Raw genomic sequence first — 144,179 nt, forward strand, 5'->3', positions numbered from 1 at the left:
TAAAACCTGGAGAAGCATCCGAGGTAGGAGCAGTGTTTGGTGAGTTCACTTTTGGAACTTAGGGTGCAATGGTTTGACAGTAGGGATAGGGCTGGAGAGGTACAGATCTTGGGGAGTAATGAGGGTCAAGTCTCGTGCTTTCAAGTCTGTTCTTAGGACGGGGTAGAAGGGAGGTGCTGTTAGAACTGAAGAATAGCATGGTCAGATTTTCGTTAAGAAAGACTTCTCTGCCTGCCATGAAGCAGGGGCATTGTCTATTTCACCCACTGTATGTATGTAACACACATAAGTGATTTATAAACATGTATTGAATGAATGAATGAATGAATGAATGCATTTATAAGTCTAGGTAAGACATAAGCAAGGTAAAGACACCCAAATACAGATTACTGAGGCATCACTATACAGATGATATTTAAAAACATGCAGGCATGGAGTCCTAGGGATAGTATGTGAGATAAAAATAGCAGGGGAAGGAGCATAGAATCCTGGGAAACATCAGCATTTCAAGGGCAAGTGAACAAAGAGAATGCAGAAAAGGAGAAGGAGAAGGAATGGTCAAAGATGCGTTAGGAGCTCTAAGGAAGTCAGGAGAGGAAAATCCCCAAGTAAGGGGATATAAAGGGTTGAATTTTGAGCCTCTGTATGTTCACATACTGAAGTTGCATCCATCAGTATCTCAGAATGTGACCATATGTGGAGGTAGGGTCTTTGCAGATATTGTGAAATCCAAGTGAGATCATTAGGGTGGGCCCTAATTCAATACAAAGATGCAAGGACAGAGAGAACACCATGGGAACATCCACATGGGCACCTACAAGCCAAGGAGACTGGCCCGAAACAGGTTCTTCTTTGCAGCCCTCAGTGGGAACCCACGCTGCCAGCACTTGGACTGCCAGCCTCTGGAACCACAAGGCCATGCCTTGCTCTAGTTGAAGTCTCCTGTTAGCCCCCTCTAAAGAATAGGAGGGAAGGGTTAATCATCTTGGCTGTTAATGATTGTTCAGGTTAGATAAAAGGGGAAAAGTGCCCAGTGATGTAGTTATTAATAGTTTGATGGTAGGCAAGAAAGAATGATTTCAGATGCAAAAATCATGATGTGATGAGTTGAAGAGTGAGAAGTAGACCAAGTGAATATTGATCATAGGTGGTTTTTTTGTTTGGTTGTTTGTTTTCTTTTTCTTTCTTTTCTTTTTTTTTTTTTTTTTTTTTTTTTGACAGGCAGAGTGGACAGTGAGAGAGAGAGAGACAGAGAGAAAGGTCTTCCTTTACCGTTGGTTCACCCTCCAATGGCCGCTGCGGCCTGCACGCTGCAGCCGGCGCATCACACTGATCCCAAGCCAAGAGCCAGGTGTTTCTCCTGGTTTCCCATGTGGGTGCAGGGCCCAAGCACTTGGGCCATCCTCCACTGCACTCTCTGGCCACAGCAGAGAGCTGGACTGGAAGAGAGGCAACCGGGACAGAATCCGGCGCCCCGACCGGGATTAGAACCCGGTGTGCCAGCGCCGCAAGGCGGAGGATTAGCCTATTGAGCCACGGTGCCAGCCGATCATAGGTTTTAAATAATCTTGGAAATCATTATACTTAGTAAAATGAATGTCCCAAGTAGACATCCTAAAATTTAGATTAAGCTAGTTATCAATGAGATCTGTGTGTGATACCAATATTTTGGCTTTCTATATCATTGTTTTGGGAATTGATAATTGAATTTAGAAAAGGGAACTCAGCAAGTATGGTGGAATGAGAAAGCCATGCCAAGATGGCAACTGGCAAGCGAGTGTCAATTACTCAGGAGTGGCTTCGGAAACCCCCTGGGAAACCACCTGGCAACACAGCCTTCCTGGCAACAGGCTGTGATTGGTTAGGGCATAAACTGCCCCTTGACCGGATTGGCTGCCTTGGCTATTTAAGCTGCTGTACCAACTGAAATAAACGAGTCTGAGGGCTGCTCCCTCTGGCCTGCTTTCACCCAGCTCCCGGGGTCTGTGTGGTGACTTCGTGCCTCTTGCCCCCACCACGCTCCTCCTCTCAGAATGAATCCACAGCAACAAGCAAATGCAGTTTTACTGGAACAGTAGTGATGAAAGTCAGAATAGGATGTCACTCAAGGGTGACATTTTAGTTGGCATAGGTAACTCTTAAAGAAATTTTTTTTTCTTATATTTAACAGGATCACTTACTCTTAAAGAAATTTTTACAGTAACAATAAGACAAGATCTGGAAAGAGAAATGGAGTCACGAGAGGTTTTTATTTGGGGGAGGGGGAAATAACAGCATGTTTCTCTACTGATATGAAGAACCAGAAGTGAAGGAAGCAGTGTTGATGGAAAAGAGGAGGAAGACCCACCAGCGCGATGCTTTGTGAAGTTATTAATGACGGGACATGGTGCATAAGTGGAGAAAATCATCTATGAACCTGTGGAGAATGTCTATTAATTTATTGTAGGCTGCAGTGTTCTATACATGTCACTTGAGTCATTGTATTGAATAATCATCATTTTTGAAAGTGTGTGCTAGGGCCAGCACCGCGGCTCAATAGGCTAATCCTCCGCCTTGCGGCGCTGGCACACCAGATTCTAGTCCCGGTCGGGGCACCGGATTCTGTCCCGGTTGCCCCTCTTCCAGGCCAGCTCTTTGCTGTGGCCAGGGAGTGCAGTGGAGGATGGCCCAAGTGCTTGGGCCCTGCACCCCATGGGAGACCAGGAGAAGCACCTGGCTCCTGCCATCGGATCAGCGCGGTGTGCCGGCCGCAGCGCGCTGGCTGAGGCGCCCATTGGAGGGTGAACCAACGGCAAAGGAAGACCTTTCTCTCTGTCTCTCTCTCTCACTGTCCACTCTGCCTGTCAAAAAATAAAAATAAAAAAATAAAAAATAAATTAAAAAAGTGTGTGTTAGACTGAGAAAAATAAAGACAGCAATGCCTTGGTTGAGAGAAACACTGTATATAAGTTACATGCATAAAAAGCAAGACAATAGTTGTGATTATTTTCCCGAAAATATGCTCCCCATCTCTGGACCCTGAGGATATTATCAGATCATGTTGCCGTTCTTTTTTTTTTTTTAAATATTTATTTATTTATTTGAAAGTCAGAGTTACTCTGAGAGAGAAGGAGAAGCAGAGAAAAAGAGAGAGATCTTCCATCTGCTGGTTCACTCCCCAATTGGCCACAGCAGTCGGAGCTGTGTTGATCCAAAGCCAGGAGCCAGGAGCATCTTCCGGGTCTTCCACACGGGTGCAGGGGCCCAAGCACTTGGGCCATCTTCTACTGCTTTCCCAGGCCATAGCAGAGAACTGGATTGGAAGAGGAGCAGCCGGGTCTCGAACCGGCACCCATATGGGATGCTGGTGCTGCAGGCAGCAGCTTTACCTGCTACTCCACAGCACCTGCTCTAGTGTTGTTTTTGTTAAACAGCTATGCACATTCCAGGAAAGGGCAAGGAGTCAAGGTTGCTGAATGAGGCTTTACTATCTCCAAACTTTTTCCTTCTCTTGAAAGTAACACACAATAAAAAAGTTGTTTTAATTGGTACCCATTTAAAAATACATAATTTACTATGGCACATGGTTAACGTAAGAAACCAATGTCCCTTAGGCCATGTGCTTCATCCTGCTGCATTTTGTTTTTATTTTTGTCTTCATGTGCTTTGGCTTCTCCTCTCCGTACTATTCTCAGTTTTGGTGGAAGGAAAGGAGGGCTCTTTTATTTCATTTTCACATGGCTCTGGAATTTCAATGATTGATTGCCTTTGTTTTAATGATAATGAATAGAACTATTACTATAAGGAGTTTATTTAATTTTTATAATCCCTCGATTTTCAAATGGAGAGAAACAATTTCCTGTCATTTTCCCCTTTGGGAGACAAATTATTAGAAAACAAATGAGAAGATTCCTTCCATTCACATACTGATAAATGGACGTAATTATGGTGATTTTATTGTCTTCCTTTCATTCTCATCCTCCCCCGCCCTACTCTCCTCCCTCTCTCCTTTACTCACTTTCTCCCTTCCTGCTTTCTTTCCAGTAACACCCACTGGCTCTATTCCTTAGCCTCAGCAGTTTCTTCCGTAATGTTCTCCACAAACTGTACCCATTTTCCTTGGAAGACAATACAAAAACATCACCTTGCCAGTCTTTTTTCATTGACAACGAAAGAAAACCAACTTAAACTAGGTTAGGAGAAGCGATTTAGAGGCTCCTGTATTTCAAAGATCTGGGCCAAGGATGTCCGTGTACAGGAAGCAAGAGCTAGAGGCTCAAACAGTGTAGTCAGGCCTCTGGATCCTTCCTCTCTCAACAGCGCTTGTTTCTGCCCGGCTTCTGTCCATGTGGTAGTAAGATGGCCAACCACAGCTCCAGGCATCGCCCAGCTTAGTGATCCCAGCGGACAGAGGAAGTCCTCCACCTTCAGTGTCCATAGACCACAACCCTGGGTGCATCCAGTGCTCTGCTTAGATCTCGCTGTCACTCCTGAGCTTCGCAGAGTGATGGGGGATGGGACCTTGGGGTGGGAAGTGGGGTTTCAGTTCCACCAAGACCACGAGGAGTCCTGTGGATGAAGAAGGGAACACAGGAGTCAGTCTAATCTTTGGATCAGAACGGAAGGGCCTTTTGGAGTTAGTGGCAAAAGTCCTGCATGTAGAAGTAGAGACAATTTTGAGGAGGCACGCTTTGTAGCACCTTGACGGAGGGAAATTGTCACTTGCTTTGCAGGGAAGACGAGGCTTCCTCATGAGCCGGTGCTACCCTGTGATGTAGTTCATTGATGCTCCAAGGAGGAGCAGCAACTTTTTAAATGATGGCTTTATTGAGAGATACTTCATATGCCATAAAGTCACCCTCTTAAAGTATACACTTCAGTGTTTTTCATATAATAACAGAATTCTGGAGTCATCACCACTGTCTAATTTTGAAATATTTTCATCTGTTCCAAAAGAGGCTTTAGGGGGCAGCATCCCACATCGGAACACCAGTTTGAGTCTTGGCAGTTCTGCTTCTGATCCAGCTCCCTGCTGAGGTGCCTGGGAGGAAGTAACTGTACTTGGGGTCCTTGCCATCCACTAGGGAGGCACAAGTGGAGTTCCTGGCTCCTGGCTTCAACCTGGCCCAACTTTGACCATTGCAGCCATTTGGGGAGTGAACCAGAAGATGGAAGAGCACTCTTGCTCTTGCTCTCTTTCTCTCACTCTACCTGTCCAAAAAAAAAAAAAAAAAAAAAGAGAAGAAAAAAGAAGAAAAGAAATTTAAATTAGCAGTTCTTCTCCATGACCCCTTCCTGTGCCCCTGACAATGGACAATCTACATTCTGTCTCCATAGATTTTCCTATTCAGGACACTTCATATAAACAGAATCATGTACTATGTGTCTTTCTGTGACCATATTCTTTCACTTAGCATAATGTTTACATGGTTCATCCATGGTAACATATGTACCGTCACATCATTCTTTATTATGGCTAAATAATATTCCATTTTATAACTATACTTTTTTATTTATCTGTTCATCAGTAGATGGAGATTTGGGTTATTTTCTCTTTTTGCTGTTATGAGTAATGTGTATTTGAACATTCATATGCAAGTTTTTTTGTATGGACATCTGTTTTCAGTTTCCTTGAGTATATTCCCAGGAGTGGAACTGCTATGTCACTTGGTAATTGCATTTAACAATTGAGGAACAGGGAAGTCAACTTTGATAACTTTGCCAATGGTCCAGTCTAATGTGATTACACATCCTAACACAAAAGAGAAAGACATACTCCACCTCTTTTTTCTTTATCACAGGAAATAATCTGCTCCAAATGCTGCCTGTCATAATTTCCCCCATACCTAACAAATAAGGGCTAGAGAGGACTCTCTGAGAGTTATTTCAGTCCATCAGCCTGTTCTAAGCAAAAGACACAACTTACAGATTTTCATATATTAAAGACAATGAATGGGAAAAGAGTACTGGATTTATATAAATTTAAATAAATATAAAGTAAAATATAAAACTAAATTAAATCTGTATCATTCAGGGAGCAGTTCAGGAAATACTCCAGGCAGTCCAAGCAGAAAAGGATTTAATACAGGGAATTAGGTTCTTAAATCTCCTTGAAAAGGGCTTCAGGAATAGAAGTTAGAGTATCAGTGCCAGGATTGTGGTTCCAAGGTTGCATTTCTTATTTTTTTAAAAGATTTATTTATTTTATTTGAAAGTCAGAGTCACAGAGAGAAGGAGAGGCAGAGAGAGAGAGAGAGAGAGAGGTCTTCCATCCACTGGTTCACTCCCCAGATGGCTGCAATGGCTGGAACTGGGCCAATTCGAAACCAGGAGCTAGGAGCTTCTTCCAGGTCTCCCATGTGGGTGCAGGGACACAAGGACTTGGGCCATCTTCTACTGCTATCCCAGGCCATAGCAGAGAGCAATATTGGAAGAGGAGCAGCCAGGACTCAAACCAATGCCCATATGGGATGCCAGCACTGCAGGCGGTGGCTTTACCCGCTATGCCATAGCACCAGTCCTGTCAAGATTGCATTTCACCATCTTTCTGATCAAAAGATTAAAAACTGCTATTACAGGGACAAGAACTTGGGACAGTGGTTCAGATGCCACGTGGGACACCCTCACCCCATATTGGAGTGCTTAGTTTTGAGTTCTGGCTCTGCTTCAGATTCCAATTTCCTGCTAATACACACACTGGCAGTAACAGGGGATGATTCAAGTACTTGTGTCCCTGCCACCTGGAGACCCAGACCGAAATCCAGGGTCCTGGCTTCTGTCTGACCCATTTCTGGCTGTTGTGGGCAGATGGGCAGTGAACCAGTGGATGGAAGATCAATATCTCTCTTTCTCCATCTCTCTCTCTCTTCCCCCTCCCTTTCAGATAAAACAAAAATAAACATATAGGTACTTCTAACGTCACATAAGAGCTTACCTAAACCTCAGAGATGGTAAATAAATAAGGACATGAGTGCAGAGGCTACCAACTCATTCTTACCCTAACTGTTCCCTTCTACACTATCATGGAAAGAAGGGTCTCTTCTCTCCTTTCCTCCCAAATAATGCAAATGCATATTATTGGTAGAACCTAAATCATGTGGAAGTGCAGTCGTTAGCAATCCAGCCCTACAATACAGGAAGAAGGGACATAGAACATTGCAGAAACTGTGCACTAGAGCCAAGAGACAATATATACTGCATCTTTAAGTGATCTTTAAATAACACAATCTAATTTGCCATTATGTTAAAAGCTTTTTATTTACATATGTGAGAGATGTTAATATGTAAGGACTTTCTAGTGAAGTTTCAGATCAAAGTGTTATTGATTGCTAAGCTTGGTCAACATTCATTCTCCTTGCCCTGTTTGTCTCATCCTACCTGTTATGATTGGATAATAGTTTGGATGTCTCCCAAAGGTCCATGTGTTGAAGGATTGGTTTTCACACTAGTATGTTAAAGGTTGATATACTAATGTTATTGACTAATGGATTAATGGTGGAGACTTGATACAATAATGCTGTTAATTAGGAGATGGGCCCAGTGGGAGATCCTTAGGGCACTGGGGGATGCCCTCAGAAAGTAGTTTTCAGGAGACGTTTGGTTATATAAACTGAGTTCAGTTCAGCTATTCTTCCTCTGTTTTCTGGCTTTCTATGTAATGCTGCATAGTTCCATCATCTACCAACCTCAACAGGCCCAGACAAATGGGACCACCCAATCTTAGACTGTGAACCTCCAAAACCATGAGTGAAAGTAAACATTTTCCTTTGTAAGTTGAACTCTGTCAAGTATTTTAATTAAGACAACCAAAAGCTAATATACTACCCCGTTACCATCTTAACTCAATTTTTCTCATTGTTCTCCAGATTCCATTAGACAATTTATGAAAATTGAAAGAGTTTATTACATAATAGAAACTTTATAAATACTAGTTATTTGAATGAATGAGTGAGTACTTTATTCAGGTGTAATGATTTTTTTAAAGATGTATTTATTTCTTTGAAATAGAGAGAGAGGTCTTCAGTCTGCTGGTTCACTTCCCCACATGGCTACAAAATCTAGGTCTTGGCCAGGCTGAAGCCAGGAAACAGGATCTCCATCTGGGTCTCCCACGTGGGAGACAGGAACTCAAATACTTGGCATACCATCCCCTGCTTTCCTAGGCACATTACAAGAAGTTAATTGGAAATAGCAGAGTAGCCAGTACTCAAACTGGTATTCCAATATGTTGCAAGTGGTAGTTTAATGGGCTGCACCACAACAATGGTACCTTTAATGGTGACTCATCTGCATCAACTTCATTGGACCACAGAGCACCCAGATGAAACACCATTTCTGAGTGTAGACAGATGTGAGGGAGTGATGGTATTTCCAGAGGAGATTAACATTTTAATCAGTAGGTTCTGTAAAATAGATTATGCTCTCCAGTGCAACCAGGTACTACCCAATCCACTGGGGACCTGAACGGAGCAAAGGGTGGAGGAAAAAGAAATTTTTCCCATTTTTCCTGGCCACCTGCTCTACTTGAGATGTCTCATCTTATCTTTTCCTGCCCTTGAGCTGGGATTTACACCATCAGCTCCCTGCTTCACAGGCCTTCAGTCAGGCTGAACTACAACCTCTGACTTCTACATTTCCAGCTGGCAGATGGCAGACATGGGCCTTCTCCGTCTTCATGATATTATTCCTTTTATATATTACATACATGTTGAGCGTCTCTGATCAAAAAACCAGAAGTCCAAAATGCTCCAGAATTTGAAAGTCTTTGAGCACTGACACAATGCCATGAACAGAGACTTCCACATATGATCTCATAGGATCTTATGAAGCTAAAATGTAAACATACTAAAAATATGCATAAAATTACCTTCTGGTTTTGTGTATAAGGTGTGTATGTAGCATGAGTGACTTCTGTGTTTCTACTTGAGTCCCATTCCCAAGATATCTCACCAATATGCAAATACTCCAAAATCTGGAAAAAATACAAAATCCTAAATACTTCTGGATAAGGGATATTTAGCCTGTATCTCCTTTTGTATATAAATAAACAAAATCCTCATTTATAATATATAGTCTATTGATTATTGCCCTCTGGAGAACCCTGGCTGTTACTCATATTCTCTTCATTCTTGCTCCTTTCCCCTTCTTATTTCCCTCACAATTTCATAATCCAAGGCGGTACTGCTTGAAGTCAGCAGCATTCTCTTTCCCTTTCATCAAGGTGGTCAAGTAACACCTGCGACATCCATTCATAGTTAGTTTCTCAACTGGAACTCTTTGGCCTCTCAGAGGACATTTGGCAGTGTCGGGAGACATTTTGGGTTAGGAGAGGTGCTGTTTGCAAATAAAGAGTAGAGGCCCAAGATGCTGCTCAGCTTCCTACTATAGGAAAGCCCTTCTATAGCATAGCCCTCAAAGTGTCACCTCAAAGTCTCCAAAATCAATGGTGCTGAGGTTGAGAAATCCTGGGTTAGAATACAGAGGAAGAAAAAAAAAATGTGGGAGGGGAGGAGGAATTGAATGCAAAAGGAGGAAAGATCCAATAGGGGCTGACAACCTTTTTCTGGAAAGGACCTAATGGCAAATACTTGAGGCTTTGCAGAACTCACATCTTTATGGCAGTTACTCCGCCCTGCTGTTGTTGCAGGAAAGAGCCATAGTCAGTACGCAAATGAGTGTACATGGCTGTGATCAGTGAAACCTCAAGGACATTGACATTTGAAAGCCATATCATTTTCATGTCATGAATTATTACTCATTCTTTGATTTTTTTTCAACTGTTTGAAAATGTAAAAACTAGCTGTAGCTTGCAGACTGGCAGAAACTCTAACCGCTTCAACAGAGGAAAAAGGAAGAGAGAGAATGGGGAATAAATGATTATGTCAGAGCACCACAGCATTTTCGTGTCTGCATCTGCGAGATTAGGCTGGATTATGCTAAAGTAGCAAACAACCTCAAACTCTCAGCAGTTTACAATTACAAAGGTGGATTTCTCATTCACAATACATGTGTACTATGCACTGGCTAAATTCTGCCCCATGCTGTTTTTATCCTGGAATTCAGGGTGGGAGGGTAGCCTCCCTCTGGAACATTGCTGGATCTGGTAGCAGAAGCAAAACAGAGAGCATGGCACACCAGATGTTGGCTCTGGACACTTCTGCCTAAAATAAGACACACATCACTTTCTCCCATATGTCACTGCCCAAAGCAAGTCACAAACCTATGCTAAACATCAATGGGGTGGACAGTAGAATCTTCTCCCAGGCAGAGGCAGTGACTGGGAACAACCAAGTCTAACACAATGCCTTTTGTTGTTTAAGATTAATTATTCCTGAGCCCAGGTTTGCCATATTCTTCAAATGAGCATCTTACACAAGGATGGAGAGATTTCCAAGTGACAATAGTAGCAGCTAATGTTTACTGAGTGGTTATTGTTCTCCATACATGCATCTCCACGTGAGTTTTTGCATTTAATCCAAACAACAACCCGCTGAGGTAGTCATCCCTTTTATCCCCACTTTATAGATGAGAAAACTGAGTAACAGAGAGACTAAAACACTCAACTACCAAGAAGCAGAAACTCAAACCCAAGTAAAGCTTCTGTTTCTACTATAGCATAGATTAAGAACATAGGTTCTGTTGACTAACTGCCTAGGTTCAAATCCTGGCCAGTGCCAGATACTACTTTTATGGACTTGGGAAGGTCTGTAACTTATTCATCTGTTTCTTCTGTCTACCAAACAGGAATAACAACATGGTATACTTCCTGGGGTTTTTCTAAAGAGTAAATTTTAAAATTAATGTATGTTGAGTGCTACTGTTTAGTGCTAATAGTGCTTGGTGCAAAAAAATACCCAAACCATCCACATATTTGCTGAATATTATTACTACTATTATCATTCCTATTATTATTAAGCCATGTTTTAGAAAGCTTTGTTGATAATTCAAATCATTTCCCTCTACTTTCTCCTCATCCCCAACCCTCTTGCAGAATTATTGTTCCATATTTTTGTCTCTACCTGTATTTATCTATTCCTGGACTATCACTTCATCAACCTGGAGAATAAACCAAGAACACTATTGCCTTCCACCTGGCTGTATGTCTCATCTTTGCTTCTCAAACCTTCCTGAATGGTCAGTTTCCCATTTTTGGTTTATGATTTAAACTCGCAGTTTATATTTATGTGGGTGCATAGCAATGATCTGGAATACAGAAGTAGGTTGCCTGGGGGGACACAGTAACACCAGCCTTGTTTCTTGCTACATGATCTTGTTGATTGTATTTTCAAGTGAATTCTTAAAATCTGATGATTGTATTATGATTTAATTTTTGGAAACAACATAGAGTATTAAATTCACCTCCCTGTGAAAACTGTGGCAATACCATAGATCTAACCTATTGGACATCAGCGTTTTAAAAATCATGGGCTGTTTTGAGAATAACCTGATGATCTAGTAGACTGATGGTGAGAAAGAACACACAGCACTTTCCACATGGGGTAAGGAGAACTCCAGAATTGGTTCCCAATTTTCAGCTTAAATTGGGATGAACAGAATTCGGAATGAAATGGAATGAGGCAGAATCACTTTAAAAAAGTCGGAATCTCTTTTATTTACAAGTATCATCCCTCCAAAAATTTCCTAATGATTTATGATGTTAACAGGCGTTTGCTTCTGAAATAATTTCAAGTAATCTTTTTAAAATGTCTGGAAATTTCTTTCTTTTTTTTTCTTTTTTTTTTTTTTTTGCCTTTTTTCCTCCCCAGTCTCTATGTGAATCTTCTAGGTTGGATGCACAGATTAAGAAAGTGACAATTAGGAAAAAGCAGTAGGAAAGGTTCTACAGATTCAGAACACAGGATTAGGGTGTATTGCTGCATAAATGAAGTCAAAGCTAAGATTTTGATGGTTCCCAGGTGCTTTGATTCTCATCAAGTCAAATCTAAATTGTCTTGTTTTCATGACTTCAAATCATTCAGGTTTTCTGGAGACAGGACTGGAACATAGCCATCTGCCATCTTTTCTGCCTATTTGACTCATACTGTAGACATGTCAGGCATCAAGTCCCATATTAAACATATTCTTGCCTACAGCTTCTACAAAAGTGATTTCTTTAATCACGTCTTGCATATAAACTTGATCAGTGCTAATCTGTATGGATTAGGATGTAAAGGTTTATACATAAAATATATCTGTAAGAAGATAGCCTCACATATGTGGAGTCATGCTGGAGACATCCACAAGTTTTCCTATTTTCACACTTTGTTTGCTAGATGAGGTCCAAACTAAATTCTAATTCCATTTAGATTTACGTACAAATTTACTTTCCTTCTTTCTTGAACACTTTCCAATTATTTGCCCTTTTTCTCTAGGATCCATGGAGTCAAGTTAAGCACTGTGGTCCCTCTAATTTCATAGCATATCCGGAGGAGCTTTGTAAGGAATAAACAAGATGACAGAGTACCAGGCATGAAAAGGTGGGTTCTTCAATCATATTTGCAATGTGCTAAATTATTTGGGGGGAATGCCATACTCATTTTTATTCAAGAGTAAAGTGACACTGGATAACAGAATTTTTAAAAGATAATCATTCAGATTTATTTTTAAAAAAGAGAGGAGTTCATTTGTTGGTTTTTTCAGAGTAAAGGCAACAGTCAGCCATTTCTTGGCTAATTCACGCAATCTTCAAGCAAAGTTTAAGCCCAGCTTACTTTGGTAGGATTTAAAGTAGTAAGACATATGTGAATAAAATGATATTAGGTCTGTGTAATTCTGAATGATAAAATAAAGATTAAGATGGTAATATTGGTCCCTCAAGTACTGGTATTTAAACTTTAAAAATCAATCAAGACAGAAGATTAAGTGGTGTTTCTTTGGTACTAGAAACGTAAAGCTAAGACCAAATTGTTCTCTTTTCACAGATTTAAGATACAAAGGATGATATTTAAAGACATTAAAATGACTATTAAATTGCCTTACATTGGTAAAGAGTTTCCCATGAAGTACACTTAGAAGAAATCCCTGAGTGTATTAAATACTCCATTAGTATCTTCCTTCATAAAAAAAAAAAAAAAAAGAATGAGAGAGAGAGGGACAATTTGAAAGCTTTCCAAGACACATAAATACAGTACTTAGGAAAGCAGTATCTATTGATAAGGCTTCCTCTGTAGTGCTCGTCAATCAGGCCACCAAATGCCTGACAGGAGAAACCGCAGATTCACACAATCAACACATAACATCTGAAGACACTATTCATTCCTAGCGAAGTCAGTAAACCACTCTCTGATGGCGCCTCTGTTGAGTCTGACCCACTCAATGTTGTTTTTCACCGTCTCCAGGACTTGTTGCCTAGGTGTTTCTCCTGCTCCCGCATTGGGGTATTTTGCGAAAAAGCTCTCCATCTAGAAAACAAAGGGAAATAATCAAGAAAGTCACTCCAAGCTCAATGATTCCTCAAGAATTTCATCTGCAAGCTGGATTTGTTTCCTTCTCATCTGGAAATTCAATACTGAGATACATTCTTGGCCCAGCATTCAGACTGAGCCCATCTCTCAGATTAGCACCATTGCCCTGGCTGTCAGACTCCTGCTGACATCAAGCTAACAGGCATGGGATGTGCTGGGAAGGAGGGCGGCATGCCAGAGGCCAGCACCACTATTTCTGCTGCTGCTGCTGCTTTCTTATTTCCTGGGTTTTCCCCAAGGTGTTCCCTGGAAACTATGGCAGAATAGCGGTTTTGCACATTCTTTCCCTCCAATTCAACTGCTGTTTATAGAAGTAAGAAGTATTTTGTCTCTTAACATATGCAAGATCTTAAAATCCCAGTATCTAACACACAGGTATGGAAACGTCATAAGTCTGTCCAGTTTTAATGGACATTTTCCCCTCTGGATACTTGAGAGATTTGGAATTACTTTTGAAAGTCCCAAACTATGCATTCCAAGCGGAATAATGTCTTGACCAATTTATTCTAGAGTTACGTTTACCAGGAAAGGGAGACACACTACTAATGCTCTGGTGAATCGGACAGTCTCCAAACTTTCTCAACTATGAAACTTTGCTTCATGGTCAGTTGAATTTTTTTTTCCAGTTTGGAATGAAGGAGGTGTAGACTTTATTAGATACAATAATTATTTCTTTCTCATTGTCTTCTGTGATTCAAATGGAGACTATTCTATTTCTATTTGAGAGAAAGCTCCCAGAAAAGCATGAAGGACTTGATCTTCGTACCTCCCAGAGTCGCAGTTCAGAGTTGAATGGCTCTGCTATGGTGACAATCCGGCCAAGATTTCTGTCATTGATTGTGAATCTGAAGAGAAATTTAGAGGAATGAAAGGGAGTATAAGTTCCTAGAACTTCAAATCTTTTTCTAGATGCAGACATTTCTGTTTCATGAACATGTGTGTGTGTGTGTGTGTGTATTTCAAAGTAATTTTCAGAATAAGCTAAAGACAGAAAACACATGCAAGTTAAACTAATTCTGTTTAGCCGAAATTTTTAAGACATTCGGTACTTTTTTTAAAAAGATTTATTTATTTATTCAAAGGGCATGGTTACAAAGAGAGAGGGAGAGAAACACACACACACACACTCAGAAAGAGAGAGGGAGAGAGGGTGAGAGGGCAAGAGGGCAAGGGGGCAAGAGAAATCTTCTGTCCACTGGCTCATTCCCCAAATGACAACATTGGGGACTGGGTGAGGCCAAAGCCAGGATCCCTGAACTCCATCAGAGTCTCCCATGTGGGAGGCAGGGGCCCAAGCACTTGGGCCATCTTCCAGTGCTTTCCCAGGTGCATTAGCAGTGAGATGGGTGGGTAGTGGAGCAGCCAGGACTCAAACCAGCACTTATATGGGATTGCCAGCATTGCAGATAGTGGCTTAACCTGCTGTGCCACAATGTCGGCCCTTCTGCACTTCTTATATAGATAGAATCACATCACTTAGATGTGGAAGACTGCCTGTTGTAGTCTCCAGATCTGATTCTTTTGCCCTGCACAACTGAACAGTCAACTAGAGACTAATTTCTCAGCCTTTCTCACAGGTCAATGTGGACAAAGGACCAAATTGTTATCAATAGCACATGAGCACAAGTGGTATGTTCAGTCCTTGTTTAAATAAAGGCAAATTACTTGACTTAAACTTCTTATCCTCCCACCCCCTTCTCCAAGCTGGAACATGGACCTCCAAGTGATTCAACTTCAACCACAGTGATACTAGGTCTCATGCAGTAGAAATGCTCTACAGACTTGACCTACTTACTTCAGGAGTTTGGCCTCAGTAGCAATAATTAGGGGTGCACATCTTTCCAGCTGCTGTGTTGCTGTGTTGTGTTGTGGAAGAACCACTTTAGCACCATTATCCTATAGCTTATGAACCTTCCCACCAGTACAGAAATTTGAATATAGGCTGTTTGTTCTGCTTTCAGAAAGCATTGCCAATGTCTTACATGATCTGTATCAGGCTGACTAAGCAAAGCCACGGAAAGCTAAGCACCAAGACAGAACTTCAGTGATAGTAGTCTATTCTCAGGCTGTTTTGCCAAAAATCAGATGTGTTCTTACAAATGACAGTGCCAACAGTTCAGAGAGAGAGGCAAACATCTCATCACAACTAATCATGGTGCAAGAAAAGTACAACAATATTCAAGGAAACTTGAATCTCTGGAGTATTGAAGAGAAATACAGGAAACTATCAATGTATAAAGCAGTAGGAGAAATTTTACATTAAAGGTTATCACATGGAAAAGCAGAAAACAGGATGATAAATTTTGTTTTTCAGAAATCTTAAAGCTTTTTTTTTTTTAACAGGCAGAGTAGACAGAGAGAGAGAGAGACAGAGAGAAAGGTCTTCCTTCCGTTGGTTCACCCTCCAATGGCCACCTTGGCCAGCACGCTGAGGCCAGCGCATCACGTTGGTCCGAAGCCAGGAGCCAGGTGCTTCCTCCTGGTCTCCCATACAGGTGCAGTGCCCAAGGACTTGGGCCATCCTCCACTGCACTCCCAGACCACAGCAGAGAGCTGACCTGGAAGAGGAGCAACCGAGACAGAATCCGGCGCCCCGACCAGGACTAGAACCCCGTGTGCTGGCGCCACAGGTGGAGGATTAGGCTATTGAGCTGCGGCGCTGGCCTTAAAGCTTTTTTAAAAGAAGTATTTATTTGAAAGGCAGAGGTACAGAGAAAGATGGAGAGACAGAGAGGAACGTCTTCCATCCACTGGTCACTCCCCAAATGACCATGAAGCCAGTAGCCTGGGTCTCCCACATGGGAGACCATCTTTCACTGTTTCCCCAGGCCATTAGCAGGGAGCTGGATTGGAAGTGGAACATCTGGGACTCAACCAGTGCCCATACGGGATGCTGGTATTGCAGGCAGCAGCTTACCACACTTTGGCAGAGTGCCAGCCCCATAAGGTTTTATACTAAAAAGAAAACCTACCATTGATAATATTAACAGTAGGGCCAACAATGTGGTGCAGCACATAAAGCTGCCATCTACAAAGCTGGCATCCCATAAGAGTGCCAGTTTCACAGACTTTTTAAAATCCTCTCATATGACTAAGAGAAAACATGTTTACTATATAAAAAATCATTACAAATTGGTAAAGGGGTAAGTGTGCTGATGTGAAATGAACAAAGAAATGAAAATGTAGCAATGAGAAAAACATAAAATGTCCTAGTGATCAGCCATGATTATCAACGAACTAATACCCTCTCTTTTCAAATTAATTTAATTTGTTTAATTGATTTAACAGCAAACTTGTTTTTATATTTTTGAAAGGCAGGGGAGACACACACACACACACACACACACAGGGGAAGAGAGAAAGAGAAAGGGAAAGAGAGAGATTATCCACAAAAAACAAGGCTGGGGGCCGGTGCCACTAATCCTCCACCTGTGGCACCAGCACCCTGGGTTCTAGTCCCAGTTGGGGCGCCAGATTCTGTCCCAGTTGCTCAGTGACAGATTAGCCCAGCTAAGTTGCTGTAACACAGATTCAAAGAAATCTAATTGAAGATAAAAAATAAATTTTTTCAGCAACATGTAGTTTCTGTAATTTTCCTCTTTGTTTTGTTTTCATAATGACTAAAATTTTAAAAATTTATTTGAGAACTACCAAGGAAGACACTGAATGAAAATTGCAACCACCTGTGTACCTACTAAAACGATGAGAACCAAACATGTTCATCCCCAGATCCTAATATCATGTCAAGTGTAGCAAAATAAAGGGGAGGGAAGGCATTTAGCCTGGTAGTATGAGACACCAGGTAAAACTCGTTCATCTCTGAGTGCCTGGTGTCCATACCCAGCTCCTGCTCTTGACTCCAGCTTCCTGCCCTGAGAGTCTGCAGTGAAGGAGCACGTCATTGGGTCCCTGTCCCAACACGGGAGACCTGGATTGAGTTCCAGACTTCTGGCCTCAGCCCCAAAGCAGCCCCAGCTATAGCAGACATTTGGGGAGTGAACTAACATATGGTGGGTCTGTCTACCTCTCAAATACATAATTTTAAAAAGGAAAAGAGAAATATGCTGTATGTATCACATTAGTTGTTTGCAAAACTAAAATAGGGATTTATTTATATTTTACTTTGAAAATAATTACTTTGAAATAATTTTGGGCTTAATGTTTATATAAGTGTTATTGGGTTACCCAAAAGAAATTATTTTGTGTGCATGCAAAACTTTTAATTAAGTGCTTATTAAATTATTTTGTTTATGAAGTAGCATTTAGATATGCCCTATCAATTTTTCATCTAATCACAACAAAAATAAAACTTTATCACAGCAAACTATTGCTTATTTGGGTTCATTCAACTTCAAAGTTTCGTCTAAGAATTTAATGAAAGAAACAACAACAAAGAATAATTTCCAAAGTGTCTTCGGGGACTTGTGGTTAAGTCTCAAACTGGCAAGGACATTAATGCTGTGGTCATCAGTTGTCATAAAAGTCACATGACAAAAAAATTTTATTAAATAGTAGCTTATTTATTTTAGAGTGACAATAAAATTTTCAGAACGGAGGCAGTAAAACCACTCATCCTGAAATTTGGAACATGTACAAGAGTTTGGAAATATTTGGATACAGTTGGATCATTTCTGTTTAATTTGTCTTCTCCAGTTTTCACGAGGAAATTCTATTTATTCAAACCAACATAACTAATATTTGGGTTTTTGTGTTATACATGCGGTTATTATATAATTTTACATTTGGGGACATTTGAATTAATAACATGAAAATTAGATCATTAGACAATGGATAAATACTAAATGCCCTTGGCAAAAATTTTCAAACTAGTTCTGGAAATAGTTTATCAATTTATTTTTATTTAAAAATTCAGTTTATTAAGTCTAATACCTTTATTTTAAGGCTAGATGTTTCTGAACTTTATAACAAAGGAAAACCTATTTTTTTCTACTTAATTTCTTAGCATAATAATAAACACATTTTAAAAAATGAGAAATGCATTATTTGTATAAATTACTTCAGAACTGCTCAAATAGGCCTAATGAATGCTTTACTTAATAGATAATGAATGAATGGCCATTTTGTTGTGCAATATAGAACACTATTACTTATCTTTGCAAAATAATTTAAAAATAAGCATTGTGTTTCATCCACATAGGTTTCATGTAGCATATAACATCTGCCCCCTAAAAAGATTTGTGTTCTTTTTGATTAAAACAAAACACACAGTACATGTCATCAATCATACATTTTCAACATGCTTACAGGCAGATTTATTCATTCTAAACCCATTTATAAACAGCTGACCAATTCTCACACACACACTCACATGCATGCACACCAGTCATGGGTGAACAGTAGATATAAGAATAGAAAAAGAAAAAAAATATCACAAATAGACAAAAGCAATGTAGAAAATTTTGTTTGAGAGTTAGCGATGTAATCTGGATCACAAAAGGAAAAGAAATACATACAGACACAGTGATGCTCTTGTGAATTGTAGGGTAGAAAAGAAAACAAATAGAAAAGCTGGCACTTCTTGTAAGGCAGCCATAAACGATCAGGCAGTGCCGCTAGGCTGACAGGAGACATGGACAGGAGGCACCAGAGGTGACATCAGGACATGGAATTACCGACGGGAACAATCTTCTCGTCAATGTTTATATTTGTTTATTCTATATTCTACTTTATACTGTGTTAAGGATATGCTTTTTTAATGGAAATTGAACACCAAATTTAAAGGACCAGAACCAAGAACAGTAGTAGTTCTTCTGAAGAAATCAGAAGTTTGGGAAAGTATCTCTTTCATTGACTTTGCTCATCTCCTGTCTTTACTATTTACCATTTTAAAACTGCTGTTGTTCGGAAAATACAGTTCCTTTTTACAGACTACTGGAAATTCTTGAAGATTAATTATCAGGGCAAGGGAGATAAAAGTTATCACTCACTTAAGTTCAGTAAGATATAGAGCTCTAATTTGATCTTGGACCCAGGAATTCTCACTTTGTTTTCACCAGACACTAATTGAGAACTGAATATGTGCCTAGAGTTATGCATGGCACCAGCACTACAGGCAGAGTTAGATGAACTTGTTTTAACCAAACTATAGTAATGTAATTTGATCGTTTATCAAAACCTCAGAGTCCTATAGAATAGTTGGAAACAATAATTTCCAGAAAAGGGATTGTGCTTAAAATTAACTAATGCCTTTCATCCCTGGAGGGAAAATATTGTGATCCTTTACTTCTAATAATATGCCATCTCAGATATCGTATGGATATCAGAGGAAGTGTGCCAAAGAGATAAGGAAGGAACTTGCAAATGGTACCAAAGACAAGGAATCATTATCTCATCATCCCACCTGTTAACCAGATATTCCCAGTTGAGTTGTATCCAGTTCCAGGCCATGCTTTTCCCATAGTTATTATAGGAGATATATCGGATGACTGTAAACACATCCTGAGATTTAATAAAGTTTGAGTCCTTGAGCAAATCCAAATACCTAAGAGAAACCAAACAGAAAAACAACTCAAAATGAACTTTTAATGTATACCATTACCTAAATTCCAGTACCACATGGCTTTCATTCCAGCAACTCAATTCTTAAGTGTCAATTGCTGAAGTTAATTAAATTGGCAAGCAATGGCAAACAACTTAAAATTTTCTAATATACTTAACCATTTTGAAAGAATAACATGTGATTTTGAGGACTGGTGAAATGTAAGTTATAGGGACATTTAAAATTCAATTTTTTTGAAAGAATTTTAGCCATTAATTTTTAATGTAATGGCTTTTATTGACTACAAGCCCTTTATCCACTTACCTATTATCTCACTGAATTTCTTTTTCTAAATGAAGTTTTTTTTAAGATTTACTTATTTATTTGAAAGGCAGAGCTAGATACAGAGAAAGAGAGAGAAGACAGGGAGAGAGAGAGAGAGAGAGAGATTTTCTTCTGCTCGTTCACTCCCCAGATGGCCACTATGGCACCGTGGCCAGGGCTGGGCCAGACTGAAGCTAGCGGCCAGGAACTTCTTCCAGGTCTCCCATGTGGGTAGTGGGGGCCCAAACACTGGGAACCATCTTCTGCTGCTTTCGCAGGCACATTAGCAGGGGGCTGAATGGGAAGAGGAGCAGCTGGGACTCGAACTGGCACCCATATGGGATGCTGGCACTGCAGGTGAAGGCTTAACCTTCACCAGCCCCAATCTCACTGAATTTTGAAAAGGAGCCAATAAATTAAAATATAGCATTTATTTTCTATAAGACAGCAATAAAAACTTGCTTGCTTCTCCCTAGATTGAAAGAAACAGCTTTCTAATGTAATCTATCTAGTTAGATTAAGTAGCTTCAATTTTAACATAATGCAAATAAGCCCAAGATAAATTGAATGACCTAATGGATGGATTTTATTAAATTTTATTTGCTATACCTACAGTTGCATTTCTAGCCTAAGGCCTTTAAATTGTATATTGTATAAAAATATTTTTAAATATAAACAACACAGGGTACTTAAATTTTTTATGGAAAAGTGGAATAAACACCAATTATTTTGTACAAACTTGAAAAATGTGTATTATGAAAAACTATGCATTGATTTCAAAATTGTTCTTGTGTCAAAGTAAACTCAATTTTAACTACATGAATGTTTTGAAATACCCTTGTATTTTATTCATTGTGAGAAAAGCACCTCAAATATAAATTTCTACTGCAGATAGAGCAGATATATTTTCATATTACCTAAATCTTATTGCTCTGTGGCTTCCTACCCATTGTTTCTATTTATTAGTATCTTTCATGGGAAACTACAACAAAAAAATTACCATTATATTTAAGTTGGGCGATAGTTTTTTTTATTTTTATTTTTTAAAATTTTTTGACAGGCAGAGTTAGACAGTGAGAGAGAGAGACTGAGAGAGAGTTATAGACAGTGAGAGAGAGACAGAGAGAAAGGTCATCCTTCCGTTGGTTCACTCCCATAATGGCCACCACGGCCAGTGCTGCACTGATCCGAAGCCAGGAGCCAGGTGCTTCCTCCTGATCTCCCATGTGGGTGCAGGGACCCAAGCACTTGGGCCATCCTCTACTGCCTTCCAGGCCACAGCAGAGAGCTGACTGGAAGAGGAGCCACCGGGATTAGTACCCGGTGCCCCAACCAGGACTAGAACCAGGGGTGCCGGTGCCACAGGTGGAGGATTAGCCTAGTGAGCCATGGCGCCGGCCAAGTTGGGCGACAGTTTTGAGAGTCATCCTTTGTCAAGGAAAAACAGTATTTCTATATTTCTCACATTTTCATTAATATATCAAGAGCCAAGATAACAAACTAGGGTGCTTGATCATAAAAATGTATCCTATGTGAGACTGCAGAAAACGCAAATTTCAAGGGAAACTCATTCCACAAGGGAAATTGGAAAACATCACTCTCTCCAGTCCCTAAATAAAGACCTAGAGTTCAGTATCTACTTCTGTGCTATGTCCAACACGGCATGGAGAGTGACTGTACATCCTCAGCAAAATGAAGTGAACATATTGTCAGGTTTAGGGTAATGCCCTTTGTTCCTTTGACTTGTGAGTACTGCATGGGGGTGGGGGTACTAATAGTTTGTATAGCTTAGCAATAAGATGCAAGGATGTTGGAAGAGCTGCTCAAACACAAAAATGCCACACAGCACAGATATTTTATGAACAGAAGCAAATGATGGGAACCACAGCTTTCACCTCTGCATGACAGACAGTGCTCCAGTAGGTAAAATGGGATAAAGAAAAATTCAATGCACTCTGGTCCAGGACCAAGATAGGTAAAGACCACAAGGCAAACCATCAAAGCAATGGATCGTTGAAATTTTTTTGTGGATGTCAAGATGACCAAGTTCTTGATGGACTATCTTAACAGCAGAGAACAGGAGAGTTGACACACAGTACTCAGGTAAGATGATGAAGGTATACTGTTGGGGCCAGCACTTTGGCACAGTGGGTTAAAGCCCTGGCCTGAAGCACCAGCATCCCTTATGGGCGCCAGTTCTAGTCCCAGCTGCTCCTATTCTGATCCAGCTCTCTGCTATTGCCTGGAAAAGCAGTAGAAGATGCTCCAAGTCCTTGGGCCCCTGCACTCACATGGGAGATCTGCAGGATCTCCTGACTCCTGGCTTGGATCGGTACAGCTCTGGCTGTTGCAGCCAATTGAGGAGTCAACCAATGAATGGAAGACCTCTCTCTCTCTCTGCCTCTCCTTCTCTCACTGTGTAACTCTGTCTCTCAAATAAATAAATAAATCTTTAAAAATATATACTTATACATACAAAAGACACCATAACTGTTAATTGAGTGATGTTAAGTAATTCAGATTCCATAAGTAAACAAAGCATGAATTAAGGCAGAAGCTAGTTAATTGGGGACACAGCTGTAGAATGGGCAATGATTCATTTTTTGGGCCTTACTTAAGCAGCCTTTGTACCTTTTGAGCAGAATATAAACCTGTGTGTGTGTGCACTGTGGTGGATACTCATCTGTTGTTTTGTCCTGGTATCACTAGATGTCCTTGGCCTTAGAGAAGGACTTGGAGAACCATCACTGGCCTAAATCAGTTGGAGGAATTGAAATTCATCCCAGTTAGCAGATGATCAAGCAGTAGGTCTAGGGTGTGACCCAGAATGATCAAGTTTGACTCAGTTCTGGATTATGAAGCAAAGTGGAAATAATTGTGTCTTTGAATAAAGCAGCCCCTTGAGGAGAAACATTTAGGGGCTCCTGTCTTTCCTCCATTGAACATATTTGTGTGAAGACAAAATTTGTGGGGCTTTAGAAGTCATGAGAGAGCCAACACTCAGGACAGGAACAGAGGACCCCGGTCCTGCGTGAAAATGTTGAAGCACAGCACACAACTGGAAACTACCTCCAGAATATTTTTTCAGATGAAATTAAATTTATTTATTGTTTAAACCAGTCTTCCATGGATGTTTTGTTTCTTACAGGAAAAATAATTTTAATGGATTTTTTTTCTTTTTGGAAAAGAGATCACACTTAATCAGAGTTTTAAAGAGACAGTGGGACATAAACAAATGCCATTTACAAAAGTGAAATAAAAGCCCACCTTACCTTGACAAAAGAGTAACATTCCTTACTGATGCTAATCCATAGAGCAGTTTTTCTTTTTCTTGCGCTAAGGAGGTTTTCAGGTATTGATCAAGAGTATAGTTCCAGGAAGTCTCATTGCCGGAGCTGTACATCCCATAGCGATACACCAGGAGTCTGAGGTTGACAGGAAGACTGGAAGAAGAAACAGTGTTGCAGAGGTTTCTGTTACTCATTTCTCAGATCAAAGTCTTCTAGAAATGAAAACAGAGTGAAAAGTCATTCACCTCTGTCTCCCATTTATCCACTCCTGAAATAACTGGGAGGCGTTGTTCAAGGCTTCCGTATCGCCCATCCTGCACGCGAGCCCTAACACGGAGGCACGCAGTAACCTTAGGAAGGAAAGAAAGCACAGAGCCAGGGCCTTAGCATTTTCCACATGCCTTAAAACACACAAGCAAATGTCAAATGAATATTATATTTAAAAAGGTGAGAAATCACTTTGTGAGGTGGTCTCCAGTATCATCCCATCCCAGAGAGTCTGCAGCAGGCTTCACTTGATCTTTGAAGTAATCCTAAAATAAAAACACATGCACAATGAGTAATACTATTCATTAACCATCTCCCATGTATTATAGTTTGAAATCCTCTATTGCAATCTTTTCCTACTACTTAGAAGAATTTTGGGAAGAATGTATTCAGTCTTCACCACATTGTAATTCTGCTTCAATCCTGAAGATACAGAACCATTCTGAATCTGGATCTAATGTCTTGTAAGACTTTGGGTAAGCTCTTGTTGACCTCACTTTCTTAGTTAACATGTAATAAATAGAAAAACATGTGACACAATTCCTGCACCAAGATCGTTCACATATTAAGGAAATAATAAAAATAACTGATAATTCAGACTTACAGCGAACTTTTGTATTATTTTACACTCACTATCTCATTACCACAGCAGATAAGTGTTCATGTTCTACTATACAAAGAAGGTTAACAAAAAAAACCCACAAATATTAAATTACTTGTCTAAGATCTTTCATTCAGTAAGTGAAAGAGCTAGAGATCTGAATCTGGAATTTTTAATAATTGTAAATGTCCTGCCAATGTGTTACAGAAATCATAAAGCAAAGAAAAAATATTTAGAATGACAGTATTATAAAATCCCAATGTGTAACTCTCAGCACAAAAACTAAGAAAATATAATGTTATATGTTATTAAAAAATAGATTCATTTCAACATTGAAAATAAAATAAAATCTAGTTAAAATCTGTAGTTTAAAATATTATAAATTTTAAGTAAAATATTGTTGTTTTCCTTTTAACACTAAAATATACCTTCAAGTGTTAATACAGAACCATAAAAAATATGCCTCAAATTGAAAAAAAAAAAAAAACAGCATCTCTTCACTTTGATTACTCAGCTTGTTGCATTCTTTTTTTTTTTTAATTAATTAATTTATTTTAAAGACAGAGTTACAGAGAGGCAGAGGCAGAGAGAGAGAAAGAAGTCTTCCATCCACTGGTTCACTACCCAGATGGCCTCAACTGCAGGAGCTGGGCTGATCCAAAGCCAGGAGCTTCTTCCTGGTCTCCCACATGGGTGCAGGGCCCAAGAGACTTGGGCCATTTTCTACTGCTTTCCCAGGCCATAGCAGGGAGCTAGATGGAAGTGGAGCAGCCAGGACTAAAACCGGCACCCATATGGGGCGCTGGCACTGCAGGTGGCAGCTTTACCCACTAAACCACAGCGACACCCCTGCACTTTCTTTTGATTTCACTTGGCAGTAGATAGACTTTGTGTTCCCCAGGTGCTCCTTCTCTCAGAAACCATCCCGGCCCACTAATGACTAAACATTTACTTGATAATATAATCATAGCAATCACATCACCTGCATCAGTGGGTATATGTCGTTATCATCTTCAAACATGCTAATGATGTAGGTTATAGCCGAAATGACTCTTTGCCATGGCAAATAATCCATTTCCATTTTGAGATACTTGGTCAGGTTCAGAGCCACTTTATAATTTAGGAGTTGAGCTCTGAGAAAGGAAAAAAAAAACACAGTTAATCAAAAATCATAGACTTTAGCTTTCATTCAGCTGGAAGAACTAATATGGGGATTAGCATTCCATGTTAATGAGAATTCTTTTACTAACAATTAATAAATAGCATTTTGGTGTTGAGGTCCAATCATAAAGTTTCATTTAAATTGATTAGTGCCCCCATATATTCACTAGTAATGAGAAAGACAGAAATGTAAGACACACATTTGGAAATCATTATAGCCAAATTTCAGATAAAACAAAAGCCATTTGACATACAGGTAACATTGATGAATAGTAACTTTAAAATTTTAGGTTCATAAATGGATTATAATATGCAAATGAACTAGTATCAATTTATTTTATTGAAATTATTTACATTTGTTTATGAAGGAACATGAATAAAAGTACTCATGAGTCACAAATACCAAAAACATTAAAATTAAACCTACATTTTCTTTTAAAATATCTCCTTTTCATGCATTCCCCACTAACTTTTATAAATAAAATGGATTTTTTCTTCGGGAAATTTTGAAGATACTGTTGCCATTTCAAAGTTTAAATAGTCCTATTTCTTCCCTCTTCAAAAGAATTGTAGAACTTTTTGAAATTATGCTTTCGAGATCCTGTTCTACTTCAAATTTTAGCATAGCTTTTGAAAAAAATCTTAGAAGGGAATCTTTTTTTTCCAAACTACATTTTGAAAGCTTAAAGACTAATGTTAAAATGATTCAATTTAGCAAGATGGATGTGTCAGGAGCTCTTATATTTGAAGTCATTTAAAAAATCTTTTCTTTAAAATTTTATTTTTTTATTTTTTATTCAAAACTCAGGGAGACACACATAGAGAAAGACACACAGACAGAAATCTTCCATCCACTGGTTCACTTTTCAGTTGCCCAAAACAGCTAGGGCTGGGCCAGGCCAAAGCCAAAAGCCCAGAAGTCATATCTGAGTCTCCCACATGGATAGCAGGAATCTAAGTACTTGAGCTATTGTCTGCTATTTTCCAATGTGCTCATTAACAAGAAGTTAGATCTGAGGAGGAGTAGCTGGGACTCAAAGCAGACACTCCTATCTGGGATGTAGATTTCCTGATAAGAATTTGCAGGTACTGGGGCCAGCGCTGTGGCATAGTAGGCTAAGCCTCCACCTGCAGCATCAGCATCCCATTTGGGTGCTGGTTCGAGTCCTGCTACTCCACTTCCGATCAAGCTCTCTGCTGTGGCCTGGGAAAGCAGTAGAAGATGGCCCAAGTGCTTGGGCCCCTGCACCTGCTTGGGAAACCTGGAAGAAGCTCGGGACTCCTGCCTTCAGATCAGACATTCATTTGGGGTGTGAACCAGCAGATGGAGGTCCTTTCTCCCTGCCTCTCCCTCTCTCTGTTACTCTATCAAGTAAATAAATAGAATGTTAGTAAAAAATTTTTAAAGAATTTAGATTGCTTCCCCCAATCTATTTTATCTTTTTCTAAGTGTAAGTCACCTTCATTTTATAGGGAAAAAAAGTCAAATTCCCTGAAAAGCCCCTTAGCTCTGATCAGCCCTGGAGCACCATGGCTTCTTTCTCTTACCCTTGTGACCTGAAAAGGATTTCAGAGTTCTAGTCATGGAATCCTACAGTAAGCTTGGACTCACCTAATTCAATTAATTAAATCTACTGATGTCTTTTTATTAAATCAAATTATGAAGGTGCGCTTCTAGGCATTTGTAAATGCCACTCTTAATAACCTCAAGGACTCGCAGTCAGTAGAGCGGGTGAGTGTTTACACGTATGTTAACAGTTAATATCCATATTTTGGCTATGAGGTGCATACAAACTTTTAAAAAGAAGGCTAAGAAAAACAATAATGCTTTAAATAATGGCTTCAGATATTTTAAACTAAAATTCACCAATACTTAAATGTTATTCTAATTTATCACTTAAAGAAAGGTTTATGACAAAACCTATGGTACTTAACGTGATCCAACATCTTTCCAAAACGCACCTTGCCAAGGCAAAAGCATCATCAATAAAACTCGCACGGTCAGCAGAAGAAAAGTCCTTGGAAAAGGAAGAAAAAGAGGTAAGAAACATAATTCTTCAAGCAAAGCATATTGAAAAAATAATGTCATTAGGATGTTGTTCTTAGAACACAAATAAAGCAATTCACAACCATTGCTATTTCTTACCACGTGGTTTGAGGAAAGATTTTCAGCTATCGTGTTCCAAGTTTCTTCTTCATAATTTACACGATAAAACCCAATATGATCTGGGTTTATTTTGGCAAAAGAACTTCCACCAGAATTAGAAGGGTTCAAAATAATTCCTGTAGTAGTGAATAAACACTAATGAGAAACACAAGTACAGATACTGTAAACCCAGAGAAATGAGACCCAGAGGGCAAAAAGACAAGAAACATTAGCTCAAGGAGTCAAGTGTGATGTGGCCCCAAAGTCTAATTCTGATTTTGTTGCCTAACACTGGTATGTCACTGAAGTGGATGAGCTGAAAAATAAACAAGTAATGAAAATAGATGTCCTGTCGTCTGTTACTTCCACTTCTTACTGGCAGAAGCTTGCCAAATGGGTGAAATGATTCTGTGCCGGTCATCCTTCAATAAAAGGAAATGGTACCTAAAGAAAGAGAAGTCTGTGTCTTCTAGGATAGTCCCTATATTCTTGATCATAATGAATTGACTACACAAAGAATGTTCACTGGGGAAGCCTGGGGAGGAGGTAAAATGTAAACATTTTAAAGAATACTTTGTTTGTTAGAATCAACATTGAAGTTAATGGAAGTGGCTACTGTTAAGCAAAATAAGATTTGGAAATCAGTAATGCTTTTAAAATGTCAAAAAGACCTGCAACAGAACTGAAATGCAAATGTGACACTCCCAATTTTGTAATTCATTTCATACTTGCTTTTCCAATTGTATTTACCTTTTTACGCTCTTCTACTTCGTTTTTCAATCAATTACATCAACTCTTTTTTTTTTTTTTCAGCAATGGATTTGTAGCATTAACTTTCTTTCTAAGGTAGAATCCAATATTTACATAGTGTTTTAGTACATAGATTCTAGAAACCCAAGACTGAAGGAACTGTGGCTTATGTTTTAGGTAAAAGATACACACTTACAATAATAGCTGTGCTCTGACATGACCAGTGTTTGCTAGCAATCCTCCTACACTTTTCAATTCATGGGCTCTTCTGTTTGCTTGGATACATACAATTTAAATATTGGTGTGGGAACAGTACAGATACTTGAGGAATTTCAAATAGTTTAATGTTGTGTCCGCGTAACGTGTGATTTTGGAAAACAGGATCTGAGCTGGAAATAAAGCACTGAACATCAATAGAGCTTCAGTGTGAAGAACCTCATGCCGTGCTAAAGAACCCATCTTCAGAAAGTGGGACCTAGGGACAGTTTGAAGCAGAGAAACAATGTGATCAATTCTGTCTTCTAGAAGAACTAATTTTGATAGTGAGATGGGAGACATTTTGGAGAAGATTTTAGAGACAAGAAGGCTAATTCAGAGTGTGCTATAATCATCTATCTGGGGAAAGAGATGATGAAATCAGAAGGCAGGTGATGTGTCTGGGAGACTATCACACATAAAATTACAAGAAGCCCTCTACAGACTCGATGGGCACAGAGACGGGGAAACTGGCTTGCGTGGTTGGAGGTGGGGTTGCCGTTGCAGAACAGAGGAAGGGAAGTCAGTTCAAGAGGAAAGATGATTTAAATTTTGGAAGTGTTTGCAAGGCCTGGAAGATATCCAGGACACAGTAGTTTTTCATAATATATGAGTAAGCTCTTCAACAAGACAATAAGTTTCTTTAGGAACTTTCCGAGTAGGTACTTGACAAATTATAAACCCTTACCTCACTCTTCTAGTATTTATCTTTCTTTGTCATTCTCCCATGGACAGGTTGTTGAAAGGAAGCTAATCTTTTGGCAACCTTACACTTGGAATGTTTGTATCAGGAGGAGAGTCTCCTGCTAAGTATAGAGCTATATGTTATAGGAGAAAGAGCATGAACTTTTGCATCTGACAGACCCAGGATAAAATCCTTGCTCTGTGACTTACTTGCTGTGGAACTTTGGCCAAATCACTTGACCCTTCAGTGTCCCAGTTTGCCACGAGAGAAACAGGGATAAAAATCCCTCACAGGGCTGTTGTGAAGATTAAACAAGATAACACAGGTAAAGTGTTGGTTGGATTAGTTATGTGTTACGTATCCAACAGATGGTGGCTGTCCCCATTACTATGAAAGGGGATACGTTGCCAGATCTATAAATAGCGAAGCAAATATAAATAACATTGAGAAGTTCCTGGCAATCCATCTAAATACTGCAGTATTTTAGTGTGCTTTATATGTACCTAGTTAAGCCTGTCTAGAGTTACTGTGATTTTTCTCACTTTATAGATGAGGAAGCTGAGATCCAGGAAGTCAGTAGTTAAGGACTTTCCAGAACAGTTGTCAACAGCAAAGTACTGTTGGGTTGTTTAGTTACATAATGAAGTAAGTAGGACTAAAATACCAATGCCTGTTCCTGGTGGCTCGGAGAAGCAAAGGTGTATGGTTCCTTTTGTTTCTTCATTTGCCACCATTTTTTTTTTCTGACTGTAACAATTGTATGTGATCCTTATGGAGCGCTTAGAAAACGCAAAGCAAGATAAAGAACAATATCAAAATCACTCATCAAATTAATCTGTTTTTATTATCCCTCTGTGTTTCATCTTCCACATACCACACACATAATGAGAACCTACTCTTTGTGATTAATAATCCTTTTTCACTTGTAATTATATTGTGAACATCTTGCAATTTCATTTTATCTATTTAAAAATAAAAATTTGATGCCCAGGGAAGCGAGTGCCCAGCTGAGTTTGCACGTGTGTTCCAGGCCTTTGACAGGTCATCTGGGCATAGAAAGAGCAGTGCGTGTGGGAGAGCGCTGTTAGTTGTTTACCACAACGTTCTCTTCTCCTCCTGGTTCAGAGCTAGATCTTCTGTATTAGCGCCCCTTGTGGTGTGGTAGTAGCGTATGATTGAGCCTTGCCCACAAAACAAGGGCAGAAGTAATGTCTACACTTCCTGATTCTGCCCAGATGCAAAAGTTCAAGCAAGGGATTCCAGTATCTCCAAGAGGTGTTGAGACCCCAACAGGGAAGAAGACAGGGTTTCTAAGTCACTACTTGATGGAGAACTATTATAGGATGGATGGCAGGTCAAGAATACCTCCTTTGGACTATTCCATGAACAAGAAACATTTATGGCATCAAGCTACTGTTGACAGTTTCTAACTGCAACAATTAGACTCACTTACCTAACACAATATATCACATTATCACAGATTGATGACATCTGTAAAATAATTGATCCACCTGAACTCTCCTCTAATCCTTACTAGGTAAACTTTCTTTCTGGGAAGAGATACCTTATTGGCTGACATGAGTATTCTGGTTCACAAGGCCAGTATGTTTTATCTGTGTAAATTAACAAATTAGCATTCTTGGTTAATCTCTTGCATGTTTGGTTTAGGTGAATAAATCTTCCAAGACTTCACTGACCAGGGATGAACTCATGAATCAGCACAACTGAAGCCACCATCATCGAATCAAAGTTTGCACATTCCATGAGGCTTAGCTTGAAAAAAATAAAGTTCTCCCCTTGTTGTTTTCATATGCAAAAATCTATGTTCATCATTGTTTCTGTATTAAATATTTAAGTATGAAAGCCCTAATTGTTTAGTAGGTCTTATTTTTATGATAGTCAGAATTCGGGTGTTATCTAAACCATCCAGAATGCAGCCTCAAGCTTGGAAATTAAAATCGCCTTCACAAAGTTGGTACCATGCTGTAGGCCTTAGACCCTCTCCAGACCTTATCCTTCAGAGTCTACTTGAAAACACAATATTTTAATAAGATTGGTTATCTGATATTGTGTGACAACCTTTGATCTATCTAAATATTAGAAAGCAGAAAATCAAAGCCAAAGAAGGGGCATGATTTTGGCTTAGCAGTTAAGATGCTGTTTGGGATGCCCACATACCATATCAGAGTGCTGGGTCGTAGTCCCAGCTCTGCTCTCAATTCCAGCTTCCTGCTAATGCATACTGCTGGAAAGTAGCAAGAGTTGGCTCAAGTAGTTGGATCTTTGCCACCAACATAGGAGACCCAGATTGAGATCCCAGTCCTGGCTGTTGCAGGTATTTGGGGAAGCAAACCGAAGAATGGAAAAATATCTGTCTAAATCTGTTTCTGTATATTTCAAATAAATGTCTTTTTTTAAGTGCAAAAAGACGGTATGCTACTAAAGGTAGACTCATTGATAATAGCTAAAAATAGTAGGCAATACTAAACAGAGGCAGAGTAAAACACACAGAGGCAACTTCTGAAAGTATAGCAGTCTGGGGCAAACAAGCCTTCATTAAGCAAAGAATTAGTAAGATCTTAAGATGCACATAGCATCTTATTGGTAATAGGGCAGACAGGGGTAAGAAATATCCTTGTCTTCAAGATGCTCCCAATTTACTTGAAATGAGAGTGAAAGTGAGAGAGAGAGAAAGAGAGAAAATATGAAGTTTAAATAATGATTTTTGTTTAGAATATAAAGGTTAATACTTGGAATAAGGTTGATGAAACTGGCAGCATAAAATATATCATAAAAATGGGAAGAGAGATCCTTCAGGTCAAGTTGAAATAACCAGGACAGGGTTTGCGATAAAGATATTTTTTCTTCCTCTTAGGAAATTACATGCTGTTGTTTTTTTAATGCTTAAAATATCATGTACAATACAAATTCAAATAAAAGACCTGGGAGGAATCACACTGTTGCTTGGGGGATTTCTAGCTGATGAATCATCATCAAAGAAACCAAGAGGAGGAGGCAGGACTGGTAACACGAGCCGGTTGCCCATTCAGTACACTCAGGACACATTAGTCATCTGCACTCTGGGCTGAGAGCTGGAGATGCCGTCAAACAGGAAACAGGAACCTACTGCATGGTCTAAAAATGGAGCAGGCACTTTGAAGTAGGAAGAGCTGTCTAGTTTGCTTCTGGCTAAGTGACCAGTCATGATTCTGAAGTTTCAGATAGAGGTAGATTTGTTACCCTATCATGCATTCATTCAATAGACAATTATGAGGTGCCTGCTGGGGATGTGGAACAACAATAAGCCCCACTTCCTCAAGTGGTAAGTATTCTGTGGGGAGAGGAGACGCAGCTAAGTCAACAGTTTCAGAGGGATAGAGAGCTGCGAGCTCGCTGCTCTGTCACGTTCACACTCGCACTCTGTCCAGAGCACGCATCCCTCTGCACTTGCTCAGTCTCATCACCCATTTACACTCTACCTTTAGCTCCTGAATTCTTGGCCCAGATTTTTGGTTTTCTTTAGTAACTTTCCTTGGGCCTTCACATCTGGGCTAGTGCTCCCGGGAGTGCCCTTGGCCATCTGTATTACTGTCCCAGGTACTTATGACGGTGTTATATCTGCCTACTGACCCATCCCTAGATAATAATCTACAGGAGGGTGAGGATTGTGCTTTGTGTTTTATTTTTCTTCAGTACTATCTTCAGGCCCACTTCCTGTGTCTGACATGTGAGTTAGTTTAAAAAAAATTATTTAAAATAATTAACTCATTAAGGATCAAATTAATTATCCAAAATGCTCCACCTAACAAGTCCATGATTAGAACAATACTTATTGTGAACTCTTGAAATTTATTTCACAAGGTATTTGACTAAATTCTAGCTATAAGAAAAATTGACTTGTACAGAAACTTCATTTCATGAAAATATTGGGTAAATTGTGTTAAGGTAGATGAATTATTCATGTTTTTAAATTTGTAAACAGAAAATCCAGCAGCTCCTGAGACATTCTTCGAACCCTCAGCTAACCACAGTGATCAGTGGGGAAAAACATGTTGCAATAGTTAAACTAAATGCACTGAAAACTCCCACTGGAATCCTGACCTGCTCATTATGCCTTTTTGTCAGTGTTGTTAGACATTTTTAAATGTCTTTTTTCTGTCTTCTCCAATTTCCTTTGGCAAATGTGTTTATGAGTAAGAAAATGATCAGCAGACAACCACAAAGGAAAAATCTTGGTACTCAAACACAACATAAACACATGTAGAATCTGAGGATTTTGGAACAATTCAGGAGAATTGTTTGCTGTTTTGTTACAATAACTGTTGGCATAAGTGATCAACAGGAAGTTTTATTTTAATAGCAATCCTGTCAAGAAGAGCTCCAGACAGGAATCCCAACTCCATAATAGCAAAACTGGCAGAGTTTATAGTAAAATAAAATTTAAAAAAATCACAAAAGAAAATCCAAAGGTGAAAAAACCCTGTTGAATCCATAGAAAAATTTTCACACAAATGCTTATAGATACATAATGGAATAAAAGTGGAGATGATCCAAATGGATAAACAAAAGATGTTCTATACACATAGTGGGGTATAATTTTGCAATAAAAGGGATTAAGTACTGATAATGCTCTAACATGGATGAAATTTGAAAACATGCTAATCAAAAAGGCAGTCATACAATACTATATATATATATCATTTCATTTATAATATAAATGTCCAGAATAGACAAACCTATAGAGGCATAGAGTAGACTGATTAGTGGTTGCTTAGGGCTGGGGTGTGGGAATGAGCTAAAGAGTATGAGATTTTTTTCCTGAGGCGGTGAAATGCTCTATTATTGTCTGTGGCGATAATTTGACATGTCGGTGAATTTACTAAGAATCATCAGATTGTATACTTTCTGGGTTAATTGCATGGCATGTGAATTAAATCTCAATAATGCAGTTTTGAAAAAGCAATCTACTGGAATCAGGATAAAAATTTACTTGCCAGGAGAAATCCTATCAAATTATTATTACAGAACATTTTGCAGGAGTAAATATAAGTAAAGGCCATGTGATCTGCTTTATTCTTAAGAAACCTTGGGTGAGATTCCCCACCAAGTAGTGCTCAGAAACCAAGTCGTCATGGGATTTAGAGAAGAAGTCTAGGTTGTCTTAAATAATAAACAGCTTCAAAACAAAAAAAATAAATAAATAAAACAAGTATAACAGTAAAAGCATAAATAGCAAAATTCTTAATGGAATTGGTGTTAACATCTGTCTTGTTGATTATTTTTTCAATAACCTGGAGGTCCTTTTTATTTTTTACACAACTCCAAGATTTCTCAGATAAGGAAAAGACAAACGAATGGAGATGAAATAAAGAAACTTATTTCAAGAAAGTGATTGGTCTGATTTAATGAGAGCATTAAAAAAAAAAAACTCAGGCCTGTCACATAGCAATTTAATAAATTCAGTGAATTACTTATCTGATAAAAAGTAAAAAAAAAAAAAGAAAGGAAAGAAAGGAAGGAAGAGGAGGAGGGAGAGGGAAAGGAGCACTTTAATCTTCTGATGGTTGTGTGTCGATCCTTCTTGCCATATGGGCATTTATTATTGTGTGAGTCATAGTAAATCATTAGACAAAATATCTCAAGGTAGAAAAGTTCTCATTGTAGATGAAGATTTGGAATCATCAAGAAATTATTTAATAGATGCTTTTAGCTGAAATTTACATAAGTTCCAGCTTTATTATTGCTTCTTTAAACTTATATTAGTTTAATGTAGATCAATTCAAAGAAGAAATAAATCAATTGATAATATTTACCTCCACTTTCTGATCTATTGTAGACTATAATACTTGATTCATTGTTCTCAGTCCATTTAACAGGAATATTCCATGTGTAACTAAAATTTGTAAAAGAGCAGAGTTTAACTTACATTGCTAAAAGATGAAAAATCCAAAATATAAAAAACAATAGAAAAGCACATATTCCTTATAACTTATAATTCAGTGGATGATATACAATTCATACAGTTAATACAACACTCTGTAGTGATGAAGACAGGTTGTGTAACTGCCCTCAATTTCTATAAATCTACGAAAAGTAACCACTTTTATCATAGCATTAGCTAAGGATGAAGAGGATTATTTCAATAAAATGCTTTGAGGCTTTGGAATAAAGATAGTGCATAAATTGCATAGACAAAACATTAAAATACAATAATGAACATTCACACACAGATGCACACATACTCTAATGTTGTTTCTCTCAAGGAATAGAAAAGATTTTAAGAATTCCAAAGACAACCTGGAAAACTGGGAAGAAAATGACCCTGTTACAAATTACATGGCAATTCTACCACCACCACCATCCCCCAGAGCATCTTGTGCTCTTCTCTAAATACCTCTTATTTGCCATCTTCTGAGAAGCAGGGTGCTACAAAGGAAAGACCATCAGATAAACATGTTGGGGTTTACAGTTGTTCTGTTTGGCTGCTTAGAATTTCCCACAGAGCAGGGGTGGGGCAGTTAACTTGGCAATTTGATATAATATTTACTTAACATTTTAGTCTCAAAATCTCATAAAGGAGATCTTAAATGTCTTTTTGAAAGTTTGTTCTCCCATCATCTCATATATCAGAACATGCAGGTGTTATAGAGGGAAGATGAATTGTATACTGGTGACTGGTTTGGTTTCAACACAAAGTGGTTTTATCTGTTGACATGCAATCCTCTAACAGAGAATTAGGGTTGACATTTTTCCTTTTCAAGATGTAATAAAATTTGTGTCATCGAGGAGAATATATTTTTGCTATCTACATGAAAGAAGTAATCCTTTGTTTTATAACTATTGAAGTACCTTACTGGATAGAGGTTTTTCTCATTCCTTTGGAGTATTTTATTGCAGTGGGATGTTTTTGGCTATAAGTTTCATAAAACCAAAATCGTTTCTTGGGCCCTGCAGCAGACATTGCTGGTGCTTCACCCTTATCTCTTGAATCCCTTTATCATCTGTGTATATCCACATCCTAGTGCGCTTTGCTCCCAATGACCAACACCCAGGTATCTCTGTCAAAGGCTGCTTTCAAGCTCCCCAGGCAAGTAAAGCTGGAAGATCTCAAGAATTTACATTCTCTGGAAGTGGCCATTAGCAAAGACTGATGGTGTGAGAATTGTTCTTGATCGGTCCCTCAAGATCACTCTGAAGCATGATCTGCACCAGCTCCAAGAGTTCCCTTCAGGACGGAGCCCAAATTACCCCGCCACATCTGCTTCACACAGTCCCTTCTCTGGGCTTTCTTCCTACCTGGTCCCACTCCCACTCCCCTGCCATTCTTCCTAGAACCACTTCCCTGGGAGCCACTTGCACTTGGTTGAATACCTCGGAGTCTGCTTTTAGGGAGGTGAACTTGAGAACTCTTACAACTTCTCAAATGATGGACAAAATAGGATTAAAAGAAGCCTCCACATTTCACCAATAGAGTTCATTTTTTCAATGTCCTGATGATTAAGGGCTTCCATGTAGAATAAGATTTCATTTTCCTGATCTTTCTCCATTACTAACCTGTCTGAAACAACAGAGTAGGCAGTGTCTAGATGAGCTACATGCATGGTCAAGATTTCCTACCTTGCTCCTTCGCAAACATGGTTTCTGGGACTACAGCATGCCTAAACGTGGGCAGAAGCTCTACTTCTAAGTCATGTACAGAAATCCTGCCCCAAAGTCTTTGAGACAGTCTCACAAGACGAAAATGATAGCAGGTTAAGATGTCACTTCTATAGATTTTGAGTCATAGGATTAACCTAATCTTAGTCAAGTATCATTTTGGGGAATATAAAATGTCAAGAAATATAAATTACATAAGTGAAATCATAGAATCTCCTGTATGTTATCTAAAATGTAGGAGTATCAAATTCATTTTTTAAAGGTAAAATTCACTATCAAACAGTCTCTAGCAGTATTAAATACAACCAATCTATTTTCTCTCAGGAAACTGGCTTTGAAGGCACCATGACAATTCTCCTACTTCCTTTCTCCTTCCTGTGTGCACTGAGTGGATGGTCAAAGCCATGCAAGTTTGCTTGATAGAGAAAGATTCCTGATGAAGATATCCATTTGGCCCATTTCTAAGAGATGGATGAGGTCTTAGTTAAAAATAACAACTTATGCATGAGTGGGCCGTTTGAATTATAAAAAGACTCTGGTCAGTGAGATTTCCCAACTCTTAGATTATTCAAACAGTAAGAAATATTTAGAGCAGGTCATTCAACTCATAGCACAACCTCATTGACCATGATGGCTACCAAATGGGAATATACTTGAACAGACAACAGATGAGCATGAGGGCTGGGAAAGGACTACTTCCTTTCTGGATGCATGAGGCTTTATTTTAATCACATTTTTTTTTTCAAAGCAGAAAACAAGGATCACTTTTGCTGCAGTGTGGATTTCCCTTATTTATTCAAGAGCTACCACTGACTTAACAAATGTTCTCAGCAGTGAAGAATATATCTTCCAATTTTCTTCCTAGGCACTTGTCATTTTTATATATATATAAATGGGACTAGTATATTGACTTTATGACAAATGATCAGAAGAATTCTGTCTCTATGCATCTAAATAAAATGAAAATGGTACCTGAAAGTGAAAAAGTGTAAATATCAGTGTAGTTCTATGTACTATTTCTTGGTGAATAAAATTTAAAGATTTTTGCCATGATAAGTGATTTTATACCAGAAGATATATTAAGTTCCCATGGCAATAAAATTTTCTGTGTGGAGAGGAATTCACAACCAAGGAATAGTTAGAAAACCCAGTCCATGGACTCAAAACCAGTGCTAATGGCTTTGATTTCATAAATCAGTCAGGCAGGGACACTTACTAGGAAATTTCCCCACAGACTTCTATTCCCCAAGAGAGATTTTTAAAAAAGTTTTAACAATATCCAAAGGCTCTAAAAGCATTGATTATGGCCAATCTAATTTACTAGAATATAAAACAGTTACTATGAAAAGAATAGTGGATAGCTGTTGCCACACTGATTACAAAAATTACTGCAATGGCTTTTGTAACTGAATCATCACCTGAAAAAAAAATCTACATTTCAATTCATTCATCATGAAGACACTCTGCCTATAGCTACTTCAGATCATCCAAGGCACACAAAGTGTCCTTTGTTCAGGCGTGAACTATTACTTTTCAGAACTTGCATTATAGCAAGGTACCCAGTTTTTCCAAACTGCATTTACTGTGAGGGCTCTGAGAACCCGAGGTTTCTAGGAGAGGCCCATAGTGAGCCCCACAAGCTGAGCACAGCGGGTGTTCTCCATGCCTCACCAGTTCAGGTGCCAGCTGTCTTCTAGAAAGTAGCTCATTCAATAATCCTGAGGGCTCTTCATTCTCTGCTGCCTTGCATGCGGAAGTGCTTCGTCTGCTTCCACTTTGGGGAGCACCTAAATGTGTTGCTAATGTGACTTAATTCCCCAAGCCCGGAACTGTAACCTGGAAGACAGGCTCTGTCACCCAACTCATGCAGCACGCATCCTGGGATGGTCTGCACAGATCTGGCAGCTCTCTGGACCTACGCCTGACCACGACTGTGAAAGAGACCAGCAAGCACTTCAGAGCAGATTGTTCTTAGTAAATTCTCCTGATTCAATTCTCTGCAGGTTGCGTACTCTTAAAAATGTTAGCTCCATTGAAGTCATTGGAACCTCTGCCATAGCCCTCCAGCCCAAGGCCATGTCAGCCTGTCAGCTCCATCAACTCTCACATGGGTCTCCTCCCTGCTTCCACACTTGTCCCCACTGAGAGGGGGCACTTTAAACGATGTAAGCATGATGCTACTATTTCTATCTTTAAAATCCTTCCAGCATCTGGCCCAGCTTTTCAGACAGAGTGCTTGGCTTCAAGTCCCAGCTCTGCTCCTGATTCCAACTTCTCTTCCAACCGTGTAAGGGACCTGAACGGAGTTCCCAGCTCCTGGCTTCAACCTGGCCCTATCTTGGCTATTGTGGGTATTTGGAGAGTAAAACAGTGGAAGGGAGATCTCTCTCTTCCTTTTTTTTTTTTTTTTTTTTAAATTTATTTGACAGGTAGAGTTAGACAGTGAGAGAGAGAGACAGAGAGAAAGGTCTTCCTTCCATTGGTTCACCTTCAGAATGGCCGTTATGGCTGGAGCTGCGCTGATCGGAAGCCAGGAGCCAGGTGCTTCTCCTGGTCTCCCATGCGGGTGCAGGGCCCAAGCACTTGGGCCATCCTCCATTGCACTCCCCGGCCACAGCAGAGAGCTGGACTGGAAGAGGAACAACCGGGACTAGAACCCGGCGCCCATATGGAATGCGGGCATCGCAGGCGGAGGATTAATTAAGTGAGCCAAGCGCTGGCCCTGATCTCTCTCTTCCTAAAAATTACTAAATAAAATAAATACACAGATCAAATTCTTCAATTTGGACTCTACCATCCAAAATTTTGAGCACAGTCTGCATGCCTGGTTCCTTTCTTGCCCTCCACCTTCATCTCTCACTACTTTACCTAGTCACTCTCTGCTGTTAATTTCTTGGATTCCAGCTGCCTGCCTTCAGATCAAGGCCCCATTTTAAAGAAGTTACTTAATAACTCTCTGCCTCAATTTCTTCATGTGTTATAATAAAATATATCCAAAGTTCTTTTTTTTTTAATTTTTTGACAGGCAGAGTGGACAGTGAGAGAGAGAGACAGAGAGAGAAAGGTCTTCCTTTTGCCGTTGGTTCACCCTCCAATGGCCGCCTCAGCCGGCGCACTGCGGCCGGCGCACCGCGCTGATCCGATGGCAGGAGCCAGGAGCCAGGTGCTTCTCCTGGTCTCCCATGGGGTGCAGGGCCCAAGCACTTGGGCCATCCTCCTCTGCACTCCCGGGCCACAGCAGAGAGCTGGCCTGGAAGAGGGGCAACCGGGACAGAATCCGGCACCCCGACCGGGACTACAACCCGGTGTGCCGGTGCCGCAGGCGGAGGATTAGCCTATTGAGCCGCGGCGCCGGCCCCAAAGTTCTTAAAATAGTGCCAGTCACTTAGCCTGTGCCCAGTAAGGGTCACCTATTATATGCACATGGCTCCTGTTTAACATTGAGGCCTTCATACATGTTGTAGTTTACTTTTTTTTTTTAAAGATTTATTTATTTGAGAGGTAGAGCTATAGACAGAGAGAGGGAGAGACAGAGAGAAAGGTCTTTCATCTGCTGATTCACTCCCCAAATGGCCACAATGGCTGGAATTGAGCCAATCCAAAGCCAGGAGCCAGGGGCTTCTGCCAGTTCTGCCACACAGGTGCCATCTTCCACTGTTTTTCCAGGCTGCAGCAGAGAGCTGGATCAGAAGAGGAGCAGGTGAGATACGAACCAGTTTCCATATGGGATGCTGGCACTGCAGGGGGAAACTTAGCCCACTGTGCTGCAGCACTGGTCCTGAAATTTATGTTTTAAACATCACATGGTCTCTGCCCCCACACCAACTTGCTCACCCTGAATATCATATCCTTAGAAAAGAAAGTCTTCTGTGACCCTCCCTATCCCACCACACTTCCTGCCCCTGCTCAGAACTAATTCAATCTCAGTAAGTCAGGGATACAAATGACAGGAGAGCATAATTCCTACAAAACTTTCTGAATGGAAGATTGTTTCACAAGAGAATTATTCATTTTAATATTGAAACCACGGAGCAAGTGCTGTGGCACAGTGGGTTAATCTGCCATCTGCACTGCCAGCATCCCATATGGGAATTGGCTCAAATCCTGGTTGCTCCACTTCCAATCCAGCTCCCTGATAATGAGCCTGGGAAAGCAGCAGCAGATGGTCCAACTGCTTTGGCTCATGTACCCACACGAGAAATCTGGAAGAAACTCCTGGCTCCTAGCTTCAGCCTGGTGGATTGTGGGGAGCAACTCAGACTAGACTAAGTTACTGGAATTAAGACTTATTCTATGCATCTGCTCTCCCACAATATGGCGCTGGGAGAGGAGTAAACAGCTTTTACACAGCTGCCTCCAGTTCGACCAATAACCTGCAGGAGCTGATCCTGCTCCTGATTGGAGGAGAGCAGCGTACTCGGCGTGTGGGTAGCAGAGTTGGGATTGGTGGAAGAGGACTATAAAGGAGGAGAGAGACAACATGCACCAGGAACATCTAAGGGGAACATCCGGATAACATCTGAGCAGCCCCCGAGAGAGCCGGCCGGCGGTGTGCCGCTCCCCCGCGGAAGTGGGGAAAGTGGCAGGGGGAGCCGCCCTTCCACGGAGGTGGAAGGATCGTCAGCCAACCCGGGAAGGACCAGCAGCAAACCCGGGAAGGGCCGAGCAGACAAAAGAACAGCGCAGGGTCCTGTGTCGTTCCTCCGTGAAGAGGGGGAGCGACAGTGGATGTTGTGGCCATTTGGGGAGTGAACAGCAGATGGAGGATTGATCTCTCTCTCTCTCTCTCTGTCTCTCCTCCTCTTTTTGTAATTCTGATTTTTAAATAAATTAATAAATATTTTAAAAAATATTGAAAACCACCAATATTAAGGTTGGCCAAGAACATAATATAATAATAATAATAATAATAATAATAATGGAAACAGTTTCTAGTTATTAAATATATTCTGAACCACTTTCTTCATACCCTATAATTCTCCTTCTTCATGGTGTTCTCATTGCTGTGGAATAATTGATCAGGTGATCATTAATGTATGTGACTGTGAAATTAAGTCAAGAAAGTCATTAAGAAAGAGATAAGGACAACAAATGGCCTCTTCAGTGAGAATCAGACAGTGGGATTAGAGAACACCAGAGTACAGATGGGTACAGAATTCTCTCTGTTCAAATTAAGTACTAAAGAGTTGAAATAATGGACAATGGAATTGGGTATACATGAAACTGGATCAATGTCCAGGGACCAGTGACATTCTCTGTCTCCTCCTTTAGTCAGGATTCACTGTAGGAGGGCTAGGCTGTGTACACTGGGCTGGGATGATGCCTCCAGAGTGGTGCATCCAGGCTCCTGGGGCAGCCCCAAGACTGGGGTCCATGAGATTCTTATTTTGTTCCTTTCAGTTGGGGTGGGGCTGGCACCCCAGAAATACATGCAAAAAATAGCTATTCAGTTATGCAGAAATGCTGGAAGTATTAAAACTTTTGTAAAGGTGTATCCATACAAGTATGGTAAGTTTTGAGATCATCAATTGTATTGCACATGCTTTGTCAGTTTTTATAATATTTGATAGATTTTTAAAAATCCAACAACTTAGAGAAAATGACATGTTGACTTTGTTTTTTTTTTTTATATTGTTGCATTTATTTATTTCAGAGACAGAGACAGATGGAGATCCCCCTCATCTACTGGTTCACTTTCAAAGGACTGCAGCAGCCCGAACTGGGCCAGGCTGAAGCCAGGAGCCTAGACATCAATCTAGGCCTTCCACGGAGTGGGAGGGACCAAAGTGTCTGAGCCATCACCACTGCCTCCCAGGCTGTGCATTAGCAGCAAGTTGGATTCAAGTGCTTGACGCACGCATTGAACAGGTGCTCTGAAATCGGATATAGATGTCCCACCTGGCATAACCATCAGGCCAAACACTTGTACTGGATTTGTAATGTTAATTGAAATGCTTAGAAAATGTTAACTCAATAGCCAGGTTTTAATGTCTAGAAAAATTTTGTTTGTAGAGTTAGGGGTTTGATTTTAATATACTGTTTAGGGAAATTTTATTAAGTATACAAGTTCCTTACAAATGATACATGCAAGAAAATTTAAGTTTCTAAATGCTATTTTGCATGCTCAGGAGAAGTTAATTTGTGGATAAACTAATCACTAACCAACGTTAGAAAAGCTGATGCTGGAAAGCCACCGAGTCTTTTCCACCTTTCTCACTGCTCTCTCAGGAATCTTTTAAAGGCTTCTGGTTTTAGTTCTGCAGTCCACTGATAATTCTAAATGCCTCTTGTTTTTGAGAAGCAAAGACAGGCAAAGCAAGAGTTTGCATCTGCTGATTTACTCCCCAAATGCACACAAAGGTTCGGACTGAGCTAAGGCCAAAGCCAGGAGCTAGGAACTCAATCCATGTCTCTGATGTGGGTGGCCATTTCTTTTCTTCCTGGAGATCACCCACCAGAATCCCAGCTATTCAGCGCTTACAGCTACTCATGGTATACCAGGTGCATTTCTTTTCACATCTTTCCAAGGATGGAGACCTTGTTTCCTGGATGCTGTCTTCCTGTTTTTAAATTTATTTATACCCTCCTTTTTCCACCTTTCTCCCTTTAACCTGAATTCAGCCGTAAGTAACTTTCTAAGAAATGTATGTGGAAAGGGTTTTTTGGGGCTGTATGTCTGAAAGTCTTTATTGTACTTTCCTACTTGGTTTAGTTTGAATGGGTAAAGAATTCTAAGTTGAAAATATTTGGGGTGGGGTTGTGAGTGTTTGGCATAGTGATTAAGACATCTGCATCCCACATTGGAGTGCATGGGTTGGAGACCCAACTAGCTCCCAATTCCAACTTCCTGGTAATGTGCTCCTGGAAAGGTTATCAGTCAATGGCTCAATTAGTTGGGTCTCTGCCACCCATGTGGGAAACATGAATTGAGTTTCTGCCTCCTGGTTTGGGGCTGTCCTAGCCCTGGCTATTGCAGGCATTTGGAGAGTGAACCCACTTGATGGGTGCTCTCTGACTGTCTCCATGTCTCTGCCTTTTAAATTAAAATAATTATTAATTTTTTTTGACAGGCAGAGTGGACAGTGAGAGAGAGAGAGACAGAGAGAAAGGTCTTCCTTTACCGTTGGTTCACCCTCCAATGGCTGCTGTGGCCAGCGCACCGCGCTGATCTGAAGGCAGGAGCCAGGTGCTTCTCCTGGTCTCCCATGGGGTGCGGGGCCCAAGCACTTGGGCCATCCTCCACTGCACTCCCTGGCCACAGCAGAGAGCTGGCCTGGAAGAGGGGCAACCGGGACAGAATCCAGCGCCCCAACAGGAACTAGAACCCTGTGTGCTGGCACTGCTAGGCGGAGGATTAGCCTATTGAGCCACGGCGCCAGCCTTATTAATTAATTTTAAAGACACCCACCTGTTGAAAAATATTTATTAATTCAATATTCTGGAGGTTTTTTTTTTTTAATTCTCTTACATTCAGGGTTGCTGTGGATATGTCTAGTGCATGCTAACCTGTGTGTCTATATCCTGAATTTTCCTGAGGCTATAGCTAGGTATATTTTTGTGGGTTTTTTTTTTTCATTTTGTTCCATATGCTAAGTGTAGCTTTCTAATTGGAACCCTTGTTTCCTCTGTTACTCCTTAGATGTAATTTATCCCTCAAGTTTTTCTTTTTGAAGGATATTCTTAGTTTGATGCTATACTTGCCATAATTTTCTTTTCTTTCATATTTGCCAGTTGTACCTGTATTTCCCTACTTTTTAAAAATTTATTTGACAGATAGAGTTAGACAGTGTGAGAGAGAGAGACAGAGAGAAAGGTCTTCCTTCCATTGGTCCCCTATCTGCAGGGGACCAAGCACTTGGGCTATTCTCCACTGTCTTCCAGGGCCACAGCAGAGAGCTGGACTGGAAGAAGAGCAACTGGGATTAGAACCCAGCACCCATATGGGATGCCGGCGCTGTAGGCGGAGGATTAACCAAGTGAGCCCCAGCGTCAGCCCCTGCCCTACATTTTTTGAGAATTTCTCAAATTTATTTCTAGTTGGCTTATTAATTTTTTTGACAACCAAAGGTTTAGTCTTCTAGGGCTCTTTTTGTATTTTCAGTTGGTTTTTCCAAGACCTTCTGCTCTTAAGGAGTACAATTGCTTCTTTGATCTGAATATATTTCACAAACGTATTTTCTGTTTCCTCATTTATGCTTCTTACAGTTAGGGCTTTTCATTTGCTGACATAGCTTTTTATCCTTCCAGACTTTTCCATGTATCTTGTGATCCTCAATTGTCCCTTCATATTTAAGAAAACACCAGGGGTGAGCATTTGGCACAGCATCTAAGACACTCATGGGATGCCTGCATCCATATCAGAATGCTCAGCTTCAAGTCCTGCCTCTCTTTCTGACCCCAGCTTCCTGCTAATGCACACTGGGAGGTGACAGATGGTAGCTTAAGTACTTGGGTCTCTGCCACCCAAGTGGGAGATCTTATTTGAGTTCCAGCCCCCTGGTTTAGGCCTGGCCCAGCTCTGGCCGTTGTGGGCATCTGGGGAGTAAACAGCAGACAGATCTCTTTCTGAAGTCTCTTTGTCTCTTTCTGTCTTTCTATTTTTCTCTCTCTCTCTCACTATCTGTCTCAAGTCTTTCACATAAATTACAAAATAAATAAATGATAAATAAATCATTGTAAAAGGGATAAAACTAAAATGTTTACTCTTAATGGCTGGTATGCAATCTCTGTACCGTTGAAATGCTACATAGATTTTGGGAACAGGCTTCCCAGCTGAACAGCAAGTCTGATTGGGCACTCCATCCGTGCTTGAGGGTGCTGCCTACTTGTGCCATAAATGCCACATTGAGGATGACTTTACTGTGGGGGTCCTAACCAAAGGGAAACCCTTAGTTTAATTCCACTGTCTTCAACCATTTATTTAGGAATCAACTTCTCTAGATTTTTTGCCTGAAGTCCTGGGCAGATTTCTGAGACTTCTGTACGGAGAAAGGAATGGTAGTAGAAGGAGAGAAAGTGGGAGGGACATGCCCCACTGGCACAATTGTCCTGAATGTAGACTTCCAACTAGTTGCCCTATTCCAGGCTCGCTTCTCATCTTTGCCCTTCACTCTCATGCTGCACTGAGCCCTAAGCCTGTCCCATTAGTATTATTTGGCTACATCTTCTTCAGGTTGGCTGATTTCTGTCAATATTCCTTTCACTTTTCTTCTAGAATTCTATGATGCATATGGCCCCTTCTTTTTATTTCCTTGGTGCTTCCAGGCTTATTTCTTTTTGTGCTTCTATTTCTCTCTTCAGTGATACCCAAGGTAAACAGGACATAGGCATGTGTGTGTGCAGCTACCATATGGAACCTGGAGACCACTCAGCTATTTTTGAATCTTTTTGTTTCCATAAAGGTACTGTGCTTTTATACCGTCACCCATCAGTCATGTCCTCAAGAGTAGGATCTAAGTTAATGACCAGTATTTCTACTATATTTCTGTTTTCTTTTGAAATGCATCCTAGTGCCTTACCCAAGATCTGAAGGTGGCTGGGAAGGATCAGCTTTTGAGTCCAACAGAAAGCGCTTCTGTATGATGTTCCTCCCGTTGTTCACATTAAGCACAGGATAACCCATCTGTCTGGTCCAAGTGTCCATCACTTCTCCCACTGGAAGGTTACTTGCCTACAATTGAAAAAGAAGTAGAGATTGACTAATTAACAAGTAAGGGAAAATAAAAGAATAGGATAGTCAGATAAATGACGGATAAATCATTTGTAAGTCAGACAAAATAGTATTTCTTCCTTACCTCCTCCAGTGCTTTCCAAAAATCTGAAGTTTTTGCATTTTGAAAATGGAATCTTCTCAAGTAAATCTGAATGTGAAAGATTACAACCATTTTAGAAATAAAAGTTGGATTTTCTCATGCTTCCACAACATGAACTGAACCCCCACTCACAGCTACTCAGTTCAGCCCCTGCCTCCAAGCTAAAGCCAGCAAAGACAATATGTGAATGAATGGGAGAGCCATCTTCCAATAAACCATTATTCCAATAAACTATTATTGAGTCTCATCGGTTTTATATGTCATGAAATATTCTTCTTTTGATTTTTCCCAAACCACTGGAAAAGGTAGAAACTTTTTTGCATTCTTGGATCTTAAAACACAGACACTTGGGCCACATCTGATCTGTAGCTAGAGGTTTGCCCTCCTCTGTTCTATAGAAATGGATGAATAATCTTTTGAATAATGAGATGATGGATGAGATGGATGAGTTGATGGATGAACTGGGAAACTATTTACCCTACAGAACAAAGGCTTTACTCTCAAATATTTTAAAAATATGAAACTTTCAAATAGAAGGCTCCCACTTTGGGAAATTCTGTTCACAACACCTCTCTCAACACTAGGGTTTTCAGATATGGTGTAATAAATCCTCAGGGGGACTTTATGTCTGCTAATCCTGTAACTGGATGCTACCTGAGGTTTCCAGGAACCTTCCAAAGTTCTTATTGTCTCACTCTTGTTACTTTCTAGAATTGTTCCATTTAAAACATGGAAGCTTTGAATAGAAATACTTGTAGAACCTTCACAAGTGTTCTTACTGGTTAACTTTGAACATATCATTTTTAGTCTGAGTTGCTATAATTTTCCATCCAAGTCATGTTATCTTCTAAATTCCTTTTCTTTTCAGGCACACAGTATTAGCGAGAACAATATTTACTCCAACAATAGCCACTCCAAGAGACTTGGAGCAGGGCTGAGGCTAACTTGGAATGTTGTCTCCATATTTGTTCTTTTGATTAATTCACTTCTTAACACTACCACCAGAGGGCAGGCAAAGGAAGGCAGAAACAGCAAATACCGTTCTCTGTGTCAGTTTTAGGTAAGCAATCCAGAGGGTCCTTGTGTCATTTACTGTAGCTTGATAAAATACTTGGACATAGTATAGTAATAATTATCATCATGTGTTAATGAAAAATTTTTATGGAATAGTATCATCTTAAAATTAATGTGGCAGAGATTATCTTACAATGAGATATTTTATAATGTCTTGAGCAACCTGCAATCTTGGGACTAGAGGGCTCTTTGTATTATTTAATGTAACTCCTACATTTTAGAGGCAAAGAAACCTGCTACCTGGGTGGCTGTAAAGGTGAAAGGATTTGCCTGAGATCATTATTGAGTAGAATTCTCAATCTCAGATCCAGGTTTTTGGTTTTTGTCATCATTCTTGTTGTCCTTGTCTTTTAAACTGCAGTGCATTGCTTCTGAACTAGAGGCTGAATGGGAATTTACATAAACATTAGGTTAAACAGTGCTGATTTCGTTTTGTCGATATTAGTGCTTCCGAATTCTCTATATTAGGAAATTTCCTTCTTCACCACCCTGAATAATCACGATGAAGTCATTCCAGAAAGGGAAAGAACACTTCCCACCCAGGCCATTCCTGCCCTCTCCGATACCAGAAGAAAAGCAGAAGGGTGGGTAGACTTTTTAGTTTCTATTTGGTAGCCTTTTATGTTATCTATTATACTCTTTATGAACTGCCAAAGGATCAAGGATTTTCCAGTTGATTTTGCTCTCCTTTCTTTCAACTCTGTATCTGTTTTGCTATCTGAGCTTGGGTTTAAAAGAAGGCAATGAGAACAAAAAAAGGTATGGACAACCAGCCATCACCAGATTCAATACCTGACCAGGTCAGCTACTGCAGAGCATGGATTATGGAATGTAAGGGCAAGAATCACACTTTGTGTATAATAGCTTAAGGAAGATACTGTTTGGATGCTTGAACTTTGTGAGGGAATGTTCTGGTTGGCCTAAGAGCTGACTGAACATGGCCTACATTGATCATAGGTTACTTTCAGCTATTACCTAGTATTTGATGGTTGAAGGAAAGGAGTGAATGGTTTGGTCGTTTTTTTTTTTTTTTTTGTACATTTATTCCATAGAGCAATAATGGTATGACAAATTTATATCTATTCATCTCCATTCAGCTTACAGGACCACAGAGATTTAGGGTAGAGGAAAACTATTTTAACTTCATAAATATTCATTTTAGACAAGATTTTTTAAAAAAGTAATTATAGCATAGATACTGAGTTAAAGGAAATCTGAGAGTATTATTAAATTATTAGAAAAACTATTTGCTTTCAAGAACTACTTTGATCCTTCTCTTAAGAAGTGAATATGAAATATCACTTAACTTGGAGTCAGCTCTGAAGATATCAAGAATGTATTATCAATTACAGTTTCATTTGGAATGAAACTATTCAATGGAATTTTAATGTAGGTTTTAAAAATGAATTTTATTTTTTTAAAAGATGTATTTTATTTATTTGAAAGACAGTTAGAGAGGTAAAGACAGAGAGACAGAGAGTGAGAGAGAGAGAGGTCTTCTATCCACTGATTCACTCCCCAAATGGCTATAATGGCCGGAACTGAGCTGATCCAAAGCCAGGAGCCAGAAGCTTCTTCTGGGTCTCCCATGTGGGTTCAGGGACCCAAGGACTTGGGCAATTGTCCACGGCTTCCCCAGGCACATTAGCAGGGAGCTGGATCAGAAGTGGAGCAGCTGGAACCCAAACCAGTGCCCATATGGGATGCCAGCACTGCAGGCCAGGGCTTTAACCTACTGTGCAACAGTTCCGGCCCCATGCATTTTCTGTATTTCTATGCTTTATTTTATTTATTGCAGACTATTCACTCATTCATTCACCAGGTATTTTCTGGATCACCTAATAATTGTGTGTGTGGTGCATACTACTATGCCTGTGAGTATGCAGTTTTGATGTATATACAAAACTATGGAGGACAGGGTTCCTGACTACAGGTGCTTACAATAAGAGAAGAGCTGATGAAATCTGAAGCTGAAGCTGAAGCTGAAGGAAAAGTCACCGAGGTCTCACCTACATGCAAGCACAGTGTATGGCTTCTTTTGCACCCAGTGCCACAGATTGTCTATTAATGGACAAAGCTGTACAACGTACCAGTGCACTCCTAAATAGTAGCCTTGGTCTCGTTATTTTTTTTTAAGATTTATTTATTTATTTGTAAGTCAGAGTTACACAGGGAGAGGTGAGGCAGAGAGAGAGAGAAAGAGAGAGAGAGGGGTCTTCCATTTGCTGGTTTACTCCCCAATTGGCCGCAACGGCCGAAACAGTGCCAGGAGCCAGGAGCTTCCTCCAGGTCTCCCACACGGGTGCAGGGGCCCAAGGACTTTGGCCATCTTCTACTGCTTTCCCAGGCCATAGCGGAGAGCTGGATCAGAAGTGGAGCAGCTGGGTCTCGAACCAGCACCCATATGGGATGCTGGTACTTCAGGCCAGGGCATTAACTTGCTGCGCCACAGCGCCAGCCCATCTTGTTACTTTTAATCATTACACAGGAATTTTAGTATTGGATAGAAGGAGACCATGTCCCTTTGGGGAAGTACAGAGACAACAAGATGACACATTTGGATGTGGCCATCATAAGGAGACTGGGATGGCGGCACTATCCCAAGGAGTCATGCCTGTAAGAAGTACTGGTTCTCCTTGTGAAAGCTGTCGGGTGCTGCCCCCATCTGTTTCCCATTTGATGGACTGGGTACCATCAGCACTGCTCTGCCTAACTTCCTCCATCATCACAGCAGGGACGATGGATGTGGAAGGGAAAGAGAAGGAAGATGATTCCATTTCTAGGCTGGAATGGGTCCAACCTGCTGACAGGACATTTGCAGGGCCCCACTGTAGTTGCTTTGATAAAAACCAAGCCTGAGGCAATCGGCTTTGTGTTTGCAGGAAGAACAAAAATGAAGAAGCTGAAACATCCCCTGGAGTAAAGCACTTCAGTGGGAAGTGTAGAGGAGCTGCTGTCTTTCCTGTTTTCAAAAGGAAGCAACCACAAGTTGTACTTTCAAAATTTATATTTATTAAATAAAAGTTAAAAAAAATAAACAAACTTGTGGGGAGGAAAATGAGACATCTCAGTAATTGCCCTGTAGGTACCATAAAATGCCTGGCAGAGTTTAACATTTCCTAGCCTAGTATACCTGATGCTCATTAGAAGTTTTCATCTCAGAGTGTTAATTAGATGGTGCCACACATTACTACTTAATGGATCTGAAATCTTGGGCAAAGGTCACTTGACTAATCGTTATTTTGCTTTGTTGTCTAAAGCCAGTGAATTCTTCCAGCAATAGCAAATTTCCTTTGCAATTAAATAATTTAGTGCAGAACTATCAGTAAAATCCTGTGAATAGAATGGCAAATGTCCTAACAGCACTCTGGCCTCATAATCAGCCCTTAAGGCATGTGGATCCAGCTGAAATGCCCATGAGAGTATTTCAGGCATGGAAAGCCAAGACACTCTGGGGGGAAAAAAAAAAACACCTAAATGAAAGATCTCCACGAGTGAGATCCCAGTGGAAAGAACGGGTCATCAAAGAAGTAGGTACCTTTCTCTGAAGGGAGGAGAGAACTTCCACTTTGACTATGGCCTTGTCTAAAAATGATCAGAGTCAGTGAATCCAGGGGGCTTCCATAGCCTTGGCAGCTCATGACAAGAGCCTAGGGTGATTGCTGATGCCATAAACAAGAGTGTCAAATTGTTAAGTCAACAACAGGAATCACTCTGCACTTCCTCCTCATGTAGGATCTTTGTCCTTAGTGTGCTGTACATTGAGATTTAATGCTATAACTAGTACTCAAACAGTATTTTTCACTTTATGTTTCTGTGTGGGAGCAAACTGTTGAAATCTTTACTTAATGTATGCTAAACTGATCTTCTGTATATAAAGAGAATCGAAAATGAATCTCGACATGAATGGAAGGGGAGAGGGAATGGATAAGGGGAGGGTTGCAGGTTGGAGGGACATTATAGGGGGGAAGTCATTGTAATCAATATTCTGTACTTTGGAAATTTATATTCATTAAATAAAAGTTTAAAAAAATCAAAAAAAAAATCCTGTGAATATCCATGTAAAACATGTACAAAGTGTGTTGTTTACTTACATAAACTGATATATTCTAAAAAAAAAAAAAGAAGAAGCAGCAGCCCTCTTCATTCACTGATTCCATTATAATAATATTTCCCTCTTACATAGGAAGCATTTTCCAATCCAATCGAAGGAAAAATGTTCTATGCACTCTAAGGGGAGAGCCTCACAGGTAGATTCAAATCTCCCTATCACACTGTGTTCCCCTGAAACTCCTGTAGGGGGGCCCTCACCCTTAATGCATGTGTGTGTGTGTGTGTGTGTGTGTGTGTATATATGTATAAAACACCTGAGCTAAGGGTGTATATTATATATACACATATATATATACAACCTTGATGTGTGTGTGTGTATATATACACATACTCACACACACATATATATACACACACTATATATATTTTATTATATATATATATATAAATATGTCATGTGAGTACACAGTGAGAAGACAAGCATGTGCAAGCGCAGAGAAGGCCCTGTCCAGAACCTGAATTCAGCAGCACCTAGATCTACACATCCCAAGCTGCAGAACTGTGAAAAAGAAACTCCTGTTGTCCAAGCCTACTGCACTGTGCCACAGCAGCCCAAGCCAGGGGACTACTACATATACAAAGGCTTTCCAACATCACTGCATAGTCTGCTCCAGCTTCTCCGTGAAACCTCTGCTTAATGATTACAGATACAACGGAAGCACATCACCAGACACAAAGTCACCTCTCATCATTTTTTGTAGAATCTATTTCTGAATAAGGAAAGTAATAAGAAAATGATCCTTAATAAATCACATACCTTAACATGCACCAGTCACATATTAGTGCAAGTTTACTTTTAATACCACTAGAAGTAACAAATGATACCTGGCATCCTTCTTTAAATCTCTCAGGTGTTATCCAGTCTTCAAGCATTCTCAGAATGGAAGCTCCCTAAGATGGAAAAAAATGAAAAGTTAAAAGAACAATGGGGCCGGCGCCGTGGCTCAATAGGCTAATCCTCCACCTTGCGGCACCGGCACACCGGGTTCTAGTCCTGATCGGGGCGCCGGATTCTGTCCCGGTTGCCCCTCTTCCAGGCCAGCTCTCTGCTATGGCCAGGGAGTGCAGTGGAGGATGGCCCAGGTGCTTGGGCCCTGCACCCCATGGGAGACCAGGAAAAGCACCTGGATCCTGGCTCCTGCCATCGGATCAGCGCGGTGCGCCGGCTGCAGCGGTGGCCATTGGAGGGTGAACCAACGGCAAAGGAAGACCTTTCTCTCTCTGTCTCTCTCTCTCACTGTCCACTCTGCCTGTCAAAAAAAAAAAAAAAAAAAAAAAGAACAATGGATATGTAAGGGACAAGTGTCAGTTCCCACTATGCTGAGTGTTTCATGCTCCTATTTATGAAATTATTTCTTCAAAGCTATTCTGATAAGCTATAGGGCTATATACCTATGGTTTTAGGATAAAAATATCACTTGGCACTCTCCTTTATCGACGTTACTAAAATACTAAAAGATCAGGAGAAATCATTTAAAGGGTCATCATTTTTGTGACCGCAAGCTCAAATAACTATTGCACTTCTGCAATGGACCAGCAGATGGCGCTTTCCTAATGAAATAAAAATAAACAGAAAAAAATGTTCTTTGATGAATAGAAAGTTGTTTAGGGTAAAAATCAAGCAATTTATTGAATATATTTCCTTATGGAAAAAATAATTATATTTGGTATATATAAACACATCGTCAAAATTAATATATAATATTAATATATAGATACATAATTTAGGCACAAAATTATTTGAGTGGTTTGTATCATTTGGTTTTCTTTCATCTGAACAATCTGATGACTATCTGCCCTCCACCTATCCTTCATGTGTTATAAAAGTAGTACTAAAATGCACTACTTATGAGATTTTAAGTCAATTTTCAAGTAACAGACCAGAAAAAAACACCTCCCACTTCAGTTAGTAACTTTTACTAACGTTTATTAAATATTCTAAATACTTTTGTGCCTATTAAGAAAGTTAAAGGCTTAGAAACATTTATTTGTTTCTGACCTAATATATTTTTATATATATAAAATATTTATTTTATTCATTTGAAAGGTAGAGTTACAGAGAAAGGGACAGAGAGAGAGAAAGAGGTGTTACACCCCCTGTTCACTCTTCAAATGACCACAGAGGCTGAGGCTGGGCCAGGCTGAAGGCAGGAGCCAGGAGCTTCTTCTGGGTCCCCCATGTGGGTACAGGGGTTCAATGACTTGGCCATCCTGGGCTACTTTCCCAGGCACATTAGCAGGGAGCTGGAATGGAAGTGGAGAAGCCAGGACTTGGTCCTGTGCCCTTATGGGCACTGCTGCAGGCAGTGACTTAATCTGCTATACCACAATAATGGTCCCTGACCTAATATCTTAATCCATGGAGTATCTAGGACTCAGGAGAAAACTGATTCAGTAAATGCAAACTTCTCCCATGTGAGTTGTTGGAATGGGCTGTTAAGTAGATAAGAAATTTTTCATTTCAACAGGAAGATAATCATTAAAATGAAAATGAACAGAAGATTGAAAGTACCTCTAAGAAGAATATGAGAGGTAAAGTCAAAAAGTATGATGTTATAAATTTCAAATAATAATGTACAGAAGATTTCATCCAATTTAAGCCAATTTTATCTAGGATTAATTTTCATAATTATAATATGCTTGACTTGAATAAAATTTTAGATATCACCTATGATAACAAATTGTATCAGCTTGCAGTAGCCTTTGAGCAATAAAGTGTAGTAGGCAAGCCATGAGAAACTGACATGGAAAATGACTATAATCAAATTTTAAATTATGTTATCCACAAGTCCATTATATGTTTGAAGGAGAGACTGTAGGAGGTATTGTGGGAGACACTTGGGTAACATAAAGCTTTGGGTTATAGAATTCTAATAAATTATCAAAAAATTTTGGTGGATAAAAATACTTCATCTATATCATATGAACAAAGTCACCTTTCAATCTTATCTAAAGATAGTTAAGCCGGCGCCGCGGCTCACTAGGCTAATCCTCCGCCTAGCGGCGCCGGCACACCGGGTTCTAGTCCCGGTCGGGGCGCCAGATTCTGTCCCGGTTGCCCCTCTTCCAGGCCAGCCCTCTGCTGTGGCCAGGGAGTGCAGTGGAGGATGGCCCAGGTGCTTGGGCCCTGCACCCCATGGGAGACCAGGAAAAGCACCTGGCTCCTGGCTCCTGCCATCGGATCAGCGCGGTGCGCCGGCCGCAGCGCGCCGGCCGCGGCGGCCATTGGAGGGTGAACCAACGGCAATGGAAGACCTTTCTCTCTGTCTCTCTCTCTCTCACTGTCCACTCTGCCTGTCAAAAATAAAAATAAAAAAAAAAAAAAAGAGAGAATCGAAAATGAATCTTGATGTGAATGGAAGGGGAGAGGGAGTGGGAAAGGGGAGGGTTGCGGGTGGGAGGCACGTTATGGGGGGGAAGCCATTGTAATCCATAAGCTGTACTTTGGAAATTTATATTCATTAAATAAAAGTTAAAAAAAATTAAAAAAAAAAGATAGTTAAAAGTCTTTTCTTCTGAGAATTTCAGTATTTCTTGTCAGCCGTAAAGGATTCTACTAGAAAAGGTATACCCAGATGCAGCATTTCTTGTTGAGCACATGGCAAAAAAAGATTTCCTGTATTCAAAAGAATCTTAAATAAAACAATTTACAATTTGATGCTTAAATTCTAAATGTTTGATGATTAGAACTTTTAAAACATATTTATTTATTTATTTTAAAGATTTATTTATTTACTTGAAAGTCAGAGTTACACAGAGAGAAGGAGAGGCAGAGAGAGAGAGAGAGAGAGAGAGAGAGAGGGGTCTTCCATCTGCTAGTTCACTACCCAATTTGCCACAATGGTCGGACTTGTGCCAATCTGGAGCCAGGAGCCAGGAGCTTCCTCCGGGTCTCCCATGCAGGTGCAGGAGCCCAAAGACTTCTGCTGCTTTTCCAAGCCACAGCAGAGAGCTGGATTGGAAGTGTAGGAGCTGGGACTCAAACCGGTGCCCATGTGGAATGCTGGCACTGCAGGCAACGGCTTTACCCTCTATGCCATAGTACCAGCCCCAAATGATTAGAATTAAAACAGTTATAAACAAAAGTGAAAAGGGAAAATTTTTAAGAATTGAATTCAAAATCTCATGGCAATAACTACCAGTTCCACTGGAAGCACAAACTATTTAATGTTTAGCACTCAGAATAAATTCTGTACTGTATTCTAGAACCCACTAGCATAGTCTAACTATTCTTACGACTGTTGGGACTTACTAAAATAAAAGTCAATGAATAGGAAGATACTCAAAAGAATGTCTTATCTTGCCCACCTTACTGTAGGATATTCCATCAAAAACAGATGTTATTTCAGCAGGGGTTGACACAGTGACAACAATCGGGTGTGATGACATTAAAGAATCATCCTCTTGTACAGGTAATACATCTTCAGTTAGTATCTGGTCACGCTGAAAAGGCAGAAGGAACCAAAGAAATAAGCACTTTTAAAATACTGATTCATATATATAATCTTATATATATCATATACAAGGTTATATATACAATATATAATCTTATACTTATCATATATAAGATTATAGATACAATATATATGAACTTTAATATATAATAAAATACAGGAAAAGTAAATATAAATGACACAAATTATTTAAAACAAACAAGACTTCAAATCAGTCATATTTTACACTGATTGATCTATTGAGTTATCATTCCCCTCTTCTATTTATAACTCCTTTAACTTCTTCCCCTGTATGACAGGCCGAGAAGACATAGCATCTACAAATTCTGTTTCTGCTGCCTCTGTGTGAATTTTCAAGCCCTGATTCTGCATCTGTGTGATGGGAATGATGACAGCACCCAACAGATTTGTTCTGAGCCTCACATGAGGTGCCACGTCAATTTGCCAAAACTTGATGCTCAGCTTTAAATTAATGTCAATTTGAAATTGGAATGAGTCTATATTAATTTAAAAAGTAGTTCTAATGATCACCTCTCATTTCAGTCCTAGGTTTTCTTAAAAAGAAAGAGTGGTTGAGAAGTACAGCAATCTAATCAGACTTGTTTGGGTAAAAGCTCGATATTTCCACTTTCTGGATATGGAAGCTTAAACAAGTTACCCTAACCCTTAAGTGTAATAATGGCATGGTAATAATGGCATGGATTAAATGATGTAATTCATGTTAAGCTCTTGGCATAGCACCTGGCACAGAGTGGAAGCCTAACAAATGAGTTACTATGTGATTCTTAAGTGATAAGATCCTGAAATCTAACTCTGTTAAGTCCTTACTGATTTAAAAAGAAGCTTTATTGGTCCTACTTAATTAAAAATATTTCTTTTTCTTTTCTTTTTTTTTTTTTTTTTGAAAGGCAGAGTTAGACAGTGAGAGAGACAGACAGAGAGAAAGGTCTTCCTTCTGTTGGTTCACCCCTCAAAAGGTCACTACGGCCGGTGCTGCGCCGATTCAAAGCCAGGAGCCAGGTGCTTCCTCCTGGTCTCCCATGTGGGTGCAGGGCCCAAGCACTTGGGCCATCCTCCTCTGCCTTCCCGGGCCACAGCAGAGCTGACCTGGAAGAGGAGCAACCGGGACAGAACTGGCGCCCTAACCGGGACTAGAACTCCGGGTGCCAGCACCGCAGGCAGAGGATTAGCCTAGTGAGCCACGGTGCCGGCCCTAAAGATATTTCTAAAACAAACCACGCTGTATTAGTTTACATTTTCCAATTTTATTATTTCCATTTATAATAGACAAGTTACTATTGTCAAGTGATAACTGCCAATTAAGATAATTTTCACTTGGATTTTGACTTTTGTGTACTCAAGAGGTTTAGATAAGTAGAAAAAATACTGCTCATGGCATCAATAAATTTGATTGTTGTAACTGTTTTTGTTACCAGTTATCTGTATAATGTTGACAAGTTACACTGTCATTTCCACTCTCAGATTTTTTAAGAGAAAACTGTGATACTTATAAATTATATTATATATTTATTTATTTAATCTCCTCATCCATAACACTTTAAATTAAGAGCTCCTTAAGGGACAAGAAGTATATTTTGTTCATTTGCAGATCTTCTCTACTGTTTGTTGAATAAGAAAAAAATGAATGGATGAAGGAAAGAATGAATGTGTTGTACCTTATATTTAAATTTCATTTAAATACCAAGAACTGCATGCCAAATTCTTCCAGAATTTAATCAGTATTTTTGAAACACTGAAATGGGGATATTAGGTAATTTTTTAAAATATTCATTTATTTGTGTGAAAGGAAGAGGGATAGAGGGAAAGAGATCTTCTATCCACTGTTTCATTACCCAAATGGCTGCAGAGGCCGGGTCTGATCCAAGCCAAAACCAGGAGCCCAGACCTCCATCCAAGTTTCCTACATGGGTGGTAGGGACTCAAACATTTGGGCCACCTTCCATTGCTTTCCCAGCCATTAGCAGAGAGCTGAATTAGAAGCAGAGCAGGGCCAGCGACATGGCTCACTTGGTTAATCCTCTGCCTGCGGTGCTGGCGTCCCATATGGGTGCCAGTTCTAGTCCCAGCTGCTCCTCTTCCAGTCCAGCTCTCTGCTGTGGCCCAGGAAGGCAGTGGAGGATGGCCCAAGTGCTTGAGCCCTTGCACCCGCATGGGAGACCAGGAGGAAGCACCTGGCTCCTGGCTTCGGATCAGCACAGCACTGGCCGTGGCAGCCATTTGGGGGGTGAACCAATGGAAGGAAAACCTTTCTCTCTGTCTCTCTGTCTCACTGTCTCTCTGTCTCTCTCAATGTCTTAAAAAAAAAAAAAAAGCAGAGCAGCCAGGACTTGAACCAAGACTCATATGGGATGTTGGGGTTGCAGGTGTCAGCTTAGCTTGCTGTGTTATAATGCTGGCCCCTAGATAATTTTAAAGTGTTAGAATTTCTTATAACAATTTGATATTAGGGCGACAAGTTATTTTGGGAAAACAAAGCAAAAATATTTTCCACTTCTGTGGTTTATTTCCATTCTATCATAAAATCACTCATTTTCAGTATAGATGAGTGGTTCTCAGGAAAGATTTTTGTCCTCCTGGGGACATTTGGAAATGATTAGAGACATTTTTGGTTGTCTGCTGGGCCAGAGGGTTACTAGCATTTAGCAAGTAGCGAGAAGGAGGGCTGGTGTTCAACATTCTACACTGCACAAGATGGCCTTCCACACAAAGGATTATCTTGTCCTCAATCTCAGTTGTTGAATGGTTAAATTTTTCAAGAACCAAATGTTGCAAATTAGCTTTTTTAAACTTTTAAAATAAGCAAAAGGAAACTACAAGGGCTTCAAGCACTTAACTTTTAAAATTTTGTCCAGTAGAGGGAAGTATCCTACATAGTCCACAACCTCTTGTAATTCTCTACTTTCGCACATCTATGTATTTATATATTCATAGACACTCAGATGTGTGGATTTCAAAATACCTTACGTGAAAATAAACTTATCTTTTGATTCCATTTGTCACAAGTTTTTTGAAGTATCCCCATGTATTCAATTAGATTAAAATGTCTGTACAATCTAAGTATAAATAACAAAGCAAGTTTTTTTGAAAAAAAAAATTATAGAGTTCATAGAAGTTTTGTTGCAGGCCCTGCAGGTGCACCCTATATATTAACAGTCACTAAGTGTAAATTTGGGGAGGTTTTAAGCTTTTTCAAAATAAAGAACAATATCCTTGCTGAACACAGAGACAGCTGACTCAGAGAGATTATGTAACTTGCTCAAGGTCATTTTCCTGGTTATATATATCTAAGAAATGATGTATTCAGAATTTGAACTTGAGTCTAACTGCTAAGCTTATGCTCTTATCTCTTTACCATACTATTTCAGCAACTTGTCTTGTAAGACAGACATTTTTCAAAGAGTTGGTGCTATACTTTCTTGAACAAAGGATTTTTTTTTTAATTTATTTATTTGAAAGGCAGAGCCACAGAAAGTGAGAGGCAGAGGCAGAGAGAGAGAGAGAGATTTCATCTGCTTGTTTGCTCCCTATATGGCTGTAATGGCAAGGATTGGACCAGGCTGAAGTTAGGAGCCAAGAGCTTCTTCCCCACATGTGTGCAGGGGCCCAAGCACCCAGGCCATCTTGCTCTGCTTTCCTAGGCCACCAGCAGGGAGCTGGATCAGAAGTGGAGCAGCGGGGACTCAAACCGGCATCTGTATGCAATGCTAACACTGCAGGTGTTGACTTTACCCACTATGCCACAGCACCGGCCACCAACGGTTGTAATTTTCTATAATAGCTATTTTTTTTCTGGCCTTAACATCAGTTTTGAGTAAATCTGTCAGGGGAACTTCAGACTGTGGGGGTCAGTTTGCCATCTAGAGACTGGGCAAAAGCCGTGGGCTAGGTAATGTCCCTTGGAAACCAGCTGACTCCACTCTTTTCTCACAATGGAATTCCCAACTTAGCACTGAGCTTGGCCCCTGACATAGGTCTAAGGCTTCAATCTGCTTTACATGAGGAAAAGAGATATTAGGAGTTTATGTATTCAGGACTCACCATTTGCCAATCACTTTCTGCATGGTCTACTCCCAGGAACTCGAAGAAAGAAGCAAATCCTTCATTTAGCCACAAATCGTCCCACCAGTCCATGGTCACAATATTTCCAAACCACTGAAATTATAAGCAACAAAGAGATCAGTAAGTCCTCATATTTATGTTAGAGAGATCTAGAAAATTACAGAATATTTATTTGTCCTTGCTAATTTGGTCACTATAACACAGAAGTGGTAGGCATGGTACTGAACATTTATTTCTTGCTTTATTTATTCAGTTTTTTAAAGGTTTTACTTATTGGAACAGGCACTGTGGAGCAGTGGGTTAAGCCACTGCTTGGAACATCCACATCTTATGTTGGAGAGCCTGAGATGCAGTCCTGTCTCAACCTCCAATCCAGCTTCCTGTTAATGCACCTGGGAGAGAGTAAATGATGATCCACTTGGGTGCTTGCCACCCATGTGGGAGACCCAGTTGGAATTTCTGGTTCCTGGCTTTGGCCTGACCCAGCCCTGGTTGTCAGAGTCATTTGGAAATTGAACCAGTGAATGGGAGATCTCTCTTTCTCTCTCTCTCTCTCTCTCTCTCTCTCTCTCAGTCTCTGTTACTCTGCATTCCAAATAGATAAACTAAGAGTTTTAAAACATATTATTAATCTGACAGGAAGAGAGACACAGAGAAGGAAACAGAGAGCTCCTATCCACTGTTTCACTCTCCAAGTACCCAAAATGGCTGGGGCTGTGTCAGGGCCACAGCCAGGAGCTGGGAACACAATTCAGATCTCCCATGTAGGTAGCAGGAACACAAATGCTTGAGCCACTATCTGCTGCCTTCCATGATCTGTATTAGCAGGAAACTGGAGTCAGGAATCAGAGCAGGGGAATCAATCCAGGTATTTCCATGTGAGACATAGGCATCTTAACCAGTGTCTTAACCACTAGGCCAAACACCCATTTATGTCCAAATTTTTAAATGTTATTAAACTCCCCTTAATTTAATACTTTATGTAGATATTATGGAGGGGGCAGCATTGTGGTATAACTGTAAAGCCACTACCAGAGCACCATCATCCTATATGGTGCAGGTTCAAGTCCCAACTTCTCCACTTCTCATCCAGCCCCCTGCTAATAGCCTGGCAAAAGCAGTGGAACACGGCAAAGGTGGTTGTGTCCCTACCACCCATGTGGGAGACCCGGATGAATCTCCTGGCTCCTAGCTCCTGGCTTCAGTCTGGCCCAGCACCAGCCATTACAGCCATCTGGAGAGTGAACCAGTGGATAGAAGATCTTTCTCTCTCTAAGTCTGACATTCAAAATAAATAAATAAGTCTTATAAAAAGGTATCATGGGAATATATAACATTATAGGAGGGCTTCCTGTGTAATTACAAACAGCAAAACAATGTGTTTTACTGTTTCTTTATGGTTAAATGTTTATTTTCTGGGTTGCCTAATCCTTATTTGCTACACTGTGAATAATCTGAATTACCTCTGGGTCTTAAGCCACTTTTATATATTTTATTTTGTTTATATTTATATATTTATTTTCATTTTATTGTTTGAAAGATGTTCATCTGCTGGTTTACTCCCTAAATACCTGCAGTACCTGGAGCTAGGTTGGGCTGGGCCAGGCTGAAGCTAGGAACCTGGACCTTAATCCAGGTCTCCCATATGGGTAGCAGGGACCCAACTACTTGAGCCATCACCTGCTGCCTCCCAGGGTGCACTTTAGCAGGTAATTGGAATCAGAAGCAGAGCTGGAACTCAGCTTAGGCACTCCAATGCGGGATGCAGGCATCCCAGGCCATGTCTTTAACTGCAGTATCAAATGCCTGTCCCTTAAGCCACTTTTTAAAACAAGCTAATTTGAAGTCAAGCTCCTATACCTGATGTACAAGTTCATGGGAAACCACAGTCGCCACCCTCTGCTTGTTTGATGAGGCTGACTCCTGCGGGTCATAAAGCAAGTTGGTTTCTCTGTAAGTGATGAGTCCCCAGTTCTCCATCGCACCAGTGCCAAAGTCTGGAATAGCGATTTGATCTATGGAAAAAGAAAGAGTCCAGTGAGACATACATTCTTTCCATTTCTTCACAGCAGCTCTTACCAAATTAAGTTCTTCAGATGAATGTTTTTTAAAAGGCTAAAAATAATTTCTTAGAGTCAAAAACAGTAATCATTTGTGCAAACATTGCAGTCCTAATGCACTCAAAATTTCCATGGTGTTTTTCCGGTTGGCTCTAGATATCAATGCTTCCTTTTTGTTCCAAGAAGGATGCTCATGGCACTGCTCTTTTACAGGCCTTCATAACTTTCTGTCTTTTGTTTCTCTGTCTATATGGTACTTCATTAGCTTTCTGTCCCCCATGATTTTCACTTAGGAATAGAAAGCATCTGTTTGTGGGATTAAGCCGTGATGAAAAAGAGAATTAAGTTTTTATATGAGGACTTCGAGTATAGAGCTTTTAAGTACACAGAAATAAACTTCTATCTAAAGATGCAGAATATTAGAGAATATAAAACTCCATTTTCTTTTTTATAGAAAGTATTTAATAAATATAAATTTCATAAGTACAACTTTTGGATTATAGTGGTTCTTCCTCCCATACTCACCCTCCCCCCCAAACCATCCTACCTCCTACCCCCTCTCCCATCCTATTCTTTATTAAGATTCATTTTTAATTATTTTATATAGAAGATCAACTCTATACTAAGTAAAGATTTCAACAGTTTGCATCCACACAGACACAAAGTATAAAGCACTGTTTGAAGACTAATTTTACCTTTAATTCTCATAGTACAACACATTAAAGACATAGGTCCTACATTGGAAGCAAGTGCACAGTGACACCTGTCATTGATTTAACAATTGACACCCTTGGGTCCGTTGCTGTGGCGCAGTGGGTTAACGCCCTGGCCTGAAGCGCTAGCATTCCATATGGGGCCGGTTCCAGACCTGGCTGCTCCACTTCCGATCCAATTCTCTGCTATGGCCTGGGAAAGCAGTAGGAGATGGCCCAAATCCTTGGACCTCTGCACCCTCTTGGGGGACCTGGAGGAAGCTCCTGGATCCTGGTTTGGATTGGCACAGCTCCAGCCGTTGCAGCCAATTGGGGAGTGAACCATCAAATGGAAGACACACACACACACACCCACCTCTCCTCTCTTTATGTAACTCTTTCAAATAAATAAATAAAAATCTTTCAAAAAAATTGACACTCCTATTTATAGCATCAGTGATTTCCTGAGGCTCTTGTCATGAGCTTCCAAGGCTATGGAAGCCTCTTGAGTCCACAAACTCTGACCTTATTCAGACAAGGCCATAACCAAAGTGGCAGTTCTCTCCTCCCTTCAGAGAAAGGTACCTCCTTCTTTGGTGGCCCCTTTTTTCCACCCAGATCCCACTCACAAAGATCTTTCCTGTAGGTCATTTTTTGCCACAGTGTCTTGGCTTTCCATGCCTAAAATGCTCTTATGGCCTTTTTAGCCAGATCTACATGCCTTAAGGGCTGATTCTGAGGCCAGAGTGCTGTTTAGGGCATTTGTCATTCTATGAGTCTGCTGTGTGTCCTGCTTCCCATGTTGAATAATTCTCTCCCTTTTAATTCTATCAATTATTATTAGCAGACACTTGGTCTTATTTATGTGATCCCTTTGACACTTAATCCTATCTTTATGATCAGTTAAGAACCTAAACTGATCACTTTAACTAGTAAGATGGCATCAGTACCTGCCAACTTAATGGGATTTGGAGTCCCATGGCAAGTTTTTAGCTTTACCCTTAGGGGTAAGTCCGAGGGAACGTGTGCTGAACTGTACATCTTCTCGCTCTCTTATTCCCACTCTTATTTTTAACAAAGATCAAATTTCAATTGGATTTAAACACCTGAGAATAATTCTGTGATAAGTAAATAATTCAACCAATGGTATTAAGTAGAACAAAAAAATACTAGAAGGAATAAAGTAGTAAGTTGTTTCTCGACAGTCAGGACAAGGGCTGATCAAGTCATTGCTTCTCATAGTGTCAGTTTCACTTCTACAGGTTTCCTTTTAGGTGCTCAGTTAGTTGTCACAGATCAGGGAGAACATATGATATTTGTCCCTTTGGGACTGGCTTATTTCACACAGCAAGTTTTCCAGATTCCTCCATTTTGTTGCAAATGACCATCTGCAGTGCCAGCATACCATATGAGCTCCGGTTCCAGTCCCAGCTGTTCTACTTCAATCCAACTCCCTGCTATTGGCCTGGGAAAGCAGCAGAAGATGGCCCAAGTCCTTGGGCCTCTGCATCCGTGTGGCAGACTTGGAAGGAAATCTTGGCACCTCGCTTTGGATTGGCTCAGCTCTGGCTGGTACAGCGGATGGAAGACCTCTCTCTCTGCCTCTGTCTCTCTGTAACTCTGCTGTTCAAATAAATAAATCTTAAAAAAAAAAAACCTCCATTTTCCCCCAAATCTATACAATTTTAAGTCAACCAGAGTCCCTAACAATTTAATAGCATACTGTCCACTTACTTTTTTTTAAAGATTTGCTTATTTGTTTGAAAGACAGAATTTCAGAGAGGCAGAGGCAGAGGGAGGGGGGTCTTCCATCCAATGGTTCACTCCACAGATGGCTGCAATGGCCAGAGCTGGACTGATCTGAAGCCAGGAGCCAGGAGCTTCCTCCGGTTCTCCTATGTGGGTACAGTGGCCCAAGGACTTGGGCCATCTTCTACTGCTTTCCCAGGCCACAGCAGAGAGCTGGATCAGAAGTAGAGCAGCCGGGACTTGAACCGTCACCCATATGGGATACTGGCGCTGCAGGTGGTGGCTTTATCCACTACGTCACAGAGCCAGCCCTCACTTATATGTTTTGAACAAGCTGGAAAATATGGAATTGAGGACGTTCAATCTAAATTCCCTTCCAGACCTAAAATGTTGCGTTCTGTGAGCAGTTCCTTCTCTTTATTTTTAATTGAGTTTATACTCTTAGACATATTATCTAACAGGAGCAGGCAGTGTTTAGCAAATTCTACATTAAGTTCTCAAATAGAAAATGCTCACTTGATAAGTGGACAAAACACAGCTTCCCCAGTTAACAAACCATAATCAGAATGTAATTTCTTTTATTATATATAATTTAAATAAGGTACAGGAATGCAAATAAATTGAGTTTTCACCTAACAGATTAAAAAAAAAAAAAGGGTTTTTGTGCTGGTAAAAGATTTTAGAAGCTCCTTATAAAAGAATGAAAAGGGAAATATCTTAGAGGTCAAGATGACAGTAGTAGTTTCCTTTTCATATTATCTCCATTTTCAGCTTAAAGGGGCAAAATGTCTCCTCCATAGGCCAACATTTTCCATAATGTTGTAGAGTATAACTTGTACATAATCCATGAACAAAAGGAATTTTTGGCACTCTCATTTTTTTCTGGCAATATTCTTAATCAACCCCAATACATTTGACTTTTGGAGCATAATAAATACAGAAGTCATTTCTAAGCAGTCTACATAGAGTTAAATCTTTCTGCAAAGATTGAAAATGCACATAATAAAGTGTACTGAAGGAGTGGAAGGTGGGGGAAAGAGAAATAAATTCGTGATATTCCCACTTGTTAGGTTACCCTGGGTAGTACTACTGAGATAAGACCTTAAAACTCCTGTGCTAAATATTTTACTGAATATCATTCTGACTTTCACAAAAAGTTGCTTCTCTTTCTATCTCCTTTTCTAATGGTTGTCAAGCCATCAACAAATGGAACTGCTTCCATTGACAAGAAAACCTCATTCAGAGAATTTGGGTTTTCATTGATGTTGTGTTAAAGTAAGGGCAGAGGCCCTGTCTAAATACTGACGGAGTTTGTGAACTCAAAAGACTTCCATAGCCTTGGCAGCTCATGACAAGAGCCTCTGGTTATCACTGATGTCATAAGTAAGTGTGTCAATTGTTAAATCAACAACAGGAGTCACTCCCCTCGTAGGACATCTGTCCTCAATGAGTTGTACTATGAGAATTAACGGTAAAACCATTCTTCAAACAGTACTTTATATTTTGTGTGTCTATGTGGGTGCAAAGCATTGAAATCTTTACTTACTATACAGCTGATTTTCTGTATATAAAGATAAGTAAAAATGAATCTTAATGAAGAATGTGATGGGAGAGGGAGTAGGAGGTGGGACAGGAGTAGGAGTGGGAGTGTGGGTGTGGAGGGGAAGAACTGCTGTATTCCCAGAGCTATACCTATAAAATTTACATTTATTAAATAAAAGCTTTCTAAAAAAATAAAGTAAGGGCAGAAATGGGGAAGCCAATCATCAGTTTCTTTGTTTTCTTACTACCTTCATTTCTTTCCTACAAAAATCTACATGAATGCTCCATTTAAAGTTTTGTCAATACCAACCAAATTTGTTAATAAAGTGGTTCTGCTATTGATGGAAGCATCATACCCACACCATTTTGATCATAGCCCCACTTTTGTTTTAAAAAGGAAACATATCTCATACATGAAAAAAAATATTTCTGGAAGGAGCACCAATGTTTGATTTTAACTGCTGGAAAATCTAGTAGTCTTGCGCAAGAATGGAAAGATTGGAAACACATGGAACTCTTACAACATCATTGAGCCCTATTAGTTTCCAAGCCACTGATGATAGGAAGAAAATGGGAGCCATGGCGGGGGAGGCGTTCTGATTTTGAAATCAACTCATCTAGGTTGCTCTTTCTGGCTCCCTCACTGTCAAGCTCTGCAGTTGTGTGCACGTACTTTCATTTTATTTGGAAACAAAAGATGATATGCATATCAGATGAGAACAGAGAAATGACATTGTTCTTGCAGGGATTCAGAATGGCTCTGTAAGCAAAAGACACATATTGTAGTCATATAATAAAAGCATTAGGGCTTACAGCATTGACTGATGGTGACATAATTGGAAGAAATGAGTTAGGTAAAACAAAGGCAATACTAAAAACATGAAAATAAAAAAATTGATTCTCACCTAATTTAGGAAGAGAGTAACTCACACCAAAGTAGTCTTCAAAATAATCAAACACAATTTTAGTTATGTTTGCAGCATATTCAGCTGTATGACTTTGCTCAGGCTGGACATAAATAGTAAGCTATAAAACAAAACAAAAAATTCAGGGAAAATTATTTATTTGTTAAAATACAAAAATACACAATATAGTTGAAAAGGAGTAGACTTTGGAGTCAGGTAAGTCTGGTTTGGATCTCAGCTCTGTTGCATAGGATGGGCTGCAAAGTTTTGTGCACAATGCCATTGAAATATAATGGGGCTTTTCCATGAACATTTTGAAGTCCCTCATACAGGCTGTGTGGGCTCAGACAAATCACATCTCTGAGACTTATGTAAAAGATAAATAAAATTACATCATTCACTGAGTGATCTTAAGGGCTAGAAACAATGTAAGATACAATAGTTGGCACAGCATCCCAGACATCAAAAACTATGACCTTTTTTTAATTGGAAAATATACTGTCTTTTTAATATCTATGAATCTATGGATCTATCCATCTGTCTACCCACCTCTATCTCTCCCTCTGTCTCCACTCCCTTTCTGTGTGTGCAGTTTGAAGAAATGAATGCATGCAATTTTTCTCATGCAAAGAACCCTTGAATACATACACTCCATGTTTGCCATTCTTTCTAGCTCTTGCAAATTACCCTTCTGATATTGTGGCTGTTCTACTCCCAGAGCCTACACTATAATGATCTGAAAATTTCCTGAATTGGTCATCTTGGTAAATTACATCAATTCTCCAACTCACTAGGGTTTTATTTTATGCCTCAGTGACATAATTTATAAATCAAACCAAGTATACACTTTCCCCTAGTTCCTAGCACGTAGGACTTTATAAAAATTATCAACGACCCTCTCAAAATAATGTTGTGCAAGCAGATGTGGTTGCTGGGGGCTGGAGTGTGCACACACACACCCTTCGGTGTTCGGGAACTTCTCGGTGTAGAAAAAAGGAAACGGTGCTTCAGACAACCAGTGCCCACTAAAATTTTGTGAGACGTTCAAATGAAACATTGCTAAGAATGATTCAAAATCCTGAAGAAAAACTAGAGACACAGTCATCTAGGAAATACAGGCTCATCCACCTGACTGCCATGTGATGCAAGATTTTAAAAAAACAAAGGAAGGCCGGCGCCGCAGCTCACTAGGCTAATCCTCCGCCTAGCGGCGCCGGCACACCGGGTTCTAGTCCCGGTTGGGGCGCCGGATTCTGTCCCGGTTGCCCCTCTTCCAGGCCAGCTCTCTGCTGTGGCCAGGGAGTGCAGTGGAGGATGGCCCAAGTGCTTGGGCCCTGCACCCCATGGGAGACCAGGAAAAGCACCTGGCTCCTGCCATCGGATCAGCGCGGTGCGCCGGCCGCGGCAGCCATTGGAGGGTGAACCAATGGCAAAGGAAGACCTTTCTGTCTGTCTCTCTCTCACTGTCCACTCTGCCTGTCAAAACACACATACACACACACACAAAGGAAGAAAAGAACAAGACGTACTTTCTTCCTTTAGTATTCTCAGTGCATTGCTACTTCTGCTTCTCAATTAAGTATATATCTTGAGCCATCGTTTCTTTCTTTTTTTTTTTTTTTTTTTTTTTTTTTTTTTTTTTTTTTTTTGACAGGCAGAGGAGTTAGACAGTGAGAGAGAGAGACAAGAGAAAGAAGGTCTTCCTTTTTCATTGGTTCACCCCCCAAGTGGCCACTACGGCCAGTGCATTGCAGCTGGCGTGCTGCACCGATCCGAAGCCAGGAGCCAGGTGCTTCTTCCTGGTCTCCCATGCGGGTGCAGGGCCCAAGGACCTGGGCCATCCTCCACTGTACTCCCGGGTCACGGCAGAGAGCTGGACTGGAAGAGGAGCAACCAGGACTGACTCAGGTGCCCCAACCAGGACTAGAACCCGGGGTGCTGGCACCGCAGGCGGAGGATTAGCCTAGTGAGCCATGGCGCTGGCTGAGTCATCATTTCTTAGAAATGAAAAGTAGAAGGACTAGTGCTATGGCATAGCAGGCATCCCATATGGCGCCAGTTCAAGTTCTGGCTGCTCCACTTGTGATCCAGCTCCCTGCTAATGTGCCTGGGAAAACAACAGAAGATGGCTCAAGTCCTTGGGCCCTTGCACCCATGTGGGAGACCTGGAAGAAGCTCCTGGCTTCAGGCTTTAGCCTCGCCCAGCTCTGGCCACTGCAGCCATTTGAGGAATGATGGGAAGACCTCTTTCTTTCTACCTCTTGCTTCTCTGTAACTCTGCCTTTCAATTAAAAATTACAAAAGAAAATAAAAAAAGAAATGCATTAACTAAATCTATTTTCAAAAAAAAAAAAAGAGAGAAAGAGAAGTAGAAAGACCCAATAATTTAAGAAGACAATAAAAACATCTTTTTAAACTATCTGCACCGACTCACTGCTCTCATGGCCACTGCATAACTGACATTCTTACCCTCTCTGAATGAATAATGATGTGCTCCAAAACAAGACAACTTACTCAGTTAGCATCTCAACATCCTTTGAGGCTGCCTTTTGGTTTTTAATTGCTGGGAGTGATGACACAATTCCTCACTGCCCTCCTGTCTTCTGTATGAACAATGACATGCATTTCCAAGAAGTGAAACCAAGGTTCCAGTGGAGGGGCACTGGACACAACAAAGGTAACCGACCACATGATCTTCCAGGATTGCCACGTCCGTCATGAACTCAGGGTCTCAGGAATTTTTCATCTGCAAACTAATTAGTGTGTTGAAACTCCATTTGCATTTCTACCATTTCTGCTCTCTACCATTCCAATTTCAGGAAGGGCAGTTTCTCTTCCCTCATTCCACTGTTGCCTATAAATTCTGTGCTTTTCTCTTGCATCTAAGTCTAGGGAACGAGAGATGGTTGGGAAAGAGATAACAGTGAGTACTTAGAACAGGAAAGAAACAGACTTGGTGGAGTTTTGTTACTACTACTTTCTCCTTCCCCATGCCTCTTTAAGCAATATACTCCTGAGACAATATACTGTGTCTTTTCTTACTCCCTTATTTCTGTTGGTGACAGCAACAGAAATATGGGCTCTTTAAATAAGATTGGTGTTACTACAAATTCAGTCCACATGAAAGCAGTCCCTTCGCCCCTTGTTTCTGAGAAACAGAACCTCTTGAAGTATGGTCTGTATTTGGCCAGTCTGCAAATTAGCTGTGATCTATGACCCTGACTTTGAAGGGTCATAGAGCAAATTTTATAAACACTGCTTTGATCTACTGAGCTAAGCAGTCACAGAATAGACAGATATTGCCCAATAATTTTTTCAAATTTTAAAGATTTATTTTATTTATTTTAAAGGCAGAGTTATAGAGAGAGAAGGAGAGACAGAGAAAGAGAGAGCTTCTGTCTGCTAGTTCACTCCCCAAATGGTCACAACAGCCATGGCTACAGCCAGGAGACTGGAGCTTCTTCTGGGTCTCCCATGAGGATGTAGGAGCCCAAGGACTAGGGCCATCTTCTTACTGCTTTCCCAAGCCATAGCTGAGAGCTGGATCAGTAGAATAGCCAGTTCTGAAACCAGTGCCCATATGGGATGCTGGCACTGTAGGCTGCAGCTTTAACCTGCTGAGTCACAGCACCAGTCCCATGCCCAGTAATTTTGTAATGCAATTAGCCAAAGCATTTCTATGAGCGCATCCTATCGTATGTCACAAACATGTGTTTATATTAAAGACTAGCCAAATGCCAGTATCATCTGTCGTTTGAAATTCCAAAGTAGTTTATTTTGCATCTGTTTAATAGCAGTATATCTGTGATATTGGGACTTGGTCATTGTTTAAAAAAGTGTCCTAGGGGCTGGCATTGCGGCTCAATAGGCTAATCCTCCGCCTTGCAGCGCCGGCACACCGGGTTCTAGTCCCGGTCGGGGCGCCGGATTCTGTCCCGGTTGCCCCTCTTCCAGGCCAGCTCTCTGCTGTGGCCCGGGAAGGCAGTGGAGGATGGCCCAAGTCCTTGGGCCCTGAACCCCATGGGAGACCAGGAGAAGCACCTGGCTCTTGCCTTCGGATCAGCGCAGTGCGCCGGCTGCGACAGCCATTGGAGGGTGAACGGCAAAGGAAGACCTTTCTCTCTGTCTCTCTCTCTCTCACTGTCCACTCTGCCTGTAAAAAAAAAAAAAAAAGTGTCCTAGGGCAAGCATTTGGCCCAGTGGTTAAGCTTGGGACACCAGCATCCCACTTTGGAGTTGCTGGATTCAACATCTGCGGCACTCCCGTTTCCAGCTCCCTGCTGCACCTCAGGAGGCAGCAGATAATGACTCAAGCATTGGGGTCCCTGCCACCGACGCTGGAGTCCTGGATTGAATTATGGGCTCCTGGTTTTGGCTTGGCCCAGCTCTGGCTGTTGAAGGCATTTAGGAGCATTTAAGGAATGAACCAGTAGATAGGCGATCTCTCTCTCTCTTTCTCTGCTTTTAGAAAACAGTACATCCTCCCCTCTGCCAGCACCTTCACTCCAATACACCTGTCCCGCTCTCAACCTCTCCCCCACACATGCTCATCTGTGCTGCCTCCACTTTCTCCAAATTTGGCAGAGGAGATTAGTTCCTTGGCATCACCAAATAAGCCTCAGCGTTCCTTTCCATGCCGGAGTCCAGTAAATAGCCCCTGAATTGTCATTACTCTTTAATAATAATCACTATCTTTATAGTTTATGTACTTGCTCTACGGAGATGATTTTTTTTTAAGTACACAACTAAGCATATTGAAATAGCCTGGAGCAAGGCCCCAGGGATACATAACAGCTATTTTCTTTTTATCTTTTGAAAGAGTCACATATGCCTTTATTATTCAAGGATCTTATTAGAATTTAAAAATAAAACTGATATGCGAATTTTGTAACTTTATATGTAAAGTAAACACGATGTTTGTAAGTCTTCAAGAGCCTAATTTTAATGCATATATTTGTGTCTTTTTAAAGATGGCAAGTTCAGGGCCGGCGCTCTGGCATAGCGGGTAAAGCCACTGCCTGCAGTGCCGGCATCCCATATGGGCGCCTGTTTGAGACCCGGCTGCTCCACTTCCGATCAAGCTCTCTGCTATGGCCTAGGAAAGCAGTGGAAGATGGCCCAAGTGCTTGGGTCCCTGCACCCACATGGGAGACCCAGAAGAAGCTCCTGGCTCCTGGCTTAGGATCAGTGCCGCTCTGGCTGTTGCGGCCAACTGGGGAGTGAACCAGCAGATAGAAGACCTTTCTCTCTCTCTCTCTCTCTGCCTCTCCTTCTCTCTCTGTGTGTGTAACTCTGACTTTCAAATAAATAAATAAATCTTTAAAAAAAAAATAGACAGCAATTCTCTAACCAAATTAACTTACCTGGATAAACCACCAGGGGCTACTCTTAGTCACATCTCACAGCACTGAATCTATTGAGTCTGTATTCAGCTGATTATTCTAGGAGATGCCATATATCTGCTTTATCATTTCTGTTTTGGTCCCTTCGTCATCATACTGGAACTTATTGCAAAGGAGATTTTTAGACTTCTTATTTACTTAAAAGGCACATAGAGATTCAAAGAGACAGACAGACAAAAAGAGAGTGAGAGCTCCCATCTGTAGGTTCACTCCCCAGATGCCTGCAATGGCCAAGGCTGGAGCTGGGAGCTATGAAGACAATTCAGGTCTTGCAGGGGAGTGGCAGAATCCCAATTATTTGAGCCATCACTGTTGCCCCCCAGGGTCTACACTATCAGGAAGCTAGCGTTCAGAGCCGGAGCTAGGAATACAACCCAAGGACTCCAATATGGGACACTGGCATCTTGACAGATGTTTCTACTGTTAGGTTGACTGTCCACCCTGGGAATTCCTAGTATTATCCCTTCCATTCAAGTGTCTCAAACAATTTGAGAGATGGGATGTCAGTTCACGAAAATGAATTCCTAGTTGGTTGCTGTCACTCCCTTTATATGTCCACTTGCTACACTTTATATTCCTTGACTGTCATGACTAGATCCACTAGATCAACTTCCCTTAGACCAGCTTAATGATGCCATGTACCATCTTTAAATTCAATGATTACTCATGTCTCTGCAAGCAAACTCACATTCAACGCTCAGCAATGCAATTATTGTGATTACTTGTTACCCTTATTTGGCACTTGAAATTTTTCAGGTAATGCGCTAACTATTTGCTGAATTCTGATCTTCAGAAAACATCACAAATACAAACAAAGGCACATTCTAGAAAATACATTGCCAGTGCTCTTCAAAAATGTCAGGATCACAAAATCTAAGGAAGAACTGAGAAAATGTCACAGATTGGAGGAAATTAGGGAAATGTCTAATTCTAAACTGAACACAATATACATGTATCATCTGTTGGGTCTTGGAAGAGGAAAACACATTAGTGGAAAAACTGGTGAAACCAGGGTCCAGTGCTGTGGCTTAGCAGGTAAAGCAGTTGAAACCTGGCTGTTCCACTTCTGATCCAGCTCTCTGCTGTGGCCTGGGAAAGCAGCAGAAGATGGCCCAAGTCCTTGGGCCCCTGCACCCACATGGGAGACCTGGAAGAAGTTCCTGGCTGCTGGCTTAGGATGGGCCCAGTTCTGGGAATTGCAGCCAGCAGGGCAGTAAACCAGGGCAGAGAAGACCTCTCTCTCTCTGCCTCTGCCTCTCTGCAACTCTGCCTTTCAAATAAATAAATCTTTAAAAAATAAAGGAAAAACTGGCAAAATCCAAATCTGTTGTTTAGTTAATAATTTATATAAATATTGTTTTCTTAGTTTTAATGAATGCATGATTAAATAAATATATAAGATGCTAACATTAAGGAAAACGATGGTAAGTTTACATAAGGATTCTGTTGCATCTTTGCAACACTGTTAACGAAAATCATTTCAAACTAAGAAGTTTGAAAATGTATCTCAGATATAAAACTTTTTTCTCATAAGAAAATTGCATGCAGAGGATATATAAATTAAAACCCCTCACATAAAACCTAAAGTTGTCATAAAAATAAAGTCTACTTACACAAATCCATGATAAGCACTTGATACAATGTTTAAGATGCCACTTAGGACATTTGCATCCCATAATGGGGTGCCTGGATTCAAGTCTTAGCTCCAGTTCTGATTTCTGCTTCCTGATAATGTGCACCACAAGAGAGAACCAATGATGGCTTGAGGACTTGGGTGCCTGCCTCCTATGTGGGGAGACACAAATTGAATTCCTGTCTCCTAATTTCAGCTGTTGTGAGCAGTTAGGGACTGAGCCAGGACATGGAAGGTCACTTTCTTCTTCTTTCTTTCTGTCTCTTTGCCTTTCAAATAAGTAAAATAAATACACATTTAAAAACATCCATGGTAGGGGCTGGAGTTTTGGGGTAGCCAGCATCCCATATGGACACTGATTTGAGTCCCAGATGCTCCACTTCCCATCTTACTCCCTGTTAACACACCTGGGAAAGAGCAGAAAATGACCCATGTGCTTGGGCTCCTGCTACTCACATGGGAGACCTGGAAGAAGTTCCTGGATCTTGGCTTTGGCTTGGCCCCGCTCTAGCTATTGCAACCATCTGGGGAGTGAACCAGTAGATGAAGATCTCTATCCCTCCCTCTCTCTTGGGAACTCTGACTTTCAAATAAATAAATAAATCTTCTTTAAAAAATCATAGAAGGTATATCCTCTGCCCTAGACCAAACTTTTCTAATCCAGACAAGCAATGGAGTAAGATGTAAACAAGGAAAAATTCATAGTCAAGTGGGAAGGATTCATTCAAAGGTATAAGTCTGGGTGCAGCTACTCAGGAATTATCTTCTAAGGCTTTTGGAAAGAAAGCACAGGGCAATCTCTTTTATTGACTAGAATGAACATGGTTATACTATAAACCTAGTCAATTGGATAATCCTTCCACCAGAATTCTCTAATGAGCAGTTCTTCCCAAATTCTTCCTGTGATCAGGAAACATAGGAGAATTTGACTACAACTGAAATAATCTCTAATATGGTAATTATGCTTTTTGCACATCCTTTCCAAACACAGAGGCCAAGTGTCCCAAGGAAATTCAAAGCCTAATTAGAACTTACTTTTTCTCAGGAATATGATTTCCTTTTAACTTGTACTGAATTTTAGTCCTTGAATACTGATGCAAAGCTAATCATCTAGCAAAGTCAAATATCCTTCAGAAGCCATCAGAAGCCTAGTAACACAATATGATTTTATAATGATAACATGGGTAAATTTTTGTTTTTCCTGCTTCCTGTTTCTCTTTGAAATGTTCTATAATGCACATATATTAAACTTACACCTAAACATTTAAAAATATGATTATAATATACATTGTTTTGGATATCAAAAAGAATTCCTATATGTCCCAATGGTAGACTGCAAGCTGAACTATCAGGTTAATAATGTGCTTACCTGGATATTATTTCCTATAATTCCTGCATGAATAATAATACTGTATCTTTTTTTAAGTCAGTAACTCAAAAGTTGGTTCACATAACTAAAATGTGGTATGATCTCTTTCCACTTTGTACAGTTCAGAGTTTGGTTGTTTTTCTAGGGTGGAATTCAGCTATTTTATTTATTTTTAGATGTTTAACCAAACAACTAAATATGAAAGAGACCTCAAGAATAGATTTATTTGCCAACAGAATTGTGAAAACTACTTCCATCAGTGTCTCAACTGTTGCTAAACTACTCTAAGTAACTCCTCAAATTACTCCATTTTTTTCCAGCATTGAATCAAAATGTAGTGCAAAGTCTTCAAGAAAGAAAATATATTGAGTCAAAAATATTCTGAGCTTCAAAAGCAAATTAATGTTTTTCACGAGCAGCACGAATATATTAAAATAATTTTTTTTTTTTGACAGGCAGAGTGGACAGGGAGAGAGAGACAGAGAGAAAGGTCTTCCTTTGCCGTTGGTTCACCCTCCAATGGCCACCGCGGCCAGCGCGCTGCAGCCGGCGCACCGCGCTGATCCGATGGCAGGAGCCAGGTGCTTCTCCTGGTCTCCCGTGTGGGTGCAGGGCCCAAGCACTTGGGCCATCCTCCACTGCACTCCTGGGCCATAGCAGAGAGCTGGCCTGGAAGAGGGGCAACCAGGACAGAATCCGGCACCCCAACCGGGACTAGAACCCAGTGTGCCAGTGCCGCAAGGCGGAGGATTAGCCTAGTGAGCCGCGGCACCAGCCTATATTAAATATAATGAAGAATTCAATACTAACACATGCTATGTTGCCTTCAGGTAAAAATTAAGAACTTAGGCCTTGATTCTGTGTTTATTGAAATAAAAGAAATCTTTTCAGAGAGGTGAACATACCCAGGAGAATTTGATCAGGGTGTTATAGGTTCTTGGATTGCATAGTATAATCTGATTATGAATAGCAGGTGATTAATGTACCGGAATAATACTCTCAGAAGCAGAGTGGATAAGAATTATCTTCTGATTCATGAAATTTCTACTAAAATTGACGTGTGCAACTGCTTGGCTCTTGTTTTTCAGTTTTATGTTTTTGATCGAAAAAGTAAAAAACTCTCTACAGAGTTTTCTCAATAAAAATACAAAGCTGTGGGTAAGAACTGAAACTATAGGGCTGCTGGTATCTAGTGTGGGAAGGAACCGATCAGAAAAACGCTCCTGAGGTCAGGTCCAGGTCATGCTTGGGAAGGCATATTTTTAAACTCCAAATTACTATTTCTGATTGTTTTCTCACTGCTTTTTGTTTTCATTTTAGGATGGTCACATCTTCTTGAATCTCTGGTACTAATTAAAGTGAGTGTGTGCATGTGAATGTTGAACCTTTTTATGGCTTTTTTGGGAATTTTCTTGTTTCTCCAATTACCACCAATTCTCTCACTGTGTTTTTTTTTTATTTGTCTTGGACTTTCTCTTTGGTGTGACTTGTTTTCCTCTTGTCTCTGGTTGCCTTAGGCTGTCTATGCAGCTCTAAGAACCTGTCTATGCAGGCTCAGGAACCTGGTGTGGGTTTCCTCTGATGTTCCATTTCATTGAAGATTTAAGTAGGTTGTTTTTCCTGTAATTCTCTCTCCAGAGTGGGAATTCCTACTGGGATCATTTTGTACTTGGGTGTCAGTGATTATATTTCAATTTAGAGTGAGTGGGTAAAGAGCCAGGTTGGGGAAGCTCCCAAATGCCAAAGAAGAGGAGTTTACTGTGGCATATTAACAGTCACACCAGGTGCTCTACACTCCCCCGTAAGATTCTGTTCAACTGTGTTTACAGCAGTTCTATCCATCATCTACCTATGTATATACCTCTCTAAAGGGCAGAGTGAAAGAGAGCAAAAAGAGAGAGCTTCCATACACTGGTTCACTCCTGAAATGCCTGCAACAGCTGGGCCTGGACCAGGATGAGGCCAGGAACCAGGAACTCCATCTGGGTCTCTAAAGAGGATAGCAGGAGACTAAGTACCTGACTCCCTAGGTGTGCGATAGCAGGAAGCTGGATCAGAGACAGAGGCAGGACTCAATCCCTGGCACTCCAATATGGAAGCAGGCAGCCCAATCAGCAGCTAGACCCACTGCGCCAGCACGTTCACCCTTGTGCTCCACTTTTAAAGGGAACGCACCACATGTTTTTGCAGGGGGAGAGGGCTCTGGTCACCTGTCTTATTAAGAAGGGGTGAGGAAGGAGGAAGGGGCCCTCACTGTGTTCAGTTTCATGCCTCACTTTTAGGCAATTCCTCTGATGCAGGGCCTCTGGGAAGTTTCGAAAGGGAATTTGACTTCTTTATTTGAGAGGCAGAGAGACAGAGACAGAAAGAATTGGGTCAATCCCCAAATGTCTGCAGTGCCTCAGACTTGGCTAGAGTTGAAGTCAGGAATACAGTCCAGGTCTCCCCTGTGAGTGGCAGGAACCCAATTACCTGAGCCATCACCACTGCCTCCCAGGATCTGCAATGGCAGGAAGTCATCAGGAGCCAAAGCTGGGAATCAAAGCCAAGTACTCCAGTATAGCACAAAACATGATTCGTAGCTGGTGGCATAGCCACCAGTCCCAGGAATCTGGCTCTGTTTCTCTTTTATTGAACAAATGGTCAAAAAGTAATAGGAAGGTATTTGCTTGGTTTCCTTTCCAGATGAGGATTTCACTGGCTTAGAACATTATACTCAGATCTTCTCCTCAAGAACCAGTACAGGGCCGGCGCCGCGGCTCACTAGACTAATCCTCCGCCTCGCGGCGCCGGCACACGGGTTCTAGTCCCGGTCAGGGCGCCGGATTCTGTCCCGGTTGCCCCTCTTCCAGGACAGCTCTCTGTTGTGGCCAGGGAGTGCAGTGGAGGATGGCCCAAGTGCTTGGGCCCTGCACCCCATGGGAGACCAGGAGAAGCACCTGGCTCCTGCCATCGGATCAGCGCGGTGCGCCGGCTGTGGCGGCCATTGGAGGGTGAACCAATGGCAAAGGAAGACCTTTCTCTCTGTCTCTCTCTCTCTCACTATCCACTCTGCCTGTCAAAAAAAAAAAAGAACCAGTACAGAAATATTTACCAGGTACAGGAAGTTTTGGGACCTTTTGTCAAAATGTATTTCCATTGTATTACCAAAATTCCTTTATGTAAACTCCATCCTTACAACATAATTAACTGGTCCAGGGCCTGAGGGCTTATCCACCTAATGAAACTACCTTTCCAGTCAGGGTCCTTAGTCAGAGGACCAGGTCATGAAGTCATATTGGAGATTCGAGCTCATTCTCACTACTGGAAAATAACTCCAAAGATAAGGCCCTCCACTAACTGGTACAGTGCTCTTATTCACAAAACCGTATCTTAATTAGTAGAATTGTTTAGCTTGTCTGCTTTGTCTCGGCATTACTATAGATTTTTATTTTCCCAGAGTATAACCATAATTTTTGAAAATTGGTGTGGCAATCACCTGCATGTGATGGAAGACAGCATGCAATTAAATTCTAGGTGATGAAGTATATGCAGACAGAAACCTCACATTGGCTTTGGGATTGAAAGAAAAAACAAGCTTGACTACTGTTGTCACCTCTAAATTAAGCAAGAAGAGTACTACCAACTTCATTGAGCACAATCTTGAATAAACAGCTCTCTTGTTCAATTCCAGTTCTTTTTCATATTTAATATTATCTGTTAGCCAGTGGTAATAAGGCCAAACCTCTATAATATTAAGGGAGGACCCAGTCTCTTCTCTGTCTCCCTTAGCCCAAGGTGTCCTTGCCTGTCCTCTGTCCTTTATCAAAAGAAATTCATTGACTTGAGGGAGTGATGCAGCTGGCCCTACAAAGTTCTACTCACTGGACTCAAGGAGTCATTTTCTGCTCCAATAGACAAGAACTTTGTTGGCCAGGATTGTCCAGAGGGATTTGTTTCGGGCAATTCCAGGTCCAGGCAGGGAAATTCCATGTCTGAGGTAGAAGGTAACTACCACTTGCATGTAACCCCTCCAGACCACCTGAAGCCCACATGCCCATCATAAAACTCCCTAAAGAGCATGGCATCACCACCAAAGGAAGGTCACGAGCACCACCAACTAAGCAGGAACTTGGATATGAATTGAACATGCACCTTCTCAACTCCAATTTCAATCTATAAAAACCTTCACCCCTAACTCCTCAGGGAGCCCAAGAACTAAGCAATAACTGCCTGGCTCCTTGCTCTGTGCTTTGCAATAAATACAGAAGTTCGATAAGTTATCATGACCTACAGCCCCTTTGAAAAGGCATTTGGAGGGGCTAGTGTTATAGTGCAGCGAGTTAAGCCACTTCTGCAGCATCATGTGGGCACCAGTGTGAGTGCAAGCTGCTCCACTTTCAATCCAACTCCTAGACTCGGATGAAGCTCCTGGCTCCTGGCTTCGGCCTGGGCCATCTCTGGTTATTGTGGCCATCTGGGGAGTTAAACAGTAGATGGAAGATCTCTCTTCTCTCTGTCTTTCCCCCTCTCGCTGTAACCCTGACTTTCAGGTAAGTAATAAGTTTTTGTTTGTTTTTTAAAGGGCATGTGCCGGTTCTCCATTCACTGTCATCTGGATACAGGATAGGGAACCTGCTGAAAACTCAGTGTTTTCACTGGATGTCTCGGTCTCAACTCCTACTCTTCTAAAATGAAAGTAAAATTTCTGGGAGCCTGTTCCACAGGTAATTGAGGTACCTCTCTATTCTATCCAAGATTTGTGAAGAGGTAAAGATATCTGCAAAAAAGCGTATTTTAAGAAGGCTCAGCGGTATTTGGAAAATATTTGAAATTTGTGTCTCTACCATTTGCCAGTTGGATCTTAAGCAAATGACTGCAACTCATTAACTTCGATTTTCTCATTTGTAAAATAGGGGTGGTGAGTTCTTCCTTGTGTAATTATATTGCAAACAAATGAGGTCTAAATATATTTAAAATACATGGCACAGAGGTGGACTAATGGGCTGAAATCACAGATGAAGCTAGTTTTCAGAGCATAAGCACATGGAGACCTCTGCAATGAAAAATATTGATTAGGGAAATATATTTCTATTTCTCAAAATTAGTGACCTAGTCATCTTGATTAAAAAATTATATATTCTCACACTGTTTTTAAAAAAATGCTTTTTGACCCTTTGTTGTTTTTCTGTTCAGGATTATATAGAGGATTGGGGCCACACATTTCTCAGTGCTTGGTTACTCAAAAGATACTCATCTAACTCTGGTCTCTGCCTCCCTTTCTGGTCTTCTCCCTGGGACCTCATGCCAAGACATATACACCAAACCATTTCATTAAATGGTGTATGTCCAGTTATTTTAATGCATTTGTACTGGTGTACTTAGGATCTAGCTTTTCACTGTATAGTGAATTGTTTTCCTTTACTACTTCAAAGTCATGCATATCCATGTTTGTTGTGTTTACTTATTTTTTTAATCTGTGCACTTTTAACTTACCATTTTCTTTTAAAAAAATATTTTTGTTTTTATTTATTTGAGAGGCAGAGCTACAGACATAGAGAGGGAGAGACAGAGACAAAGATCTTCCATCTGTTGGTTCACTCCCCAGATGGCTGCAACGGCTGGAGCTGGACTGATCCGGGAACCAAGATCCTCTTCTGGATCTCCCATATGCGTTCAGGGGCCCAAGGACTTGGGCCATCTTCCACTGCTTTCCCAGGCCATATCAGAGAGCTGGGTCAGAAGTGGAGCAGCTGGGACTCGAACTGGCCCCCACATGGGATGCCAGCTTTGCAGGCAGAGGCTCAGCCCACTACACCACAGCACCAGCCCCCAGCTTATAATTTTCTATATTGTTTAATGTATTACCAAGCTTATAGACTCTGGTCCTAATGGGCTTTTCAGGCCTCTTTTGTGAAAAAACAAAACAAGACAGAAACTGTGCAGAAACAGAAGCAAGTTCATCAGAAAGGCATGCGTGGCACATTTTAAAAACATGATGGAACTCACAGGTATTCCACTCTCTGATCTTCTCTCTACAGTCGTGAATTGATGTACAGCAAAGCACACCAGGTACGTGCTCATGGGGACAGACTTCTGGAAAGTTGTTCGAATCGAGTTGCCCTCCACTGGCACTTGTTCCTGTTGAAAACAGAAGATGATCTTTATTTACCAAAGAGCCATCACATTAGGACAAACAAATGGTTGCCCCAAATCTGGTTTTCTAGTCAAAAGTCCTTTGTCAGAGCTTTGGGATAAAATTGTGATGATGTTAAAAAGACTCAACAAAAATTCATTTAATTGTCAGTACTGTGGGAGAGTGATTATATCCACTGGATTAGATTTCCCAGAGAGAAAAAAAAACTTATCTGTGAGATCAACTGGATAGGAGTTTATCTTTCTGCCCTAAATATACAGTATTGGCCAAAATATTTGAGGGGATGCTGTGATCTGTTCATGGAAAGTCTCAGAGATAAAACCAAGTAGATGTTTGCTGCCTTGACTAGGCGTGGGAGGGCAGCAGCTGTATCGGGCAGAGCAGAAGGTTGTGTGTAGAAGACCCAAGGTATGGGGGGGAAGCCATTGTAATCCATAAGTCGTACTTTGGAAATTTATATTCATTAAATAAAAGTTAAAAAAAATACAAAAAAAAATTTTTTAAAAAAAGGGTAATGTATCTGAATAAAATTAACATTTTGAGATTTAAAAAAAAAAAAAAAAAAAAAAAGAAGACCCAAGGTAGGGTTGCTAAAGTCAGTGCCTTGATTGCTAAGCACATAGAGAAACATTCCATTGCCTGACGTAATGGTTAATCCATCTGGACTTTCTGGTCCATGCCAATTTAAATGTCCTTACTGTCAGTCACCAATTCTGATACTTCAATCGTGAATCTTTGCTCAGCTCCTGCTACCATTGTTTGGATATCCCGGCATGCCCTGCAGATACTCTCTAAATCATTAAGTGGGAAGCTCTGAAAGGAGATTAAGCAAAGGAAGCTGGACTGGAATTGATACAAGATTAACACGGCAAGCATGCGTGTGTGTGTGTGTGCTTCGGTAAAAGCGTTGAAGATCCAGAAAGTTACTCTATGACAAAGCCCGGAAGTATTGGTCTTGATCTCCCAGTGACACAAAATGTTCACCTTCTTCCAGGACTGGATGTAGCAGAAGGTGAAAAGCATAACTGGTAAATGGAAAGTCAGTTAGGCAGGGGTTGGCCAGTCTGTCTTCTTTCTCTTCCCCACTCACGTCCTCTCATTTACACCAAACTATCCTGATGGTCTAGTCTTCCGGCCTGCAGTGTCACACTCTATATCTATCTTTTCCTCTTTCTTCTCCTATCGAAACTTCATTTTTCCAGTACCTGACACCAGAAGAAAACAAGTGAATGAATTCACACTGAGGCATGGATGGCTGACCAGAGTTTATTATCTGGACCTTCTTACACTTTCATTTGTTTTTTCTTTTTCAAAGAATATTTTATTGAAAAGGATGAACTTCAGTGATGCTCTCTCAGCTAGTGGTCAGAAACCTGGGAGGTGAGAGTCTGGAGATGGGTTTCCTTCTGGTGCAAGGTGACACTTAACACCTAAGGATGAGCCTGACCCTTTTCCTTGGCGAATGGAAAAAGTATGGCAAACTTCAACTCTGAGGCAATGCCACTGACGTAAAGAGTTAACCGCATCACCCATTATGGACATGAGGAGCACTACTGGGAAAGAGCTTCATGCTCATTAATAATCATACAGTAGAAGTTAATGCAGGCTCTTTTATTTCCTTTTTTTAAAATAAACATTTACTATGTACTTCCTGCTCACCATAAAAATCTTTGGGCATGGCGTTGCCTGGACTTGGTCAAAACAAATCCAGAATTAGTAGTTTTACCTTTCTAACAACTAGGCCTATATTCAACCAAAACCTAAACATAGTGAGTAGGTACTGGAGTATTTTTAAGTCTATAATTCCATTAGTCTGTCTTGCTCAAGGGATTCTGTCTGGTAAGCAGCATCCCAGGGACTGTGTCTCTCTGTATGTTCTCTTGCTTTAAAACTCCATGGTGGTGTTCTTTTTAAACTAGACTGTGATATTTTAGGTTACAGACTTCTAGGACTGAAAAAAAAAAAAAAAGAGATTGCCAAAATGTGTTCTCAATCTTCTACATAAAGTATGAGCGCACAATTAGTTTTAGAATTCAACAGTTTGTCTTCCATAGCAAATAAGGTAAAATGACCTGATGTTACCAACAGACTATCAGTATAAACTAAACATGCAAAGAATACTCACCGCTACTGGCATATTTGAAAGTGCTCTATATTCGTTGGAGTGGATGATAGATATTGTATAAGTTGCCTTTTTGTTGGGCTCATCAAAGCAGGGAAAGGATTTCCTGGCATCTGTTGGTTCATGATCCGTGGCTGCTATGCTCCTTAGAAACAAACACACAAACAAGCCAAATGCATGCTGCCCCTCTGGATAGCCCTTGTATTTCTTTCCACTCCTAGGAGAAAAGATCTACTATTTCAAAATAATTATTACATTTTAAGCATTTTATTTATTTATTTATAAATAAGTGAAGGCAGAGCGGGGGAGAGAGACAGAGACAGAGACAAAGAGATTTCCCATTTGCTGGTTCACTCCCTAAGTGCTTGCAATAGTGAGGAATGGGCCAGGCTGAAGCCAGCAGCCAGAAACTCAATCCAGGTCTCCTGTACAGGAGGAAGGGACCCAACCACTGGAGCCAATCAGCTGCCTCCCAGGGTGCAAATTAGCAGGAAGCTGGGATGGGAGCTGAGCTGGGACCATAACCCAGACACTGATATGGACTGTGGATATCCCAAGCCGCATCTTAACTGCTACACAAAAAACTCACCTCCAACTATGACATTTCATAAAACGGGTTCCATCTAGAAGGCTAGCCATCAAAATACCCCGGAATTTTTAGCTTAGCACATAATGAAAACCTTGAGGCAGACAACTTCAGATATTTATTCAAAGACTGAGATAGATTTTTCTCATCTTATAGATGAGAAAAATAAATCCAATTATGAGCTGTTGTTCTCCACCCCTAAGCCACTGAGCAACAAGTAGGTGGTGACACAAAAGCAGGTTCATAGGCTTATTTCTAACTGTGCTCATGACAAGTCCACAGCTGTGTTCTGTCACAGAGGAAAGAGTATATGGCAGAGTCCCCAGCTCCTATCCCCGGTGGCACATTCCTTCTTATTTATGTTACACCAGGGACAAACTCCCCCTGCCCTCTTTATGTCCATGCAAAGGCAGCGCTGAGCAATCCCCCAGGTGAAATCATCTTTGGCCTAATTTAAAGCCAATATTTAAAAAGAGACAACAAATTTCTTTCTTTCTTTCTTTCTTTCTTTCTTTCTTTCTTTCTTTCTTTCTTTTTTTTTTCTTTTTTTTTTTTGACAGGCAGAGTTAGACAGTGAGAGAGAGAGAGACAGAGAGAAAGGTCTTCTTTCCATTGGTTCACCCCCCAAATGGCTGTTACGGCCAGCGCACTGCGCCAATCTGAAGCCAGGAGCCAGGCGCTTCCTCATGGTCTCCCATGGGGGTGCAGGGACCCAAGCACTTGGGCCATCCTCCACTGCCTTCCCGGGCCACAGCAGACCAGAGAGCTGGACTGGAAGAGGAGCAACTGGGACAGAATCCGGCGCCCCAACTGGGAGTAGAACCCCGGGGTGCTGGCGCCACAGGCGAAGGATTAGCCAAGTGAGCAGCAGAGCCAGCCAGAGACAACAAACTTCTTTTATAGCTCTAACTAGGCAAATGCTTGAGTTAAAGAAAATGTTAATATTTAGCATTTACACAATTTCACAGTGAAGTGATTTTTTCTGAGTAATTGTTTTAAAAAATTAATAAGCACACTTTTTATGTGTAAGGATATTACAGAAAGACAGTATTGTTAAATACTGGCTCATTAGTGAACTAAAGAGTAAAAAAGCATAAAAGGAAAAGTAATCCTGATTTACATTCATTAATAATTAATGTAATGAAAATATTTTGTCATGCAGGATTCTTAGAAACTAAAAAAGGCATAATATACAGAATACCAGGATCAATTATTAGATCATACACTCATCCTGCAAATATTTATTTAAATATTTATTTTACTTATTTGAAAGGTAGAATTACACAGAGAGGGAGAGAGACAGAGACAAAGAGAGAGACAGTGATCTTTCACCTGCTGGCTCACTCCCCAAATAGCCACAAGGACAGGGCTGAAACAGGCCAAAGCCAGAAGCCTGGCATTCCATCAAAGTCTCCCCCATAGGTGGCAAGGGCCCAAGCACTTGGGCCATCTTCTGCTGCGTTCCCAGGTGTATTATAAGGGAGCTTGATGGGAAGTGGAGCAGCTCAACCAGGCAGCACAAGGCCTGCCCCCACTACAAATATTTTTCAAGACCATTCCTATACCCTACTCACATGCACACACACACACACATGCACACATCCATGTACACACACACACTTTCAGTCATTATTCTAGGTGCTGAGAAAACAAAGTCTCAATAGATATGGTCCCTAATTTCATACTCATTGATAGACAATAGACACAAATAAATGAATGGTGAAATGGAGAATGGTGAAAGCTTTATAAAACAAAACAAGGGAGATGACAGAGAACTACTAGGAAAAGTGGTGAGAGGCTTTAGAAACATTCTCTGAATAGATGATGGTGTGCTGAGATCTGAGTATTGAGAAGAAGCCAGCCAGATGAAGATGAAGGAAAATGTGCTCTAGCAGAGAGAATGGTAAGTGCATAGTATCTAAGCGGAAGAGAACTTGATGTGGCCGAGGAACTGAACGGTTATAGTGAAGCAGGGGACTTGGGCAGAAGAGCAGTTTGTTGAGGTCAGTAAAGGCCAGGTATTGCAGACCATTAGAAGACTCTGAATTTTATTTTGATTCAAGAATTTGTTATGGCCATTAATTTTTCTAAAATTAACGTGCCATAGGTCAACAACTACTTATGAGGAATCACAATACTAACCTTTTCAAGAACTCTCTAGATATAAAAATGATTTGTTAAAAACTCAGCCAAAAAATTAATCTATGTAAAAATATAAAATGAGAAAAGTTGCAGTCTTTCTGGAGAGTGTTGACTCAAAGTGGGAACTTTCATGGATGATTGAAACATAAATCAATCAAATAAGTAGAATGTCATGGGGTATGTGTATTTGTCAAAGTTCATTGTGTTGTGCACATTAGATTTGTGCATTTCCCTGCATAAAAATAACTGCAGGGCTGGCTTTGTGGGGCAACAGATTAAGCTTCAGCTTGCTACATCAGCATCCCATATTGGTGTTATGGTTCAAATCCCAGCTGCTCCACTTCCAATCCAACCTTCCTGCTAATGTGCTTTGGAAGGCAGTAAATAATGGCCCAAGTTCTTGAACCCCTGCCACCCATGTGGGAGATCTGGATTGAATTCCTGGCTCCTGGATCCTGCCTTCAATCTGACAGAGCCCTGACTGTTGTAGTCATTTGGGGAGTGAACAAGTAGTTGGAAGATTCTTTCTTTGTTTCTCTCTCTCTCTCTCTCTCTCTCTTTCTCTCTCTCTCTCTGTGTGTGTGTATGTGTGTGTGTCCCTCTCTCAGTCACCCTTTCAAATATATAAATAAATCTTCAAAAATATATAAATTTGCACATTTCCCTGTGTAAAATAACTGTAAATAAATGTTGAACCCTTGTAAGTAGATTTGTATTTTTGCAATGTTATGTGCTAGTAATTCAGAAACAACTTTTTCTGCTTCTTGTGCATAAACAAATGAAAAAAAATTAAGATTAATGAAAGGAAGATTTTTCACTTTTAAGGAAAGGAGCTATACTGTTCTTTAAAAATGATTTAATTATTTGAAAGGCAGAGTTACAGAGATAGAAAGAGGTAGAGGTAGAGAGAAGTCTTCTATTCAATGGTCCATTCCCCAAATGGCCACAATGGCCAGGCTATACCATACCAAAGCCAGGAGCCAGGAGCTTCATGCAGGCTTTCCACGTGGGTACAGGGGCCCAAGCACTTGGACTGTCTTTCACTGCTTTCACAGGCTCATTAGCAGGGAGCTGTATTGGAAGTGGAGCAGCCAGAACTCAAACTGCCTATATGGGAAGCCAACACCACAGGTGGAGACTTAACCTACTATGCCACAGCGTCAGCCCCAAGGAGCTATACTTTTGTAAAGGAAGACTAGAATATGCCCTATGGTACTTAATTGTAATTATAATTACATATTTCATTAAGAACTCCATGATTTTTGAAAAAGCTATAGATATGCAGATACAGAAATACACACAAAGAGGCATACATTTCCTAGCTCTGTCTGCTAAACAAGATCAGAAGAAATGAAACGTTTTCAGTAATGGGCACACTTAGCTCCCAAATTATTCTTTCTAATTACCATTGTCCATTAAGGGAACCAGGACTTGTTTGAAAAATGAATGATTTCAATGCTGGAGGAGAAGACCAAGATGATCCTGGAATGTCTTGCTGTGGCAAAAAGTATGAAGCACACAAAGAATCATGGGAACAGGTCAAAAGCACATAGGAGTTTGCTTGAGGGGCTGTGCTTGGCCAAATCTGGGGGTATTGGAATATCAAACTACATAAATAATGAGGCTGAAACTCCTTTAATAAGAATACACAAATTCTTCTTCAATCAAAAAATGAATAGATAAATAAATGAGGGGAAACTTTCTTACAGTGGATAATTTTAATTTTTTAAGTTAATAGTTTTAAAATGAATCATCTGGATTTAGACAGCCATCAGTGTGTGTCAAAACAAGAGGGTAAAAATTTGATGAGAAAGGGACATTTGCATGAATTCAAAGAATCTCCAGAAAGCTGCTTGCAAAGAGAAAAATTACAACTTGACAATGGAGAAATCTGTGGGCTACTACCCTAAACAAGCAATGAAAGGCAACATCACTAATAATAGCACAAACCAACAGGATGTGTCTCCTGGTGTGATTTCCTGAGAGGGACATAGCATTACTCTGTGAAATTCCTGACGAATGCTAATCTTGCATTTGCATTTTAAAGTCAGGCAAACTAAAATTGAGGGACATTCTCAAAATAACTGGCCCGTGCTCTTCAAAAATATCAGGGCTGAGAATGACAAAGAAGGGCTAAGGGGCTGTTCCAGTTTAGAGGAATCTAAAAGGGCTACACACACAGCATGATTCCAGACTGGACAGCGCACTGGAGAAAAAAAATCAAAGCAAAATACATTATTGAGTCAGTTGGTGAATTTTGATTATGACCTACGGAATAGATAGTTACTTCATAGCAATGTTAAGCTTCCTGATTTTGATAACTGAACTGTATTTATGTTAGAGAACATTCCTGTAGTTAAGAAGTGTACTCTGATATCAAGAGGTGAAAGGAAATGATGTCACAATGTACTCTCTGAAGGAGGAGAGAGAGTTGGTAAATCTGGGTAAACTATTCCTAGGAGTTTCTCATGCTATTCTTGTTAACTTTTCTCTAAGTTTGAGTGATTTGAAATTCAAAAATTAAACAGAAAAAGTGTCAGCCATGAGCTTATTGTGCAATAGAATAGTTACTGATTAGTTTGTGACATGAGCAGTTAGTCTACTGAGGTTTCTAAAAACTGTAGACTCTAATAAGCCGCAAACACATCAGTATATAGAGAAACTCCTTAATACTCTTTCACAGGATACTAAGGTTTTACAATAAGATCCACCAAACGCCCACTCCATGCTTAGTCAGTTGCCTTTTTCTTTTGGATTCTTTTGGTTTCTGATTTCTTCCAGAGGCAGAGGAAAATTAAAGATCACTCCCTGCGAGAATGTTTCAGCTTAGTCAACCTCAGAAAAGCACCAGCTGACTGAGGAATATGAGTGTGTGTGTGTGTGTGTGTACCCGTGTGAGCAAGTGTGTGCCTTTGGGTGTGGGGGTGAGAGAAAGCAGGGAGTGGGATTACACATTCCTAAGTAATCACCATCAGGTAGGATTTTCAAATGCTGAGTTCCACTCTCTCCTAGATGCTGCAGTAAGCACTCCTGGGAACCCAGGAGAAAGAGGAATTGTCGGTCCTTTTCTCACTTTCCCGTTTTAAAAGAGAATTCTGCTTGATTGCAGACGAAAAGTGCCTTCTGAAAGGGGAGCACTGCTGAACTCCCTGCGCATGTGCAACCGAAGAGAGTGGGAGGTAAATCACAGGGACTTAGGCTGGTGCGGGGAACGTGACACGCATCAACCACAAGGGCTGCACAAGGTGCACTTGGTAAAGCTGCGGAGCCCATACGATTTGATGGGGGAACCTTCTTCTAAAAGTAAAAATGTGGGGATTCTAACTACATTGTGCTCTTGATTGGCTCACAACCCCTTCTGAATGTGTGTCTTCCCCTGTAGTGCATGGTGCCCAGAGCACATGTGGCTTCCTCTCAGGGTTGTGGAGAAGGAGAGGGAGCAGGTCACATCAGGTGATACTAGTGTATTTGAAACTCCCTTGACATTTACACAGTGAGGTTTACTTAACCCCATTCTATTTCCTTTAAATCTAGAAAGCTATCCATGCTCTCTGACATAGCACTTTCCACAATTGAACATATTTAAAGCTCACTAATTTGACTAGATCAAAGTTACTTGGAGTGTAAATACTATAGGCAACAGAATTTTTTTTAATTGCAACCTGTTATTTTTCTCATGAACTTCTGAATAATTAAAAAAAATCCCCTAGTTAAGAAAGTATTTCAGAAAGTGGGCAGAAAAGTGGAATTAAAAAAATGTTTATTTTGGTACCAAAAGATTTTGAAATCCATGCATGCTGTTTTCATATTATGAATTTTCCAGAGACTTCATATATGTAAGTATGCTAAATTCTGTCAATAGTCACAAAACTTCTCTAAATATATGCAAATTAGAGAACAAGATATGTGTGAGAGCAATACAAGACAGCTTTAGATCACAACTTTGGGAATGTATGATTGACAGATTAAAAAGTCTTCTTGAGGCACATGTTTGGCTCACTCACATCCTTCACCAGAGTGCCTGGGCTCAATCCCTGGCTCTGGCTCATGACTCCAGCTTTCCTCTAAAGTGCACCATGAAAGGCAGCAATGATGGCTCAAGTAATTGGGTCCCTGCCACCCATGTGGAAGACCTGGATTGAGTTCCCACTGCCAAGTGTTTGGGGAAGTGAAATAGTAGATGGGATCTGTGTGTGTGTGTGCCTCTGTGTGTGTGTGTGTTTCTTTGTTTCTCTACTTCTCAAATAAGTACTTTTCTTAATTTCTTTTTTTAAAATCAGATGAACTATGTAGCAACTTAATGGAAAAAGCCTGACTAATAGCACAGTATGTCCAGGAGTGGCGCTAGGGTATGTCCTGAATGATTATCATGCCACACAAATGTGCTGATGTCAACCACTTTATCATAGGGGCCTCTCCAAGCTATGTTAATAAGTCACTTTCTAGACCTAGTACACTAAAAAAAATTCCATGTAGTTTATTAATTTAACCAAGGGAAGAACAACCTCTGACTCCTGTGAGTGCATCAGATCAAGGTGACTTTAGAGAAAATTGAGCCACAGCTCAGTTTGCTGTGAATCAACTTTAAAAACAAAACCAAAAAACTACCTCGTATCCTATAAATCATCTGGCATGCTATTTCCAATGAAGACTCTCAGGCTATTCCAGTAATGTCATAACTCAAGCCAACAAAGTAAACAGCAGATCTGGGTGAAACCTTAAACAAAGAGCTCCCCATTCCAGAGAGGCACAGGGTCTGTGCAGACCAAGTGAAAAGTTCCAGAACTATGTAGGGGAACTGATCCTTGCAAGACAACCCACCAAGACAATCCAGATCTCAGTGCATTTTTCTGGTGATTTGAATGAAACAGTAAATTATTTAATTTTATCAAACAATTGCTTTTCTCCCAAGCAAAAAATATTTAAGGTCAAGTAAAAATTACTTTTTTGTTTCCTTGCTGCCAATACAAAAAGAAAGAAATTACTAATGATACAAAAAAGAAATCTGTTCTTTGTTGATAATGGAATAATATCTTAACATATTGATCCAAGGACATAATAAATAAATTGAGAGACAGCTAAAATTGCAGGATCAAAACTACATATGAGGAGGGGCATTTGGCTTGGCAGTTAAGATGCTAGGTTAAGCATCCCACATTCAAGTCCCTACGTTTGATTCCCCACTCTGACTCTTGACTCCCATTTCCTGTTAATGAAAACCCTGGGAGGCGGGGTAATGGGTCAGATAATTGGGTCCCTGCCAACCCACATGGGAAACTTGGATGTAATCTCAGCTCCTGGCTCTGGCTCCAGCTTAGCTGGCAGTATGTTGCAGGTTTTGGGGGGAGCAAACCAGCAGACACCAGTTGTCTTTCTCTTTCTCTCAAATAAAAACAAAAAACAAAATTATGCAAGCTTGAGTATACACATCCATGAATGTGAGACTACACCACACACACACCCCAAGCTTGTGTCTTTCCCTTCTAAACCAGTTCCTTCTACTCTATTTCCAGTGTTACAGATTAAAGATGAGCGCAATCTCTCAGATCACATATCTGGGAAGTCTACACCCCTAACTCTAACTCTCCATTCCCTCAGTGAACCTGCAAATCTTGTCTAGTTTCCCTCCAAACTCTCCTACCCTCTGCCATGAAGTCGCTGCCCTATCTGATCCTTTTCTCCTCTTTCCTGGATCCTTGCAATAGCTCCCATACAGGTATTGACTCACCTCTTTCCATCACCACTTACATCCAAAGAGTTACCAGTTAATCCTTCCTTCCTAACTCCTAGCATAGCTGATCTTCTCTTTCCTCCCTTAAGGTTTTCCAGAGCTATCTCAAGCTAGACCCTCCACTGGAACACCCCCCCCACACACACACACACACACACACAAATTTCTTTGTCTCTACTATGCTTTTCTGAGGTGGTGGTTTTCACTGTGGCCCGTTTTAACTCTCTCACTTTCCTTGCCTATTGTATCCCATTTCAATGTCCAAATTCAGCTTAAATCCTACTGATGGTATGAGGATACGCTGAAAACCCAAACCAGTAATCATCTGTTCCTCTTTTAAATTCTTCTTGTACTTCCTGTCAATCCCAATAAGTCTCAGTCCCTAAAGTATGAAGATTGCATTCTTAAGTCCAAAAAGATCATATCAACTCTTCCCCTCCACAGGGTGGGTAGAAGAGGAGCTTCGGGAAAATTTCCACTCTAAGTGGGAAAGTAGACGTGTCATTGGTGAAAGCTGAACTCGTTCACGGGAGAGTAGCTGTGGCAATGTGGCCTGGCCTGGCATGTGCCAGAGAACCCTAGCCATGAAGGGCAGCCTATATTAAATGTTCCCATATATTCAGTCAATAAAATTTGAGTGCTCACTGTGTGGTGGGTAGTAAAAGAGAAACATAGTCTTATCCTCAAGGACCTCAGAGAAGGTCTCGCATTCACAGAGAGTTGGGAAATTGCATACTATGTCAGTGCCTTGGAGAGCCATAATGATGTCATCATAGAAAAGCTTTGGAAAAGTCCCACAGTCAAACAACAAGAATTACAGGTGAGTGCTGGTGCAGCAGTTAAGATGCCGCTTGGGTTGTCAGCACCCTTTTCAGAACGCGAGGGTTCAGGCCCCAGCTCCACTTCCATCCTAGCTTCCTGCAGATGCACATCCCGGCAGACAGCAGGTGGTGGCTCAAGTAACTGGGTCCCCAGCACCCATGCGGGAGAACTAAGTTGAGTTCCCGGTTCCTGGTTCCTGGTTTCAGCCTGGCCCACGCCTGGCGCTTGTGGGCATTTGAGGAGTGAAAAGGGGGATGGAAGCTTATTGTTTCTCCCACTCAAAGAAATAAATTAATTAAAACAAAACAACAACCAAAAAATGTATTTATGGTATTACCCAAACTAATTTGGCCACAGAATCCCTCCTCTGCTATTCTGATAATATCTACTAAAATCCCAGGCAGCTAGGACTCCCTGGAACATACCATGGAAAATACTATGGAAGAGCAATTCAAATGCTGCAAAGAAAATGCTGAGCCTTGGAGAGGAGCAAATAACATATTTTTGAGCACTGATTGGGGGGAAACCATTTGGGAAGAGGCCTGGAAATCCTACATAACACAATGAGGAGGGGTGGGAAGAAGGGGATGTGGTCAAGGAAACATTCTAAAGGTTCCAATCCTGTTAAGACAGATGCCTCGGACCCCCCAAAGACTAGAAAGAAAGAAGATATGGGCCTCCTACCACTTCCAGCCCTCACTGCAACTCTGTCTACAGCAAGATGAGCCAGACAGCATTGCTAAGAAAGTGTACACTGGCTCCCCTCTCTTCTCCATCTCTCTCTTTGCCTTTCAATCTCAAGGGAAAGAATCTCAGATAGTTGTTTCCTTTGTGAAGTTTAAATCTTGGTTGTATCTGTAGAAAACAAGTTATTGTTGAGTGCCATGATGTTTAGTTTTCATTGTGGTTGTCCAATTAAGATACCACATTGATCACATTTAATCCTGGAGTTAAATTTTACATTGGGGCCAGCACTATGGCATAGTAGGCTAAATCTCTGCCTTCAGGGCCGGCATCCCATATGGGCACCAGCTGGAGTCCCAGCTGCTCCATTTCTGATCCAGCTCCCTGCTAATGGCCTGGGGAAGCAGTGGAAGATAGCCCAAAGCAGTGGAAGATAGCCCAAGTGCTTGGGGCCCTGCACACACATGGGGGGCCTAGAGGAAGCTCCTGGCTCCTGGTTTTGGATTAGCCCAGATCTGGCCATTGTGGCCTTTTGGAGAGAGTGAACCAGTGGATGGAAGACCTCTCTCTATGTCTGTAACTCTGCCTCTCAAATAAATAAAATAAAAATCTTTAAAACAAACAAATAAATAAATAAATAAGTTTTACATCAAGGCAGAAAGGTCAGAAAGTATAATTTTTATTGCATCCTGAAGATGCACCATTATGGTGATTTTTTAAAAGTTGTATGAACATCATATAGGATGATGTTCTGTAATAAGAGAGAATGGAGCTGTCCCCCGAAGTCACCCTTGCAGGCCTTCTATGGACTCTGTAGATGAGAGCCCCTAGAGCCTGCATTGTCAAAATGCTACTCACAGGCTTGGGAAACAAAACCGTATCTTCTACTTAGCCTAAGTGAAGTTATTGAGCAATGCCAGAACTTTTCTAAAATTGAGTGTGCAGCACAGAACTGGCAGAACTGTGGAATGTGAGAGCTTCAATTGCTTTCAGTGAAAACAGACAAACTCAGGAATACCACCCCTCAGTGAGAACGCAACTGAGCCCTGGCCTTATCAATCTCCCTGTCATTTTCTGTGAGTATTTTCCAGCCCCAAATTGGGTCAGCTGGGTCTCAGAATGGTGGCTCTTGGGTATATTTTTTATGGTAAAGATTAACTGGCACAGTCAAGTCATCCAGAGAATCAGAGTGAATAGTATGTATTTGGGTGTATGGTGCATGTTTTATAAAGATGCATTTGTTTTTGTGAAAGAGAGAGGGAGAGAGAGAAATCTCATCTTCTGGTTCACTCCCTAAATGCCCTTACAGCCAGGGCTGGGCCAGGTCAAAGACAAGGGCCAGGAACTCCAGCTGGGTCTCCTACGTGAATAGCAAGAACTTAAGTCCTTGGGCCATCATCCCTTGCTCCCAGGCACAGCACAATACATTTTTAAACATACTGATTACATAACAGAATTCATGAACGAAAACGTGTTTCGTATTTTGGGGCCTTCCTGAAGGGTTAAAACTTGACTTTATTTATTTTATAAATATTTTTTAGCTTTACTCAGATGAAATTTCTATTGTCTTGTCAACGTAAGAATAAGATTTAAAGTTTTAGCAATGATAATTTAAACTTTTGATCCTTGTTTTCACTTCACACTAACAATTTTTTCTTTAGTCTCTTTAAGGGTAGATATTCTTCAGAAAGGACTTTTCCTCTACCAAATTTACATCCACTTTGTAAAATCATAGACATTTTTTATATATTGTTGGTAGAAATGTAATTTAGGACATATTTTTTGAAAGGCAGTTCCCCATATTGTACACGTTCATGTTATATATGTATATACACACATACATACATACAAACATGTATTCATTCATATGTAGTTTTGGACAATTTTCTAGGAATTTTCTTACAAAAATATTAGAAAATCTCCCTAGATAGTTTTCTATAAAGATATTCCCTGCATTCTTTTAAGGGCTTACAGGAGAAAAAGCAGGATCAACTTAAATACCCATATTTATTCAAAAAGTTGAATAAATTGCATTATAGTGATATAATGGCCTATTATGTATTCATCAAATTATTTGTGGAAGAATAGCAAATGTCATGTTCAAGTTTTGGAGCTATACTGACAAAGCATCTTACACAACACTACACACAACATAATAAAGCCACGTTTAACTGTGTCCAGAAAAAATACTGGAAGAATATGTGCCTAAATGTTAACAATGGGTTTACTTGAGTGATGAACATACAGATGGATTTTTACCTTTTCTTACAATCTTCTCTGTTTTCTGAGTTTCCTGAGATGAATGTGTATAATTTATATGCTAAATAACCAAAGTAAATGCTGCAAGCTTCTTGATATATTTGTACTCTTTGATCTAGAAATTCTGTTTGTAGGATAATATCCTAACCTAAGGAAATAAATAGATGTACACATAAAGACATACTACAACTATGTTCTTTGCTGACTTGTCAATAATAAGAAAATACTGGAAGCAACTTAAATACCCACCAACAGGGGACCAGCTGTTAAAAATGACAGTGCATTCATGCGCTGGAGTATTGTGCAATCTTTAAAATCAGATTCTTGAAAATATTTAAGAATGAGAGAAAACGCTTATGAAATACTAAGTGAAAAGGGCAGATAGGCGGAGAGACAGAGAGACACAGTGCAATTACAATTCTACTTGCCCTGGAAGAATTTTAGAATGCACATTAATACCTTAACAGGGATTACCACTAGGTGAAGTTATTTGAAATCTGTGTTGATTTTCCTTTCTAGTGATTGTCTATGCTTTCAACAATGTAATTTTTAGCTACAGAAAAATTATGTAAACAATAAATAAACTTGTTTTACTGCTTACAATATTAAGATACAGAATTTATAGGAGCAGGAGCCCTCTAAATATATTTTCCAAATCATGTCTACTCAGTGTATCGGTGTACCACAGAGTAACACAAAGATACTTAAATATTTTTAGTCTCTGGGTCTCTCTGACAAACAATAGAACCAAAAAGTTTGTTTTACTCTGGAAGATCCATAAAACAGAGAGGAAAGGGATATGCAGGGGCTGGCCCAACTCGCATTTCCAAACTGTGACACTCGGCTGTCTTAATCATTTACCCTTTCAGAATCTAAGTAGGCAAAGGTCAGAGTAGTTTCAAGCCCAGCACACCTCGCCTCCCTCTTCAGATGCACCGGCTACATCCACAGCATGAAGCTGAAGGTTTTGAAGTGCAACAAGAGAGGTTTTGCCTTTAGCACAGTTCAAGTAACAGTCACTGCTTGATAGAAATAATGATAGATAGATAGATAGATAATAGAAGAAAGAGAAGAAGGAAGGAAGGGAGGGAGGGAAGGAGAATTTTTTGAAGTACTCTGAGGAGAAAAAATATTTGCATGTACTTAATTACTTAATACAGCTTGTATGTTGCAGAAGGTCTAAGATTATGATTGCCAGAGCTGGTGCTGTGGCGCAGCGGGCTAAAGCCCTGGCCTGAAGTACCGGCATCCCATATGGGCGCTGGTTCTAGTTCTGGCTGTTCCTCTTCCAATCCAGCTCTCTGCTGTGGCCTGGGGAAACAGTAGAAGATGGCCCAAGGCCTTGGACCCCTGCACCCATGTGGGAGACCCAGAGGAAGCTCCTGGCTCCTAGGTTTGGATCTGCACAGCTCCGCCCATTTCAGCCATTTGGGGAGTGAACCAGTGGATGGAAGACCTCTCTGTGTCTCTACCTCTCTCTGTAACTCTGTCTTTCAAATAAATAAAATAAATCTTAAAAGAAAAAAGGATTATGATTGCATATTGCATGACCCCAAAATTCCTCCATGTGCTGCCTCCACTGTGTGGACTCAATGAGTGTCTCCTGAAAGCCTGTATGTAAAACACACTTCTAACTATAAGAGAAAAAAAAAAAAAAGAACCAACCCAGCTTTCCTTCCTAGAAGACGACTAGACACATTTCCCCGGATCTCATGTAATCTTTCAGTGTCTCTTTTCTCCAAAAAGGTGGATGAAATAATCATTGACATTTACGGATTTTGTTTCACGTGGTGTAATATCACCTTAAAAGTGCAGGTTAAAAATCATTGCCTCATAGTCCAAAAATATCACTAGTGAAATTCACTAAACACATCTAGTTTTAAAGCCTGGAGAGTTTATGTAAATATTAAGCGTAGGATGCTGTGTATGGTGGTGTCTCCCAGTGCTGATTTTTGACCCCATCCAGCTCATTCACTACTTTCAAGTTTCATGATATGCTTGGCAAATACAACAGGGCACGAATTTTCTGCTTCCAGACAAACAGGCAGAACTGAAACCCAGGGCAGATAAAGATCAGACCGAGGAAATAATTAAAAGGTGGAGAGTGAAAAGAAATGGAAAGCAGACATGTGAACTTAGGACAAGTAAAACAAAAATTAATATTTACTTTGTTTGTCCGTTCTCCGTGTACGTGGTTTTATAAAACCCCACGAGGGAGCCGTTCAGCCAGCCAGCGAACTCCAAGGTCAAGAGGTAGTAAGCTTCGCCAGTGGTGGCTGGAAGCTGTTCCCCCGCCTCGACGACCAAGTACTCATGAGTCTCATACTTGAAGCACCGCCGAACTTGCACCTGCTCGCCGGAGGGTCTCTTCAGCTGCGGCAGCTGGGTGATCCTGGTCTCCCGCAGGTGCAGCCACAGGTGTTGGGTGGGCAAACTCACGTTGATGGAGATGGTCACTGTGCCCGTGTACGTGTCCTCCTCCAGCTGGGGCCTCATCTCCAGGTCATAGTGTACGGGGTTGACAGACTCCGGCAGCCTGAAATTTTTCCACTCTCCGCTGTCATCTTCACTGGCAGGGCAGACCCCCTGGTCCTGTGGAGGACGATCGGAAGGACTGGCAGAGGTTGGAAACTGGGAAGGAGACGGGGATGAGCCCTGGCCAGAGTCTGCCGAGGAGTCACACGATCTGGTCAAGCCCACGGAAAGTCCCACGATTAGTCCCACAGCCACCACCACGCCGCAGATGATGGCCACATGTTTTCCTCTGATGCAGTATCTCTTGGCCTTCTCCTCCTCGGCAAACTTCATTTCTGTTTCCGAAGTCGAGGGTTACACATAAGAGGATGTGAAATTTAACTAACTCCCGTCAGCTGACTTCCTTTTTAAAAGGAATTGGAAAGAGTCCCCTGGTTTGGCAGCCGCCTTTCGCTTTCCCCACACCTCTCTCTCGGGCTCCTTGCGTCTTGGTCTTGCTCGCTCTCTGCAGGATCCCGCCAGCTGCTCAGGGATGAGCAAGGAAACAAAGGGGGTGGGACAAGGGCTGAGTTGGAGGAGAGGACTGCCGAGAAGATCGGCCGCAGCTCCCCTTATAAACAAGGCGTCCCCACCCCTACCCCTCCTGCACCGCAGTGAGTTAAATATAAATCAGGGTTTAGCTTATCAGCCAAGGGGAGGATGATCTTCTGCCAAAGCTCTGTCAGCAGCTTTGAGGGAGAAAACCCTTGGGTAAGAGGTGTGCTGGCCATAGAAAAACTCAACCTTTGCCACCCGTTCTGATTTCTTCCTGCTGTGTTCATACTCTCTCCCTTCTCGAATTTCAGCTGTCTTATCAGGTAGCTTGCCAAAGAGGCTGCTTTCATCCTTTTATCTCATGTTCTGTAAACATCCCAATTCTGCCCTCGGAGAAGTCGTATCCTGGAGATGGGTGTTGGGAGTGAGACATGAATTCCAGACCGCGTAGGTACTCTGCTGATGATATTTGTTGAACTGGCAGAGTAGTAAAACATAGCCAGGTGACCATAAGTTAATTCAGTGAATACTGGATGAAAAAGGGGTGGGGGGTGGGGGTGGGGCTGAAGAACTGAGCCAAATTCACAATAGAGCTGGGGAAGGGGAAAGGAAATGAGAGAGAAAGCAAAAAGAGGACACTCCAAATGTTAGGGGAGATAGGTGGTAGGTTCTTGTCTCCGTGCAAGAAAGGATTCAGACGTGAGACAGAGAACAGCGGGAAGCAGGGAAGCAAGGTTTATTGGGGTAGGGCATCCGTCAGAATGGATGGGACAGAATCAGAGTGCCCGGTCACGCAGACTGGGGAAAGCCAGGTTATATGGTTTAAGGCAGCCAGGCAGGCGGCTCAGCAGAGAACTGAGTGCTCATCGTGCACTCTGTATTCAGTCAGGGGCTCCTCCTCCCCCTCCCCGTCTCCCTCCTCCTTCTCTTCCCCCTTCCCCCTTTTTCCCCTTCTCTTCCCCCTTCCCTCTTTTTCCTCTTCTCTTCCCCTTCCCCCTCCTCCTCCCCTCTCCCCCTCCCCTCCCCCTCTCCTTCCTCCTACTTCTTCCCCCTTCCCTTATCCCTCCCTCCCTCTCCTCCTACCTCCTCCCCCTCCCCCTGCCTCTTCCCCTCCCCCTCTCCCTACCCCCTCCCCCCCCCCCCCACAGAGGGTTTGCTTAGTGTGAATCAAGTGAAAATTCCTCCCAGGTTTGGAGCACACTCCAGCTGCAAAAATTGGCCTATTGGGAGCCCCATTATCAATGCAATCCTGTTATATCTGAATGACAAGGCCTGGGGGGAAATCACAATGACCTCCACGTTTATGGATACCTTACTCTTTATTTTATTTTTAAAAAAGACTTGTTTGCTTATTTGAAAGACACACAGAGGGAGATGGAAAGAGAGAGAGATCTTCCATCCACTTATTTACTTCACTTGTTTACTGTTGCTTACAACAGCCTGGTCTGAGCCAAGTCACAGACAAGAGTCAGGAACTTCATTCTGGTCTTCCACATGGGTGTCAGGATCCCAAGTACTTGGGCCATTTTCCGCTACCCTCCCAGGCACATTAGCAGGAAGCTGGGTGGAAACAGAGAAGCTGGGACTTCTACAGGGCCTCTGATACAGGGCTCAATACCCTGAGCCACAACTCTGGCCCCTTGTGGGTATCTTAGGTGCAGGCTCCCAAGTCACCTCTAACAGTAGCAATATAAAAATAATTATCAAAATGTTGAGAGCTTTTTATGTGCTAGGCACTATGCTAAGTACTTTGTAGAAGTTATTTAAAGCTTCCCAACAATACTGGTACTACTGATTGGTATGGGCTAGGCAAGGAGTTAGTTATTGAAGAGAGGAGCTGGGTGATTTCCAGTAGTCTCTATGTCTTACAGCCCTGAGTCAATAACTCCACCTCCTTGCATGCCAATTCAGCATGTCCCCTTTCCCACAATGCACCTGTGTCTCCTTTATGATGAAGATGCCATTGAGACTGAACCCTTAAAATATAAAGGCAGGATCCAAGCTTTCTTCTTTCTCCCTTAGCCCAAGATATCTTTATCTGTCCTTAACAAAAGGAATTCACTAAACTGAGGGAGTGATACAGCTGGCCCAAGAGGGTTCTAATCGCTGGACTCAAGAAGTCATTTGCTTCTCCAATAGCAAAATCCTGTTGGCAAGTATAGTTCAGCAGGGGTTGTTTATGAGAATTCCAGGTCCAGACAGGGAAAGTCAAGGTCTGGAGTGTCCCGTCCTGCGGGACAGCAACTAGGGCCGAGCACCTAGAAGGAGAACTGAAGGGGACAGGAGACACAAAGATGGCAGCAAGACAAGTGTCCTGATCAAGCTGCGATTTTATTTTTCAACCACACTCTTATATATCATAAAGGCAAGGTGTCGGGCGGGGGAAGGAGGGGCGTTTAGGAGGGCAGGACGTGGGGTGGGGGAGGGAGGGGGAGCTTATCTTGTAGCTGCAATGCTTGTGCAAGTAGGGGAAAGGTTACAAGGTCTTAAGGCACAAGGTCACACAAGGTTGCGTGATCAGTACTATCCGGCCTGGGCTGTCTAGTCCTGCCTCACTAGTTTTCCACTAAGAGGCCACAAGCTGTGTGGTCCCCGACACTGGAGCAGAAGGCATGCCACCCCGACAGACCAACTGAAGCCCACCGACCATCATAAATTCCCCAAAGAGCATGGCATCACCAACCATCAAAGGAAGGTCATGAGTATCATTGACCAGTAGTGAACTTGGACATGAGCTGATCTGCACCTTTCAGCCCCAATTTCAGTCTATAAGAACTTTTACCCCTAACTCCTTGGGGATACCAAGAATTAAGCAATAGCTGCCCAGCTTCTTGCTCTCCACTTTGCAAAAAAAAAATCTACTTTCTTCAACCACCCTGTTGTCAGTGATTGGCTTTCTGCACATTGGGTGAGCAGACCCAGATTTGGGGGTTCTATATAAGTACCTCCAACTAGTTTGAGTTATTGTTTGCAACACTATGACCCTTGCACCCTGATCTCCAATTGGAGATGCCGTGAAAACCTTCCCAGAGATCATCATGTGCACCAAACTCCACCTTGTTTGTATATTCAATTAGGGCACCACCGCCCTACTCAATAAAGGTGACCACTGAACTGGGGAATGGCTCATTTCTCTCCTCATGGCACACATCCCACCTCGTGGGGCTGCTGCGTTCACATTTGAGTTTGCTCTCTCTCTCTCTCTATCTACCTCTACCTCTTTAAGTAAATCCTGCTCCCATTCTTCTACTTTCTCTATGTTACTGCTTTGAATTTTTATCTCACACAGACGCAAGAACCTGGAATAAATTAGCTGGGCCCAAGTCTCCACAACATTATGATACCCATTTTAGACACGGAGAGACTGACATAGAAAGATTGACATTGATCAAAGTCACACAATTGATCAGTAGCAGAAAGGCCGGTTGAACCACTTATCTGAATCGAAATTCCACGTACCTAAAAGTACTACATTCCAGTGCCTCCATGCTTTGAGGAGCAGGGACATTCCAAGGTTAAGTACCAGTGAAAAACTTTGTCAGAATTTCACAAAGTACAATCCATGGTTATTAATAGATATGCTTGCAGAACAGGCAATGCTGGATTAGATAAACTGGAAAAAAAAAAAAAAAAACCCTGCCCACCATTCTCTCAGTGCCTCCAGATGGTGACACACATTGTAAGGCTCCCAGAAAGGAAACACCATGGAGTAATTTCCACATTTAGTCGACGGCAGAACTTTTTTTGGTGAGGTTTCTTTAGAGGCATTGTGTTCCATGGAGAACGCTCTTAAGAGGTTCTACTTTGAACTGCTCTAAATTTAAAATGGGATTCTTGGCTAATGCCTTCCTACGGCAGGTAGACTGATTCAGAAGATCCACATTGAAATCTTTACTTAGCATAGAGTTGATTTTCTATATATAAAGGTAGGTAAAAATGACTCTTAATGAAGAATGGGGTGGGAGAGGGAGTAGGAGGTGGGACAGTTTGGGGGTAGGAGGGTGGGTATGGGGGGGAAGAACTGCTATAATCCAGAAGTTGTGCCTATGAAATTTATTAAATAAAAACTATCTATAAAAATGAATATGTAGTGTACTTCTCAGTCTCACTCAGAAGTTCAGTTTCCAGCTTTTCCCCAGGGCTCTAGGAATTATACATTCCACAGAAACCACTGGGCCTCCTGTGGACTCTGATGCTGCTGGCTCACTGGTGCGTTACGACCTTTTCTAAAAATGTCTCTGGGGGCTGGTGCTGTGGCTCACTTGGTTAATCCTCTGCCTGCAGCGCTGGCATCTTATATGGGTGCCGGGTTCTAGTCCCGGTTGCTCCTCTTCCAGGCCAGCTCTCTGCTGTGGCCAGGGAGTGCAGTGGAGGATGGCCCAAGTGCTTGGGCCCTGCACCCCATGGGAGACCAGGAGAAGCACCTGGCTCCTGGCTTTGGATTGGCACAGCACCTGCTGTAGTGGCCATTTGGGGGGTGAACCAACAGAAGGAAGACCTTTCTCTCTGTCACTCTCTCTCACTGTCTATAACTCTACCTGTCAAATAAAATTAAATTAAATTAAATAAAAAAATAAAAATGTCTCAGCAGTGAACACAACTCTGATTATTTGGCTGGCCCTTTATTCCTTTCAGTTTTTTGTTGTTGTTGTTGTTGTTGTTGTTTTCCTGATAGTTGCACCCTATAGCTCAGTCACATAACAAACAAAACTGCTCAGCTACATTCCCAATGAAGGAAGCAGAACCTGCAAACTGGGCTGTCTTAATCCAGGAACAAGGAGGATCTAAATAAGTCTCTCTGTCTTGCTACAATCTCCTTATATGCAACTGTGAAAATTTATAAATCCTCACGATGGATCCAGACATCTCCAAATTTTAAAGGTGGAGAGCTGACAAAGGAGCGCACATTCTATTTGACTTGATTCATCCTGTATTCTAAATCCATACTGGTCATTCTTTATGAGCCCAATCAATTAGTTTGCACTTTCAATGCTTGTGCCCTATTCTTCATCTTTAATTTGGCCTTGGCAACAGTTTTTAAAACTTCATCTAGTTTTAAGACTAAGTCAAAGAGATAAACTTTTTCTAACAGCTAAAAACTGCTGCAGGTGTCAGTAGTTTGAAAGCAGAAAATGTTCAGCATGCCACATTTAGTGTCTTGCTTAGTAAGTGATGGCTTTCTCCACATGGGAACAACACACCATGGGAAGGTAAATAGTAGGGAATATGAGGAATAGGAGAATGAGAAACAGGGGGGCAGGCAAAGAGGAGAGGGAAAAAGAAGAAAGATGTCAAAGAAGATGAGTTCCTGGGCCACCATTCATTCAGTCAGTCAGTCATCAAATTTTTCATAACTCAATAAATATTTACTTTTATTTTTCTTAAGATTTATTTATTTATTTATTTGAAAGTTAGAGTTACACAAAGAGAAGAGAAGCAGAGAGAGAGAGAGAAATAGAGGGAGAGGTCTTCCATCCGCTGGTTCACTCCTCAATTGGCCACAATGGCCAGAGCTGTGCTGATCCGAAGCCAGGAGCCAGGAGCTTTTTTTGGGTTTCCCACGTGGGTGCAGGGGCTCAAGGCCTTGGGCCATGTTCTACTGCTTTCCCAGGCCACTGGAGAGAGAGAGCTGGATCGGAAGTGGAGCAGTCGGGTCTCAAGCCAGCTCCCATATGGGATGTCAGGGCTTCAGGCCAGGGCTTTAACCCGCTGCACCACAGCGCCAGCCCCAAATATTTACCTTTCAACACATATTTATTAAGAAATCAATTCTAAGATAAACTTTGAAATGGGGACACTATAAGAAATATCAGAGAATACTCTTCTAGTCATTTTTGTAAACCCCTCCTGTGGTCTCAGTATGTAGAAATTTTGAAAAAAAAAGTTCAGAAAAGCAAACAAAATAAAACTAAAAGATTTATTATTCCCATGACTTTAAATTGCCTCTATAATGCAGTTCCCAAATGTGCAATAACACATTGGGAGAAAGTGGCTAGATATTGAAGCAGCACGAGAAAACAAATAGTGATAATATCAACCAGATTTCTGTTCTAAGAGTTTCAAAATTACCTTCCTGTACTTTCTCAGTGCACTAAATAATGGCTTTGCATCCTGAGAGAGTTTTAAAATTTTCCAAAATGCTTAATTACTCAACATTTCACTTGAGCCTTTGTAGTGTCAGAATTCTTTGCAATATTTTCTTTTCTCTTCTAACTGCAGAAGTCTACAAAAAATATAATTGGTATAGGGAAACTATCACACCCAATGTTTTTTCATTCCATAAAGAGTACAAGTGAATTAGACCAGCAATGATGACTCTGGATTAAGTTCCTTCATAAAAATTCTAAAAGATCCATTCTTCACCTTAGATGATATTAATTATTTCATTTAGAAGAAATTTTCCAGATTTTATCTATTAACATTGTTCAGTTTGGAAGTTTTTTCATGGCCACATTAATTTTAAGCAAATAGAGTTTTCCTCATTTTTTATTTTCTTTGGAAGAAAAGACCGTAGATGCACTGAGATGACCAAAGTCACACGTAGGAGAAACAGAAACATTGCTTCTCTTCCTGGTGTTCTCTCGTCTTTGCATCTCCTCTGCTTCCAGTAGATTGCTATTATAGAATCTTTTTATGTTAACCTGAATAATATCGCCTCACTCCCCCAGCGAGATACACAGAAGACTCATAGAATGGCGGATGTCCTAAACAGCACTCTGGCCTCAGAATCAGCCTTTAAGGCATGCAGATCCGGCTGAAAAGCCCATGAGAGTATTTCAGGCATGGAAAGCCAAGACACTCTGGCAAAAAAAGAAAAAAATGACCTAAATGAAAGATCTCCGGGAGTGAGATCCCAGTGGAAAGAACAGGTCATCAAAGAAGGAGGTACCTTTCTCTGAAGGGAGGAGAGAACTTCCATTCTGACTACGACCTTGTCTAAATATGATCAGAGTCGGTGAACTCAAAAGGCTTCCATAGCCTTGGCAACTCATGACTAGAGCCTAGGGTGATTACTGATGCCATAAACAAGAGTGTCAATTTGTTAAGTCAACAACAGGAGTCACTGTGCACTTACTCCTCATGTAGGATCTCTGTCCTTAATGTTCTGTACATTGTGATTTAATGCTATAACTAGTATTCAAACAGTATTTCTCACTTTGTGTTTCTATGTGGGTGCAAACTGTTGAAATCTTTACTTAATGTATGCTAAACAGATCTTCTGTATATAAAGAGAATTGAAAATGAATCTTGATGTGAATGGAATGGGAGAGGGAGTGGGAAAGGGGAGGGTTGCGGGTGGGAGGGAAGTTATGGGGGGGAGCCATTGTAATGCATAAGCTATACTTTGGAAATTTATATTCATTAAATAAAAGTTAAAAAAAATCCTTGAAACCTGTGCTACCTTACATGATTAAAAAAAAAAGTCTTTACAGACATGACTGAGTGAAGAATCTTGAGATAGGTGGTTATCTGGATCATTGAGGTAGGTCCTAAATGCAATCTGTATTCCTCTCAGAGGGGCGCAGAGAGAGACTGTACACGTAGACAGAGGAGATGTGAGGACAAAGCAGAGAGAGCATTCAAGGTGCTGATCTTTTGGTGCAGCCACAGACAAATGCTGGCAACCACTAGAAGCTGGGAGAGGCAAGGTGTGGATTCTCCCCTGGAGCTCCCAGAGGCAGTGTGGCTCTGCTGGCGCCGAGACTATGGGCCCAGGGACATTGATTTGGGACTTCTGGCTTCCAAGAATGTGGAAGAATATATTTCTGTTATTGTAAGCAGCCACAGGACACTAATTCAGCAGATTTTAGATGGTCATTCATTGAGCATCTATTGAGAACTGTAATATGCCAAGAACTTCAGGTGATGGAAAAAAAACACTAAATAGAAACATAGTCTGAGGACAGAACAGTGTTCTTCAACTACGGTGAGTATTGGCTTTATGCACAAGAGCGCACTCTCTTCTTTCATTCGCTTTTAACTCTGGGAAGATACACTGCAGAATTCCGATTTTATTATTTGGGAGTATTGAATAGATTTTGCTCTAGGATTTTAGGGACTTGAATCTGTTTCTTTTCCAATTGACTTCACCATGCAAATATTGTTAACAGGATTGATAAATTGTTCAGTGACTATAATATATGCCATTCTGTAAAAACAACATGACTCCCATTGATTTTATTAGAATTCTTTACTACATTTCTGTCTGGGGAAAAATTTATATTTATCTCTGATTTTGAAGTTTTGAGATTTTTCTTTTTTTGTCAATAATGTTACAAATCCAGGGAGAAGCTCAGTGTCGTGGCTCACTTGGCTAATCCTCCGCCTGCGGTGCTGGCAGCCCGGGGTTCTAGTCCCGGTTGGGGCGCCGGATTCTTCTGTCCCAGTTGCTCCTCTTCCAGTCCAGCTCTCTGCTGCAGCCCGGGAAGGCAGTGGAGGATGGCCCAAGTGCTTGGGCCCTGCACCCACATGGGAGACCAGGAGAAGCACCTGGCTCCTGGCTTCGGATCAGCGCAGTGCGCTGGCCACAGCACGTTGGCCATAGTGGCCATTTGGGGGTGAACCAACGGAAAAGGAAAAGACCTTTCTCTCTGTCTCTCTCTGTCTAACTCTGCCTATCAAAAAAAAAAAAAATCCAGGGGGAAAACAATTTCTTATGGATACAGTAACTTCATTCTATCTTTTAAATACTTTGCCTCATTTATTTCCACTCTTGTCATTGATAGCTAATTTGGTAAATTTGACTTCTGCATTTTACTTTCCTTTGATGTGTCAATTTCCATTCAGCTTTTTAAAAAGATTTATGTATTTACTTGAAAGTCAGAGTTACAGAGAGAGAGAGAGAAGCACAGAAAGAGAGAGCGATGAAGAGAGAGAGAGAGAGAGAGATCTCCCATCTACTGGCTCATGCCCCAGATGGGTGCAATGGCCAGGGCTGGGCCAGGCCAAAGCCAGGAACCAAGAGCTTCATCTGAGTCTCCAACATGAGAGGCAGGGGCCCACGTCCTTGGGCCATCTTCCGCTGCTTTCTCAGGTCATTAGCAGGGAGCTGGATTGGAAGTGGTACAGTAGGGGCTTGAACCAGCACTGAATGGGGTGCTGGTGTCACAGGCAGTGGCTTCACCCCGTATACCACAATGCCAGCCCCTCCATTCAACTTTTTTTTTTTAAGATTTATTCATTTATTTGAAAGTCAGAGTTAAACACAGAGAGAAGGAAAGACAGAGAGAGAGAGGTCTTCCATCCACTGATCCACTCCCCAAATGGCCACAATGGTCAGAGCTGGGCCAATCTGAAGCCAGGAGCCAGGAGCTTCTTCTGGGTCTCCCACATAGGTGCAGGGACCCAAGGACTTGGGCCATCTTCTACTGCTTTCCCAGGCCATAGCAGAGAGCTGGATTGGAAGTGGAGCAGCCAGGATTCGAACTGGTGCCCATATGGAATGCTGGTACTGCAGGCGCTGGTTTTACCCACTATGCCATAGTGTGGATTCTCCATTCAACTTTTTTAAAGGCATTCCAAGTGACTCATCCTTGGTAACTGATATCTTTAGTATCTGGACTTAAGATATGTATTTGTATGTATTGCAAGGGTCTTAGCTTTACTACTTAAGATTTTTCCACTGAAGACTTAGACACAATTCCATGTGTGAAGTCATCAGCTACAGCTCACCAGGGATTGGAGCATATGAAATTTTTAGATGTGTTTTGAGAAAGAATTTATTTTAGAATTCCTAAATCAGGAATACCTTTAGTTTCAAGTAAGAGAAACCTTAGCTAACCCAGAATTAATTCATACAGAAATGTAAACACCTCCTGTAGCAAGAAGTCTAGATATAGGGAGTATCAACACAGTTTGGCAACTTGGGAGGGTCACCAAGAAATTAAGGTCTATCTGTCTTTCCACTCCACCATCTTTATCGAGGGATGTGAAACTAGCTGCCATAGCTCCGGCCATCACAATCACATCCAAAAATCCAAAAGTAGAAAGTAGAAGGAAAGAGTTTTCCCTCAAGCAGTTCTTTTCTCTTATCACAACAAAAAAACTTTTTTTCCCAGCAGCCTTCATCAGGCTTCCCCTACTATCTGCTTAGCCCAGTCTGCCTCATGTTCCTTCTGGAGCTTCCACTGGTAGAGAGGAATGTAACAGAGATGTTCAACTTGAATAACCCCAGTTCCTCTCCAGAACGGCACATTTGGTGACAAAGTCAAAATATGTGTTGGCAAATAAGAAGGGGATATGGCTGTGGCTGGCGGTGAAGACGGCTGATATCCTACAAGAAGCACAGTGTGGCCTACATATATAACATGTGCAGGGAGGGGAGGCACCTGAGGCCAGCAGCTCCGCGTCTTCCCCAGCACCGTCACTGCTGGGCAGCTCTGTGTGTTTGTTGCCTCTTCTGTTTCTGATCTCACTTCCTCAAACCGTCTCCCATGATGCCACTGCGCTCCGCAAACACTGCACTGACAAGCTCAGAGGTCTGCATGCTGTCGAAAGTCCCACTTCCCTCTTCTGCAAAAGCTTCCTAATTGCCCGAATCCTTTATCAAATTTACCCCTAAGCCTAACTGTTGCATTTATTGTCCTGCAAACACACATTACAATGGCCGTAACCACTTTCCCTTCCTCTCTTCCAAACACCGTCTCAGGACACAGCTCACCTTTCTCCAGAAAACCCTCTGTGATCCAGACAGATGCCAACAAGCAACGCTCCTTTACACCCCTAAGAACGCTTGTACCTGATCTCACTCCCTAGTCACTTATCAGACCAACCTCAATCTGGTTGACCATGCTGTGCATTTTTTTTTAAAGGTTTATTTATTTATATGAGAGGCAGACTTACAGAACAGAGAGAGGAAGAGACAGAGAGGTCGTCCATCCGCTGGTTCATTCCCTAATTGTCCGCAGTGGCAGGAGCTGGGCTGATCCGAAGCCATGAGCCAGGAGCTTCTTCTGAGTCTCCCAAGTACAGGCAGGGGCCCAAGTGCTTGTGTCATCTCTCACTGCTTCCCCAGGCCATCAGCAGAGAGCCGGAGCAGCTGGGACTCGAACTGGTGCCCATATGGGATGCTGGTGCTGCAGGCGGAGGCTTAACCCACTACAACACAGCACTGCCCCCTAATTATTCTGTGTAGCGTAGCTGTATAACTGTAGCCTATAGGGGTAGGCTAACTGCCCAAAGCAGTGCCAGCATGAGAGACGGAACAACCATATTAATCTCTTTCTCCCTCGGGCCACCTCCTCAGTGGTGTTTTGTCGGGGGAGTCTCCTGGATGACACTCCTTCGAGCAGGCACTCCGGGCACTTGGGCTCCTTGCATCGGGGTGCCTGACATCGTCAGTATAAGAGTATTTTAAGTCCCCTGTGGGGAAATGGAATTAAAAGACAAATTTATTTGGGCACCAAACAAAAGCTTGAAATCCATGCATAGTTTTTTCATGATCTTTTTGAAGACACCTCGTTGATGGCCTCCAAGGTTGTCACAGAAGGAAGAAGAATGGGGACTCTGTGAATTGTTCATGATCACGGCTTGGAAGTCCCACACTGTCCCGTCCCGCGGGACAGCAGCTGGGGCCGAGCACCTAGAAGGAGAAATGAAAGGGACAGGAGACACAAAGATGGCAGCAAGACAAGTCCTGATCAAGCTGTGATTTTTATTTTTCAACCACACACTTGGATATCATAGAGGCAGGGTGTTGGGCGGGGGAGGGAGGGGGGGCTTATCTTGTAGCTGCAATGCTTGTGCAAGTAGGGGAAAGGTTACAAGGTCTTAAGGCACAAGGTCACACAAGGTTGCGTGATCAGTACTATCTGGTCTGGGCTGTCTAGTCCTGTCTTTCCACTAAGAGGTCACATGCTGCGTGGTCCCCGACATATCCCCCTTTCTTATCAATTAAACAGAAATGGCTACCGGTTAGGCCAAGTGTGATGAACGAACAGTGCCTGTCTTAGGAATCAACCCAGAGCTCCATCACCTCTTACCCGTCATTGGACATCCTTGCCAGTCCCCAAGAACTCCTGTCTTAGGTGGGTGAGGTTCCGGGAAGGTGCCCATCATTGGCTTACTGCTCGTCTTATTGATAGGCCTGGGGCCCTTCCTGGGCTCCCGACTGGGGCAGCAGCAGACCGAAAGGGAGAGTCAGTTGTTGGAGGGACCGTGACCTCACTGGCCAGACGTCACCAGCCAGAGAGAGAGACAACATTCTCCAGGGGATCTTCCATGGCCAGACTTTGGTAATGTATCTGAATTGGTCTGGCTGCTAAATTATCTACTTGCTGTTTGATAAAAGTCATCAGCTTATTGAAAAGACAAGGACCTACAGATAGTATAATAAGCAAACCAACAATGGGGCCTAAAAGCAGTAGCAAATAGGGAAGCAGTCCATTCCATCCCGTCCAAAAGGGATTTTCAGCCATGGCACGTCGACGACGCTCCAGATCTTCTTGAAGTGTCTTGATTTTATTGAGAACAATGCCGGATTTGTTAGTATAAAAACAACATTTTTCCTGTAAAACCAAGCAAATACCTCCCTGTTCAGTAGTAAGCAAGTCTAAGCCTCTACGATTTTGTAAAACCACTTCCTCTAGGAAATCAATTTGATCTTGAAGGTCCTGAATGGTGGTGGATAGGGTTTGCACATCATTAATAAGTTGTTGGGACAATTCTCTATATTTTGGACCGCAATCCCTAGCCCTGTGGATCCTGTAACCACAGCTATGGAAATTCCCAATGTGGCCAATAAAGGAATAAATTGAATAGCTCGCTTTTGTCTCCCTGCGATATAATCAAGGGAGGGTATAGGAATAGGGGTATTTCCATCAATAATCTCTACATCGGGAAGAAGCATAGCATGCATGCAACTACCGGTCCAATTCGTTGGTAAAATGGTATAAGCTAAATTATCCCTACATACAAAAATGGTGGAATTAGGGGCATGAAGAGGGTAATCTACTGTTACACTATTTGTACAGAAAGGAGCAAGGCCTACATCGATATTGAAGGGATTATTGTTAGGAGATTTATAGAAGCAAGTGATATTTTCCGTTGGGACAGGAAGAACAGGAAAAGGCTGTATAGGGGGGCAACCAAAGGGGATATTAAACCCAAGGGTATCATTAAGTGGCAGAAAAATGGCAAGAGGAAGTGGGGGGGTCCCTGGCGTAGACAGAGCCAGCAGTCTCTTGCAAGGTCTGGGGCAGAGAGATTAAGCAGTTCATGGGTGTTGGTAAGGATATCGATGGTATTGACATCCAAGCCTTCATTTCCTCTGGAATGAACTTCAGCCAGGGGGTGGTATTGGAGGGAAGGGTAAAGGCTCTCAAATAGGGTTTTGAGTGTTTTTTGTGTTTTTAATTGCGTAAGGGTATCCTGAGGGCCTCCACCATCAGACACTCCCACAGGGGCTACAGGGTACCAGCAGGCTACTTGCCCCTTAGCGGGGCAGGGAGGAGAGCTGAGGCGTGAAGAAGACAAGTCTCCTCCGAACGCTCCCCCATAATCTCCTGTTATAGTGGCAAACAATAAACGCTGATCCCCCTTGTTACAGGTTTGATACTGCGTATAACAGGAGGAGTGCACGGAGTAATGGATAGTACTATTGCATTGATCCCCAGGGCCGGAAGAGTCTAGTTTAGGTTTGAGAATACAGCGCCATTTGGAATCTGTGGGGGCCCAATAAGCAGTTTTATCTCCGCAGTCGTGTGTAAAGTGCGGCTTACGATTGAGGACGCGGGATCGATCGAGGACGCGGGATGCGGAGGAGGTCCATGTTTGTGGGAAGGATACTATTATGCTCCCCCCCCAGCAGATACAAGGGTGATGCTGTTGAAGGGGTTTTTGAATGCCCTAGGGTCGTCCAACCCTGCAAAGACTGGTGGAGCCCAATGGATGGTGTAGATTGCCATCATCAGGAGAGCAAGGAAGAGGGCCATTTTATTAGGGCCCTTTGGAGGGGTTAATCAGTGAGCCCTCAGGTAATGTGGCGGGGGAGGAGAGAGTAGAGAGAAGATATTAGCAACAATGGCAACAATGCCAACAATAATAAGGAGTCCTGTAATGAGTCCCAGTAGCGTCCAGCCGGGTCTTTTCATTGCTGTGGGTATAAAGAAAGAGCGTTCTCAGGGCCAAGTACAGGCTCTGGAACAACATCATTATTTGTAGGAATTGGCAAGTTAACTTGTTTAATTAATCTTTCAGGTAGCCATCTTGGTGCCGATTGTTTTTGTTCCAGGATGCAGGCCGAGCCACATCCCCAAATGAGTACTGGATCTGGGCTGTGCCAGCTACTGGTGAGGGGGTCTCGCCACATTACCATAGGCGGTGACGTGTCAGGGGAAGGGTGCTAATGACGGTCCGCAGCTGAATGATTATTATTATCCAAGGTTAAGAAATTCAGTACAAAGAGCGCATGATTTAATCGATCACGGGGAGAGGCAAAGAATAAGGAAGTGGCTTCAAGCCAAATGAGCCAAGTTTTTAGTGTTTGATGGGCTTTCAACGATTCCCTGACCCTGTGGATTGTAGGGAACTCCCGTAATATGATTAATATGGAGCGCCTCACAATATTGTTTAAACTTAGTGCTGACATAAGCAGGACCATTGTCTGTCTTAATCGTAACAGGTTTTCCCAGTACAGAAAGAGCTGTGATAAGGTGCGAGATAGCATCCTTAGCAGCTTCTCCTGTATGGGGGAGGCAAAGACAAAGCCACTGTAGGTGTCTGTAGAGACATGGAGATACTTTAGTTTGCCAAATTTTGGGAAGTGTGTGACATCCATTTGCCACAGTTGATTAGGGAGAAGACCACACGCATTGACTCCCAAATGCGGTACAGGTTGATTTGTAATGCATGAGGGGCATTCTTTGACTATTTCATGAGCCTGTTCTCGTGAAATTTTACAAAACAAATGGAGAGATTGAGCATTTAAGTGATGCAACCTATGCAAGTTTTGAGCTTCCTGCACTGATCCCAGAATTATGGGGAAGGTGAGCCTTGTAGCAGCATCTGCCTGGGCTTTACCTTCTGAGAGTGATCCTGGTAGGCTTGTGTGCGCCCTAATACATCCCAAATAGAAGGGCTGTTGTCTTTCTCATATTAGCTTTTGAATTTGTATAAACAAGGGCGTAGCGTTAGAAGTTGTTTTAAGAACTCTGTCCTTAATGTGCTGTACATTGAGACTTAATGCTATAACGAGTACTCAAACAGTATATTTCACTTTGTGTTTCTATGGGGGTGCAAACTGTTGAAATCTTTACTTAATGTATACTAAACTGATCTTCTGTAAAAAAAAAAAAAAAGAAGAAGAAGAAATTATCAATTCCCAACTTGACTCTCACTGGGATTAAACATGACCATAGGTCTGATCTGATTTCATCATCATTTAAAAAATCATCCATTATTTTTCACTTGATGTTTCTGTGTGGGAGCAAACTGTTGAAATCTTTACTTAATGTATGCTAAACTGATCCTCTGTATATAAAGAGAATCGAAAATGAATCCTCATGTGAATGGAAGGGGAGAGGGAGTGGGAAAGGGGAGGGTTGCGGGTGGGAGGGACGTTATGGGGGGAAGCCATTGTAATCCATAAATCGTACTTTGGAAATTTATATTCATTAAATAAAAGTTAAAAAAAAAAGAAAAAAAAAAGAAAAGGAGAAGTCTCAAGCAATGGAATGGAGTGAGCTACATATGCACTATCAGTATAAATATCTACAGCCTGACTGGAAAACTGTGTAAAGACTTGAAGTATGGCATACAGCTCGACCAACTGGGCCGACTGATAAGATGTTTTAAAAACATGGGAACGGTTGTCTGCCACGAAGGCAGCCATCCCACTGGATGACCCATCTGTAAATACTGTAACAGCCTTTGGAGTGGGATTGTTTTTTGTATTTTTTGGAAAAATAAAGGAATAGGATTGGGCAAACTGTAACACGGGGTCATCAGGGAGGTGATTGTCAATGGTTCCCATAAATCCTGACATGGCTATTCACCAGTCATCAGAAGTTTGAAGAAGGAACTGAGTCTGCTCTTGGGTATATGGCATTACTATAACATTGGGGTCTTTTCCGAAATATTGGCGGGAAAGGAAGCGAGTCTTGATGATTATTGAAGCAACCTGAGACAAATATACTGTAATTACTTTAGATGAGGAAATGGGGAGATGAACCCAGAAAAGAGGTTGACCTTTTTTATTGTGCATGAGGGATTTTTGCCAAAAAACTCCAGTGGGCGTATGTGGTGTGGCTAAAACTACAAAAAGTAGGGGGAGAGTGTAAGAAATTTGCCAGACAAACTGTTGGCTAATTGCTTGCTAATTACTTGGTTTAATGCATCTCCCGCAGCAGGGGTGAGTTCGCGGGTTGGGGGGGGAGGGACCTGGGTCTCCTCGCAGAATGTCATTGAGGGGTAAAAGGACATTATTAGGTATTTTTAAATAGGGCCTGAGCCATTGAATATCTCCTAGAAGTTTTTGAAAATCATTAAGGGTATGGAGGCAATCCAAGCGGAACTGGATGCGGGGCACAAAAAACAAATTCTGTTGTAATTTTAAACCCAAATAGGTAAAGGGGTCTTGTAACTAGACCTTATCAGGAGCAATTTGTAAACCAAGGGTAAGAAAGGCTTTAGAAGGTGCTGTAAAGCAATCTTGTAGGTCTGACTTGCTTTGAGCCGCCAGTAAAATGTCATCCATATAATGTAGAATATAAATGTGAGGCCAGCGTAAATGAACCGGGTCCACTGCCTGTGCTACAAACTTTTGACAAAGGGTGAGGCTATTGACCATCCCCTGGGGCAAGACTTTCCAATGAAATCTTTGCATCGGTCCCTGGAAATTAACACGGGGGAGGCTAAAGGCAAAATAAGGACGATCATCAGGGTGTAGAGGAATAGTGAAAAAGCAGTCTTTGAGATCTATAATTATTTTGTAATAACCATTTGGGATGGCCACGGGGGTTGGGATGCCAGGTTGGAGGGCTCCCATGGGTGCCATGACCTTATTAACGGCGCGCAAATCCTATAAGAGGTGCCATTTACCAGATTTTTTCTTCATGACAAAAATGGGCGTATTCCAGGGAGAATTGGAAGGCTCTAGGTGTCCAGCCGCGAGCTGCTCCTGTACAAGCGCTGTAGCGGCATTTAGCTTTTCTTGAGTAAGCGGCCACTGATCCACCCAAACAGGAGTTTGAGTATTCCATGTGATTTTATCTGCATGGGGTACAGGAAGGCCAGCGGCCGTTACTAAAAATCCGAATATCCGAGCCCATGTCTATCTGTTTTAGAGGGGGCTATAATAGGTTGAGTTATGCCCTGTCTCATTTTTCCAAGTCCTGTGCCAGGCACATAATCCATGCGCAGCATTTGTTGTGTGACTACAGCATTAGGGCTGCACAGGATAACTTCCATTTGGGAGAGAATGTCCCGTCCCCACAGGTTAACAGGAAGGCCTGGTAATACAAAAGGAGTCACAGCGCCCTGATTGCCTTCCTTATCTTTCCAGTGTAATACCTTATCTTTCCAGTGTAATCTTATTGGACTGGCCTATACCTCGCAAATTGGTGAGAGATGCGGTCAGCGGCCAATGGGCGGGCCAATGATCTTGAGATATGACTGTGGCATCCGCCCCTGTATCCAAAATGCCCTTGAAATCCTTTCCTTCAATAGTAAGGGTTAACACAGGCCTATCTTTTGTAATTGGCTGGACCCAATAAGCATCCGAGGATGCCCAAAGGGGTAATTCCTCGGGGCCTGGAAGAAATTGAGGATGTATTTCCAGTAATTAAAGGCAGAAGAACCAGTTGTGCTAGACGGGTGCCCTGTGGAACGACAGCCACTCCATTAATAGCGGCTGCTAGGATTTTTATCTCCCTGGTAAAGTCACCATCAATAATACCGGGAAAAACTTGAATGCCTTTAAGGGTGGCTGACGCTTGGCCTAGAATAAAAGCACAGGTACCCGAAGGCAAGGGGCCCCGCACCCCTGTAGGGATAATTTGTGGGCCCTGGGTGGAATCTAATATTGTATGGAGGCAGCACAGAGGTCCAGTCCTGTGCTACCTGGGGTTGCTCATTGGAGGGAGGCAATTGTTGAGGTATTTGTTGAGCCTGAGGCTGGGAGGGGACAAACTGTACTGCCCCAGGGTTTGTCCTTTGAGAGGGCTGGCCCCTCTGGGAGTCCCCCCCCCCATGGAGGAGGGAGGGGTTGTCCTGAAGAATTAGTTTTTGACCTGCATTCATTTGCCCAGTGATAACCCCTATGACATGGGGGGGGGGGCATGGGGTGGAGGGGAGCGGCCTGCCTGGGGGAGATGGAGCTGGGCCTTGGGCCATGGGCCTGTTTGATAAGGCGGTTGGACATTCACGGGCAAAATGTCCAGGCTGTTTGCAGGCGTAGCAAGTGGAGGTCCCGTTGGAGGGATTTTGGGTCAATTTGAGTGCGGCCCCAATTGCCAAGCCCACGGCAAGGACCGACCCCACACCAGCGCAGAGCCTCACATATTCTGAAAGATCACCCTTATGTTTATGAGGCCCGAGAATATCTTTACAAGCTGGGTTGGCATTTTCAAAGGCAAGGTGCATAACAAATGCACTTCCATTTTCTCCTGGGCCAACTAGTCTCTCAGCCGCAACATTAAGGCACGAGACGAAATCACTATAAGGCTCGTCGGGCCCCTGCTGAATCTTAGCCAAGGAGGTGGCGACTGCTCCCCTTTGAGGAAGCTTTCTCCAAGCCCCTAGTCCGGCAGTTTTAATTTGCGCCAGAAGTCCATCAGGGATCTGGGCTTGTGAATTGTTGGAATCATACGGGGCATCTCCCAAAAATTTTTTGAGGGTCCAATTTTTAGATGAAGTTTTAGCAAAATTTCATTGGGCTATTTCTTTGCAAATTTGAACATAGTCAGCTCTCCACAGAACATAGTCACCTCTGTTGAGAGCGGCTCTGGCGAGGAAGTCCCAATCATTAGGTGTAAGCCACCGGGCACTCTGGCTTTCCAGTAAGGCCTGAGTATACGGGCCGGTGGGGCCATATTGGGTGCAAGCAGTTTTAAGTTTCTCAATAAATCGGAGACTAAGTTTTTTATAGGGTGGCAGTTGTCCATTACCGGGTCCTTGATTGGGGTCCTGGTCTTCATCCTCCGACTCAGGTTCCTCACTGTCTTCCCCAGAGTGGTGGGGCAAATTTTCCTCAGCTTCATTTTCCCCATCAGCGGCAGGCTCAAAGCGACCTCCGGCTTGCCTCCGGGTTACAGGGAAGGCTAGAAGGGGTTGGGTTTTGGACCTGACTTTACCTTGTTCAGGTTTTGTAAGGGGCTGCTCCAAGGCAAGGTGGCGGAGCTCCTCGTCGAGGGATTTTATTTCCTTAAGGAGCTGGATGTGCTCTCGTCTGTGTTGAAGGGACTGTCGCAAGGCCGACAAGTCAGGCATGGGAGGGTTAAGGTCATAGAGAGCAGGGGCACAAATGGGAGGGTGAGGGTGAGTATTGTACAACGGGGGATTTTTAACATTTGGGGGCCTATCAGAATCATGATAGTGTGCGGCCTCTTCCTCTAGAACAGCTTCCTCGTCTGAGTCTAATTTGCCTCGGATTGCAGGATATAACGGGCTCGTCCCGTTGGGAGGGGCCGAAATGGGCTCCTTGATTTCATCTTTGGGGTCATCATCAGTGGAGGGTGTATCCAGAATGACAGATGGGCATTTTGATGCGGGTCGGGAGGATTGCTGTAGCGTCTCCTCACCATCCCTTACTAGGGCATAAATAGTCTTATCTAGGTGACGGTTTTTTAGAATGTCATTAATCAGGTTCCAATATGATAAAACCATAATAGGCACCTTTGCAGGGCCAAAGGTTTCATGAAAATCCTTTAAACAACTTCCAACTCTTTCCCACGTGACCTCATCAATTGTTCCTTCCTTGGGGAACCAGGGACACAATTTTTCTACATACTCAAAAAATGCCTTTAGATCCTTATTTTTAACCCAAACTCTTCGTGTCTTGAGGGCCTCCCTGAGACCTGAAATGAACATTTCCTGTGACAATAATGCCTGTCCCATGGCCGTCACTTACCTTGCGCCGTTTTCACTCTGCAGCGTCAACCGATGCTAATGATCTCGGGTGGGCAGCTCCGAGCCGGTCGCACAATCACTTGGATCCAAGTTTTCCTCCTGGAAGGCGGCGTTCCTCCAATCTTACAGGCACTCGAGCCCCAAGGGCCGCACTCAAGCCCCATGTTGGGTGCCGGTTGTCCCGTCCCGCGGGACAGCAACTGGGGCCGAGCACCTAGAAGGAGAAATGAAAGGGACAGGAGACACAAAGATGGCAGCAAGACAAGTCCTGATCAAGCTGCGATTTTTATTTTTCAACCACACACTTAGATATCATAGAGGCAGGGTGTCGGGCGGGGGAGGGAGGGGGAGCTTATCTTGTAGCTGCAATGCTTGTGCAAGTAGGGGAAAGGTTACAAGGTCTTGAGGCACAAGGTCACACAAGGTTGCGTGATCAGTACTATCTGGTCTGGGCTGTCTAGTCCTGTCTTTCCACTAAGAGGTCACATGCTGCGTGGTCTCCAACACCATACATTACTTTCTTTCTTTTTTTAAAAAAGATTTATTTATTTATTTGAAAGTTAGAGTTACAGAGAGAGAGAGTGAGAGCAAGACAGAGAGAGGTCTTCCATCCATTGGTTCATTCCCACGTTGGCCCCAACAGCTGGAGCTGTGCAGATCCTAAGCCAGGAGCCAGGAGCTTCTTCCAGGTCTCCCACGTGGGTGCAGGGGCCCAAGGACTTGGGCCATCTTCTCCTGCTTTCCCAGGCCACAGCAGAGAGCTGGATCGGAAGTGGAGCAGCCAGGACTAGAACCGGTACCCATATGGGAAGTTGGTGCTTCAGGCGACCTCTTTACCCACTCCTCCCACAGCACCAGCCCCTACACATTACTTTCTCTCTCTTTTTTTTAAATTATAATTTACTTTTTTAAAAAACTTTTATTTAATCAATATAAATTTCCAAAGTACAGCTTATGGATTACAATGGCTTCCCCCACCATAACTTCCCTCCCACCCACAACCCTCCCCTTTCCCACTCCCTCTTCCCTTCCATTCACATCAAGATTCACTTTCAATTCTCTTTATATACAGAAGATCAGTTTAGTATATATTAAGATTTCAACAGTTTGCACCCACATAGAAACACAAAGTGAACAATACTGTTTGAGTACTAGTTATAGCATTAAATCTCAATGTACAGCACATTAAGGACAGAGATCCTACATGAGGGGTAAGTGCACAGTGACTCCTGTTGTTGACTTAACAATTTGACACTCTTGTTTATGGCATCAGTAATCTCCCTAGGCTCTTGTCATGAGTTCACCAACTCTTACCATATTTAGACAAGGTAGAAGTTCTCTCCTCCCTTCAGAGAAAGGTACCTCCTTCTTTGATGACCCATTCTTTCCGCTGGGATCTCACTCGTAGAGATCTTTCATTTAGTTTTTTTTTTTTTTTTTTTTTTTTTTTTTTTTTTTTGCCAGAGTGTCTTGGCTTTCCATGCCTGAAATACTCTCATGGGCTTTTCAGCCGGATCCGAATGCCCTAAGGGCTGATTCTGAGGCCAGATACACATTACTTTGATTCACACTCACTGGCCAGTGCCAGCTGTGAGACTGCCTTTTTTTTTTTAAAGCTACTTTTGAATGACTTTTTTTTTTTTGAATCTATTTTTATTTATTTTAAAGAGATGTACAGAGAGATCTTCCAGCCACTGGTTCACTCCCCAGATGGCTGCCAAGTCTGGGCTGGGCCAAAGTCAGGAGCCAGGAGCTTCCTCTGTGTCTCCCACTTGGGTGGCAGGGGGCCAAGCACTTAGACCATCTTATGTTGCTTTTTCCAGGCCATTAGCAGGGAGCTGGATCCTAAGTGGAGCGAGCATCTGGGACTGGAATCGGTGCCTGTATAGGATGCTGGCATTGCAAGCAGCAGCCCAAACTACTATGCCACAATGCTGGCCCCAAGACTGCTTTTTTTAAAAAAATATATTTATTTGAGAGGCAGAGAGAAACAGATAGATACACAGCTAGAGCTCCCATCTACTGGTTTGCTCCCCAAATGCCTGCAATGGCCTGGGCTGGGCCAGGCCAAGAGCAAGTTCTGGGAACTCACACCAGGTCTACCAGGTGGTAGGTAGGAACCCCACTAATTAAGCCATCCTTGCTACCTCCCAGAGTTTACAGTAGCAGGGAGCTGGAATCAGGAGCTGAAGACAGATGCAGAACCTAGACAGTCCAACATGCGATGCAGGCGTCATAACTGTTAGGACAATTGCTCACCCCTGCATAATTACTCTTAACAGCAAGGGGCCTGGGACACACAGGCATCAATAACTCTACCTTTTGAGGGTGGAGCAGGCGTCTTGGTGATTAGCTAGCATCTCTGCCCTATACTGCCTTCCTCTCCCCCACATTTTAGGATTTATTTTGCTGGTGCATTGCTGTGATTCAGGTCATAAAAAAAGAAATTCTGTTGCTGTTCAAATTTGTATAGGAGCCTAAGTGTGTATCCAAGGCTAAATCTGCTCTGTTGACACACCTGGGAAACTGTTTGACTACTTGCTCATGGTTTATGCTTGCTTCCCATCATGGCTTCGCTGGTTATCCATGGTAACTTATTTTTCCGGAGATTTGTTTTACTACTAGGGGAGGACGTGCAAAGTACGCTCCTTCTAGAATCAATGCTGGGTTTTATTTTCCAAAAGACCATTTTCTTTGCACATTTGAATGCCATAGAAACAATTGCACGTAGAGGTAATTGCATTCAGGTGGAAGAAAAGGGGAAGGAAATGGAATGAAACAAAACTGGCCTTCCTGGTACACACTTGGAGCCAGATGTCTTTTATTTGTTGTCATTTTAGTGCATCCAACGATGCTTTGAACTAGTCATGGGGAGCCCCAGCTGCCACTTACCACTATGCTTCCTTCAAATCTAATAGAAGGAATTTGGTACTATTTATGGCTACCCCAGAGCTCTATGAATAACTGGGTACATTAGCCACATTATGGGCTATACAGACCTTTGTAGATAACTCAGTCAACAAATCACTTTTATAATACTGTTTCTAAAAGGAAATACTCTCCAAGATGCAACACATCAGGCATATTTATTGGGGTGTCAAGCTGATCAGTACACTGGGAGTGTCTTTTCCCAAAAATGTGCTCAGCTGGGATCAACACTGCATTATTTTTTTTTAAGATTTTTATTTGAGGCCGGCGCTGCGGTGCACTAGGCTAATCCTCTACCTTGCAGCGCCGGCACACTGGGTTCTAGTCCCGGTCGGGGCGCTGGATTCTGTCCCAGTTGCCCCTCTTCCAGGCCAGCTCTCTGCTGTGGCCAGGGAGTGCAGTGGAGGATGGCCCAAGTTCTTGGGCCCTGCACCCCATGGGAGACCAGGAGAAGCACCTGGCTCCTGCCATCGGATCAGCGCAGTGCGCCAGCCGCAGTGCACCGGCCTTGGCGGCCATTGGAGGTGAACCAATGGCAAAAGGAAGACCTTTCTCTCTGTCTCTCCCTCTCACTGTCCACTCTGCCTGTCAAAAAAAAAAAAAAAGAAGATTTTTATTTATTTGAAAGAGTTACAGAGAGAGGTAGAGACAGAGAGAGAGGGCTTCTGTCTGCTGATCCACTCCCCAGATGGCCAGATGTGGGTGCAGGGGCCCAAGGACTTAGGCCATCTTCTCTTGCTTTCCTAGGCCATAGCAGAGAGCTGGATCAGAAGAGAAGCAGCCAGGACTAGAACCGGCACCCATATGGGATGTTGGTACTTCAGGCCAGGGTGTTAACCCACTGCGCCACAGCGCCGGCCCCACTGCATTATGTTTTATCCCCTTACATCCTGGAGGATCCTCAATTTATTTGGGAAAGTCAGACAGCACTCTTGTAATCTAGGTAGGTTCAGTACCACTGCTCTCATAACAGAAATGATGGCAAATGTTAGGCTAGTTTAAGAACCAAAGAGTAAGACAGGGAAGTGTGATACACTGCTGCTGTATAAGGAAAACTGATTGTAAGTCTAATTTATTGATTTATATTTCTATGTATTTCATAAATACAACTTTAGGAACATAGTAATTCTTCCCCCCATAGCCGCCCTCCCACCCACACTCCCACCCCTCTTCCTCCTCCCTCTCCTATTCTCAGTCTTATTTTTTACAAGATCTATTTTCAATTAACTTTATACATAGAAGATTAACTTTATTCTAGGTAAAGAGTTTAACACTGGGGCCAGTGCTGTGGCATAGCAGGTAAAGACACCGTCTGCAGTGCCAGCATCCCATATGGGTGCTGGTTCAAGTCCTGGCTGCTACACTTCTGGTCCAGCTCTCTGCTATGGCCTGAGAAAGCAGTGGAGGATGTCCCAAGTCCTTGGGCCCCTGCACCCACATGGTGCTTCTCAGAAGAAGCTCCTGGCTCCTGGCTTCGGATAAGCACAGCTCTGGCCGTTGCAGTCAGTTGGGGAGTGAACCAGTGGATGGAAGACCTGTCTCTGTTTCTCCTTCTCTCTGTGTTAACTCTGACATTCAAATAAATAAATAAATCTTTTTTTTTTAAAAGGGTTCAACACTTTGTATGAGAAAGAAAAAGAAAAAGAAAAAAACAAAAAACTGTTCCTCAACAGTCCAGACAAGTTCAAAGTCATTGCATTTCAAAGTTAAGTTCACTTCTTTTTTTTAAGCATTTTTTTTGAGGGGGGAACTTAATTATCTTTAAAGAAGAACCCAACAATGATACATGTTTCACGGGCACTTAGAAATAACTGTAACTTGAGACATAAGAATATCTTCTACTTAATACACTAAAATGAAGTAATTCTTTAAGAACAAGTTTTATTATTAATCCTCATAATACGACTCTTTGAGAACAGAGATCCTGCATGGGAAGCTAGTGCACAGAGACTCCTGTTACTAATTTAATAATTAAGACTCTTATTCATGATGTCAGACGTCTTTCCATTGGGGTCTCACCCACCAAGGTCCTTCATGTAGGACACTTTTTTCCACAGTGTCTTGGCTTTCTATGCCTGAAATGCTCTCGTGGGTTTTTCAGCCTGATCAGAATGCCTTAGGTTCTGACTATGAGGTCTGAGTGAGTGATCATTTTGGATGACTTTCACAAAGGTTGTCTCATTTTCTTACTCATTGAATTTTCATTTTCAGCTCCAGTGATGGAACCTCACCCATGTCTACATTCAGGGAGGTGACTGTGTCATTTTTCCAGTGGTAACTCTGGGTACAGTTCAAGCTCTAAACAAATCCTGTGATTTCTATCAACAGTTAATCGTTCTGTTCTGCATGTCTCTCAAGGCTAGCAGTGCTAATTCCCGACCCATCCCTCCCCTAACTGCTTAAAAAGTAATTGCATAATCAGTGTGTGTTCTTTGGTTCAGAATTCTTTGTTATGTCGTTTTCTCAGCAATTGAAACTCCATACTGCTGACTCTAAAGCAAGAATACCTGTACATGGCCATAAGAACATGGAGAGTCACCTGGCAATTTTACTCATTTGACTTACATAGACATTCAAATTTGATAATCAAGGGCAAAATTCTGTGTGGGGTATAAGCTTTTTAGCCCATTGCAGTTCCTGGCTAGCTCTTCTTAAAGCGTGTTTCCTCTCCTCCTGAACTCATAGCTGGACAGGGTTTCTTATCCTTCTTTGTCAGGAAAATGTAATTTTGTTTCAGCTAGTAGAATGTGTGAGAAAAGTCATATATATGTAGTGTTTTCCCCATCACATCCGCAAAAACTCACCTTTGCCTGCAACTAGATGTTAACACCCAGGGAAATCGCAAAGGCCACACACTGAACAACCAGATTTAAGGGGTCTGGACTTGCAAATGAACACAGCCCAACACCACACCCTTGACTGATGCTTATGTGAGCCATAATGAAATAGTCATGGTATCGAGTTACCATGAACTGAAGGAGTGGCCATCCAGCATGATTTTGCTAATACTCCTTTCTGTGTTTATTTACATATTTTCATGTACTTGAAAAGCAGAGAGAGAGACAAAGAGAGAGAAAGATCTGCCAACCACTAGTTCTCTTCCCAAATGCTCACACCAGCCAGGGCTGGGCCAGGCTGAAGCCAGAAGCCAGGAAATCCATCCTGGTCTCCCATATGGGTGGCAGGGACCCAAGTACGTAGATATTCATCCACTACTTCACAGGATCAGAAGCCATGGAGGCAGGACCCAACCAACACTTTGTATGCCATGCGGTGGTTTAATTTGCTGTACCATGAAGCCCACCGCTAATTAATACTTTTTAACCTTACATGTGAGCTTTACTGAGTCACTGCAATTTTACCTGAGGCCAGGGCTTGTCAATCAGAGGTAATCTACAACTCTGATTGCCAGTCTTTAGGCACTTAGTATCTTGTGCAGATTTAATTTGCCAGATTCTTATCTAGGTTTTTAAAATCCAGAGCAACATGGATTAATAGAAATATAGGATGAGCTACATATGCAACTTTAAACTTTCTATAAAAAACATTAAAAATGAAAAAAACAGTTGAAATTCATTTTAATAATATGATTTATTTAAACCAATATACCTGAAATATTACCTTTTAAGGTATGCAAGATAAAAATAAGTACTTAATATAGAAACAGGTAATATATTTTACACTTTACCATACTTTCAACACCCGGTATGTTTTAGGGTAACAGCACCTCTCAATTTGGGCTGGACCCATTCCAAGGAATCATTATCAGAGGTGGCTATGGGCAGAGCTCTGGAGCTTTATCTCATGCTTGTTTGTATTCATGAAATTTGGCGCACACGTGTATTTGGTCAGAGAGACTAAACTCACTTTCATGGAATTGGTTTCTATTTGTTCGAGAGTGCTACAGAATTTTCATGGCACATTGTATTTGCTGCTTTAAATTGGGTTCTACTTTCTCGACATAATATGTATCTTTTCCCCCTGAAGACAGTATTTTGTGATCGTTGACTGTGTTTTCTCATCCCTTTGTATTCCCCACGTTGCATCATACGGCACCAAATTCATAAAAAAATATGAAGCAGATGGAATGAGTCGATAAAATTATGTCCAGGTAAAATATAAGTTGAAAGAAAAGATTATTTCCTCTTCTAATTATATATTTAACATTATGTTCATAATAGTATTAAACCATGTTTTCTCTATAATATATTAATTGATTCTTATTATGATGCTGTACTTAATTATTTTAATTAAGATTTTTCAATTAAACCAATAGAGATTCATTGCAGAAAAAGAAGAAAATAAAAATAATGTAATATGGGGATCCTTCAAAAAGTTCATAGGAGGTGCTGGTGCTGGTACTGTGGCATAGCAGGTAAAGCTGCTGCCTGCAGTGCCAGCATCCCATATGGGTGCCAGTTCTAGTCCTAGCTGCTCCACTTCCAATCCAGCTCTCTGCTATGGCTTGGAAAAGCAGTGGAATATGGCCCAAGTGCTTGGGACCCTGCACCCACGTGGGAGACTCGGAAGTTCCTGGCTTTGGATTAGCTCAGCTCTGGCTGTTGTGGCCATCTGGGGAGTGAACCAGTGGATGCAAGCGCTCTCTCTCTGGTTCTACCTCTATCTGTAACTCTGTCTTTCAAATAAATAAAATAAATCTTAAAAGAAAAAAGTTCATAGGAAAGCAGAATTAAAGATAACTCTACTTTTACACAAAACAGTTTTGAAGTCCATGCACAGTTTTTTCAAATATGCATTTCTCATGAATTTTTAAAGATACCTTGTATGTATAGATTTAAAAATTGTTTTGACCAAATAAACATCTTTTAATTCCATTTTAAGCTTTTTAAAGTATCTTCTTGTAAGTTTTCACAAAATTAGAAAAGCAAATAACAAAATGACGTGTACTCTATGAAACTGCTGTTACAAAAATACTGACATATTCATGTATACAAAAAGACAGGAAAGAATAAATTAAAATGTTAAAATTATTTTCTTTGGCAATATAGAGTCATGGGAAAATTTTTGCAGTTTTATAGTATTGTTTTTATTTTCTTCTTGTTTATAATGTTTTACTGGAGGTACACATCTTTAGAGTTCCATTACAAATAATCAGACACACACACACACACACACATACACACTTCCCATTATACTGGATCAAAGATCACCTGAAAAAAATCTAGGTATTTATAAGCATTTGTTTCTTGCCTGTACTATAGTAACAGCCCTCCTCCAAATCTCAATCCATTAAGCTCAATGAACTAAAGTAAGATGTTTATGCTGTCTCTAAAAAGCACAGGTCTATTTCCCATACATTTAAGTTATTGCCAGTTTAATTCCTTATTTGAATTCCTCCTTTTCAATTTTTCATAAATTGTATTTCAAAAATTTTGCTTATTTACTTGAGAGACTGAGAACTCCCATCTGCTGGTTTAATTCTCAAATGCCCAAAAGAGTTGGAAGCCGGGAACGCAATCCAGTTCTCCTACATGGGTGACTTGAGCTATCACCTGTTGCCCTCTCAGGGTGTGCACTAGCAAGAAGCTGGAATGGGGAGGGACCAGAACTCAAACCAGGCACTCCAGGGTGTTATGCTGGTGTCTCAGGCAGAATCTTAACTGCTGGGCCAAAGGCCTGCACACACATTGTTTTAGATTGTTGACCTCTTTGTGCTGAGATTTTCAACGCATGTGTTTTCCATTCCCCTCTAATCATCTTTTCCACTTCCCATCCACCCTACCTCTCCCAAGACCCTCTAGGGTATTTTATTTATTTATTTGAAAGTCAGAATTACACAGAGAGAGGAGAGGTAGAGACAGAGAGGTCTTCCATCCAATGGTGCACTCCCCAATTGGCCGAAACAGCTGTGCTGATCCAAAGCCAAGAGCTAGGAGATTCTTCCAGGTCTCCCACGCGGGTGCAGGGGCCCAAGGACTTGGGCCATCTTCTACTGCCTTCCCAGGCCATAGCAGAGAGCTGGATCGGAAGTGGAGCAGCCGGGTCTCGAACCAGCGCCCATATGGGGTGCTGGCACTTCAAGCCAGCGCATTAACCTGCTGCGCCATAGCACTGGCCCTCTTTAGGGTATTATTACATGTTACTTCTTCCCTTGGAGGCTGTCTTTACACCATGGACTGCAGGACAGGCAATACACCTTATCAAGGCTTTATTAAATAGATCTGCCATTCAGATACACATGCAGATAAAGCTAAGGTCTCACATTTTTGGTCTGACTTTATATTTTATTCAAGAAAACTGCATGAAATTTTTCCATGTAATTTTTATAGGAAAAAAGAAACTTTACCTAGAAAAATACAGTAGACACAGAAGCCTTAGTAATCTATTAAAAAGAGCAATGACATTATTTCCTGTTTAAAACTTTGAATGGCTTTTCAATCTAATTGAAAACACTTTTCTGTGGGCTACAAATACCTACAAAATCTTTTCTTCCTGTGTTCTTGGCTTCATTCTCTTGAGCTTTCATTCTGTCCCTGGAACTCTCTGGAGTCCCATTTCTGGGTTATTCTGCTTGCTTAAAGCACATTTCCCCACCATCTTTGCAAGGCTGTCTCCCTCTCAGCAGTCAGATCTCATCTGAGATGTAACCTCCACAGAGGGGATTTTGCTGACTCCCTTAACTTCCCAGGTATTGCCCTCCTCCTCCTTAGCATCTTCATCCCATTAAACCACTTCACATTTTTCACAGGTTTCCCCCCAGACCAATCTATTTCACTTATTTGTGAATGCGGATTATCTCTCCATAATTAGAATGTAAGCTCTACCAAGCAGAGACCTGTTTCTTGTATCCCTATTGCCTTAGAATTGTGCAAGGTATTTACTAAAAATCCCATGGGAGCATTTGAGGCATAAAAAGCCAAGACACTGTGGCAAAAAAATGTCCTATGTGAAGGATCTTGGTGGGTGAGACCCCAGTGGTAAGAAGGGGTCATCAAAGAAGAAGGTACTTTTCTCTGAAAGGAGGAGAGAACTTTCACTTTGCTTATGGCTTATGTTGATGGAGGTTGTGGATTCAAAAGGCTTCCATAGCCTAGGTAGCTCATGTCAACAGCCTTGGGTGATCACTGACGTCATACATAAGAGTGTTAATTGTTCGGCCAGCGCCACGGCTCACTAGGCTAATCCTCCACCTGTGGCGCCAGCACCCCAGGTTCTAGTCCCAGTGGAGGGGCCGGATTCTGTCCTGGTCACTCCTCTTCCAGTCCAGCTCTCTGCTGTGGCCCAGGAGGGCAGTGGAGGATGGCCCAAGTGCTTGGGCTCCTGCACCTCCATGGGAGACCAGGAGGAAGCACCTGGCTCCTGCCTTCGGATCAGCGCAGCGCTGGCCATGGCAGCCATTTGGGGGGTGAACCAATGGAAGGAAGACCTTCCTCTCTGTCTTTCTCTCTCACTGTCTAACTCTGCCTGTCAAAAAAAATTTTTTTGTTGTTGGGGCTGGCGCTGTGGCGCAGTGGGTTAAACCCCTGCCTTGAAGTGCCAGCATCCTATATGGGCACCAGTTCTAGTCCTGGCTGCACCACTTTCGATCCAGCTCTCTGCTATAGCCTGGGATAGCAGTGGAAGATGGCCCAAGTTCTTGGGCCCCTGCACCGACGTGAGAGACCCAGAAGAAGCTCCTGGCTCCTGGCTTCGGATTGGCACAGCTCCAGCTGTTGTGGCCATCTGGGGGAGTGAACCAGCAGATGGACAACCTCCCTCTCTGTCTCTAGCTCTCTCTGTAACTCTGTCTTTCAAATAAATAAAATAATTTTTAAAAAAGAGTGTTAATTGTTAAATTAGCAACAAGAGTCACTGTGTACTAACTTCCCATGCAGGACCTCTGTCCTCAAAGAGTTGTGTTTTAATTATTTCTAAGTGCTTGCAAAAGATGTGTCATTCTTTGGTGCTTCTTTAAATTTAATTTTCTAAAAAAAAAAAAAAAAAGAAGAAGTGAAATTAACTTCAACATGCAACGACTTTGAACAGCACTTGTCTCAAATGTTGAGAAACAGCTTTTTTTTCCCACGCAAATTGTTGAACTCTTTACTTAATATAAATTTAGTTGGTCTTCTGTACAAAGTTAATTGAAAATGAATCTTAATGGAGAATGGGACTGGGAATGGGAGAGGGAGGAGGTAGAAGGATGGGAGAGTGGGTGGGAGGGCAGGTGTGGTGGGAAGAATCACTGTGTTTCTGAAGTTGTACTTAGGAAATGCATGAAGCTTGTATTCCTTAAACAGAAGGTTTCTTGGTGGGGAGGGGAGGTGACAGTTATGCCAGGTATTTAGTAGGCACATCATAAATGCCTTTTGTATGAGGGTTTATATAAAAACTATCTTTGAGTCACAGTCAGTACCAGTGCCTGGGTTGCAGGGAGCATGATCTGCTGTCCAGAAACCTGAGGAGCCCACCCTCCCTCCTGGAGCAGAGAAAGTCCTTCCTCCCAGTCCCTTCGGTTTCTCTTCATCAGATTCTCAAACTAAACTGCCAATGGCATGGATTCCACACCCACCCATGAGTAGTTCCTGTAAAAGACAATCAGCCTTATCAATATATATAGATATATATATATCAATATATATAGATAAATTGACCTCTGATCTACAAAGGTTACAGTGTTATCATCAGCAGAGTATGTGCTTTTAGTAGAATGATCTCTTATCTAGCCAAGTTGCTGTCATACCACTTATCACACCGATGCCCTAACCTTGAGTCAGGGCACTCATCTGCAGGGCTGGGCAACAGGACCTCGGCAGTGTCTTCAAACTTAGGCCAAAACAGGGATTCCGAGCATGGCTGCAAAGCATGATGACTTAACTGATTGTTCTAACTTATCCTAAAATTTTATCAACCATACTAATTATGCCTGCACTGATTTAAAAATAAGACAAATTTATATTTAATAAGAACACTGAGACAGAGAACTGCAATATCATTTAGATATCTATTAACCAACTAAAACCTGGGTGAGGCTGTGAAATCTTCCAAAGGTCACCAAGACAGGCAAAGGCAAAGCCACTTTTAGACACCCAGTCTAGAACTCTTCCCAATACATCTAATGAAATGGAATGTTTAGATAGGCTCAACTATTTTATAATATTGATATTTGCTTCTCTGTCACGGTGCCAGATACACGGAAGGTGGCCGGTAACATTGGCAATAAATGAACAAACAGTTGATACAAAGCTTTTTTTTTTTAAGATTTATTTTATTTTATTTGAAAGAGTTACAGAGAGAGGTAGAGACAAAGAGAAAGGTCTTCCATCCACTGGTTCACTCCCCAGATGGCCGCAATGGTGGAGCTGCGCCAATCCAAAGCCAGGAGCCAGGTGTTTCCTCGGGGTCTCCCACGTGGGTGCAGGGGCCCAAGGGCTTGGGCCATCTTCTACTGCTTTCCTAGGCCATAGCAGAGAGCTGGATTGGAATTGGAAGTGGAGCAGCCGGGACTAGAACCGGTGCCCATATGGGATGCCGGCGCTTCAGGCCAGGGCTTTAACCTGCTGCCCCACAGCGCCAGCCCCGATACAAAGCTTTTAAAAACATTTTTAAGTTTATAGATTTGGCTTCCATTTCAAACTGTGACTATAAAGTTTTGGTGCTTTTCATTTATCTTTGTAGTCTGAGGATACAGAACACAACCATGACTACCATACGCAGTGACTTCAGAAGTAGTAATTTATATGATTAGCCGTCTCTCTCATTCTTTCTTCCCCAGGCAGCTCTGCTTGATGCTCACGTACTGTGCCCCCGTGTTGGAATCCATGTGGGGGGTAAGATGGCGATGAAGGAGGTGTTGTGGGCTAGGTTGGGCCTAAATGAATATTCCAGGCTCTTGCCTGTTGCATAGAGAATTCTAAGCACAGACACAAACACAGGATGCAGCATGGTGAGGTTTATTTAGAATGTGAGAAGACTCTACAGGCACGTGAGGGCTTCCTTTAGGGAGAGGGGGCCAGGAAAGGTAAAAAGAGGAATTTCATACCCTGCTCTGCTTGTACTGAGTCCACGAGGTGGAGAGAGAGAGAAAGAGAGCCCCCTCCTCTTCACCATGCTTTTTATGAGCTTTGAAAAGAGGAGTGGTTACACAGTACTGCCTCCAGGTCCCAGATAAGAGGTACAACCTAGGGAGGGGTCATCTGATCGATGTCAGGATTGCAGGGGGCTGGCGCCACGGCTCACTAGGCTAATCCTCCACCTTGCAGCACCGGCACACCGGGTTCTAATCCCGGTCGGGGTGCTGGATTCTGTCCCGGTTGCCCCTCTTCCAGGCAGCTCTCTGCTGTGGCCAGGGAGTGCAGTGGAGGATGGCCCAAGTGCTTGGGCCCTGCACCCCATGGGAGACCAGGAGAAGCACCTGGCTCCTGCCTTCGGATCAGCGCGGTGCGCCGGCCGCAGTGCACTGGCCGTGGCAGCCATTGGAGGGTGAACGAACGGCAAAGGAAGACCGTTCTCTCTGTCTCTCTCTCACTGTCCACTCTGCCTGTCAAAAAAAAAAAAAAAAAAAAAAGGATTACAAGGGGGAGAGGGAGGTGTGGCCTCCAGCTCATGAAATATCTCCCTGGCTTTTCTCACATCAGAGGGAGGCCTCGGTTCTTGTCTCACAGGTTAGAAGAAGAATTTCTATGCGATAAGGCTGTGAGCAAAAATTTATAGAAGTCAGAAACGTCCTTCTGCAGCAGCCAGGAGAGGGGATCCAAGAGAGAAGGGTCTGAGAAACAGGTGGAAGTGGAGTCTTAAGCCTAATTCAGGGAACAACCAATCAAAGGGCATGGACAAAACCCATCAGAGGGCTTCAGTTGCAATCTTGTCTAGCCTGCTCGTAATTTAAAAAAAAAAAAAAAAAGCCATTAGAATGGTGTGATTCATAACTTCTCCTTTCTACTCTCATGATAAACCAAAAACTCAGAAGGGTCGAATCACAACTTCGTTGCTGTTCTAGTGATAGAACTGGAGACTCAGAGGAGTGGGACTGGCATTTTATCTTGCTAAAGGCAGCTTCTGGGGAGACGCGTGCTTCTTGTACACTCATAAACAGACCGTTGCAGGAACACTTGTGAGCTAAGTCCAAGTTCCTGTCCTGGTGTCGATGACAATTTCCAAGACAGGACACAACAGTGAGAGTAGAAGTGACATTTTATTTAACTAAAAAGAATAAAAACTCTGAACAAATGGAGGGGCTGGTACAAAGAAAGACCAAGCTGCCACCGAGGTCTCGCGGTCTAGGGGTATTTGTGTGTCCTTAACGCTTTATCTCCAAGGAACAAAGGTGGTGGTTATACATTAGTTACTGGGAAGGGGAGGAGCAGTCTTTTTTTTTTTTTAAGATTTATTTTATTTATTTGAAAGACAGAGTTACAGAGAGAGGTAGAGACAGAGAAAGAGGTCTTCCATCTGCTGGTTCACTCCCCAGATGGCAGCAATGGCGGAGCTGAGCTGATCGAAGTCAGGGGCCAGGAGCTTCTTCTGGGTCTCCCGCATGGGTGCAGTCCTTGGGCCACCTTCTACTGCTTTCCCAGGCCACAGCAGAGAGCTGGATAGGAAGAGGAGCAACTGGGCCTAGAACGGGCACCCATATGGGATACCAGCGCTGCAGGCCAGGGCCTTAACCTGCTGAGGCATAATGCCCGCCCCAGGGAGGAGCAGTCTTAATGGACCCCTTTCTAGCTTGGTTTAGCCCATCTGACTGTCACAATAATGCAACTGTCTGTATGGAGACACCTCACACAGGCCATGGAAAATGGAATTAAGAGGAAAGTTTGTTTTTGTGCAAAAAACTGTGAATCCATGTGCAGAGTCCAATGTGGCACCTGGGACTTAAGATAGCACCACAGATAAGAAGCACCATTTCACTAACATTCCCCCCTTTTGTTTTTTTATAAAGCAAGAGTTGTATGGGATTACATCAGCCCCCAAAGTCCAGGAGGGGTGGGGGGACGATGATCTGTCTCCTAGAGCTACTTCCTGCTAGCATGGCCTGTGTGATGTCTCGAGTCATGATCTCTTGAGGGGATGATCAAGTCATATGAACAAACACTGCAGAAGTGTTTCTGCTTTCAGTATAAAGTTCCAGGTGTAGAGACCCCTTACCCTCCACCTCCCCCACTGGGATGTGTATCTGTCTAATTTGCCCAGCTTTATTTTTGTGCTGAAGGAGGTGACATGGGGTTGTGCTCCCCTTTCATGAATTTACTTTTCATTTGTCCACTTCCTAAGTCCTCACTTTGGCTACCTCTATTTAACATTTCCTTTGATCCATAGGGAACACGATTGCTGTTCTGTGTTCTAGGCAGGAGGTGGGGGCAGAGGGAATAGCTACCACCCTGTCCTTCACTGGTAAGCATGTTTCCTAACATCAGCCTGTAAGATACTTGAGACAGCAGAAAAAGATGCTACCTCTCATGGGTGAATGAACGCAGCAGGTGAAGCAGCCTGTGTCTTGTCCAGTAGTCATGCTCACCGGCTCACATAATGACCTGAACGATGGGCACTCTGTCTGCCATCACCTCCTCAATGAACCAGTGCCCAAGTTATGAATGACAGCCCTCCCTCCTCACCATAGAGAAAGGAGAGTTTAGAAGCAATGTTATGGCATTAGCCTACTTGGAGGAGTCAGGAGCAGTTGGGATTCAGCTTTTTCTGGGAAGTAGTTTTTGCCATGTTTGCAGAGAGGAATGTTGAATATTGTACTTGTTGCCACCTTACCTTTATTGAAACTTTACCTCTGAGAGTGATGTCATGAAGGGAAGTAAGGTGAGGGTTAAACCTCTGCCTGTGATGCTGGCATTCCATATGCACGCTAGTTCCAGTCCCAGCTGCTCCACTTTTGATCCAGCTCCCTGCTATGGGCTGGGAAAGCAGGGGAAGATGGCCCAAGTGCTTGGGCCCCTGCACCCATGTAGGAGACCCTGAAGAAGCTCCTGGCTTCTGGCTTTGGCCTGTTGTGGCTGTTTGGGGAGTGAACCAGAGGATAAAAGATCTCTCTCTCTCCCTCTCTTTCTTTCGCTCTCTCTTTGTAACTATGCCTTTCAAATAAATAAATCTTTAAAAAAAAAAGTTAGATGAAAATAAGCCACATTGAATCTAATGAAGTGAGGAGATTCCAAATCTGCTAAGTGCAATCTCATCACCCACAGTGCAAGTCCCCCAAGTTCTGCGAGGTCTTGAGGATTTTCTAAGCCATCCCAGACTGCAATTCCTCTGAACTTAAAAACATTGACTTTCCCTACTCTTCATTTGATAATCTCATGACAGTTCGTCTCCTAGCTCTCAATCTTGTGATTTACGCTTCCTCTCCCCTGTGTACTTTCAATAAATCCATGATTTATATCCCAACTAGATCACAAGCACTTCCGGTTCAAGCACTTCTATAGTCCTTACAGCATCTAAAGCTGTCCTTTTTTTTAAAAAAAAAAAGTTACTTGAAAAATTAAAATATGAATTTATTTCCATGTGGGACTGGAGTGTAGGTTCTTGAAAATATAATCTCTGATTTGGAGGTGCCAGAAACAGTGGTCTCCTTCAGAACTGAGGAAAATGTTTCTTAGGTTGGTCCATTTTCACTCGTGGAAAGGAAAGTAAGGCTTGTGTCTTTCTACCGCAGTCCCCATAACCCTGCTCTGGGGAAGCACCTAGACTTCATAGTCTGTACTCACATGATATAAAGATAGTGCAGTAAGTTTCCCAAATGTCATCACCTGTTATCATTGGGGTGTAGGTTTATCCCACTCCTGCCCTACCCCAAAGTGCGTTCCCATGCATATTCCATCCCAGATCCACAAGAAGCAGCCAGAACATGCAAAGTTCCAAAGCAGAATGATCTACTATTAAATATACATATTTATAAATAAATTTTTTTTGCCAAGTGTTTTCCTTCCCATGGATAGAAGAAATGAGAAGAGGTAGGGAGAATTTTAAGTATGTGTTAATAAGAATTTTTCAAATATGGTGTTTGAATCTGCTGTGCATATTTGCAATAAATTTGTTTGAGAATCCTAAGAGCCTTATTAGCAGAAAAGAGATTGGGACCCCAACCCAATGGCAGTGCCAAGCCTCCTTCCCATAATCTCCCTCATTCTTTGATATAATGTATATTTTTGCAAATATTCTGATAAAATATGATTCAAAAGCCTTAATCTCCTTATTTCCCTGATATTGCCATCCTTAAATCTTTCTTATTTAGACAATTCTCAAACCATCACTTACCCAAATCCTTCTCCCCAAAAGAGAAAATGATTGAAGTCTGTCTCAATGGATTTTGGTGGACTTGTGCTTTCAACCGAGACTGAGTAACAAGGACCAGATTTATCCTCGCACTTGAAAAACCAAACAATTGGGAGAGAAATTTTTGAAAAACAGGAAACAAATGATGAGCCCTAGGCTGGCTCTAGCCTACTTTTTGAGAATATTTCCAGCTCTGTGGTGCAAAAAAGGGGAACATAAGAGAATTCTAGCAGACTTCCTGAGCCAAACAGATAAAGTTGAGAATCCATTGAGACCAATCTGGCTAGAGTTTGTAGGACAGAGTACCAAAGAGCAGAGAACAGCACAAAATCCCTTTCCTGACTGCAGCAGGATACTCATTAGTGCATACTCGTGAGGAAACTGTCAGAGATGAGAGAAAGAATCACCCAAAAAGAGTAGCGGGAACATTGTCAACGCTTGTATAAGACTGGGCTGAGTTTCTCTTCTACTCACCAGATTGGAAAACTTAATCATTTACGGGGCATTGGAGAGAGTGCTCAGAAGAATTTAGCTTAAGTAGTGAGGAATAATAAGCCGGAGGTTAAATATGGCTCCAGTCCCACATACTGGATCTTTAAGGCAAGATACAAAAGGATCAAATTGTTTCCTATTTACTTAGTGTCCCAGAACAAAACTCCAGAACATTTAACACAAAAATATCCAGCATACAACAAGATAAAATTTACAACATCAAGCATATCATCAAAAATTAGCAGGCATACAAAGAGCCAGGAAAATAGAATCCCTAAACTGATGAAAAATCCATCAATCCAAACAGAACCCTTGTATATGTTAGTATTGGCAGACCAACATATTAAAATAATTATTAATAACTACATTCCACATGTCCAAAAATCAACTAAACATGGAGGAAATCAAAGCAGATCCAAATTGAACTTCTGGAGATTGAACTATAATGTCTTAGCTGAAAAACACACTGAATGGGATTAATAGTAGCTTGGGGCCGGCGCCACGGCTCACTAGGCTAATCCTCCACCTTGCGGCACCGGCACACCGGGTTCTAGTCCCGGTCGGGGCGCCAGATTCTGTCCCGGGTGCCCCTCTTCCAGGCCAGCTCTCTGCTGTGGCCCGGGAGTGCAGTGGAGGATGGCCCAGGTGCTTGGGCCCTGCACCCCATGGGAGACCAGGAGAAGTAGCTGGCTCCTGCCATCGGATCAGCGCGGTGTGCCGGCCGCAGTGTGCTGGCCGCGGCGGCCATTGGAGGGTGAACCAACGGCAAAAGGAAGACCTTTCTCTCTGTCTCTCTCTCTCACTGTCCACTCTGCCTGTCAAAAAAAAAAAAAAAAAGTAGCTTGGGCATTGTAAAAGCAAAGGTCAGCGAGTGTGAAGGCATGGCAGCAGAAACTATTCCAAATTAATGGGTCTAGCTATCCTGACTTGGTCATGGAAAGCATTGAAACTAAGCTCTTGGGGGGAAAGTTTCCACGAGGCTGGAAAAAGACAAAATGGTAAACTTTTCCTTGCTCTGAGCATGCAGTCAGGGGAGCCATGAATTCAGGCTAATGGGGTGCCACACACTAGAACCACTACCAAATTAGACATCCACCTTTTTTTGTGGGATAAGGGTGGGAAATCTTTGCACTTAATGGAAGTCTGAGTGAAACAAAGGATCATCGTGTTGGAGGCTCAGCCCAGTATTGATTCTAACATTCTTGGCTATAATGTTTACCATCATTTTGCATCTTAAAAGAATCAGTCTGACAGTTGTGGCAACAGTCACTATGAGGGCTGCAGTACTTGATACAATGCCAGCTGTGATGAATGGAGGATTTCCTCACACCACCTAGGTTCCAGTTGCAAGAACAGGAAGCAGTATCCATGGCATGTTCTGGACACTCAGCTTCTTGTTAGAATTATAAAATGGGGGGAGGAAGGGCAGGTGGCAGCACTGTGGCTTAGCGGGTAAAGCCACCGCCTGCAGTGCCAGCATCCCATATGGGTGCCTGTTCGAGTCCTGGCTGCTCCACTTCCAATCCAGCTCTCTGCTATGGCCTGGGAAAGCAGTAGAAAATGGCCCAAGTCTTTGGGCCCGTGCACCCACGTGGGAGACCTGGAGGAAGTTCCTGGCTCCCAACTCCAGATTGATGCAGCTCCGGCCCTTGCGGGCAATTGGGGAGTGAACCGGTGGATGGAAGACCTCTCTCTCTGCCTCTCCTCTCTTTGTGTGTAACTCTGACTTTCAAATAAATAAATAAATCTTTAAAAAAATAAAATGGGGCCAGCGCTGTGGAATAGTAGGTTAAGTCTGTATGGCACAGGCATCCCATATGGGTGCCTGTTGGAGTCCCAGCTGCTCCACTTCCAATACAGCTCCCTGCTAATGGCCTGGGAAAACAGTGGAGGATGGCCCATGTGCTTGGGCCCTTGCACCCACATGGGAGACCTGGAAGAAGCTCCTGGCTCCTGGCTTCAGATCAGCCCAGCTCTGGCCATTGCCACCATTTGGGGAGTGAAACAGTGGATGTAAGACCTTTCTCTCTGTCTCTCCCTCTCTCTTTCTGTAACTCTGCCTCTCAAATAAATAAATTTTTAAATAAAAAAAAAGAATTACAAATGATGGAGTTCATCATTCTCAGAGAGGGTGATTTGAGTTCAGGCTCCAGCAGCAAGCCACTAGCACACATCTTTGCTAGTCTTTGGTAACAAGTACACATTCTGGGGGATTCTGGGACATATTGGAGAGGGAGAACTTAGTGAGTAAGAGATGCTTGTCTTCTTGTTAGTAGGGACATGACGATTATACTTTGAATTATTCCTGGGGGACAGTTATTGTGTGCCAGATTGAAGCTTGGGCACTCCAGTTACATACGGGAAGTCTGCTTTTCTTGAAAATGTTTCTAGAGGGAAGCAGCAAAATAAAACCCTAGGACAGAGATTTTAGGAAATTCTTCCCAATTTAAACTACTTCAGATCCCACTGAACCCCACCTCTCAACATCTTACTGTGTTGTGAGTGACAAAGGAGGAAGTTATTAAGATAAGTGTATAACTCTTACCCAATTCTACTGACCCTTTGTTTTTGTCTGAAGCTCCCAGTATTCTGAATGGTAACATCTAATATACATATGATTTCTTATATGCCAGTAATATTCTACATGTGCTTTAATTCATTAAATAAGGCCTATTTAAGCAGTTAGAGGTTAGCCTCCCTGTGCTCACTCTCACACGCTCTCTCTCCCCCTGACACACACAACATCGTTAGAATGCGAAGCATTTCCTGTGGGAAAAATAGGAGATTGTAATAAAAATAAATTCTGTCTGTACAAGACATAACTAGATGTGGAATTAAAATTACTCACAAATTCCACATGATAAAACTTTACTTGGATTATCTTTTACAAAATCCCTTTAATTCAGCTGCAGACATGCCAACCCTTGAATGTCACGTTAGGGCCTGTAACATGAAGACATTTGTAATACATGTAACGTCATGTGGAGCATCAGCTCTCTGAAAGTGTTTTCACCTAAAGTGCTTGTGAATCTGAGACTAACAAGCAGTTGAAGTCGTAGGAAGCAGATGCACTAGCTTAAACAGAATGGCTCATGCCTGCGAATTTCAAGCACTCCGAGCAGTCTCTTCTGCCTCATTACAATAGAAATTGTTTCCAGCAATTTTATATATTTAAAAATTCCTATACTCTCTAATTATGATCCCTATAACTATAGAGATCTTATCAGTCCCAAAGTAAAAATGCCAACTACAGCTTCCTTTTTTATCCATTTAAAAAATATCGAGGAAGCTGGCATTTTGGCACAGCAGCTAAGACCACGACCTTTGAGGTCGGCATCCCATATTCTTGCCAGTTCTACCTCCGGCTGCTCCACTTCCCAACCAGCTCCCTGCTAATGTGCCTGGGAAAGTGGCAGAAGATGGCCCAAGTGTTTGGGCCCCCACCACCCTCGTGGGGGACCTGGAAGAATCTCCTGGCTCCTGTCTTTAGCCTTGCCCAGCCTTGGCCATGGTAGCCATTTGGGGAGTGAACCAGCAGATGAAAAACCCCCTCCCACTCCTGCTCTCTGTCTCTCCTTGTCTCTCTGTAACTCCTACATTCAAATAAATCTTTAAAAAATGGCACATTTACAGAGAGAGAGGGAAGATAGGGAGAGAGAGAGAGAAAGAGATCTTCTATCCACTGGTTCCCTTCCCCAAAATGGCCACAATGGCTAGGGCTGGGCCAGACTGAAGCCAGGAACCAAGAGCTTCTTCCAGGTCTCCCACATGGGTGGCATTTTATCTCGTTTCATTGCATATCTATATCTATATGCATCTGTCTATTTATCTTTCACTCTATGTCAAATGTTCTATCCAAGTGATGGCTTTAACACTGTCATTTTTTTTTTTTTTTTTTTTTTTTTTGGACAGGCAGAGTGGACAGTGAGAGAGAGAGACAGAGAGAAAGGTCTTCCTTTCACCATTGGTTTACCCTCCAATGGCCGCCGCGGCCAGCGTGCTGCGGCCCGCGCATTACGCTGATCCGAAGCCAGGAGCCAGGTGCTTCTCCTGGTCTCCCATGGGGTGCAGGGCCCAAGCACTTGGGCCATCCTCCACTGCACTCCCTGGCCACAGCAGAGAGCTGTCCTGGAAGAGGGGCAACCGGGACAGAATCCAGCGCCCCAACCGGGACTAGAACCGGCGCCGCAAGGTGGAGGATTAGCCTAGTGAGCCGCGGCGCCGGCGGAACACTGTCATCTTCTACCTCAACTTTGCTGCTGTAATTTAGTCATGGATTCCCCAGCTACCTTCTAGAAATTTCTATTGATACACTGCTTTCCTAGGACATTAGCAGGGAGCTGGTTCAAAAATGGAGCACCTGAGACTCGAATCACTGCCATATGGGATGCTGGTGTCATAGGCGGTGGCTATTGCACACTAGGGTAGCCACAGATAATGTTAATGTATGGTACATTTCTCTACTTTTAAAATCCTAGGGACTGGCGCCATGGCAGAGCAGGTAAGACTGCTGCCTGCAGTGCTGGCCTCCCATATGGGCGCTGGCTCGAGTCCCAGCTGCTCCACTTCCAATCTAGCTCTCTGCTATGACCCAGGAAAGCAGTAGAAGCTGGCCTAAGTCCTTGGGCCCCCACACCCACATAGGAAATCAAAAAGTTCCTGGCTCCTTGCTTTGGATCGGCACAGTTGCGGCTATTGCAGCCACCTGGGGAGTAAACCAGCAGAAGGAAACCCTCTTTCTCTCTCCCTCTCTGCCTCTTTTTAAAAAATATTTATTTAAAAAAATCCTAGAAGATAGGATTTTGAATGTTTTCACTATAAAGAAATGTCAAATGATGAAAGAGATAGCTATATTTACCTTGATTGGACATTACAGATATATACAGGTAACAAAACATCAAATAATACCTCATAAATATGCACAGTTTTGTATGTCTTAATTTTTTTAGCTTTAAACATTAAAAAAACTTAGACTATAACATTACAGATTTGAGTGAAAACTGAGTATTAAATTCTGCTTATTTTTCTTACAGTTCTTAAAGAAGCCCAAAGCTACTAGTTAGGAAAAAGGCAACAAATAAATCATGATAGATTGCACATTCACTCTTTTAGACCACTTTTTAAACTTAATCCCAGTGTACTAAGTGGATTTTTCTTTGCCGGAAAAATGCAAGAAATTAGGAAACTAAAAATGGAATGCTAACTTTGTCCTGAGAAATAGTTTTTTCATTCATGAAAACAAGAACAAGAAAACAAAAACAAGTACACAATTATGCTTGCTAATCATCTTTACTATGTATTACAAATTATTCTAAGAGATTACATCTTAAGCTACAGGCAAAATAACACGTTAAAAATCACATTCACACTGAAAATTACACGAAGTCAGTTGATTCTCCAAAATGAATTATTCTAAGTTGAATACCAAAAAAATTTTTTAACATCTCAAAGTACAAGTCAGTCTAATATTTGTCATCAAAGTTATTCATTCCCTTGTGTATAAAAATATTTTTCAGGGCCGGCGCCGCGGCTCACTAGGCTAATCCTCAGCCTTTCGGTGCCGGCACACAGGATTCTAGTCCCGGTCGGGGCACCGGATTCTGTCCCGGTTGCCCCTCTTTCAGGCCAGCTCTCTGCTGTGGCCAGGGAGTGCAGTGGAGGATGGCCCAAGTGCTTGGGCCCTGAACCCCATGGGAGACCAGGAGAAGCACCTGGCTCCTGCCATCAGATCAGCGCGGTGCGCGGGCCGCAGCACGCTGGCCGCGGCGGCCATTGGAGGGTGAACCAACGGCAAAGGAAGACCTTTCTCTCTGTCTCTTTCTCTCTCACTGTCCACTCTGCCTGTCAAAAAATAAAAAAAAAATATTTTTCAGAATCAGAATTACCAGATGGGGGGCTGGCTTGTGGCACAGTGGGTTAATCCTCTGCCTGCAGCGCCGGCATCCCATATGGGCGCCGGTTCTAGTCCCTGCTGCCCCTCTTCCGATCCAGCTCTCTGCGACTGCCTGGGAAAGCAGTGGAGGATGGCCCAAGTGCTTGGACCTCTGCACCCGCATGGGAGACCGGAAAGAAGCACCTGGATCCTGGCTTCGGATCAGCCCAGTTCCGGCCGTAGTGGTCATTTGGGGGTGAACTAACAGAAGGAAGACCTTTCTCTCTGTCTCTCTCTCACTGTCTGTAACTCTACCTCTCAAATAAATAAATAAAATCTTTAAAAAAAAAAAAAAGAATTACCGGATGGGGCTGGTGTTGTGGCATAACAGATCAAGCCACCGCCTACAATGCTAGCATTTCACATGGCACCAGTTTGAGTCCTTGCTGCTCCATTTCTCATCCAACTCAATGCTAATGTGCCTGGAAAAGCAGCAGGAGACTTGGATGAAGCTCCTGGCTCCTGGCTTCAGCCTGGCACAGCATTGGTTGCTGTGGCCCTTTTGGGGAGTAAACCAGCAGATGAAAGATCTCTCTCTCTCTCTCTCTAACGCTGCCTTTCAAATAAAATAAGTCTTAAAAAAAGAAAAAGAACTACCAGAAACCTACTTTTTTCAGTCTGTTATTATTTACTATATAATATGAATAGTGATAATTATAGTCATGGCCCAGTCTATGAAGACATATCTGTTGAATTGTGCCAAATTCTATTAATTTCTGAAGATGATATCAGTGTGGAGATCTCAGCTTAGATTTGACAGAGCTTAATAGAACTTCTCAGATTTGCCTCAGTCTGGATTGAGAGGTAGGTGATGGTGCAGATCCACCAAGCATCTGATTACATCTGCAGAGAATTACCTCTTAACACAAAAATTCATCATCCTACGAGAAGACAGCGAGGCCCCAGGTGTGGTCTACACCAGTACTCAGTGTCGGGAGAGCAAGACTGTTGAAGACAGCAGTGTCCCTCTCTTAGCTCAGATGGCCCACCTTGACTTGGCCTGAGCCTGTGGCAGTGTGAGAGAGCCAGCACTCTGAACAGGTAGCATTGATATGGTCAGGCAGCTAGGATTAAATTGATTAGATTCATGA

General features: G+C 41.9%; 1 protein-coding gene across 1 annotated transcript; it reads right to left on the reverse strand.

The window, feature by feature from the left end:
• Positions 1 to 12,551: 12,551 nt before the first annotated feature.
• ENPEP (glutamyl aminopeptidase) lies at positions 12,552 to 99,538 on the reverse strand. Its single transcript, XM_002717183.5, has 20 exons — positions 98,611 to 99,538; positions 84,223 to 84,364; positions 81,950 to 82,081; positions 67,558 to 67,678; positions 62,470 to 62,624; positions 60,589 to 60,702; positions 56,384 to 56,518; positions 52,901 to 52,966; positions 46,871 to 46,936; positions 46,595 to 46,746; positions 35,234 to 35,313; positions 27,731 to 27,867; positions 27,547 to 27,602; positions 25,406 to 25,556; positions 24,015 to 24,088; positions 23,801 to 23,905; positions 23,538 to 23,708; positions 19,804 to 19,944; positions 14,209 to 14,287; positions 12,552 to 13,379 (listed from the first exon to the last, which is right to left on the reverse strand). Exons 1-20 carry the CDS (start codon positions 99,249 to 99,251, stop codon positions 13,227 to 13,229), a joined length of 2,871 nt encoding a protein of 956 aa, XP_002717229.2. The 5' UTR covers positions 99,252 to 99,538; the 3' UTR covers positions 12,552 to 13,226.
• Positions 99,539 to 144,179: the final 44,641 nt, after the last annotated feature.

Source organism: Oryctolagus cuniculus, chromosome 8 (assembly GCF_964237555.1).
Source record: "Oryctolagus cuniculus chromosome 8, mOryCun1.1, whole genome shotgun sequence".
Lineage (NCBI taxonomy): Eukaryota > Metazoa > Chordata > Mammalia > Lagomorpha > Leporidae > Oryctolagus > Oryctolagus cuniculus.

Bases quoted from the DNA above. Each gene is read 5' to 3' on its own strand.
- ENPEP (XM_002717183.5), bottom strand. From the start codon at position 99,251: ATGAAGTTTGCCGAGGAGGAGAAGGCCAAGAGATACTGCATCAGAGGA. The intron at 84,365-98,610 runs GTAAATATTAAT...TTTGTTTCTAAG, and splicing joins ACGGAGAACGGACAAACAAA to GAGCATAGCAGCCACGGATC. The intron at 23,709-23,800 runs GTGAATGACTTT...TTCTTCTTCCAG, and splicing joins TGGATAAATGGGAGACAGAG to TCTTCCTGTCAACCTCAGAC.